The 127,654-nt window shown below is 36.7% G+C and overlaps 12 protein-coding genes, 1 long non-coding RNA gene and 2 other non-coding genes across 16 annotated transcripts; 7 read left to right on the top strand and 8 right to left on the bottom strand.

Moving 5' to 3' along the window:
- Positions 1–6,638: 6,638 nt before the first annotated feature.
- LOC132047609 (uncharacterized) lies at positions 6,639–7,544 on the bottom strand. Its single transcript, XM_059438629.1, has one exon. It carries the CDS (start codon positions 7,542–7,544, stop codon positions 6,639–6,641), a length of 906 nt encoding a protein of 301 aa, XP_059294612.1.
- Positions 7,545–16,544: 9,000 nt separating this feature from the next.
- On the top strand, positions 16,545–17,739 carry LOC132048069 (uncharacterized). Its single transcript, XM_059439007.1, has one exon. The coding sequence runs from the start codon at positions 17,367–17,369 to the stop codon at positions 17,616–17,618; it is 252 nt and encodes an 83-aa protein (XP_059294990.1). The 5' UTR covers positions 16,545–17,366; the 3' UTR covers positions 17,619–17,739.
- A 717-nt stretch (positions 17,740–18,456) lies between these two features.
- Positions 18,457–18,538, top strand: TRNAS-AGA (transfer RNA serine (anticodon AGA)). Its single transcript has one exon. It is a non-coding gene; the product is annotated as a tRNA-Ser (tRNA).
- A 1,505-nt stretch (positions 18,539–20,043) lies between these two features.
- Positions 20,044–20,549, top strand: LOC132038312 (uncharacterized). The gene has a single exon (XM_059428995.1). The coding sequence runs from the start codon at positions 20,141–20,143 to the stop codon at positions 20,345–20,347; it is 207 nt and encodes a 68-aa protein (XP_059284978.1). The 5' UTR covers positions 20,044–20,140; the 3' UTR covers positions 20,348–20,549.
- A 1,414-nt stretch (positions 20,550–21,963) lies between these two features.
- On the bottom strand, positions 21,964–25,148 carry LOC132038307 (nuclear transport factor 2B-like). Its single transcript, XM_059428991.1, has 2 exons — positions 24,755–25,148; positions 21,964–22,252 (listed from the first exon to the last, which is right to left on the bottom strand). Exons 1-2 carry the CDS (start codon positions 25,049–25,051, stop codon positions 22,178–22,180), a joined length of 372 nt encoding a protein of 123 aa, XP_059284974.1. The 5' UTR covers positions 25,052–25,148; the 3' UTR covers positions 21,964–22,177.
- A 15,777-nt stretch (positions 25,149–40,925) lies between these two features.
- On the bottom strand, positions 40,926–41,007 carry TRNAS-UGA (transfer RNA serine (anticodon UGA)). Its single transcript has one exon. It is a non-coding gene; the product is annotated as a tRNA-Ser (tRNA).
- Positions 41,008–43,311: 2,304 nt separating this feature from the next.
- LOC132038288 (protein NUCLEAR FUSION DEFECTIVE 4-like) lies at positions 43,312–48,024 on the top strand. Its single transcript, XM_059428975.1, has 3 exons — positions 43,312–43,919; positions 45,666–46,600; positions 47,189–48,024. The coding sequence occupies exons 1-3, from the start codon at positions 43,584–43,586 to the stop codon at positions 47,694–47,696; spliced, it is 1,779 nt and encodes a 592-aa protein (XP_059284958.1). The 5' UTR covers positions 43,312–43,583; the 3' UTR covers positions 47,697–48,024.
- A 118-nt stretch (positions 48,025–48,142) lies between these two features.
- Positions 48,143–56,699, bottom strand: LOC132038296 (mitochondrial import receptor subunit TOM20). Its single transcript, XM_059428983.1, has 6 exons — positions 56,505–56,699; positions 56,109–56,187; positions 55,418–55,587; positions 55,288–55,335; positions 48,860–48,946; positions 48,143–48,504 (listed from the first exon to the last, which is right to left on the bottom strand). The coding sequence occupies exons 1-6, from the start codon at positions 56,598–56,600 to the stop codon at positions 48,370–48,372; spliced, it is 615 nt and encodes a 204-aa protein (XP_059284966.1). The 5' UTR covers positions 56,601–56,699; the 3' UTR covers positions 48,143–48,369.
- Positions 56,700–67,349: 10,650 nt separating this feature from the next.
- LOC132038260 (B2 protein-like) lies at positions 67,350–71,563 on the top strand. Of its 2 annotated transcripts, none has more exons than XM_059428952.1 (6): positions 67,350–67,499; positions 68,209–68,806; positions 69,365–69,465; positions 70,867–70,950; positions 71,038–71,148; positions 71,243–71,563. In XM_059428952.1, exons 2-6 carry the CDS (start codon positions 68,248–68,250, stop codon positions 71,282–71,284), a joined length of 897 nt encoding a protein of 298 aa, XP_059284935.1. In that variant the 5' UTR covers positions 67,350–67,499; positions 68,209–68,247; the 3' UTR covers positions 71,285–71,563. The 2 variants fall into 2 exon arrangements, with proteins under 2 accessions (XP_059284935.1, XP_059284942.1); XM_059428959.1 differs by having other exon boundaries at positions 70,867–70,955; positions 71,043–71,148.
- Positions 71,564–72,394: 831 nt separating this feature from the next.
- LOC132038277 (transcription and mRNA export factor ENY2) lies at positions 72,395–76,387 on the bottom strand. The gene is made up of 5 exons (XM_059428968.1): positions 76,216–76,387; positions 75,999–76,086; positions 75,794–75,888; positions 73,284–73,360; positions 72,395–72,928 (listed from the first exon to the last, which is right to left on the bottom strand). Coding segments are annotated over exons 1-5 (339 nt in total). The 5' UTR covers positions 76,218–76,387; the 3' UTR covers positions 72,395–72,851.
- Positions 76,388–78,169: 1,782 nt separating this feature from the next.
- On the bottom strand, positions 78,170–81,163 carry LOC132038251 (SWI/SNF complex component SNF12 homolog). Its single transcript, XM_059428944.1, has 2 exons — positions 79,210–81,163; positions 78,170–78,561 (listed from the first exon to the last, which is right to left on the bottom strand). The coding sequence occupies exons 1-2, from the start codon at positions 80,775–80,777 to the stop codon at positions 78,495–78,497; spliced, it is 1,635 nt and encodes a 544-aa protein (XP_059284927.1). The 5' UTR covers positions 80,778–81,163; the 3' UTR covers positions 78,170–78,494.
- A 3,205-nt stretch (positions 81,164–84,368) lies between these two features.
- Positions 84,369–89,628, top strand: LOC132038240 (small ribosomal subunit protein bS21c-like). The gene is made up of 2 exons (XM_059428934.1): positions 84,369–84,859; positions 89,302–89,628. Exons 1-2 carry the CDS (start codon positions 84,438–84,440, stop codon positions 89,408–89,410), a joined length of 531 nt encoding a protein of 176 aa, XP_059284917.1. The 5' UTR covers positions 84,369–84,437; the 3' UTR covers positions 89,411–89,628.
- A 19,127-nt stretch (positions 89,629–108,755) lies between these two features.
- LOC132038226 (chloride channel protein CLC-b-like) lies at positions 108,756–112,989 on the top strand. The gene is made up of 6 exons (XM_059428928.1): positions 108,756–109,239; positions 109,341–109,541; positions 109,694–109,871; positions 110,584–111,116; positions 111,353–112,502; positions 112,667–112,989. The coding sequence occupies exons 1-6, from the start codon at positions 109,049–109,051 to the stop codon at positions 112,769–112,771; spliced, it is 2,358 nt and encodes a 785-aa protein (XP_059284911.1). The 5' UTR covers positions 108,756–109,048; the 3' UTR covers positions 112,772–112,989.
- Positions 112,990–114,224: 1,235 nt separating this feature from the next.
- Positions 114,225–116,385, bottom strand: LOC132038233 (uncharacterized). The gene is made up of 2 exons (XR_009410158.1): positions 116,077–116,385; positions 114,225–114,547 (listed from the first exon to the last, which is right to left on the bottom strand). It is a non-coding gene; the product is annotated as an uncharacterized LOC132038233 (long non-coding RNA).
- Positions 116,386–124,193: 7,808 nt separating this feature from the next.
- LOC132047608 (uncharacterized) lies at positions 124,194–124,969 on the bottom strand. Its single transcript, XM_059438627.1, has 2 exons — positions 124,913–124,969; positions 124,194–124,829 (listed from the first exon to the last, which is right to left on the bottom strand). The coding sequence occupies exons 1-2, from the start codon at positions 124,967–124,969 to the stop codon at positions 124,194–124,196; spliced, it is 693 nt and encodes a 230-aa protein (XP_059294610.1).
- Positions 124,970–127,654: the final 2,685 nt, after the last annotated feature.

The raw sequence follows: 127,654 nt of genomic DNA, 5'->3' as shown, positions 1-127,654 counted from the left end.
AAAATCACATTAGCAACCACAAAAAACAGCCAACGATTACAACTTCAATTTGAACCATCAAACCTTCATTTTCATCATAGAATCTACAACAACAACAACCAAGAATACTAAGTAAATTTAATTCCTTCTACACAAAACAGCCGCCCATAAAGCTTACAACACCAACATACATGGTTCCATAAATTTTGTCCATATCTACACATTACAACATGCTCAAAACACCCCTAATACATGTAAAAGAGGATTAAATCTTACCTTAGCACTTGACTTTTCAACTTGGCTAGAATTTGTGCCTTGAATTAACACTTGTTCTTGCTACTCCAACGACTACTCCACGTTGTTATACACCTTCTAAGGAGTTGAAATACTTGAAGAAAATATTTTTTTTTGGCCAAAACTTCATGGACTCAATCTCGGCCAGCCATGGCCGAGAGTCTTTCTCTCTATCTCCTAGGTTCTTCTAGTGTTGTGAAGATGATGAAATGAATTGTGAGTCATCCTTTTGACTTAAATATAGACCCTTCAAGATGAACACATGTACCACTCATAGTTTAAACTAATCAAATTTGGCCAACCCCGAGGGGAGGCCCGCACCACACGGCCACATGGCCTTTTCTTTTCTTTTTTCATTTCATGAAATAATTAGCATGAATAAATTAATTCCAAATTTCCCTTAATATTTCCACACCACTAAAATTCATAAGCAACTTGCACTACAACAAACCGGAAAATAGCCTTGTCCTTAACTTATCGCAGTTAGCTCGGAATATCCCAATGTACAAAATACGGGATATAACACCCATCATGGCCCGTAGTCGGGTCGTGACAGATGGTTTATATATGTTCCTGCTGCTACACTTCCAAACTGCTCCATATAGTACCAATTATTAAAGTTCTTCAACAACTACGGCAGCTACTGTAGTTACTGCAGATGTAGGACAACTACTGCATTTGTCCAACAACTGCAACAGTTGTCCATCAACTGCAGCAGTTGTAGGACAACTCCAACAGTTGGTTACTAACATTGTTGGTTACTAACATTGAACTATTTATTGATTTTATCTTTTGCAGCATTTTTTACTGAATATTCAAACTTGTTATCTTAAATACAAATGCAAAATCAGATTGTGCACCCTTTTCTTTTTCCAACAAACATAGAGAAAGGGAAGGATTATATTCAAGATATTACGCCTTTTGACGATGGTCGGATCCAAACATTGATGTTTTAAAAGGCGGGTTAGTTGGCACATGTAACAACTATAAAACTAGATATAGTTGGTGGTGAGGAGAATGCGAGAGGCGGTGGCGAGGAGAGTGTTGTGAGAGATTATGGTGTTGAGCAGAGAGTTACTACCCAAACCATTAGTCCACACATGGACTTTAATATTCGTAGATCTTTTGGTGGGGTAGGAGGAGGAGACTCGTATGCAGCCGATCTTGGTATGGACGTAGATACTCCTGGAGTGACAAAAACAACAGGTGTGAATATCTCCAAGGTCTCTTGTTGCTGTGAATGCAAAAAATGTTGTCATAAGCATAATGCTCTTTTGGAGGCAATAAATTCATTGTCAGTGAAGTTGGAAAATCAGCAGCCAAAGAGGAATAGATTTCCGAGCTACGTAATTGATAACGTCCAAATCCACTCCTCAAAGAGAAAGTGTACACGGTCGTATACAATATAATTTACCCAACTATGAGTCGGGATCGATCCCACAGGGAACAATATACTAGGCGATTAAGAAAGTAAGGAACTTTCACTTACTAAGCTAAGCCAAACGATTGATAATATTTTGGTTTGTTGAGAAAATTATAACTAATATGAAAATATAAACTAATCTAGAAAGCAAGTAAAATGATTAATGGCCACAAGCATGGATACAAAAGAAATTAATCTCAAGTAATGATCCAATGTATTTTACAATTTTACAACTATGAGCGGGTTTATGTTAATAGATAATGATTTCTAAAATCTCATTGAAAGTCTCTCAACCAAATCAATGAATTTCACTCTAAGCTTTTTCAAGCCTTAGAGTGTGATGTTAAACACAATCAATTCAACCTCAAGTTAACTATCCTATCTCTAGCTCAAGTTATTAGATGGATTTAATGACCCAAATTCTTGCTATCTAACTCTTTTCCTAACTTTCACTTTCTTTCTCAAGCAAAGTAAAAGTACTTAGGCACAAATAATGTTTGCAACCATTAAGAGACATTTAAGCATGAAGAGTTGATAGAAAAATATTAACCCACTTCATTAGAAATAAAAATTGTTCAATATATAAGCAAAACAAGAGATTTAATTCAACACTTGCTAATGGATATTCTCATAAACAAGATGCAAGTGAGAGAATAAAATACAACACACTTAAATATTCAATACATAAAAAAGGAATTGAAGAAAGGGTTAAAAGTTTTATCATTCAAGAGCTCCCAATCTTCTCCTCCAATGGTGTGGTTGATGATGAACCCTAGCTCCAAGCTTGAAATGTGGCCAAAGATGACAAATAATGTTTTCAAGCTTGCTTTTGTAGTCCCAAAATTTTCCCACTCAAAATTAGACCAAAACAGCCCCTGATTTTCGTTTTTGCAAATCTGTCCCGTTTTTGCAAAACTGTCCAGTTTTGACAGTTTTGCAAAACTGTCCAATTTGGCTTCTTTTTTACTTTATTTTCACTTGGTTTCTTTCAATCACTTCTAAATCACATAAAACCTGTAAAATAGATGTAAACGATATTAAATGCACTATTTTCTCAATCAAACATAGCAAAAATATAAGATTAAAGAAGAGATAAGTTGGTAAAATACTAATTTATCAGTAATGCGATCTCCTTATACTCCCGAATTAAGGAGAAGGTTGGCCATAAATACCAAAGCCAAGAATGGGAGGACAAAAAATAAATTAAGGGTGGATCTATACAAACCTCTTGTGACGGAGAAGATAGAAGCCTTTAAAGACTTCCTTAGTAAGAAGGAAGAAGAAAGAAGAATGTACCTAAGTGATGAATTCAATTACCAAGACTTGGAGAACATGACTGATCCAAATTTCTCGTTTGAGTGCAAGGTAACATCACTAATCTTTTTTTTTTTTACATATTTTAACATTAAATTTCTTTTCTTGATTGGTTCTTGTTATGGAGAAGTTGATAGAGACGTTTTGGAGCTTTCTTGGCTAAATTATATTGGACATTTTCTTTTATATATTTTAACATTAACTGATATTTCTTGTGGAAATCTCTACAAAGCCTACTATTAACTATTAAAGTTCTTCAACAACTACTGCAGCTACTGGAGTTGTAGGACAACTACAACAGTTGTCCATCAACTGCAATGGTTGTTTGACAATTACAATTCATTGTTGGTTACTAACATTGAACTGTTTATTGATTTTATCTTTTGAAGCATGTTAATGAGATTTTGTTCCTGATGCGCAAGAGACAGATTTGGTTCCCCAGGCACTATAACCAAACAGATCTAATTTTGGATTTGAACTTTTATGACAACTTGCATAATGTTTACAAGGTTTTGAGTGATAAAAGTTTGGTGAACGGTGCCCCACCAATGAATGAGGTACTCTCATTGTTTGAGATTGACAGTGACATACTTAAATATTGTTCTGGGATAAGACCTTACCCATATGGTCGGAAGTGGGATGGAGCAAAAAGAATTTACACTGTGATGAACATAAAGTGTAAACACTTTATTGCACTTGAATTTCTAACGGAGAAGGGCTTGATTCAAGTCTATGATTGCAATACTGATGAGTGTGATGAGCAGACTTTCCTTATATTTATCCAACCTGTTCTCCAATTATGGCCCAAACTACTCAAGCAAAGTGGAGTGTTCAACTATTTGCCTGAAAATTTACTAAATGAAGCATGGTCGTATGAGCGTCTAAAGGATATCCCGAGAAACATGTCTAGGAAGGCTTATGGACCGTACTCTTGTGCATTTATTGATCACCTTCTTATTTGGACCGATATGACACTCGGTGACAACAGTGGTGGACAATTTTAGGCTAAGATATGTTGTTGCAATGCTTGAGAAGGAATTAAAACCTTAGGGGATTGGTTGTGTATGGGATTGCTTTTTGTACTTTATTTAATGGCTATTTTGGTTAATGGACAACTAGTTCTTTTTGTACTTTATTTAATGGCCAATTCGGTTAATGGACAACTAGTTGTTCTTTTTGTACTTTATTTAATGGCCATTTCGGTTAATGGACAACTAGTTCTTTTTGTACTTTATTTAATGGCCATTTCGGTTAATGGACAACTAGTTCTTGTGTTAATTTTTTATTTAGTTGTTCTGGTAATTTTTTATTTGGTTGTGTATGGGATTGCTTTTTGTACTTTATTTAATTATTATTTCTATGATTTATGTAGTTGCTCAACAACTGCTTTAGTTGTCCCAGCAACTCTTTTAGTTGTCCCTTCAACTGCTTAAGTTGTTCCAGCAATTCATAGTTTATGCCTAACAACTATTTAGTTGTGCCGACAACTATAGAAGTTGTTCCACCAACTCAATCAGTTGTTCGACAACTTCAGTAGTTGTCCCAGCAATTGCTTTAGTTGTACGACAACTACTGAAGTTGTTGGCTTACATCTAAAAGAATCATTGAATCACTTGGTTTATCCTTGATAATTCCTAAAATGGCTCGATCGATCTTCGGTTATCATTGAATCACTTGGTTTATCCATAATAATTCCTAAAATGGCTCGATCGATCTTCGGTTATTATTGAATCACTTGGTTTATCCTTAATAATTCCTAAAATGGCTCGATCGATCTTCGGTTATCATTGAATCACTTGGTTTATCCTTAATAATTCCTAAAATGGCTCGATCGATCTTCGGTTATCATTGAATCACTTGGTTTATCCTTAATAATTCCTAAAATGGCTCGATCGATCTTCGATTATCATTGAATAACTTGGTTTATCCTTAATAATTCCTAAAATGGCTCGATCGATCTTCGATTATCATTGAATCACTTGGTTTATCCTTAATAATTCCTAAAATGGCTCGATCAATCTTCGGTTATCATTGAATCACTTGGTTTATCCTTAATAATTCATTGTTTATGCCCATCAACTATGTTAGTTGTGCCAATCACTTGGTTGTTCCACCAATAATTCTAAAAAGCTCGATCGATGTTCCGAAATCATTGAATCACTTAGTTTACGACAACTACGAAGTTGTTGGCTTATGTCGAAAAATTATTCCAATCAACTTGCTTTATCAACAACTACAAAAGTTGTTCTAAAATGGCTTGATCGATCTTACTAAAGGCTATCAACTGCATTGGTTTATTCCTTAACTTCGGTATTGTGCAATGGCTCGATCGATCTTCGGTATCATTGAACAACTTGGTTTATCCTTAGAAAACTCTAACAATTAGCTCGATCGATCTTTAATAGAATGAGTTCGTTAACACAACATAGTTTATCAAATGTCTCGATTAACACAAGCTCAAAAATATCTTCAACAATGTTTGTTAAAACAAAATCACTTGGTTTAGTACGGATAGTAATAATACAACATAAAATCATGAAATTACACCACGGCATGTTCTTCGATTCCATCATTTGTAGGGCATGTACTTTTTTTGGTTTATATGAAGCATTTATTAAACTTCTTCTTTGAAAATCCTTCCGATCCGGTGTACTTCGATTATCATTTCCCTTCCCCGTTTGGTTTTCTTTTCGGTAAGGTATTCGTCTTTGTAAAATCTCCGGAGGAGTCATCAATTCTTCCAGTTAATAAAAACTTGGGTTTATCCTTAATAATTCGTATACTCTACCCATAATACGAAAAAAGTTAGTTGTAAATCATCTTTCCATATCCGTCTCCGAATTTATAGAAGCATGTGAACATGGTATTTTGTCCAAGTCAAACTCTCGACACGAACATGTTTTTCGTAGATCAACCATTGAGACTTTCCCCAGTTATAGTGAACATGTCTTCATCTATTCGATGGACTAATAACTTATTTCCATTCTTGTTAATCATTATTTTCTTTTTCGGTGAAAAGAATTATTCCAACAACTTGTTAAGTTGTGCAACATCACTATAGAAGTTGTTCCACCAACTCCTACTTATAGCATTGAATAGGGCGACAACTATGGGAATTCTCTTTCTTACATTAAAAGAACTTTCCAACAACTCGCAGTTGTGCAACAACTATATAAAAGTCAAAATTATTAAGAATCTGAATACAAAGGACTGCAGGCTCCTAACAACTATTGCAGTTGCTAGAAGAAATCTCTTTAGTTGTCAACACGATTCTGGGCAAGCTAGTTGAAGTTGTTCCAACAAGCTGCAGCTTGTTTCAAGAATCGCAATAATTGTTGTGGACCTGCAATATTTAAATTTGAACCAGTAAGATAGTTTACCTGTTTCCTGGGAAGTATGCTCTACTCCATTTATGAAAGCCAACATTCTCAAGATAATCGGTGACTTGTGCATTGATATATCTGATTTCTTCAAAATGGTCATTGAACAGATCTCTACGGTATGCTTTAGTTGCATGATAAAAATGTCCAAGAAAATCCCCACAATGAAATTATTTTCTTGCATTTCAAAGAAGATGCCTTGTGCAACATCCGTGGTGTGCTTGAGTAAATCTTTGATACCATTTTTCCTATGCTTGGATGCCTATCGAAATTATGCAAAACTCCGTAGTATTAGGGACTATGTCTAGCAATTTCTCAAAAAAGTATTCATATGAAGCATCACACTCCTTATCTACTACACAAAATGCAACAGGAAAAATATGATTTTCTGTATCTTGTGCCACAGCAGATAGCAAAACTCCCTCGTAAGGCCCCCTTAAGAATGTCCCATCAATGGCTAACACTTTTCTCATATGCACAAATCCCCTAATCCAAGATCCATAAGATACAAAGAAATATTTGAACCTCCCTTTGTTATCAACTTTCAGCGATGTCTTACTTCCTTCATTTACAGTCCGAAGCATATAACTGTAAGCATCTAGAACTGCATACTCGTGGGCAGGTGTCCCTCTTATCATAGCTTTAGCAATCTCACTGGCCTTCCATGACTTCCAGTAACTAATCTTACAACCTAGTTCAGCTTGAGTTGCATTTCTTATTTTTTTTGTGGATGGACCTTTTCCGTTCAAGAACAAATAGTGTATGTATTGTCCAATGACGTCCGCTGAAGCATGTGGATGATGGCTTGTAAGATGTTGCGCCCCACATGAGTGAATGTTGCGGTAAACGACAATTTCAAATCTAGCACAACTTTTGAGCTTTATAGCTCGTAACCACCAATCACAACCCAGATCTACACATCTAACACAATATACATCTTCACTATTCTTCACTGGTTTGAATCTTTGATCTTTCTTCACGGAAGCAAGCTTCAACAAACTAATTAATTTGTGTTTGTCCTTGAAAGTCTTATACTTATAAAAAACTGTGCCGTCATCATCTACGTGGCTGCCTTGCATTGGTAAAGGATATTGTGTATCTCCTTCATTTATCGGAATATCCATAGCCACAAGATGCTCTTCATCGTTTGTCATATTTGGTTCCATTTGCCCGAATTTGTTCCTCTGCCATTTTTTCAACCACAAACACCCTTAGAATGGGCTTGTTTGGATCACAAAATAAAACCGCAAATCAAGATCATTCCGCATCGGAGAAAAGACATCCCTTTTGCTTTTTAGCGAAGCCAAGCATGTAACTAATGGAAAGATCATCTTTATCACAAGTTAACCCAAACCTAGAAACGATGATCTCAACCAACTCATCATACGTAGCATGCTTGCTTATCATTATTGGTACTGTCTCTCGACCCTTCGAACGCTAAGTATACCGAGTAGCATTCTCCACCCATTCGCCAGGTAAATCAACTCCTATTATTGTTTGGTCTTCCATTGATAGTCACAATACCTGAAGATATCACAAAAATACATATTTTAGTGGTCTTACAAGAGAGAGCTATTCATCAAACATCTTTAAAATTGCTAAAAAACCTTGGTTACTTATCCCTACACCTCTTTAGTTGTCCTACAACCATCGACAGCTGTCAGACAACTTTAGTAGTTTTGGGGGACGACTTTGTATTCAACTATTTATTCCAACAACTAATAAGTTATTCCATAGTTTTACTAGTTGTCCTGACAACTAATCAGTTAATCAACAACTAAACACAGTTGTCGGACAACTTTAGTAGTTGTTGGGATAACTTCTATGATTGTCCAACTATTTGTTGTGACAACTACAAAAGTTGTTCCACTATCGAATTAGTTGTCCTATCAACTATTCAGTAGTCCGACAACTACACACAGTTGTCGGGCAACTGTAGTAGTTGTTAGGAAAATTTCTATATTTGTTAGACAATGTTCAATTGTTTCAGTCAACAGCTTTAGGAGTTGTCCGGACAACTACGAAAGTTGTTGATAGAAACAACCAAATTGGGTTTGCTAAACCCAGCTGAAGAATGTACAAAAATTAATCTTTTTCACTTACCAACAATAAATGAATGGTCCTTTGAAGTATTTCCAAACTCAAGAACGAAGCAAATGCAGTCCAACAAACCCAATAATATTTTGATATTTTTCCCCACAATTTTTCTCTAAAAATCTTCTCAACAAAAACACAAATACAATCTTGGATCTACTATTTAAAAACGTTTTGGGAGAGTTAGATTCCTAAAGAAGAAGAAGAAGAAGAAGAAGAAGAAGAAGAAAAATAAGGAGGAAGAGGAGGAAAATAGGTTGAGCATCAATGGCTAGACATGGGAAGAAGACTAAGAAAAATGGCAGGTACGTTTTTTACCTTATTTTGATATAATAAGTATAGAGGTAAAAATGTAAAAGTAAAAAGTTTGGGGTTGCTGAAAAAAGTTTATTAATGAAGTTTGATCTCATTAGCATTGATTAGTTAATTGTCCCTTCTACCTAATTTTTAAAACTTGAAGGACTCACACTTAATTGACAAACTTATTTGTCACTTTTAATTCAATCCCCCCTTTTATTGCACTTGCTCTTTTCTCTCTTTTCCATAATTCTCTCTCTCCCTCATGATTATTTGGTAACTTTTTTATTTTTTATTTTTTTTATGCCGACAACTTTTTTGAAAAATACCATTAATATATTTCAAGTATTTTCATTTTTATTAGAATCTTATTTTTTTGTCTTTTCCTATTTTTTTCTTTTTATTTTCAAAAGGAACCTTGGCGTAACTGGTAAAGTTGCTGTCATGTGACCAGAAAGTCATAGGTTCGAGCCGTGAAAACATCCTCTTGCAGAAATGCGGGGGCTAAATACGTCCGATAGTGGTCAGTGCAGCTCTTTCCATGAACACAATAATTTATTTATTTTCTCTTAATTTGGAATTCAAATGTATATTACAAATGCTATATTAACATATTACAAATTGGATAGGTTGTTCTTATGTATTTTTCTATTTCAATAGGTTGTTCTTATGTATTTTTCTATTTCAATGATGTATGCAACAAACCATATACTAGCGGTATATATTAATTATATACATATTTTAGTAGTCTGTTTAATAATTTTGTTAATTTGAATGTATTATAATGTCTCTATACAATTCGTATATTTCGTATAATGAATGTATGTATATATATATATATTAATGGAATATTAACATAACTGTATAAAATACTTGAAATATATTAATGATAATTTTTGAAGAAGTTAGCACAAAAAAATGGAAGAAAAGATATCAGAAAATTATGAGGGAGAGAGAAAAAAGAGCAAGTGCAATAGAAGTGCATCGATGAGAATAGATTCCTTAATTAATGGAGGGAGTTATAAACATTTAAATGGGGGGATGGCCCGTGAACAGGAAGGAGATATGAGGGTATACAATCAGCTCTATTTGCTAAAACTTCAGTATTGTAAAGTTGAGAAAAGGGCCAAAATAATACATTATGTTTGAGTTTGAACCAAAAAATCGTACGTATTTTTAACGTAGCACTAATAGTATATTATGTTTGCGTAAGTAGTGCGAAAGATCCCAAATATCTTTTTAAAATATAACGAGAAAGAAAAATGCCCCCGAACTTTTAGAAAAGATATAAAAATACCCTTTATTCATCTATTTTACTAAAATTACCCCTCAATTCAACTTTTTGGGCCGATTATTTCCTTAGACTAACGGACAACACTAATTTTTTTTTTCAAAATCGAAAAAGCTTTTTTATAAAAATCTAAAAAAATTAAATTTTTTTTATGGAAAAATTGTGTTTTAAAAAAAAAAAACCAGTTAGTTTTTCACATTTTACTTAAAAAAAACAATCAGTTTTTCAGATTTAAAAATTGAATTTTCTAAAAAAAATGGGTTTCCACCCGTTAAAAAAAAGTTTTTCAAATTTAAAAAAATTCCACATGTTTTAATGAAAATCCAATTTTGTTTTATATATATATATATATATATATATATATATATATATATATATATATATAAGGCTTACTACATTTGTTTTTTTAAAAAAACGGGTTTTGAAAAATTACATTTGTTTTTTAAAAAAACGGGTTTTGAAATTTTTTTTTTTCCTTATTCTACAAATAACGATTTTTCAAATTTCTTTTAAAAAAAATAAATCAATTTTTCAGTAATAAAATGTCATGTGTAATTTAAATATTTTTAAAAAAAAAAAAATTAGTGTTGTCCGTTAGTCAAAGGGAATAAATGAGCCAAAAAGTTGAATTGAGGGGTAGTTTTAGCAAAATAGATGAATAAAGGGTATTTTTATACCTTTTCTAAAAGTTCAAGGGCATTTTTGTTCTTTTCCGTTAAATTTCTAAAAAAATATTTAGGAATTTGACTAAAAGTGCACCACTTATGCAAATATAATGTAGTATTAGTGCTCCATGTAAAAGAATATGTATGATTTTAGGTCCAAACACAAAGATAATGTACTATTTTGATCCTTCTCTTGTAAAGTTAAATAGATTTTTCTAAAGTTGACACCAATGTAGCTCATTATTTGAAGCAAGCTATCCCAGTGAAATCTACACAGTGAACTTTATCAATATAAAAGATCAAATCAAAGGTACACTCAATTATCTAATGCCTAATTGGTATCTCATCATTATAGTTGGCCTCGGCACTAAACCAAAACACGTTGTCTTCCATGCCCTGCAATGCTCGGAGTAGCTGTAGAATCAGTAGAGGTGATAAATTAAGCAACAGTCTAACCAACAACTTGCAATTGAACAATACTATGTAACAGTCACCATTGCCCATGGAAAATAAAGGCACTACCAGTTCCTAACTTTCTTCACCCTTGCTAAATTCGAGTATTCTAACCATGCAACATCCAAAGAGGAGTTCATATATATCTTCTATAGACACTTTATCGAATTTTTGTAAGCTTCTAGGAGACAGTTGCTCCTCATATAGCTCATTAGCTTAAAAGAAATTTGTAAAATTAAAAGGCAATGGATGAAATCAACAATGGTTATTCAATTAAACCAATAAATTCTTTTATCACAATTTATAAAGTTGAGCAAACGTTCCATTCAGTATCCACATCGAAGCTTATCAATACAAAAGGTCATCTTCTAAAGCACATTCAGTCACGATGCTCAAACTACTCAACATTTTATCGTATGCCATATTACCAATAATCAAAACTGCATCAAGTAGCAAACAGTACTTTAGCTAAATCCAGAAAGGGAAGTCCCATAGACACAAATTTTTATATAAGACTGCTGGAGATTATCAAAGTCTATGTTTCATTTCAAGGAAGGTCCAAGGAGGTTGATGATGAAAATTGAAATATCTCTAGTTTAGAGAAACAAAATCATATGAATGTCACTTAAGCACACCAAATAAGGCTAGACTGAAGCAAAGTAACAATGGCTCATGACATAAGAGGAAAAAAACTATAACACTCGCTCATAAGTAACTAACATTGAGATGCAAGAAAAATTACAGAGAACATTGAAGTGATAACACAACTGGACAGAAGCTCGAATTGGGTAGGAATGGAATATGATTTAGATGTAAGGATAGATCTTAAAAACGACTTCAAGGATGCTTTGAGACTGCAGAGAAGCTCATATTGGGTAGGACATGGGAAAACACCCACATAAACACAAATAAAAGCGATAGCAGAAAGCAAATTCAGGGTTGTGACTAATGCATTAATACTTAATCCCAGAGCAATTGGTAATGCCATTTCATAGATTCAATATCCAAATCAAATAACATAAAATCTGTATGAAAAAAAATTCCAGTTTTGGATCAACATGCAAAGCTAATAGTCGATCTGAAACTCAATTGTCCACCGAAACAGATTGATCCACCCAACACGAAAAGACTCTCTCTGTACACAATTGATTAGATTCCTGATAACATCAACTGAGCAGAACTAAGCAAAAGCAACAAATGGAAAGAGGAAAAAGATATGGCTTCTTTCAATCAGATTACCTGATTTGATTAAGCAAAAAGCAGATGCTTTGCTTATACTAAAAACAGAAAGCTAGTTCAGTAGAAAAGAAAACCATTATCCTAAATCCAAAACTAATTCTAGCTAAAAACCAAAAAAAAAAATCCCATTTTGGGTATAAATCAATAAGTAGCTTACCAAATAAGCAAACGTTAACCAAGCAAAGGGGAAAAGCTTTGAATACCTAACAATGGTAGATGCCTAAATAGGAAGTGCTTCTAACCAAGAAAAAGAAAAATGATAAGGGAAAAGAGAAGAAGATATGTGCGAAAATTGATTGATAGAATAAACATACCTGTTAGATCCAAAATAGTGCCATGGACATCAACAACACAAGCACAGACCGAGAAAGAATACCGGTAGCACAAACTATACAAAGCTAATGTCAGCTTTTAGAGCCTTAGATTACAGGTGGATTAATTTTATCACATACACGCGCAAGAATTGTAGGTCTTTAATTAATGAAAAAACACATATGAAATTATAGAATGTCAAAATTACCCTTGACCTTTTTTGTAAAGGCATTAAGCACGCATGTTACTTTTTTATATATAGAAATTTAATTTTTTTTTCTTTTCAAAATGCTACATTTACTATAAAATGTGCTATATTTGTTACTTTTAAAAAGATATGTTATTCTTGTATATAAGTTTTACTAACTGTCTTAGTAAGTAAAATCTCAAGAAACTATTATAATAAGAATTAGAGTAAAGTGCATAATCAAAGAACTACACTTGAGGGATCTGAATGTAATTAACAAAACTTGAGTCCTCCATCCGAAGATCTAAGTTATCAACAATTGTGTACTGCATCAATTGCACCCGGTACAACCACCTGAGCATTAATTATAACCCCAATCAGGTTATAAAATATTTTTCAACATTTGGTGCATGCTTAAAATTTAGCTAAGCCAAAAGGGCTCTAAGGCCACTTGAATAAGTGTGATATGCGACTCGGGGTTTCTGAAGACCAATCACCAGCATATATTTTGAAGAAGTTATCTTTTTAATCAGTGCTCGTAGATGTCTAATATGTAAAACAATTCTATCTTTAACCGTAACTTTTAGCATCATTCCCCTGAAAATTACGCTCTCTCTATGATTATAAAAGTCTTCTATAGTAGGAGTAGACGAGACGATTAGTAACTTTTTTTCAAAGCATACATGCATGGAGAAACTTCATACTAGTTGATTTGGAGAAATAGAAAACTGTAGGTTCCTCTCATACTTGACTCATTTAAATTAATTGAGGCTATATAGATTTTCACAGACCATTTTTTTCTATTTAAAGTCATATCACGCCCCCATTATACAAATAAAAATAAAAAGATAAAAAGTTACTAGAAGTACTCTACATTTTTTACTTGTATAAAAATCTCTAATATATAGGGGACGGATTACGGTAGGTAGGATGAGGGCTAGCATAATTATATTAGACACCTAGACAATTCATGATGTTATTGACATCCAGTAGCATATGTATCAAAGAAGTTACGGAAGAATCAAGATGCAAAGGGTATCTGAACATCATTTTCTGCATTATATACACCACATATAGCATAATTATATTAGACACCTAGACAATTCATGATGTTATTGACATCCAGTAGCATATGTATCAAAGAAGTTACGGAAGAATCAAGATGCAAAGGGTATCTGAACATCATTTTCTGCATTATATACACCACATATATAGTAGCTTTGTTCTTGTACGCAATGGCCGTGAAAAAGAAAGCATCAGAGGCAGTAACGTTTTCTCGGAATAGCCCCAGTGGTGGACGCTGGAAAGTTAACTCATGTTGACAAAGACACTGGTCTTATCCGTTACATGAAACTATAAAAAATAAAAAAGTAAATTTGATTCCTATGTAGATAAAATTTGATTCTTATGTAGATATTGTCGCGAAGCTCGTTCAGGGAATAAAACATCGCCTATCCAGTTAAAATGATGCAGAAACTTGATCAGAGTCAAGGCTCAAGCTAAGCATTATAAACATCCATATATGTACCTAGGCTCCATGAATTAATGAGATGCATTAATATCCCGTTGTACTAGCTAGTGAATTAGCAGCTGTTAATTGGAAACAATATATACACATGAAGCAGTTAAAAAGATCTCCGGTCATGTAGTTAAAAGGTGTTGCAATTAGTGGTGTCTGCTCCCCGTTACCAAACCATTAATTAGAATGTGCTGTCAAATAAATCATTTACACCTTAAAGATGATTGGAGCCCATCATAGCTAGTGACTAAGCTCCTTTGCTGGAAGATTATACCGAATATTAAAATTACTATTTAAGCATATATAGTAGATATTGAATGTTAGCTTTTTTACGTATGTGTTTACTTAGTTTCTTTATATTTTGGATCCCTCTGTTGAAAATTTCTGGCTTCGACGTATCATTGATCGGTAACATGAAATAGGGAATCATGCATTTATGCTTCTAGATATTTCTAAAACTCTTTTGTTTAGCTACTATTGGTCGTCTTAGAAGAAACACATGTTAGATAAAAAAGAAAGATTCCAAATACTATTAATTAAGCGAAAACAGATGGATATAGCTAAAAGGACAATATAATAGTAGTTCGTGAGTGCTTCATGCTATGTTCATGTATATCTACTTGCAATAATGCAATTAAACAGTTCATAGAATTAAATTAGCTAAATGCTCATTTCTGCTACTAGTATATAAAGACCATCTCCCGATCGCCTCTCTACAATCAGAAAGAGTTCAATCAAACATCTAGCTAGGTGTAATTTAACAAAATAATACAAGGGGGAGAAATGGAATCTAGCCGCAAGCGATTCGGGCTCATCAAAGGGAAGCTGGTGAAGTCTTTGTACCGAGCAGCAGCTGCACCTAAACCTTCTTCAGCGATTCAATATGGGAGCAGCAGCAGTAGGGTCCCTAATTATCCCTCCGAGGGCTTCGTCGTGAATCAAGTAGACCGTCCTTCAACTATTCATTATCTTCATCATCATCATAATGATCATCAGCAGCCAAAGCAAAATCTGGTCCCTTATAATCCAAATAGTACTAGCTTCTCCTCAAGTAGTGCGGGAGTAGATTTCATACTGAACCCGGAGCAAGTAACCATTCCACACAAGCCCAAAATATCATTTTACATTCCACCCACGCCCGAGAGTACTGATCGAGGGTACTATAACAGTAGTACTGCTACTACTCATAATTATGCCAAGGTTGACAACGAAAACGCTGATATAGACGCAGCGAACTACATCTCAAGAGTTCAGGAGCGTTTTAGGCTTGAACGTATCAATTCTGAAAGGAAGCAGGCGCAGCAGTACTTTACACATGAGGAGGTGTTGCAGTTTCAGCAGTAAGCTGTTGCCATGATTAATGATTGCTATATGTACCTATGGAGGCATGTTAATTAGTATAATCGTTTTAGCACTGTGCCTAAAGTATTAGACTACTGTTCTTCTTATTAGGAGTAGTAATATAATTTTAAATTAGATACTTCATCTGAGCAAATATATATTGATTAAAAAAAATTGAAGTACTCCCTTTGTTCCATTTTCTTAGCTACTAGTATTATTTTATTAGTCTGTTCCAAAACAATACTAGTAATACATTTATATATTTTCTTAATAAGAAACTTTTTAAGTACTCCCTTTGTTCCAATAAACTGTTGTTTCTTTTACATGAATTTTAATTTGTCTTTTCAGCATGTTCAAAAAATAATTTGAAAATTCTTGAATTTAAAACTTTCATTGTATGTACGTATTCTTAGGACATGCTCTTATAGTCACAAAATTAAAATATGTCATAATCAACATGTTTAATCGAGATTACAAGTTCTAAGAATATTTAGCATGTGACAAAAATCATTCTTTCTATCATGTGACAAAAATCATTCTTTCTATCTTAAATTCTGTATGCAATTCAAATACTATCATATAAATTATTATTTTTAAATAAAAAATAACAGTACTCTGTATTTATTAACCCATATCGTCTCCAGTAACTGGATACGCTAGTTTTTTGAGTTGCACTTCATATCTAAGTCAATCGATTAGCTATATCATTTGGAATTACTCATATGAGATCTTTTATATTTATTCGACCCTATCCAGTTCCATTTTATTTCATTTCACTTTATATCCATTAGATATTCAAACAAAATAGCCCATCGTCTGGTTTTAAGCAAGATTTTAGGAGAGTTTCGACTTTGGCAACTATCAAATTGAAGAGTAAGTAATTGTCAATTGATATTTTTTTGTTTAAAACGAATCATTGAAAACGTAGGCTGAGTCGATGGAGAAATGCATTTTAAATATTGAAAATGATAAATTGCATGATCTTTCATTTTACTAGTTATAATGGCGAGAAATTAAAGTAGGTCATAATTTTTTTATACAACTCTTGAAACCACTCATCTTACAATTATTTCGTTATTAATATACTCTACCTAATATAGATCACTATCTCAATTTTATCTACTCACTATATATACCCCATGAATATATAGGTTAAGTAATTAGCCACTAACTTATGATATTATATTTTTATAACTTTATTTAGCTAGCTCACTGAATTATTATTCATTAATCTCTCTTTTCTTGAGGAATCCAAGTGATAAATATGCAAATCAAATCCAAAAAGAAAGCTCGCATTTTTCAGTTTATATTATTTGGAAACTTATACACAAAGCCAGTACATTCTGTCGACTTGCTCTCCATAAAGTAAAATCCCCACAATCACACTACTCCTTTCTTCCATTTTTAATACCATACGTGCATTTCACTCTCAAGTTTAGCATCCTTTCTCCTTCTCCAGTAAGTAAAAATCACTATATTAGTCTTAGAAAAATCTCCTCCATATCACCTATTTACAAAGTACCAAACAAGTAGAGAAATCATCAATCATAGCTAGCAAGAAGAAGTGTTACATAATAAATGGGAACAGATTGGGCGCCGTCGATAATAGCGGTTGGATTGTTCATAATATTGTCACCGGGACTGCTATTCCAGCTTCCTTCAAGAACAAGATTCTGCGAGTTTGGGAATATGTACACCAGTGGGATTTCAGTACTTGTTCATGCCGTCTTATACTTTTGTATATTTACCCTTTGTATTATCGCCTTTAATCTCCACATATGGTCCGATTTTTCCTTCCCTCCAATCAAGTTCCCTCCAATCAAGCTTTAGTACTACTCTTAACCTTTTTTGTGTTTCTTCCCCATATAGTTATACTATTTCACATGTAATAGTAAAAGTGTTTTACAGGATGTTATGAAGTTCATGCAAAATGAAATTAACTAGTTTTTGGGTCAGCTTTTGATCATGAGATGCTCTCTATATCTTCAACATGGAGTAGTATCTTTAAACTAGGTTGCTAGCTCGTTTGAAACGTTTTCAATTGATATTTCCTAGGAAATTCGTGTTTTTAGTAGTGATCATGCTTGTCCCACCTGTAAGTTTCATTTAAATGGTTATGTGCTCAGAGATGAATCCAGAATCTTGATCGGGTTCAAGAAAGGGCTGTTCTTATTGAGTTCTGAATAAGATATTTATGCACAGTAAGTGAATTTCTTAATAGAAATACAGGTTTTGGCTTAAAGCTACTAAGTTTTGCCGAATCCACAGCTAAAATCTTAAGATTTTGGACTGAATGCTCATATTTTTTGCACAATAGGTCTGGTATATATATGTTGCTTAGATTTTCATGGAAATTTTATCGTCTACATATATTTTACTTACATAATCATAGCATCAGATACGTCTGCTTTTAATTTGCTAAGATTGTGACGGGCTAATGTAAGAAAAACAAATCGATCTAGGATATAATCAATTATATCCCTAATAACTTAAATAGAACACATTAATAAGAGACTAACAAAATGGATATGAGAAAGTAATAACAGAGAAGTGGTGCATAATATATATGATGAAGCGGTGCATAATATAAATATGATGAAGCACAGAATGACCCATTACATTCTTACTACCATATGTTATCCGAAGGCTTAATAGTAAAAGCACAGAGGTGGACGTGCCGGAGTGGTTATCGGGCATGACTAGAAATCATGTGGGCTTTGCCCGCGCAGGTTCGAATCCTGCCGTCCACGTTGTTTATTCTTTTATTCCTTTTGCTCTGTTTGGGAGTTTGATCTGTTGATGGAATGGTCAATCAAACTTATGAGTTTGAGGGGGTTAGAATGGTCAATCATGAGACTTATGGGGTCAATCAAAAGAGTGGAGGGAGTATTTCTTTCACTAGTTTGGGTTAAATAATTGCACTTATATTTGTTTTAAGAAATTCATTTAATATGTATAAATTATTATTGTAGAACTCGGTTTAAATTCTGACCTCGCCTCCGTTGGAGAATCGCACAAAGAAAAGAAAAGGACAATGTGTGGTTCATAAAGGAACCAATTGAGCCACTGGACCAGTTGTTCATAGGAATTGTTCCAGCTTTTGGGATAAAGATATGGTATCTTAATTTCCTGTAGTAATATTAAGGCATTACGTCCTGTATCCGATCTTCTTTTTTAACTTCTATTTGATGTTCCTTTCTAAATTCTAATAAGAAGTTTAATTTGCTTTACAACAATACTGTATTGGCAAAACTCGAGAACTGTTCAAAAATCAAAATGTTGCTGTTTTAACTAGCAACATATATAATATACCTAAAGTATCATTTAATATTGTGGTCTTAAATATGTCATGCCATTTCTATAAGGTGTCATTTGGTTGGTGAACGAGTTATAGCAAAATTGTCGGGATTAAAATAATAACAATATATTTAGCTAATATATTTTTATTGGTAGATGTTTGGCTCATTGTACTAAATATAAAATATATAAGGTATATTACGAAACACGTGTTTGATTTACACTAGACAAATTGGGATAAACTTTAGTTCCAATTTTGACCTTGACAGAAGAGCTTTGGAGGACATCTTTGTCATTTTGATTTTTTATTCTGGGGTTGCTATCCCACATTAAGTGTGGTTAAAATAATACCACAAGGGTGGTATGAATAATTCCGAAATTGCTAAGTTAGTTATCCTGATATAAAATTTTATTTGAAATAAATTTCTCGTGTTTAATTATAGATATTATCCAAAATCAAGACTAACTTTATATAATTATTAGACTATCTATCCCAGAATTATAATTACATTATAATTAAAGAATAACTTGATTTTGAACCAAGCAATCCTTAAAAATATAACATAAATATTAAAATTAAACACATGCTAAATATAGAAATGTAACGCTCTTTTTAAAGTAAACTTAATACAATAATAAGACATACAAATTAAAACGAAAAGGATAAAAAAAAATTATAGTACTACCGTGCATTGGAGTAGACTATGTACCGTAGTCAACAAGCGCATAATTGGAGGACTTGACAAGAATTTGTTAGGCAACCAATAAGCTTTGTCCCGTTGGTGTCCTCCATAACATCATGGGATAGATTTGCCTTCCGCACCACCATAATCCATAACTAATAAATCAGTACTGATCTAGTTATTAAGTTACTGTAATAATGGGAATAAACTAGAAAGTGCTGTAGATTTTCATATATTCCTTTGCTTTATACGATTCTCATTATCTCGTATTTATTCCAAAGCTAGCTCTTCCTTTTTTATCTACTTGCTTTGTTTACTTTTTTCTTCCTTCCTCCTCTTCAGTTGAGTGCAGAACTAAATAAGGTTAAAAAAATGAATGATTGGGCTGGTCCGATTATAGCAACATCGCTATTTGCATTTCTATCACCGGGATTACTGTTTCAAATGCCAGGGAAGATTACGCCAGTTGATTTCATGAACATGAAGACCAGTTGGGTTTCTGTTTTGGTTCATGCTATCCTCTTTGGTTTGCTTCTTATTCTTGTCCTTGTTGTTCTCGATCTCCATCTCTATGTTTAAATTGCTAGCTAGCAAGTAGCAACGCAACAGATGTATAATATAAGAAGCTAGCACTAATTAAACATGCTCCTTGCTCTACTATTTAAATTGCTTGTTTTAAGGAGATTCATTTGATTAATAATCTTCAGAAGAATTACAACCTGAAGAAGATGACCTTCAATTAGCTATTTTTGTATTCAGTACTTTTAGTGGCTTCGATCCCCGTTTATGCGCCACAAACTTATATTTTTTGCAACTCACTACTCACATATTGTTATTTACTTGCGGGTCTCCACCACCCACCCTCTTTCTTCCTTGTTTTCCCTTCTTCTTTGCTTATGCATCTAAAGGGATTTGATTATATTGTTGAGTCCTTGAAGTAATCAAATATGACAAAGTTCTAATAGATTCTAAAGTTGAAACTCCCCCTTGGCAAATTTCAATAACCTGATTTAGCCGAAAATCCACAATCACTTGTATTGTTATAGACTGAACAGGAGAACTCAACTAAAGAAGCTAGTCTATCAGATGAGAAAAGCCACTCAAAAAACTAGTCTAATAGATGAGAGAAACCACTCAAGTCTGTAAACTCATCAGTAATTTTTTTAATCAGCAAGGAACAATTGGCACACATGTACTTCCCAGCACTGGCTGGTTTTCTCCCTATTGACCCCTTTGTTTCTATTTTTGTGTCTTTGCCACCTCTCATCTGTCTATTATTTGCTGGTGGAAGTTGAAGTGTGATACAATCATAATCTCTCAAAACAACAACTAACTTCTTCTGATGTACACCTAGAGAAGTAGTGTTTCCTATGAAATGAGATGCAAATATAATTCATTCTGTCTGTTTTATGCGAACCAAGGAAAAAAAAGAAGCACACTGCGACTGTTCATATCAAACACCACATGGTGTTAGGGATTTCTTTGCCAGGTAGAAGAATGATGGAAGAGAAGTGTTTTGTTAGTACGATTAGCTCCCGTATGATAATGCAGATCCCAAAGGGAATAAATCACAAAAGAGAGCAATTAGAAAAGGAAGAAAATAGAGAGATCTCGCAAACATATGAATATAAAAGAAGAGAGGCAAAACCAAACATGATAACCATCACCCATGGCCTAGAGAAATATCAAGAGCAAATGGCAGTCCATGCTCACTTGGATTTCAAAGGCGATGTTGCTTGGCCCCTCGGACAAAAAAGAAACATCGAGACTGCATATTGGCACGTGATTCCTATAATACATAGCAAAAGCTATGGGGTCAAAGTGTTTGGTATCAAATCCTATAGGTCTACTTTCACATTCAGAAACTTAAATTCAACAAGCTACAGTAAAATTTAACAATGATCATGAACACGAATTGCAAGTGCCAAGGCTCTGATAAAAAAAACATTTCTTGACAACTTTTTTCTTAAAGAAGATGTAGGCAGCGTATCAACTACTACTTAGCACACCAGAAAGCACTCACAACACAACTTTTTCATTTATCAAAATCCACCATACTTATCATTCTGTTTATCGGCTATAAGCAGCAATGAGCAGGGAGGAATCGCGATGACCGACATGGGGAAAGGGAGGAATTGTGATGTGAGAGAGAGAGAGAGAGAGAGAGAGAGAGAGGAACTTGCAAGAAAATAACATCAGGCAGTGAAGGCAGGCCTCATTCAATTCCATAAAATTCAAACTGTCACCAAGTCCATCAATCAATTCACCAAACCACTACGGGAAAACAAGTCTCTCACTCACTGTGAAATGGAAGCAATATCTTGCTAAAATACTAACTTTGCCTTGTTTAGTTTTTTTGACAAATCAATCAAGAAAACATGACCAAGAAACAATTCAACTCGGAACCCTTCAAGCATAGTTCAAGCGAAATATGTCATTCTGCACATAGAAACTTCCTTGAGGTGTTGGAATCAAGTGAAACATCTGCAGCCCACGAAAGAATAGAAGTATCACATTAGAAATTTGAGATGCGTATAACTTCGAAGCATTGAATTCAGAAATCCAAATTTCCAAAAACTTGAAAATAAAACTTCTCTCAATACTAAAATATTTTCAGACAACAAACTCATCACTGCTTGTTCTTTCTGAAACAGGCAAACAGCAAGCACACCATGTGTTTGGAAAGTAAGATCAGGTGCAAGAGGTACAGAAAAAAGAAAGTGAAAATCAACAACTATCCTTACTGATCTCCTTAAATATGTATGTGACGACCCAAGAAAATCTGTCTGCATAACCAGTTTACAGAATTGAGCCAAAACCACCAATTCAAAAAATGCTTTAATTTATAATGAACATAGGGGCCTGCTACAACGAGAGAAAGAGAAGAAAACAATCAGTCTTTGCTTTGGAAAGATAGGAAAGTTCTCTGCAAAAACTGCTTGATTTTGTTTTGGTTCTTGTTTTCCTTTCAGCGATAATGTCTGCCAAAGCTAATTGTTTTTCAAAACATAAAGTGGCAAAATGAGACCAAACAATCAACATTAGATGTGAGTCCAAGAGAATAACTTCAAAACCAGTCAAAGCATGATACTTCACCATTATTTAAAGTATGACAAAGAAGGAAACATAAAAAAGATATTCTACAACTATTGAATACTCTGCAGTTGCTAAACTATTCATAGAAACAGAGATAACATCAGAAAACCAACTTGATAATACCACTATCCTGTTCAGGAATAAAAACAAGCAGTACGAGAAAGTAAAGCTACAAAACCCTCATAGGCTAGACGTGGAAATAGAATCCCAACACATAAGCACCCTTTAAGCGATTAGGACAAAAAGCTTATTGCACTCTTCCTTAAAAGCTCTGCTGCACCATTACTTACTTGCCACTTTTTATCCTTGCACATATGCACACATATAATAGATCAATGCCAAACAGTTTCAACATATTCAGCTATATCACAGGATCATAACGTCCACATAGGTAGAGGGGCGGGCCATTATCCACTAGGGGAATTTCTCGGTTATATATAATACACACACATAATATCCACATAACTTCAACATATATGACAACATTCTCTACGAATCCAGAAGCATCAAGATTTTAGTGAAGGTGCTGCAATATGGGTTACTTCGCAGTGCTCCCTCGGAAACATAACTTGCTAGTGAAATCTTATGACTGCTTCTGAAGCTAAAATAATTTGCAAAATGTGTCTACAAGTTGTATCCGACCCTTCTACAGTCTTGCATATCAACCTTCTCAATTTAACTTTTCATTAATGCACTGTGTTGTTCAATGAGGTTCTGAATAATGATAAGGGTAATAGCAATGTGGATGGCTAAGAAATTTCATAGTTTTGCTTATTTTTTCTGATTGAATTTATTCACCAAAGTTTCTTAATGGCTGGTTAAGTTTCCAAAGAAACTGCAGAGCTATCTTCACCATGTGATTCAACTATCATACTAAAACAATGATATGATCAAGGCCATACTAGCAGGTATATTGTGTCACATCTAACATTAAGCCATTGATTCTTAAGACTAAACTGCCCCTTCAAATAGTATAGCAACTGAAAAAACAAAATTCCACATGCCTTATCCAAATTTTGAGAATCTCAGGTAGGCCCCATTTCCCTACCACAAATGACCACCAATTTCAAGCAATCCTCAAATGGTTAAAAAGTGGACTGGTGTTATAGACTCCTTAAAGTACTACAAGTTGAATGAAACTATTTTATTCATAAACTCCAATAAATCTTTGAGTGCTCTCTACAATTCTCCACACTATCTCTAGTTCTGAAAGTAGCTAGCAGCACCCCTATTTATAATAGTATGAAACCTATTTTGACTATAAACTGGAAAACATATTCCTATGTAAATTTGACTATAAATCCTAACTAGACATGAATTAAAATATCAAATCCTAATCAATTTTGGTTTCCTACAACTTTTAATTATTTTTTCCAACACAAGTCTATTGCAATTTGCCGTAATCATTATATTCATGCATCAGGATTGCACTCCAATGCACTGATGTTCAGAAATGAAAATCTAGGCGTCTTACATCCGATCTAATATTCTCTAAGAAATCCGCAACAATAATCAATTGCAATACAGGAGCAAGCCTTATCATCGAATTAACGGACCAAACAACAAACTAGGACATGGAAAATTAAACCCTAATGGCATCTGCGATACGGAAATGTGATTTAACCCTAACCACAAGATCCTTCAATGTAATACTCATAGGAAATCAGTCCTAAAATGAACACATCGAGTAGTACTAGTGGTAAAATTAATATTCTATAAGAAATCCGCAACGAATAATCAATCGCAATAAGGGAGCAATCCTTAATATCTAATTAAACAAGCAAAACTAAACCCTAATGATACGGAAAATTAAACTCAAATGTAACAATCGGACATCAGTCCTGAAATGAACACATCGAGCAGTAGTACTAGAAGTAGTAATAAAATTACCTGACTGAACTTGAGCGCGTGTTGTTCACCGGGGAGGCTAAGACTGCCACTAACAAAGACAAGCATACCACCAGCAGGACCAGAGGGCTGACAATCAACAGTGTTGATCTGATGCTTGCACTGCTGGAAAGGGAGACTAGTCAACTTACCTGCAATGCTTTGAGGACCCTGATATTTCTGACCTTCAAAATTCAACATAGAGTTTTCCTGGTAAAGGTTAGCAAGCCCAGCACGATTGGTATCGAAGGTGGAGTAGTAGTGATCCACAAATGCTTTTGACACGCTGTCGGGATCCATTTTGCAAATCGGAAAATTGGTGGGTGAACGAACACAAGTCCAACAGCACGCTGCTGGCTCTCGTTTTGTTCCAATAGGTGCGTAGGTGCTGGAATATAGGTGCCCTTTTTATTGGATTGCGGGCCATGCTCTTATTGTCTGAATGGTTAAGAGGGCCAAAGTGGTTCAAGGGCCCAAAATATGAGGATTGGACTCTACTTTCATCAAGCCTTCCACTAATACTCAGGCTTATGTGACAACTTTTTCTTTTAAGGAATTTTTACTCATTGTAGCTTTTTTTAAGACCTAATTATTAATATTAATTATTTTTTATTTAATTATATTTAGTAGGTAATTAAATTTTTTAAATTACAATGGGTAGCTATATCAAAAATATATACCCAAATGTATATATATCTTTCTTTTTTTTTCAATCACTTACCCATTTGATTTTTTTTATCAAAACCCTAAAAATCTCTCTTCATCCAAACAGAGTGTTAGTTAAACCTCGTCCTCTCATCATCTCTTCTCTGCAAAATTCAACCTCTAGGGTTTAAACCCAGTCATTTCCACTTTCACCTAGAACCTCACCGCCATCGCCCGGCACTCTATGCCTTACTCCTCCGCTCTTTCCGTCGTTCTTCCTCCATCACCCAAACCATAACAACATCCCCCCTCCACTCTCATCCACTGCCAAACGCTAACTTCCATCTCCCTCACCGCTCGTTCGCTTTCTTCTCCACCGAAGAAGCCGCCACCGAACGTCGCCGTCGTCGCAAACGCCGCCTCCGTATCGAACCACCAATCAACGCTCTCCGTCGTGACCCCCTCCCTAGAGGCCCCCTTTCCCTTGACGACCCCCGATCCTCGTCTCTCGATACCACGTGAGCATTAGTGGGCCTACGTCTTAACCTTCATAACCGTGTTCAATCACTAATCCGTGTTGTTTGGATGGCACTGATTTTGAGATGGCGACGGAGAAGATGACGTGGAGGTGGAGAGATTAGGGTTTTGGTAGTGGTGGAGAGATTAGGGTTTTTTGTGGTGGTGGTGTCTCAGATTAGGGTTTTGGTGGTGGTGGAGAGATTAGGGTTTTTGATGGTTGTGGTGTCTCAGATCCGGCCGTGTGTATTTTTTATTTTTTTGTGTGTATTTGTTAAAAGCCAAATACAAATACATTCAAAAATTCTACATCTCACAAATACACAATTTTTGAATGTATTTGTGTTTGTATTTTTTGAGTGTATTTTGTTAATAGCCAAACACACTGTTTTTGAATGTATTTGTCATATTTGAATTTTTTTATCTTGTATCTGAATGTATTTGTTGAAATCCATTCAAATACATGAAAATTTGAATGTATTTGGCTTCATATGTAGTTGGAATGTACACAATGTATTTGAAATACATCAAAGAAATACATAAAAAAAAAAACCACTGAAATACATCAAAAAAAAAATCACTAAAATACATTCAAAAAAAATCACTGAAATGCATTAAAAAAAAAAAAAGACACAGAAATACATTATAGCAAAAAAAATCACTGAAATACATCAAAGAAAAAAAAAATCACTATGTATTTGAAAACAAATAAATATACCTGTTAAAATACATATGTTCATTAAATAGTAGCTATAGTTGGTAATATTGAAAAGGTAGTTACTAGAGGTAAGAACCTACTAAAAGGTAGCTATTCCTGTAAGTTTACCTTCTTTTAATTTGTCTAAAAATTAGTACGAACAAATTTGACTTTTTAATGGATAACTACATATATATACATCTTAAGGAGAAATATTTACGAAACGTGACGATAGTTTTATATTTACAAAACATAACATTACAAAATCTATACAAAACATGCTTTAAAAAAAAAACAATTTTTTTTAAATAAAATATTTTTTAATTTTTTAAAAATTAATTATTATTTTTTATTTTTTAAAATATTTTTTTCGCTCAAAAATTTATGTATGAAATGTGTATATTTCGCTCAAGGCTTAAAAAGTTCGCTCAAAATTTAGTGTATGAAAACGGTATGAAAAATGTATGAAATGTGTATATCTCGTTCAAGGCTTAAAAAATCCGCTCAAAATTATGTGTATGAAAACGGTATGAAATTTGTATCTCGCTCAAGTCTTAAAATTTCGCTCACATTTTCGTGTATAAAGTTCATGTTAGATTTCTATAAAATTAATACAACTACAACAACATTGTATACAACTTTGACACAACATTCAAGACTTAAAATAATCACTCAAATTTTGTGTATGAAATGTGTATATCTTGCTCAAGGCTTAAAAAGTTCGCTCAAATTTTATGTATGAAGAACATATGAAGTGTGTACATCTCGATCAAGGCTTAAATATTACACTGAAAATTTTATGCAAGAGAATGATATGAAACGTGTATATCTCATTTGACTTAATTTCATTCACATTTTTGTATAAAGTTCATATTAGGTTTACGGAAAATCAATATAACTACAACAACATTATAACAACTTTCATACAATATTTAAGGCTTAAAGTTTTCGCTCACAATTTTGTGTATGACAATTATATTAAAAATTTCGCTCACACATATACATTCATGCATTTTTCATACGGCTTTCATACACAAAAATTTGAGGTAATTTTTTAAGCCTTTGAGCAAAATATATATATATATATATATATATATATATATATATATATTTATATATTTTTTAAAAAAATATAAAAAAAAATTAAAATAATTTTATTTTAAAATTATTATTTAAAAAAAATATTTTCTGGAAAAAAAATAAAAAAACAAAAAATATATGAAAATCCGTCATGTTTCGTAATATATCGTTATGTTTTGTAAATAAAGAAAACTACCGTCACGTTTCGTAAAAATTTCTCCTTAACATGTATATAAACGTAGTTTTCCCCTTTTTAATTACTTTTAGCGTCTTCATTATTCATTCTTGGTAACGTCATTTGTTTATAATGAGGTAGAAAATGAATGTTACACCTTGGAAAATTTCCCTTGGCGTACAAGCGAGTAGACTCACGAAGGGCGTGATGAATACGAGGGGTAGATAAGCAAGGAAGAGAAATTGTAGTCCTAATTAAGATTTCCAAAAGACATCCGGAAGTGAGAAAGTTGTTAAGGGAATCGATGTTACAAGTTAGCGCGTTGGACGAAAACTACGAGTATCGGGTTAGTGATACCCTAAGGATGTTATGAAGGAGAGTTATAGTGATCCCTAGATTGCTAATGAAGTGATAAACAAGTGTTAAGAAGGTTCCATAAGGATTGGAGATCAAACGAAACGACGAGAACAACTTGGCGAAAGCGATGATTTCCACGACCACTTCCACGGCCCATATAATATTCCACGGACCGTGGAATGGTTCGTGGAATGGGCAGCGAGGAGAGGTCTGGCTGGTCGTGAACCACGACCGGTTCCACGACCAACCTGGGTTCACGGACCGTGGAACGAGTCCGTGGAGTCCCCGACACCGAAATGTTCTAAGTTTATATAAGTGATGCCCACTTCATTTTATTCATTTCCATACACGACTTCCACCCTCTCCACACCTCTAGAACCTTCCAAACATTTCATCCACAAGAAAACTAAGGAGATCAAGGATTGATAACAAGATTTGAGGAGAATCAAGCCTAAGAAACTCCATTAAAGCTATCAAGGTCAAGAAATCTCAAGACGGAAGAACTAGGGTTTTGCTCAAAGAGGTATTAGCAACCAAGGCTTATTCCTAAAACATCTAAGGTAAGATTCATGATGTTTATATGTTGTTTAAGGTATTTGGGAGTTGAAATACTTGGTCATTAAAAGAGAATAGCAAAATGGGTTATGAATGATGAATAGTGACGTTTTGAGACATAGTTGGAATTGAATCATGAATGTTGGTTGTTGATGATATAAATACGTTATAAATGACTTATAGAACATGAAATAAGTATTGGATACGAAAGAATGTGACGATGGATTTTTAGTCATGATTATGGGAAATTGAGGTAAATTATGAAATGCGAATCATATGAATGAATGATGATTGTTGTTAATCATATGTGATGATTATTATGAATGTTGGGAGTTGATATGGAATATGGCGGAAAGTAGTATAAACAAAGGAAGCGCTGCCCAAATTTCTATAGCTTTAGTAAGTATGTTTTTACGATTTTATAGCTAATGTTGATACGAATTCCATTGAAGGTAAACGAGAGCATTAAAGGAGAACGAGCAAGCGATAGAATAAGCTAAACGACAAAGGTATGTAAAGCTTAGCCCTTTCTTTTCAAGGCATGAATTCTATGGCATGAAATTCCTCCTTACTACGAATGTCCCATTTCCAAGAAAGTCAAGAGTCCTCACTCATGGATAGCCATACGAGATAAGAGATAAGCTATGAGCATGATAACGATAATGACGGTAGTAAGCTAAGACTAGAGATGCTATAGTCTACGGTATGATGCTCCCAAGACGCTAATGACGCTATATATGTAATCTAATGGCATTGATCATTACCCTATGCTTGTTCCTTCATGGTGAGGCAGAATACGTATGAACGTTCCATAACGAAGTCGGGGTCTACGACCTTATGTTACCCCGATATAAATGTAGACGTCTTGAGTTCAAATGTATGTGTTAAGGGTATGTATAGTTATATGTGATGTAAGAATGCTAAAATAGGATATGCTTACGATGCGATTATGACACGATTAAAGATGAAAGAATAATATGTTCATGAAATAAATGATAGCAATGAACCTACGATAATGTATGATGACAAGTATATGAAGCATATGAAGTATATGGTGTCTATGCACAAATATATGTATTATGACGATATGATGAATGCAAGATGATGACTAGATATGTTAAGGTCATGATACCCCTATGTGATATATATGTATATATGTATGTATCGAGCCCATGAGGGCCGAGTACGAATGCCATCAAGTCTATCGAGCCCATGAGGGCCGAGTACGTATGCCACTAAGCTCATCGAGCCCATGAGGGCCGAGTACGTATAGTCCTAAGCCTATCGAGCCCAAGAGGGCCGAGTACGCATACCGGGGATCCCATCGAGCCCAAGAGGGCCGAGTACGTATACCGAATGTAATCGAGCCGAGAGAGGCCGAGTACGTATGCTAGCGATTCCATCGAGCCGAAGAACCGAGTACGAATGATACTTACTCTATATGAATACAAGTACGAATGATACCGACCTATATGAATACGATTATGATACATGTATGATATTTTCATGAGTATGATTACGTTATATGTATGATTATGCCATATGCATCACGTCCATGTGAGTACGAATGAGATAAGTATACGACATCATTACGAGTACGAGTATGCTATGTATATGACAGCGATTAGAGCACGGATATGCTAATACCATAAGTGCCGAGTAAGGGCTATGTATATGCAAAGTACGTGATACGAGCATGAGTATGACAAGAGAATAGATATGAGAGGTAAGTAAGTAAAAGATATGAGTGCATGTATACGAGCACGGAATAGAACATGGAACGTCCTACGGAAAACGGGAAGTATTATGAAGAGAATGTTAATGTTTCCCGTCTTATGTTATCTCATACATTACCGTTATGTTTCTCCATCATTACTCGTCATGCTTTACATACTCGGTACAATATTCGTCTTGACGTCCTTCTCTTTTTTGACGCCGTGTTCATGCTAGAGGTAGACGGGGAGACGGTGCCGATTCACGGTAGCCATCGGCGGAGTTGCGAAGCCTCCTTTATTCCGGAGGTGCTATTCGAGACATCATTTTGTGTACATGTATTTTGGGCACGGCGGGGTCCTGTCCCGTCCAGATGTTCAGTGTCCTAGTAGAGGCTCGTAGATGCGTATGTGTGGGTAGTATGGTCCCATAGTCGTCATGTATATACAAGCATATGTATATTGTTATTTTGATAGCCTAAAGGGCCTATGTTTATGTAAGTAAATATGTTCTAACTGAAAAATCATTTTTCTATGATTATAAACGATAAGAAATGTGAACGAAGGCAGGATAAGACATAGAATGAGTGGTGCTCGGTGGTCAGCCTCGGGTACCCGTCGCGGCCTCTAGTCGGGTCGTGACAATGAAAGATGTGCGGAACTTTCTTTAGCACTCATTTAAAGTGATAATTTTGATTTTTTGTGAAAATAATATTCAGGCATACATTCTTCGATCAATCGCCTTCACATAAAATGGGATGAATGAAGTAGTATTTAAGAGTAATAAACTAAATTGCTATAGCGGAAATGTTAATGATAAGGGGAACAGTGAAATTTATTAACAATAAACCTTTTAGCCTAAATTATATGTAATGACTCGATAGTTTAATTTCTAAGCTTTAGTTGTACATAGGTAGGTTCTACAGAGTGGTGGTTAGACCAACCTTGTTGTATGGGGTGGAGTTTTGGCCAGTCAAGAACTCTCAAGTTCAGAAGATGCAAGTTGCGGATATGAGAATGTTCAGATGAATGTGTGGGCATACTAGGAGGGATAGGATTAGAAATGATGATATTCGGGCCTCCGTGGTGGACAACGTGAAAGAAACGAGATCGATGGTTCGAGCGTGTGAAGATGAGAAGAGCAAATGCCTCAGAAAGGAGGTGAGAAAGGTTGGATAAGGTAGGTATGAAAAGAGGTAGAGGTAGCCGAAGAAGTATTGGAAGAAGTAATTAGATATGACATGCAGCATCTTCAGCTTACCAAGGATATGACCTTAGATAGGAGGGAGAGATAGTGGATTATGGTAGATTGTTAGTAGGTAGTTGAGCGGTGTCTCGTTTTTAAGTAGGATAGGAATGGTGGTAGTCTAGAACACCGTGTCAGTCATAGTAGTAGCCCTATTCATGTAGTTTGTTGCCATTTGATATATATTACTATCTGTTGTTTATTTTCTTTCTACTATCACATTATTTCGTTGTGTTACTGTCTTTTTCTATATGCTCTGTAATGCTTTCCATAGTAGTTGTCATGTTTTCTTCACTATTATATTTTTCTTTTTCATAATTGTTTTGATTTGCTGCACTTAAGCCGGGAGTCTTCTGGAAACAATCTCTCTGCCTTCACGAGAACCCCACTTATAGAATTGCACTGGATACGTTGTTGTTGTAATTGTACATGGGTCGACATATAAATTTTAGGGTCAACTACGTATATATATATATATATCTTAAGGAGAAATATTTACAAAACGTGACGATAGTTTTATATTTACAAAACATAACATTACAAACCCTATATAAAACATGCTTTTTAAAATATATATATATATATATATATTTTAAATATATTTTTTTAAAAAAAATTATTTTTTAAATATTTTTTTCGCTCAAAATTTTATGTATGAAATGTGTATATCTCGCTCAAAACTTAGAATTTCATTCACATTTTTCGTATATAAAGTTCATATTAGGTTTATGGAAAATTAATACAACTACAATTTGTCACACCCTAACTTTCCATAGGGCATGATGGGCACCCGCCCCTTACTTAGGGCTGAGCGAACCCGCTGACTCTCGTGATACTCATAATCATCAGAAATCATGACATGAATGCATAATGTAAGCTTCTCGAAAAACATGCTTTTCGTTCTTCTCAAATCAAGGAAAATGCAGATACATATGAAACTTGTAACATAATGCATAATAATACATCGGCTTACAGAGCCGCTTACAACACTGACATATACTATACGTGACTCTGTCTGCAAAGTCTCTAACATAACCCAAGATACCATAACATAAACACTCTGACTCGGCGGCACTCCAGGAGGAAAAGGAGCTTGCCAATCCGGAACATTTCTAACATCTTCTACTCGTACTATACACTGCGTGGCATGAAACGCGACCCGGGTCAAGGGGTCGGTACGAGTATAAAGCATGTAAATGAAATACGTAAAACGACATGCGAAGTACGGAGTACGGAAAAGTAGTATAGTAACCAGAAACCACAAAGCTTGCCTTTGAAACATAATCGTGCATGTCAATATCATATCCAATTCATTCTGGAACTTAGAATCATAAGCAAATCGTCATCATGTCATCATCATCATCATATATATATATATATATATATATATATATATACCGTACCTGGCCCTCTAGTGAGGGATTCGGTAAATAGAATCATCATGTCATCATGTCATCATGTCATCATATCATCATGTCATCATATGCATATATACCGTACCCGGCCCTCTAGTGAGGGACTCGGTGAACTAATCATATATATACCGTACCCGGCCCTCTAGTGAGGGACTCGGTGAATAATGCAGTGAACTGTGCACGAATACATACCCGGCCCCGGACTCGGTGAAAGATGTAACAACAGTTCGCACGAGCAGAGTGGTGAGAAACCATATGCACATAAATCATCATTACAGACCCAATGGATTAGTAGACAAATCAATGCTCGAGTATCCGAATAACAGTCACACTTAGGGCTCTCGAGATATCATTACGAAACATGTCACATAACGTCCCAGAAATCATAAACATATATCGAGCCAATCCGAGCCCGCCTATGAAAGTTACGGGCATTAGTCATTATAGAACACTTTACGAACATATCAAGGCAATCCGGTTCCGTCCATGAAAGTTACGGTCATTATTAGACGTAGAATCTTTTACGAACAAAAATTCTTTTTGCAACATTTGAAATTCAATCATACATAAGACTTAAGGACCACAGTCCGACCATATGGTGAATGACAACATCAAGAAGCAAATAAGAATCGTAAACATGCTCGGAACTTAAGAATGGAGTTACCCCAAGGCACATATCATGTCATATCTTACTTACGTCTAAGACATGCCAAAAGAAAGAAAGGGTAAGCTTTACATACCTCGTCCGCTTCCTAAGTTAATCCAACTTAAGTCTCGGCTTCTCAAGATCTACAATAACGTCGTTAGACACCAAACATTAGCCATAGATACTTAGGAATCCATTTCTAAACTAGCACTTTATTTATAGAAATTTGGGCAATATTTTCCCTATAAATTCAACATCCCCGAGAATTCAACTCGGCCAAATCTTCAACAACAATACCAACAACCATATTAACAACATCAATAATCAATTCAAAACGCATTATAACATTAGTAACTCTTTTCTACATAATTCGACAACATTCCATTTACATTCAACCCAACTACATACATTCAAACCAACATCAATACTCACACATTCAAGTACTAACCCGAGATCATTCAAACAAGATTCAAGAGCACTTCAAACAATCCGCACAACATTCCACACGGCCCAACCAACTTGCAATATCACCCGAAACCTTCCAATTTCCATAGGAACAACAACAACACATTTCTTTCTTCCAAATTTATAAACTATATCAACAATCCACACGTTAACAACTTCATTCTCATAAATTCAAGAAACTATATTAAAATCATATTAGCTACTAAAACAGCCCACAAACATTTACAACTTCAACTTGAAGCATTAAACCCTCATTTGCATCATAGAATCCACAACAATCAACAACCAAAATACTAAGTAAAATTTAATTCATTCCTTGTCCCAAAACAGCCCACTCACGGCTACAACATCAACATACAAAGTTTCATGAATTTCATCCATTTCTACACACTACAACATGTACAAATCATCCATAACACATGTAAAGGAAGATTAACCTTACCTTCTCCACTTCACTTCTTCACTTAGCTAGGGTTTGTAAGTTGCAAAAATGAATCCTTTTCTTGCTCCAACAACCACTCCACGTTATAGTGGGCCTTCCAATTGGTAGAAAAGCTAGAAGAAAATAATTTTTCTTGATCAATTTCCAAGGCACCCATTCGGCCAGCCATGGCCGAATGCCTTCTCTCTTTTCTTTCTCTTGAGCTTTCTAGAGTTGTGTAAAAGATGATGAATTTTGTCATCTCTTGTCTATATATATACATAGCCCCCTACAAATTCAAGATGGACACTTGCCCCCCCCCCTCCCTTATGGCTTAAGGCAATTGGCCAAACCGTTGGAGCCCACACGCCACATGGCCACTTTTAGCTATTTTCATGAAATATTATTTTCACTTCTAGCCCCTAATTTTTCCTTAATATTTCCATCCAATAAAATTATAGGCAACTTGTGCATTAAAACAAAACCGGAGGTTACAAGTCTCTACCTCGTATCCCGAAATAGTCTTGTCCTTAACTTTTCACGGTTAACTCGAAATGTCCCAACGTACAAAATACGGGATATAACAACAACAATATTGTAACAACTTTCACACAATATTCAAAGCTTAAAGTTTTCGCTCAAAATTTTGTGTATGAAAATTATATTAAAAATTTCGCTCACATATACACATTTCATACACAAAAAATTGAGGTAATTTTTAACCCTTTGAGCAAAAAAATTTATTTTTTAAAAAATATATAAAAATTATTTTTTACAAAAAAAAAAATTAAAATATTTTTTTTTAAAATTTAAAAATATATATATATATATTTTCTGGAAAAAAAAACAAAAAAAAAACAAAAAATATATGAAAATTAGTCATGTTTCGTAATATATCATTATGTTTTGTAAATAAGGAAAACTATCGTCACGTTTCGTAAATATTTTTCCTTAACATGTATATATATGTAGTTTTCCCTAAATTTTATTGTACGGGACTGTTACTCCATTTTTTTGTGCCAATTACCCTTCTTTTGGAGTGGTCTTTAATTTTTGCCCTCAAATTATTGGCCTTTAATTTTTGTCCTTCGCTTAAAAAAGTAGCCGAAAATATCCCGAGGTTTTGGGTTCGAACCCCTGCTCAGTCAAAAAAAATAAAAAATTGCAAGGCATGGCTAGGGGTGTTCATGGTCCGGTTTGACTCGATTTTTGGTTAAAACCAAACCAAACCAATTAAGTCGGTTTTTTCTAATATTCAAACCAAACCAAACCATTAAAGTATAAATTCTATCGGTTTCGGTTTTGTCGGTTTTATCGGTTTGGTTCGATTTTTGCGGGTTTTTTCGGATTTTAAGAATGTATTAATACAAAGAACCTTTGAATCAAATGATAACTAAATATAGCTTTGACAGTGATCCATTCAAATCTAAGAATCTTCTTAATTAATTCATTAACTTTATTTAGGTATAGGCCTATGACTATGGGTATAGGAATTATAGAAGCATAACATTTACTTTTCATGATTGTAGTTACCTCCCTATATATAGGCTTTTGATATTACGCAGCCCCTCCGAAATTTTTGTTATCTAGATTCATCGTGTTTATGAAGCATTGAGAAGAAAGCGCAAGAGTTAAAACAAAAAATGATAAATAGAAAGACAAAGTCATCTACCAAATCTTTTTAAATTCCAATTGTGCCGTTTTCTTCTCTTTAATTTGTTACGGATAAAATGCTAGCTTATTAGTAGTAATTCAGATGCCATGTAAATGAGGGAATCGTAAAGCGAATAAGGGAAAAATTCTATTTAAACTTTAGCAAATTTCTTTTTATTTTACCTTAAACTTAAATGGGCTACACTTTTCTTACTAATTATTTGAATTTGTATTGGACTTATATATATATATATATATGTATGTATATGTATGTATGTATGTATCGGTTTGGTTCGGTTTTGGTTCGGGTTTTTTTTTTTGGTTTAACACCAAACCAAACCAAATGTTATCGGTTTTTTAAAATTTAAAACCAAATCCAGTCAAACTAAGCCGGTTTTCGGTTTATTAAGTCGGTTTGATTCGGTTTACGGTTCGGATCGGTTTTTCGGTCTCGTTTGAACACCCTAGGCATGGCTTTAGAAAAAGTTTTGCCTTATCTTAACTTGCCTTAACTAAAAGTCGCCTTATAAGGAAACCTATCCGGATCGGCATAACTAAGCACGAAGACAACCTATGCCGTCTCCGGAGAAGGTTGCCTTGGCATAACTAAAAGTCTACCTATAAGGCAACCTACCGGATCCGTACGTTATGCGTTAAGGCAAGTTATCTTTGCATAAAGCGATTTTTTCCAAAGCTTTGCTTGCGAATTTTTTATTTATTTTTATGCACAATCCAGAACCTAGGATATTCTAGGCGAAGGACAAAAATTAAAGACTAGCAATTTGAGGGGCAAAATTAAAGACCACCCGAATAAGCGAAATTCCTGCAAATTGCCATATCATATTGCTTGTCTCATCATTGCTTTGCTTGTCTCATCATTGCTTATTTTAAAAACTAGAAGGGGCAGCCCGTGCGCTGCACGGGCCCAACAATTTTAGTTTACATGATAGTGTTGCTTGAATGTATAACTTCTAATTACAGTATACAGGGACCAAGTGAAGGTAGAATAACAATATCACCTAAAAAAAGTTGTACATGAAGCGACTCTGATATAAATGAAAGAGTAAAGAATACAAAAATGCATATGCTTAGAGTACTCACAACACAAACTGCAAAATAGTTAAACACATGGAAGACAAATCTTTACCAAATAAGCTGAACCCGTAAAGAAATCTCTCTAAGAATTGAAAAAGACAACCCCAAAAAAAAAAAAAAAAAAAAAAGGAATCAAGATTTGAGCACAAAGACACAGTAGCAGTGCAATTTGGAGCAACAAAAGAAAAATTGTGCTTTCATTCAGTAGGCAAAGGAGGAAAATTGTAGCTTCACGCGACTTTAAGGTGAGAAATTAACCACTTCAAAAGTGCTTTGAATTTTGGCCCAGTCAATTTGCGTATACGTATTGAACTCTACCAATGTAAGGCTCACACAGAGGTATCCTGGCTTTTGTAGCTGGTGGAGGTAGGCTTCAGTTTTCATGGCCCTTTCACTACTCAGCTTCAGTTATTGCACTACCAGGTAGAGTCCCATGCTCAGATATTCGAAGGTAAGGCTAACAATCTCTGTTAATTAAGGACTCTTCCAAATCAGAGCAACCTAGAACCACTGTAAAATTCAATACATATATGTTAACATATTAGTAGCCCCATTAACTTCTCATCTAGCAATTGTGAGCAGTCATGCAGCTTTGACTTTTCCACGTTCCTATTTTTGTAGTGCTCTTGGATGCTTCTTCTCTTCATATTAGTACAGGAACGAAAAAACATTTAGACAGAAGAGATTATAGCAAAGGAGAAAATGTTTGCTTCAAACTCTGTAAGCAAGACGCAATTCTATTCGCACAACGGCACAAGTATATCAAAGAAGGAAAATGCTCAAACCGTATGACCACTAAATTTAACTTAAGTTTTATAAGTACTTAATACCCATTTGGCCATTAGAATTTTTCACTTTTTTCCGGAAATTTTCTTCACTTTATTTGGAAATCAAGGTTTGGCCATGAAAATTCCATGTACACCTTGAAGTTGTATTTGGAAACCACCTAAAACTCAATTTTCACTTTTAATACATTCAAACAACCAAATATTCTTTGCAAAAACTACAGCCAAACAGAACTCCAACTCAAAATTCCAAAAAAAGTGTAAAATATTTGATTTTCATGGCCAAACGCACTCAATGTGGTTTATGCCAATATTGTTCTAGTCTAGCTGAAAACAACTCATTCAAATTTAATGAAGTCATAGCATTCCAACTTAGAGAAGCAGTAGTAACATTCTATGGATCATGTTTCCTGCTAAATTCACTAAATGAATATCAGCCCTCTGACTTTCTTAAATTAGCGCGATGTGGTAGGATTATCTTGAGAAAATTAAATAAAACAACCTTTATCCCTCAGTTTTACTTGTGACAATGAAGCATCAAGAAGCAGGCAAACTGAAAATGAAGAATATTCCAAAAAAGAAGCTAAAATTTCAAGATCTCTATGCTAATGTTGGTGTTAAAGGGTTCTCCAGCTATATATGATTCTCCTTGTTTTTCTTTTGCCGCTATCCAACTCATAGTAGAAATAAGATACATTTTTTAGAAATAAGATACATTTTTTCGTTTCCATCACCAACAAAAAGTACTACTATAAGATAAATGAGCTTCACAACTAAAATTTGACAAAGAGAAGGATCTCTACATCCTCATTTATGTATTTTCCTTTTCAAGCACTATACTTCAAGTAAAAAATGGTGCTTTCATTAGTATTCCCAGGGTATTGAATCAAAAAAGGGGTACATACTTTTAAAAAAAGTTTTTGTGCTAGGTGAAACATGATGAAATGTAGACAGCTATCGACCATTTTCCTTTCATTCATTTTCCTAAGAAAGTAAACATAGATTTGAAGGTACAAATAAGAACATAGAGATGGAAAAACACAGAGAGTCCGTATGACCTGAGACGAGTAATCTTGACTTAGCAAATTTTAAATAACTTTTTTGGCCTTGTTAAAGAGCTTCAAATTGCCAATCCAGAAATCAAGCACTTTATCGCTAGCTGTCCTAACAAAAAAGACCATATCTTTCATTAGCTTTTCTTAGTATATTTTTAATCAATTACCTCAAGAAAAATGTAGCGAAATTAACTGTTACAGCTTAAAATTATAAACGTCAGTCAACAACAATTAAAAACGTGATCATTTGCTATATCAAGCTCGTAACTGAAGCAGCAAGGATTGATTCTACTCTATAGCAAATCGCAAATACAAATAACTATAAAATGAAGTATCTCTCTTTTTTCTTAATTAGTTCTGCCAGCTCTTTTGTTAGAAATATGTACACCGAGGCTATAATGGGGCTCACTAAGAACTGCAAGCTTAGTAACTATATTACAAATGTAGAACCAAAAGGATAGCAGTTACACAATACTAATTTGCTCGTATGAATTGCACTTACTAAACACTGTAATAAAGTCTTTACCACTTATTCAAAAGATTATGAGCTATCAGTTTTTGTGTTCATCCATACTTGTCTTTCATAGGCACGTTTTCCATTCATATTCAAATTTCTTCCACCACCAAGAACTATATTCTATTGCCGGAAATCAGAAAAAAGAATTAGGACATCGAGTTCACTTTAGTTATTCTCTTATAAATTAAAAGGCACATGTTCGTATTGGAAACCATTTGAGAACTAAGCTCTTGTGTTGTTTTTATTTTCTTGTTAAATACGCATAATTGGAAACCATTTAACCAGTCAAGTCCTCCAATTGAATTAGAGATGAATAATTTCATTATCAATAAAGAGTGTACTTCTAAAAGAATGGGCTTAGAGCAATACCAAAAAAGGAATTGAGCGATTTTCACTATATAGATCACTCATCTATAAGTTTCTAAATTGTTGTTAACCGCTAAGTTTTAAGCAAAACTTATTGTGAAAAAGGGCGAGAACTCAATAAGAAAGATCACGACAACATGATCCACTGCAGAAAATAAATAAATTTCAAAAACATCAGATCAAGGAGGAAAACAAAATGAACACAGAAGTGTACTGAATAGAGAGCTCAGCCTCACCATAGCATCTTGAGAGCAAACAATAGAGGAAGTCTCAGAATCATGCAATGAAGAAGTACAATGAAAATGGAAATAAAAGCTAAGTGGAAGCCAACTGTCCCACTCAAATAAAAAGGGTAAAAACATGTCATCGAAACGAGGAAATTTGAAGGGCTTGAATGAAGTACAATACACGTGTTGAGCAATAAGATGGTCCAAGTGTGATTGATGAATAAATAGAGAGGCCCAACAATACCGTACAATCTATACTACTTTTGGTACCATATAATTGTGCAATGTTCGTCCACCCAACTCTCATTTATATATAGTAGAAAAGAAATATAGATATCATTCTTGATGTTTAAAAGATTTTTTCAGCATGATTAAATTAATTAGAATATAGTCAAAAAAATTATTTCAGACTCTAAAACCAGATAGGCGTGTTCAAATAATGCAAACCAATCTTGTAGTTCCACTCTATGCCTTTGAATTCCATAGATCGCTCATGTTAATACTTTCACGAATATGAAGACAGCAAAAAGCAACTAAGCACAAAAACGTCGACAGCAGGGTTCGAACCTGCGCGGGCGAAGCCCAACAGATTTCAAGTCTGTCTCCTTAACCACTCGGACATATCGACAATGTTGTTTCTAGGAACGACCTTAACTTATTTAACTTACTATCCCCATTTAGCAAATTTATCTCAGATTTTTGTTGGGCTCGCTTTTTCGCATAAATTGGTAAGCACCCGACATTTTTTTTATAGAGAATTTCGACAAGCTTATCCAGTCCAGCTAAGCTGATGAATTCTGAAAACTGGTCTAAATATAACAAGCAAACAAAACCTAAAATTCGTGCAGATTGTTCCATACCACATCTTCTTTATTCAGGTAAGAGCCAACGACACTCAACATTATATTAGAACTAAAATTATTATGTAAATTATCATTTATAATATTTAAGCATTAATGATTGTTTTATTACAACAAATAGTTTACTAATTTTCTTGATACTTAGTTAAATTTAAGTGGTCGATCTTTTCATTATAAAAAATAGTTTAATAACTTTATACAATAAAATGAAAGTTGAGTGACCATATATGAAGTGGACCTTACTGTCAATGAACACAAAAAGTGCGAATGTGGATTAAATGTCAAAATAATAGCACACGAACCATTAACTACGTGTAACTTAATGGATGAGTTGGCTTTAAATGTATAATAAAATTATATGTACAGTAGTTGATTATTTATTTATTTTTTATGCTTTAGAGTCGTGTCTTAATAGTTTTCTAACCATTTAACTAATGAAATTGACGCAACAATTGAAAAACAGTATTATTTGAAAAAATTGAAAACGACGTGTATATATAGGAACGTATTACCCTACACGTAAGAACTGGGCAACATGTCATTGTACATTTTAGACTAAGATATAATTGGTGTGGAAATGAACTAGTGGAAGAGATTAGATCCACGAAAAACAAACAAAAGCAGCAAAAGCCACACTTGGTGTGACGACGTCGACACCATTATAGCCATCTCCATCACACATTGAAAGCATGATAAACGTCAGTGCTCTGTGCTTTGTTTTTTTCCATCAATTTGAGTGACCCTTCTGTCGCTATCTCATGTCCCTAAGGGGCGGTTTGGTTTGGATTGTAGGGGATATAATGTTTAATTTCTACGTAGAAACTAATATAATTAATACAATGTTAGACTGTTTCTTTTTATTTTCCTCGAAAATATAATATCTTGTGTAAGTTACATAAAATATCTTGCGTAAGTTATGTGAAATTTATATTATTTTATGCGAGATATATAGAATATGGGATAAGAATGTAGGTATTAGATAGTACATGGATTAAAATGCTAAAATGGCCAAACTAATGCTCATAAGAGTAAGAAATTTTGTTTTATGTCAAAAGTAAACAAAACTATACATTATATACTAAAATATGTAATATGTCAAAATAAATATTTAATGAACAATAAGCTCGACATTATTTTACCTGCATAACTAATTCTTACGTTATCAATACCTCCCTAACTTGTCTTCTAACCAAACTACCCTAATTGCTTCTGGACAGTGATCCGAACTTGAGAGTGTGTGTGTGTGTGTATATATATATATATATATATATATAATATATATATATATATATATATATATATATATATATATATATATATACTCTCTCCTTTACTTTTAATTATCCACTATTCTAAAAATATATTTTACTTTTACTTGTACATTTAAGATATCAAGAAAAGATAATTTATTTTTTCCTTTTTACCCATATATTAATTACTCACTTCAAATTATTTTTAAAATCCAATAAAAATACGCACCAATTAATATGTATATTAAGTAAATTATGCATTTCATTTACTATTTCTTAAACAACGTGAAAAATTTAAAATGGATAAATAAAAGTGAACGGATGGAGTATAATAGAGAGAAAACATCAAATAACCTCGTTTAGTTTGTAGTCATTCATACTCCTATAATTATCAAACTATTTTGTATTTGTCTTAATTTTACTAAAGAAAAATATGTGAATTGGACGTGTCAGAATATGTCTTTGACTCAAATGACAAGGGTATATGAAATGACACTTACTACCATGTATAGTAAAATCAAAATATTTTATTTAGTAGAAGGTATAAATTTTATGTTTTTTATCATTTAATATTTAAATTCAAGTATAAAAAATATAAAGTAACGATGTGTTATGTCTTATATCATTTACCCCTATATAATCCTACGATGAGAGAAGGGGGTGAATCATTTTAGAGCAACATAAAGTTGTTACTTGTTAGCCACTATACTAACATCCAGGTAAGTTGTTTACCTCACATGTTTTATATGTAACTTTTTTCTGAACCCTGCATAAATACTCCCATGCTTTATGCACGAGTCTACCTTTTTTTTTCTTTTACTGATCGCTTTTCTTTTACCTTTTTCATTTAAAAAGAAACCGCAATCATGAAAAAAACATCATCAATAGTATACAGTATATCTTCTGCCCAACCTTAATACTCTGCTCTGCTATTATCAAAAAGAATAAGAGGAGGAGAAGAGAGTACTCAACGTAACGTATCCCACTCCCCACAACAAAGACAGTTCCATTCATTCACTTCATTCATAACCAAGAATTGAACTTCAAGAAAATCTAAAGCTCTTAATTGTCACGATTCCATCCAATTATACACGATGGTTCATTTGAAAGAAAGACTCAATTTCTTCTTGAACAGCAGATGGCTCGTTTTTGTTGCTGCAATGTGGATTCAAACTTGTGCTGGCATTGGATACCTTTTCGGCAGCATTTCTCCAATAATTAAAAGTTCTTTGAATTATAATCAGAAGCAGGTTGCTCGATTGGGTGTGGCTAAGGACTTGGGTGATAGTGTTGGATTCTTGGCTGGTACTTTGTGTGAAATCTTGCCTTTATGGGCTGCCCTTCTTGTTGGTGCTATTCAGAATTTTATTGGGTATGGCTGGGTTTGGCTTATTGTCACTGGCAGAACTTCACCTTTGCCATTATGGGTTGTGAGTACTCTTCTACTTCAGAGCTTTCAAGTTTGTCTTTATGATTTTTGTGTTAAATTGTGTGATTGTCTCATCTGAGTCGCTTAGATTAGATAGACACACAGACATGGTGTCAGATCAGACAAAGGTTCTGAGATCAATCTCATGATATGCATTAAATTTAATAGAAAATCCGGGGTTATAAAATGTTTGTCAATATAAAACTAATTTTAAAATAAATTTATCAGTTAACTCTCTCTTATTCAATTTACTTCATCCGAAAAAATCTTTTAACCAAAAAGCCATGAGATGGTCACAAGTTTCTTTGAAAAGGATCTCTTTGTCCACTGATTTCATTTATACCTTTTTTCTATCCAGTTGGATGTTGCAAAGATTCCATGTTTTTGATAATGGAAGTCAATTGTGGTCTACCTTGTATGATATGCATTAAATTAACAGGGTTGTCGGTAAATCAGGGATTATTAAATCAAACTTTTTGCTTTGTCAAACTCATAAAACTAATTTTAAACTCAAAAGTTTTTCTGTGTGGCCCTCTTGCATTTAGTAAGTGTATTTGCTTTTGCATCAGTTAAATATGTTCTACTTATTCAATTTACTTCATCTGAAAAAATCTTGCATTACCAAAAAGCCATGAGCTGAGGCGGCCTTGAAGAACATGTTTCTGTGCGTAGATGCAGTTCAAGAATTCTGCTTTTCTTTTTTCTGTTTTTTATTCTTGTCTGATATTTCTATTTTTAGGAAGTTTGTAAATGTAAAAATGAAGTTGCGATACTATATTTGGCAGCTTATAACCTGTCAAGCTTGCCTTATCATTTCGTCTGATGGTCAGAATTTGATAGATACCCCGAACAGCAAATTTTAAAACAAGCATTTATTTATGGTACCGCCTTTCAATGTGCAATTACTGAAGGAAAGAAGTGCATTTGTCTCTGAACAGATAGAGACAAAACTGCTCTTCTGTCCTGGTTTTATCCTTCTCCCAGTGTGCCTGCTCAATAACTGTGCTTATTGTACTTCTTTGACAGCATGCATGTGACAACTGACATATCAACAATCTCCTCAAAATGCTTAATGTAAATTGCATCTGGATGTCCTCATTTCCAATAGGATTTATCAATAACTTCTAGTAATTTTACTTTTATTTTATATAATATGGGTTTGAGGTGAGCTTAAGTGGAGCGACATAGTTAATGAGAAGTCATATAACCAGTGGCGAATCCAGGATTTTCACTCAGGGAGTCCGAAAAAATTAACAAAAGCTAAATATAAAAAAATAATGTTGTCTCTGGGAATCAAACCTTGGACACTAGAGTGAATTTTGAACACCCTGGACCACTTGAGCTACATTTTGCATTTGTTTAGGGTATTTAAAACTTATATATGTATATAAATACAAAAAATATACCATATATACAATTTAGTTTTTTGCCGAAGGCGTTCGGGTGACACCCTCAAGCCCACATAAATCCGCCCCCGCATACAACCCACCCTGCTTGCTTGGGATTGGAGCATAGTACCAAATATTTTTCAGTTTGCATTGGGATATCTGTAGAATCAATACTCGTCGTGCTCCTCTCAGATGTTGATCAAAGTCCCTTATTTGCTTACCATCATCATAATGACTAATGAGTAATGTCTTATCCATGACATATATCAGCATAACTAATTGATGTCTACTAGAGCGCAAATAATCATGGATTCCTAGTTTTTTTAACAGCTAACCTAATTGTAGCCATTTCTCTGCAGATGTGCATTCTTATATTTGTAGGAACGAATGGTGAGACCTACTTTAACACAGCAGCTTTAGTCTCTTGTGTGCAAAATTTCCCCAAAAGCCGTGGTCCTGTGGTTGGGATTCTTAAAGGATTTGCTGGCTTAAGTGGTGCTATTTTAACTCAGATATATGCAGTAATCCATTCCCCGGATCACGCTTCACTTATATTTATGATTGCCGTTGGACCAGCAATGGTGATTATTGCTCTCATGTTTCTAATCAGGCCTGTTGGAGGCCACAGACAAGTCAGGCCTTCTGATGGGCTAAGTTTTTCATTTATTTACAGCATATGCCTCCTTTTGGCTTCTTACTTGATGGGAGTTATGCTTGTTGAAGACTTTATTGATGTTAGCCACAATGTTATCGTAATCTTCACAGCTATTCTATTTAGCCTCTTGATAATCCCGATTGTGATCCCGATCTCCTTGAGTTCCACTCAGGAGCTGAGAGTACCAGAAGAAGAGGCACTTCTATCTGAGTCACGGAAACAAGATCCTGGCAAATCTGAACACGACGATGGTCAAGAAATTATATTTAGTGAGGTTGAAGAGGAGAAGCCGAAGGATGTAGACTTGCTTCCGGCTTTAGAAAGGCAGAAAAGAATCGCTCAACTACAAGTGAGACTAGCCCAAGCGGCTGCAGAAGGAGCAGTGAGGATCAAAAGAAAACGAGGTCCCCGTAGGGGGGAGGACTTTACTTTAGTGCAAGCTTTAATAAAGGCAGATTTTTGGCTTATGTTTTTCTCGTTGCTTTTGGGTTCTGGATCTGGTTTAACTGTCATTGACAACTTGGGTCAGATGAGCCAATCTTTAGGATATGAAAACACACATGTTTTTGTTTCCTTGATCAGCATATGGAATTTCCTTGGCCGTATTGGGGGTGGATACTTTTCTGAAATAATTGTCAGGTACATGAAATTCACTTCCTATACATCAATGCTATTAACTTATCTTCAAGTAAAGGCTGAATACATCGATTGCTCCTTAAACTTATCATTATATTTCATTTAAATACTAGGACTACGGCTTGTTCCAATTAAGCCCCTGAACACATGATAAAATATTCTTATTAGACACTTTTGGCTCAAATTTTGGAAACGCTTATGTACGTGATCTCAAGTGTTCATTACGTAGATAAGTTAACCACTTAAAATACCTCCTTTAATTATCAATATTAGCCTCAATAAGCTGTAAAATCGCATGTATGTTCGGCTAGTTCGAATAATTAAAGGAGGTGACATATTTAATATTGTTAATTTATCTACGTGATTGGCGTTTGAGAACATGTTGCAAAACATGTTGCAGAATTTTTTTCAAAATTGAGTCAGAAGTGTCTAATAGGAACACTTTATTACGTGCTCAATTCAAACAATTCGTAATTCGATAGTCTAAATGAGATATACTGACAACTTCTATGGGTTGTCGATGTATTCAGCCTTAAGTAAATCTTACAATGCTAAGAAATTTCTCACACATGACACAACCTTGTCAAACAGGGATAATGCATATCCAAGACATACAGCAATGGCTGTTGCCCAGGTCATAATGGCCTTCGGTCATTTTATCTTTGCTATGGGTTGGCCTGGAGCGATGTACATTGGCACTCTTTTGGTTGGACTTGGTTATGGGGCTCATTGGGCGATTGTGCCAGCGGCTGCTTCAGAATTGTTTGGCTTAAGGAATTTTGGAGCTTTGTACAATTTCCTCACTCTTGCAAACCCAGCTGGTTCATTAGTATTCTCAGGTCTTATTGCTAGTAGTATATATGACATGGAAGCTGAAAAGCAAGCTCAACAGCGCCATCCTGGACAGTTGAATTTGGCGTCGGTTTTGACAAGTTTTCTTAACACGGATGAACCTCTGAAATGTGAAGGTGCCATTTGCTTCTTCTTGACTTCTTTGATAATGTCAGGACTATGTATTATTGCAGCTATTCTAAGCATGATCCTGGTGTACCGTACAAAGACTGTGTACGCTAATATGTACGGAAAGTCTCGTACATAATTTATCCTCGAGGGATGGAAATTTAAGCATCCTAAGGAAAGACACCTTCAGCCAATTCACATTTCCAATGTCATTATAATGTGAAACTGCAAACCATCAACAGAACACCTCCAGCTGAGAGCAAACGACGAAGAAGACAATAAGCCTAATTTTGCTGTTGCAGAAGTAGTCCATGGTTGAGTGAAACAATATTTGTGTTGCAAGTGATTTCTGTATATTTGTATTTTCTCAATCTTGAAATTGTTAAATTTTGGTTGTGGATCACCATTAGTTGATTGAAACAGTGTTGATATATTCTTTGTTAATGGTAAATCCTTTTTCAGCAAGAGATTGTGGTCCAGTGACACTGGCCACTCGATAATTTCTGAACAAGTTTTTGATGGCAGCAAGCCAGCAACTACAGGAGTGACATCTAACTAAACGCCATAACCAAGAAAGTAGATTAATTTGCAGAAAATTGTAATGAATTAAAACTGTAGGTCAAAGCCAAACTACATGAAAAATATCAAGGGATGAAAAATAAAAAGAAAAACAATCTTATTTTGATCTATTACACCAGAAAAAAGTCTGAATTTTCAGTAACTAATTAAATGACAGAGGCATGAATACCTAGCGCCCTGTTTACGCAAAGGAAAAACTCTAGTAGAGTATTAGTAAAGCTGCATTATCGCTTTTATTGTGGAGGGGGGGGTGGCGGTGGAGGCATATTAGATTTTGCAAATCCCACCCATGCAACAATACCAACGGCAAGTATTACCCATCCAAAAATGTCATACTTGAGATCACTGCTCTTCTTCTTTTTTGAACTCTGCAATGCAAGAGCAGACACATAGTTGGTGAATAAGCAACAATGATTCCAAAGATTGAAAATGAATCTGATGAAACCAGCAGATTCTCCTAGAGCTTCAACACCAAGTCTTAAGAGGTCTTTTAACTTTCAAATTATTCACCAGGGTAAAGTTTAACGTAACACTTAAAGGCATTCAAGATCAAAGAGGAAAAAATAGTCACTGAAAGGAAAGAGAGCACGACTTAATTCTGAATAACAATTGAAAAAGGAAAAAAGATCAAGACACATTAATCAGTAGGATTATACTCGACATAGAAGATAAGATATTGCAACTATCAACAGATAGGGTGAGAACTAAAGACTAAAGAGGTACCTTTGTGCTTGTCGATGTAGAAGGTTCTGGTGCCATAGCTTGTGGAATGTTACCGTGTCTGTGGATTTCCTCGTGCAATTCTGGAGCCTAAATAAAATGTAGGAGAACATAAATCGAGAGTCCCAACCAAAACACGAGACATTTCATGGGTACAAATACCACAAATTCAACAAAAAATAAATAAACAAAACAATCATCAATTTCCCCAAGCTGCCACCACCTAGTCAGGACATTTCTCAAGCTTGTTTGCTCCGACAAATCAGCAGAATCTGACACTCAGCCGTTCATTACCAAAGACAAAATGCAACTCAATCTAATTATTCTCTAAATTTCTTAGCATGATATAAGAATGAAACAGCAAATATAGGAAAACCGGGTCAGACTAAAAGATGTTCTCATTACTATGTCCAATAAATATGACGATAAAAGCATATTAAACTTCATTACATTAATTTCCATACACCTTATAATAAACCAACATTTCTACGGTCACATAATCTTATACGCAAAGCAACCCCCACCCCCCAGCCCCTCGGAGGATTGATTAGCCATTGGAAAACATCCCATCCAGCCTTTGGCTTGTGCTTTCCAATTCAGTCTTCCAAGGGTTTGGGGAATATACCAGTAGGGGAGAGAAAGGAGAGAAAGACGGAGGATTCAACAGAGACCACAAATAAAGTCAAAAGATCAAAAGGATGTTAACATGAGATCTATATCATAGAAGCGTTTTCAGTGTTACCATTCATCAAAACGTTCTCCGCTCGGGTCCATAATGCCTTCCATATAGCTTACAATAATAAACATATTAAGATGCCTGGAAAGAGGAATTCCGCTGAAACCTTAAAAAATCTTTAATATAGTAAATATTGAATGTTATCCGTATAAAGAAATTTTTCAACCGAGGAACAAAACAAGATCATTTCGTTCCATTTACAGTAAGCTAGAATTAAATGTTCAGGTCAATTAGAAGGTGTAGAAATAGCTAGAATTAAATGCAGGAAGTAGGGAAAACATCTAGTAATATATTTAACTTGAAAATATTCATAGAATAGGGAAAAACTTTTGCTTGCAACCTTAGCGAATCTCGGATATAGTAAATGTTGAATGCTGTTGTTGACTCCCACATCGGTCGTGCAAGGGTTGATTGGTCTCTTTATATGGTTTTGCGCAACACTTGTCTCTTGAGCTAGCTTTTGGGGTTTAGTTAGGCTCAAAGTCCATTTTCTTATTATGGTATCAGAGTCAGGCCTATCCCAATTCTTTGTTTATCTGATGCCAGGCCCATGTTATATTGTCACGCTTCAAATGTGGCGTTGAGTCCCACATCCGTTATGGGAGGATTGATTGGCCTCTTTATACGATCTTGGGCAACCCTCACCTCTAGAGCTAGCTTTAGCCTTTAGAGATTGGGTTAGGCTCAAGGTCTATTTTTTTAATCACATCCAGACGCTTGTGAGATCCACTTCTTCACCAGTGAAACCTAACCTAGCCATCTAAACACCCCGGAGGATTGACAAGGCGTACTGCTATTTTTCGAATAGGAGATACCCATCCTAGTCACTATGGGCGTATTAGCCCAATTGACACATCTGAAGGAATCAATGTTGGACTTATTGGATCCTTAGCAATTCATGCAAGGATTGGCCATTACGTATCTCTAAAGAGCCATTTTATGAAATTTCTAAGAGGTCAACCGGGGTACAGATGCTTTATTTATCACCGGGTAGAGATGAACACTATAGGGTAGCGGCAAGAAATTCTTTAGCATCAAATCAGATATTCAGGAAGAACAAGTTGTTCCTGCTACCCTAATAAACTCCGACAAATCCTTCCTTTTGAGAAATCTCACACCCCATAATTATGTGAATAGCAAGAGAATAATATAAATACAGATGTAGTGAAAGAATTTGCAAATTTGAAACTCTCCTTTTGTCTGCTAAATAGGTAAATCTTGAGCTATATTGTCTCTTGGTAGTGTGGCGATTTGTGGATCTTTGCTTCAGTTTTCATTCCAGTTCTTTTTTAATTTCCTTGCTTACTTTAAGGCCTTAAATTTTATTTTCTTAGCTGTTGCTACTTCGGTGAATCCTAGCAATGTAAAAGGAAGAAACTGAAGAGGACATTAGAAAAAACCTTCAGTTACACAATTAGTGATGAGCAATCTGATGCACTTACTAACATGATTTAGAATTTAGTTTAATACTTTAAGCGCGCTAACAAATATAGAACATATTTGTTTTTATACCAACGACGACGAATTAAGAAAAATATTATTCGAACATGTTAATACTTATATAACATGATTCGGAGGTACATAGACGGCGTATAAATATTTAATAATGTTCAAATGGGAGATGGAATTAGAAAAAGAAAGAACAGAAAATGGACCCGGTGTGAAGCCCAAAACATCAACTGAAGGCCCATTATAGCCCCCGGACATATGCCATTTTTGTGGTCATTGAATGGGGTTAAGGATCAACCCCATTATTTTATTATTAGGAACAAGTTTGGTCTTATACAAATCTTTCATTGTCTGAAAAAAATTGACATTACATACCAAGACATTCTGTGATTCTTCTGGTGAGCTCTCAGCTCGGTTCAAAGAAAGATGAAAAAGTGGCAAATTATCTTTTCGAAGAAAACCCAAAGTAACTATTGACCAGTATTTTGTGTTAGTTGGATTTAGTTAACACTTAGATTAATACCGTTACACTTTTGGATTGGGCTAGATTTTAACAAGAACACCAAGTATCTCCAAAAATCCCTAAGTTGAAATTTTGGGTTTTCTTCAAAAAGGAAATTTGCCTATTTTCCATCTTTCTTTGAGCCGAGGGTCTATTGAAAACCGTCTCTCTACCTTCTCAATGTGGGGTAGAGGTTTGCATACACACTACCTTCTCCAGACCATCTGTGGGATTACACTGGTTTTGTTGTTGTTGTTACTGCTGCTTCAAAAAGGTAATTTATACACTTTCAAATGACAAGTATGAGTTACTTATGAGTATTTATGGCTATGAAAGGTATAATTTGAATTGGTTGGTGGTTGACGTGACCATAAACGCAAAGCCTTTGCTTGACATTAATGGAAGTTGTCAAGTTGGTGTACAAAATGATGAAGAGTACTTCTGGGTTTTTAATGGTGAATTTATATGGCTCAAATGAATGTATTAACGCCGTTGTTGGAATTATTCAAGGCGATTAAACAAGACATCCCTAAAATGGAGAAATATGGAATTTTCAAAAATGTAGCCTTAAGGGTAAAATACTTAGTTAGTTAAATCGATCTGGTTGTGAGACGTTCTTGATAGATATGAGTTCATTTATGTTGACTGATGTTGTTGGAATCATTTGAAACGGTTGGAGTGAATCTTAGCTTCATTAAAGCGACTTTGAGTTATATCGAGCTTCTAGCTTCTTGTGTGTCATGGCTTCTAATAACAACTTAAATGAGATTCCATGCACGTGCAGGACAAGTATACATTGTTTACCCTTTGGTTGGAATATTTGATAAAACTGTTGATGTGACTAGATCTTGAATCGTGTACAAAGTGTCTATTACTATTGTGCAAATTTTGTGTTAAGATGTGAGACACACATCCATTATATACTTCTCACGACTTTTTAGTTACAACTTTATCATATGCTTTGATTAACATTATTGTGCCTATTTCCCCTTGCTTTTCATTTAAAGTAACGACATGAGTTAATTAAATTGAAAAAATAGGAGTTCGACAAATATGCCATGAGTTGAGATAAATTGTATTGAGAAAATTATACGATGTCTATCCAATAGTGAGAGTAGATTGGACTTCTTGGATCCTTGATGCATCATAGAGAAACAAGATTTGGCTACAAGCCATGATTTTATAAATGAGATAAATATCTTCTTCTTTTTTTGCCTATCCGGTCAAAAGAGTAGATTGGATTTCTTGGATCCTTGATGCATTATCTGTAACCTATCTGTCGGAGAGAGTACGCTAGGCTTCAAGGGTGGTATCCCGACGTATTTCTTCACCTATGGTTGTGACTCTTGGGATATGGATATCAAAATTACGAACTAACATGAAGTTTGATGGTACGATCATAATAATACCATTACAGATTTGGGCTCATTTCGGGCATTGGGGGTAAATTTAAATGCTTCCATTTAATGCCATGATAAATTTAATCCCTTATTCATGTTATATCTTTCATGTACTCCTTATTTTTGATGTATATATAGTTTTTTTTATGAAATATTTTTTTTATGTATATATAGTTGTATAACTCTTGCCCCACTGCGAGTTATGGCTATGACGAATATTTGAATATCCATACACAAGCATCATTTATTTAATGGTGTCAGGTTTAGCAAACGGTCGGATGCAGAATGGTCAGCGTACGGGCTAGGACTCCAGCAACTCCATCCTTTTGGTGAGCCCACCTTTGTACTCGTGGGACCACTTTATTCCAATTGTATATTTTTGTATAGTGTGGGCTAGCCCCATAACTTTATTAATTCATTCATAGCGTCATAGAGGCTCCATAAAGGATTTGTATTTTCCTGTGGTTATGGGTACTCTCATGGCACCACAAATGACATTTCTACTTATGTCTAGTTTATGCTTTGATGCACTTTTATCGTCAATGAAGTTTTCTCATTTCTTTCATTTAGTAAGGAAATTAATTATATGAATTGAGTTACATGGATGGATACGAGTTGGGTATGTAATACATCATAATGGTTCGCACGGTGCGAGTTGATAAACACTGGTGCCAGCCACATCATAATCCATTTTGGGACATGACAATGTTGTTAGTGGTCTCTAAAGGAGTTAATACAGTTGGCAGCATAACATTATGTGGGATCCATATTCTTTCATATTACCCATAACTTTTTGCTTTGTAATCTTGTTTCTCCCACACTGACTAGATCCAGAAGTTAAAAGATCCACCTTGACAATTTTCTTTTTTTCCAAGAAAAAGATCCACCTAACATTTGATATCTAATCCCCTTTGAAGTACTATACATTCCTTTGGCAGTTCTTACCGGGCTTGCAAAAACGGCTCTCAACTCTCATTACATTCAGCGAACACTTTATAGTTAAAATCTATAAATCCACTGAATTCGAATATAAGGCTCCCTCAAGAAGTCTTGAGAAGACCGTTTCTTTTAAGCTATAAATTTCCTCACTCACACACGGTCTGATCCCTCCTTTCCCATTCAACATTTGAGTCAATACATGTAATCTCCTCGTCGACCACCATTTGATGCAGCCTTGCGAGTGCTTCAATACCTTCTCACAGATCCAAGGCATGCGGATAGTCTTCTCTTCAGCCCCCTCATTCGATCCCATTGCCTTTTGCGACTTAGATTTGGCCTCCTTCCCTGATTAACGATAATTTGTAAGTGGGTATATCATCACTTGAGGGGGTGCTCCTATCTCATGGAAGTCCAAATATCAATCTTTGCTTTCCCTTCCAGGCTGAGGCAGAATACAGGTCTTGTGTCGGATAGTGGCTGAATTAACCTGGCTCGTGCCTTTACACACAGATTTTGGAGTTCCACCTTCGCTCCCAGTAGCTCTCTTCTCCGATAGCCAAGCCACTATTCATATCACCAAAAACCGGTGTTCCATGAGCGAACTAAGCACGTGGACCTCGATTGCTACTTTATGTGCTAACTGTACGTAGCCCAACTCATTTCTTTGTCATTTCTTCCATCTATTGCTCAGATTGCTAATGGTTTTAAGAAGCCCCTTTCCAGCCCAAATTGTCCATCTACTTTGGGCAAGCTGGGGGTTGTTCCTCCACCCTCCATCTTGAGGGGGGTGTTGGAATATGATTCACATCATACACAAGCAGAAAAGGGAAGTGACGAAGTGAAGAAGAGGAGTAAGGCTCGAGTCTGAGATAGGAAATGAGACCATTTCTCAACCAAATCGAAGTGTTCTATTCAAAGCATAAGTAGAAAAGGGAAGTGACGAAGTAAAGAAGAGTAGGAAGACTTGATTCTAAGATAGGAAATGAGACCATTTCTCGACCAAATCGAATTGTTCTATTCAAAGCATTACAAAAGATCCTAGCCCTTGATCGGCCTTGCTAGAGATCTAATCTTGGCCCTTCGTTTCAATCAGAAATAAAGAAAGCTTCTGGAAACTTGAAGGTGTACATGGAAGACAAATAGAATACACAGCTGTATATACATTTCTTATTTTATTTTCTTTACAAGTTAGTTAGTTATTTAGGAATTAGCTAATTTAGAGCTTAACAAGTGTTCAGATCGAAAGGCTAGAGAATATTCTTTTATTTGTATAAATACATGTACAGACCTTGAAGGAAATACAAGAGAAAATTTCTGCATTCTTCATTCTCATTTCATAATTCTAACAAAGATGCAGAGCATTGAACATATCGAAAGTTAGTTAAAACAACAACAAAAGCTTCACCTTAGCAGTAACTTCCAAAGATTTGCGGTAAAGGTCATTTGATGGATCCTGCATTCAGAGCAACAAAAAGCTAAGCTAATCGCGACAGTAAGCACAAATACATTTGGAATGTCTGTTGTGAAATATATACCGCATCAACTGCCTGCTGAAAGCACTGAGTTGCTCTTTCAAAGTAAATCTTAGCCTCATCCATATCAGGAGTTAAAAATGCGTGAGATGTATGTGCATTCCCCAAACACCAAAGCGCATCATGCTTTTCGGGATTAACAGCTAACGCCTCCTCCAACTTTGAGGTTGCATCTGCCGAGTTAATTCCCCAACACATAAATTAAACAACAACAAATACACACTTAATCAGTTTCTAAAAGAAGAGAACTTCAAAAACTCAAAGAACCAAAACAGTTCTGTCTTTAAGCATGGGAATAGAGATCAATATTCACAAACAGTATACAACAGCAACTTTTGTATTTTTTTTGAAGAAAGACATTATCTTGCATAACATAAATATATAAGCCGCCATCAACCTCAACATTTGAACCCTGCCACAGACAAAAGCCTGACATTTTAGAGGAGTAGACCCATTATCCACCGAGTTTCGAACCATAGCCCCTCTCGATTTCACGGTACTCAAAGAAATATTCATAAACAGTATGTCAAATCAACTCTTTTTCCTCTTTTCGAAGAAAGACATTGTCTTGCAAAGAACAAAATTAACTAAGCCACCCACTTTCCTCTGCTAAGAAATTTTATTAACTGACGGAGATTGTCCTTAAAAATCCAATTTTTTAGCAAACTGTTTAATCAGGGCCCAAAGTACACACCAGAAATCATCTGTTTTGATTCAGGAACAGGTTGAAACTGTGATAATTCCAACAATGCACCTCCCCATCTCGTCAAGTTCTGCATTTATTATCATATCACAAACAATAAATTCACTTCAGTCAATAAAGCATCGAACTTCGAATACTCCTCCGTTTAAACCTATTTGACTAGGCACAGAGTTTCAGAAAGAAGCGAAAGACTTTTAAACTTGTGGTGTAAAATGAGTGACATATATTTTGTGTGCCTATAAAATCACTACATAAAGGTAAATTGTTTCCAAATATGAAAAATGAGTCATTTTTTTTGGCACGGAATAATAAGGAAATAGGTTCCAAACATCAAGCTGATGGAACACAAAATGATAGGTGAAGATAAAAAAAAGTAGATATACATACATCAGCATCAAGTGGATTCTGAGCATATGTAGTTTCTGCAGTCTTACGAGCGTGCTCAAAGAAAAGGAGTCGATCGAATTCGCTTTGCATCTCCATTGTTAAGGGCGTTTACTGTTTTTGTGTTTAGGGTTGTAGCTGGATCCTGTTTCTCAGCTGCCCTTTGTTTTTTGTTGAAAGTGGAACTAAAGTACACTCCTGTCTTTAAAATCTAACACTTGTACTATAACACTTGTGACACGTCATTGGTATGAGGTAATATTGTGGGCTTGAATACTGGGCTTTAACCGAGCGGAATGGAAACTGGAAGTCCATTCTGGATGGGCTGGCTGTAGAGCCGACCAGCCTTAGTGGGTGTTGCTTTGGAGGAAGAAAAACTTTTAAAAATGTTAGATGTGAATAAGGTTTATTTATTTGTTTAAATTGTTAAATATTAAAGAATAAAATGTGTTAAAACTTGTATACGTGATTGTTAATTTCATTTGAAGAGCGAAAGCCGTCATATTTCCTATAAAGATATCTAATTATAATGCAACATGAAAAAAATTGATGATGCGTCATGCGTCAATTTTAGTATTTTTTAGTGTATACATACATACTAAATTTACTAAAGGAGCTTGAGGTAAGTACAAGAATTTGTGCAATGAAATAACATATCTTCTTCAAATTGTCATAATGTTGATTAATGAGTATAATTTCATATATTTATATTTTATCCAAACAATATATATACATATACACACACACTTGCACTATTTGCATGCATACGAGCTTCAAAATATGAAGCGCGGGTGAGGTCAAATAAGAGCCCTAAAGTCAGAGTGCATGACTAGCTAATAATTTAAAGCCTTAAAATAGAGAAAATTTGATTCCAGAAAAACTTCTAACTTTGTTACGGCAGTTGTGATTTCCTTTCTATTCCTTAATTTTTATTTTTATGTATTTTTGTGTTAAAATTAATTAATTATTTTATTTATTTATTGCTTCAAGGGCCGGCCCAACCTCTTGAGGCCAGAGGTTTGACTGAGACTGGCTTAATAACCTCATGTTTGAATTGGGCTGGAAGTTCTTAGCCTAACCTCACTTATCTAGCGAGTTGGATTGGGCTAATATGTAATGACTTATTAAGCAACACGAATTGATAATCATTGTATTTGTTTGGTCTTGCTATTCGGGAAGATGGGTGGCTGTTATGAATCCTAATGCGTCACTTTTAAGCAGCCTTGCCAGTTGGTAGAAAGATTGACTCCCATGAGTAGATTCTCTGGTTCATCGCTTTCAAGCAATGGGAACCTAATAGGCCTCTCCCATCTTTTGGTCTGCCCCTATGCTGGCATGGGGAATTATTTGATTTGTCCCTTTGTTGGCATGTTTATAACCTTGAAAGACATAATGTAATATGAATAACAACATCACTATTGCTTTACACCGAATTATCATGAGTTACATTTAGTACTGAATATCAATTATTTTCCTAATTATTGCTTCAATCTAATTATTATTGTTATTAAGTAAATTCTTGCCTGGGGACACTCACTGAGTATCCAGTATTCAAGCATACCGTTCTTGTTTTTTTATGGTATGTTAGGTAAACGAAGAAGAGCAAATACAGGGAGAGCACGTGACGGAGAGTACTTGCTGCTTTCAAACTTTGCTGAGCCCACATGCTTGTTCGTGGGACTCCATTTATTCATTCTTTCATTTATATTATTTTTTGAACTGTATCCCGAATATAAAGTATTATTTCATTCTACTTAAAGACTCCATGGACATATGATGGAACTGTAAATGCGTATCATACTACACTTAAGATGACTTAATTGGTATGCAGAGTTGGAGAAATTATCATGCTTATTTTGATTATTAATCTAATTCACAGTATTTTATTTAGAATTGTCTTGATCTTGATAAGGGAAAACGTACAAAAACACCCTCAAACTTGTCTCGAATTACTAGTAACACACCTATAATTATGGGGGACCTACGACCCCTATGCTATTTTGGATTATAATATATAAACCCTTAAATTATGATGTGGCATAGCAAGTGTTCTCACTAGATGCGTGAAACATAAAAAATAAAAAAAATGAGGCCAGATTTACCTATGTAATTTGATAAATAGTTCATGTTTACTCTTAATAAGATTTTCTATCTAAACGCCCCCCGACCATTAACAAAGCTAGTGCAATTGCCCCCAACCCTAACGGACGGCCACTATGCCATCGACAAAATTTGCCACCTATGTTCCCAGTCACTATTTCCAATTAATTTTACACTAAATTAAATTGACCCGTCCAAAAATGAAACTCAACCCTTTACCCGCAAACACTATGTTCCTTGGTGATCCTCAATATAAAATATGGCTCCCTGCTTAAAATGGAAACCAATATCAACGAACATCCCTTTTTTTCCTCCAATAAACATTGCCCAGAGAAATCACGGCAGGTCTAAACCTTATGTACCTATAGGTGCTCCATCGACGGTCCCAACAAATTTTCACGATGCAGTAAAGAGTCTTCTCATCATAATCATAGCCAATTATCAACAAGGCATGTCCGGTTCCCACAAGACCCAAAACATCGTCGAGTCCTACTACAAACGTCGAACTAGCCACAAATGCTCCTAAGGCTCAATTAACGGATAGACCCAACAATGGGGTGCTGGTCCAATGTTCGTATGACACCCAACCATCAATTGAAATCTTTCGTGCTACTATAACACCAAATCGACAAAGGCATTGATAATTGTCACCGGTAAAGGCGTACTTTTCTCCGGTGTGAATCTCATTGTCCTTAACACGGTTCATGATCAACAAAATTAATAATTTAACTATCCATTGAAAAACAATCATAAAGATGCTGCTTAGAAAAAAGATTTGTTGCCAAAAACTTTAGAGTGAGGGCAGCTGATTAATTAGTGGCCCAAAGCCATATTTTTAAAAAAACCCTTTTTTTTCATACTTGTTATTAATAGCGCAGTGCTCTTAAAAGACATAATGCATGTAACTTTACATAGTAGTATTAGTTCAAGTTATAACATGTTAGCCATGTATTTACGATATATTACCTTTGACATTGTTGTAAGAGAAATTATTTACAAATATGAATATTTAAGTAGTTTAATTCAGAGTTTTAAAATATTTCTAACGATAAGAAGTAGGCAGTCTATAAAGATTTTTTACATTTTTTTCTACAAACTTCAATACTATCTAAGCGAAAATACAATCATATATACACTACTACAAATTTTACGTGCCTCAAAGTTCTTGGGGTCTAAAGCAGAGGCGTTACTAGCCTTCCCTTGGGCAACCCTTGCTTTAAAGCATACATTATTTAGTTTGTTCTGGATACTACCAGGAATTCGCCTATTTCTTACTTTCAGATTCGTCGGAATATAGTTGGAGATCACCTATTTCCAAAGCCTTTCAGACGGTTTCACGTCCGTCAGAAAGCTCTTTTGATGAAAATAGTCACTAGTAACCAATAATTATAATAACACTGAGAATTCAAAACCCTAATTAATGAGTGTAAATAAACATACTAAAAAAATAAATCAACAAGGTAAAATTGAAATTAGTCATGGACTCCAAAGAAGAAGATAAAGATTTGAACAAAATTCTTGATGTCAAGCGTTAAAAATTTCCATAAACGACTTAAAAACTCCTCTTTATACTAAGTCCAACGCCGGACAAACATTCCATGTCGAGCTTCTGAATAGACATGCAAGGGTGGTGCAGCCACACAAATCTTTTTTTTTTGGTGTACCTTCTACTTGCTTCAGGTGTGCGTGCTCCTAGATCCTCCAACAACATGCCTACGCAAGGCCCTGCGTAGTTATGCATGATCTATAACCTTTTTTTTTTTTTTTTTAAATAATCGTAGTGTGAGGACCAGCTTAAGCTAGGGCTATGAATATTAACGGTTGAACCAATAACCCGAACTGGTTAATAGGTTATTGGGTTAATGGTTCGGGTTAATGGATTAATGATTCGGGTAACAGGTGGTGCCCTGTGGTTATTGGCTTATTGGATATATCGGGTCACGGTTTGGCCATTTTTGTTATCGAGTTACCCGATAACTAATTATTTAATTACAACTTTACCCGTTCGTATATAAAGTCACTTGGACAGTTGGACTAGGGTTACTTGACTTCCATTTCATAAACGACGCTTTCAGTCTTTCCCTTTTCTCTCTAGTCTCAACTCTCAAGTGACCTGATCTTTTTATCAATTCATGTGTGAAGCTTTTAGTGAGAAAGTTGCTGCAATTTCATGAAGTGCATTTTATATGTTCAAGCCAGTAGCTGATGCAAGTAATGTTGTTAGCCTGTTATGTTGTTGTTGTACAAAGTGCTGCAGTAAGGAAAAATATTAGTAAGGAATTTGATGAGCACAAAAAGTTCAAAGTAGTTGTTGTAGACAATGCCATCAAAGATGGTAAGAGTAAGAATTAGTAGAGGTACTTGACTGAATTGGAAGTTTAGTTTGGTTGGTTAATTGTCTGTAATTAAGCTTTGTGCTATTGTTCTTGTTTTTGTAATGTAGCTGTAGGTAAAGCCATTTTTTTGTGGGTTCTTTCTTCTTGAAATTTTTGTGTGTGAAATCTTAACGGTTAAACCGATAACGATCAATAACCGATAACCCAGCAATTAATACCTTAACGGTTATTTAACGGTTTAACATGTCTACAAACCGATAACCGATAACTTTCAAATCCGAACTGAACCACCCAATACGCAGCCCTAGCTTATGCGCACCTAGATTAATTCAATGGAGTAGCTGCTACCTCTTATCAAAGACAGGTACCGGTAACTATGTTCAACAAGGCTTGGACATATGAGAAGAAATTACCTAATGTTTTGTCTCCACTAGAAGTTATACCTGAGACCTTATGATTCTCATATTACTTCATTAAGCGCCAGGTTGCATCTTTGGATGCAGGATCATTTTTGCTCCTTTAACTTTTCTTCATGTTTGGCTCAGATTTAATGTACTTTTGCGATTTTTTGATGCCTTTCAATCTTTAAACTCTCTCATAATTTCAGAACCTAAAACTACATCATTGAAAGACACAACTAATCATTTATCACAAATATATGAGGCATAAATTCAACTAAAAGACCTGATAAAAATTCGCAAAAATGCCAACAAAATTTCGACAAATATATTCTTAGTTAAAAAATGAATCTTTTAGCACATTCTCACATTTGGATTAAGTAAGTTTGAATTTCATGAATCGTTCTTGGAGTTTGAACTTCATGAATCGTTCTTGGAGTTTGAAAGCAAATTTTAACACATGGATTGTGAAAATTTGAATTTCATGATTCGTTCCTGGAGTTCAAACCGATAAAGATTTTAATTCCATCAATCGAATGCATGGAGTTTGCAAGCCTAACAAAATTTTCAACTCCAACACATTGTGCTGGAGTTTCACTTATAAAAGTTTCAAATTTCAACATCATGTGATGGAACTGTTCTGTATTTTAGCTAGGAGTATTTTTATTCAGATTCTATTATAACTTTAAAAAGTTGGTTTTCTCAATTACCTTTCAAATAGGCTAAATATTGACAAGCTGTTACACCTCGTAGTTGTTGTACGTTAAGATTCGTTCGGTGTTAGCTATTCAATTGCAGACATCGGAGTTATTGTCGAGAAGGTGCAAGATCATAGGTGCTCCTTTTACAATTATAAGAGTCAGAGTTTGCATAACAGGTTATAGAAGGATTGGACAACAAGTGAACTAAGGAGATTAAGCTTCCGAGGCTTTGAAGGAAAGTTGGGCAAGGTTTGGTACGAAAATTTTGGTCTAAATGGGAGAAAGAATATCCTTTAGTATATTAAGAGTTTTGAAGTGGAACAAAAGTCTAAAGTGAAGTTTAGGAAGTCTAGTTTCCAACGCAACAAGCCGCTCCTCAATAAGACATCGGGGTAAGGAGATATGGACGTTACAAATCGGGCTGACAGACCAGGAAAATGGTCTGCGCGAAGGCGCCAGGGAGTGGCGCGAACGCGCAGAAGGCCAAGGGCCAAAACAGCACGAACGCGCCACTACGAGGCACGAACGCGCCACTACGAGGCACGAACGCGCCACTACGAGGCGCGAACACCCTGAACAATTTTGAGGCCCAGATTCGGGATAAAGGTTATATTATAAGAAGTGTAATAATAATATACATATGACATTTGGAGACCATATGGTGTAAATCAGGTAGTATGTTGCTTAAGGAAAGCCCTCGTTACTGTAAGCTAAGTAGGGCCCACATATCGGGGTTTTATAAAGGACATATGAGAAGATATATGAGTAGTACATGAAAAGTTGAGCAAGTCCTAAGAAGGACCCTTAAGCCAAATATGGGCATAGGCCCTCCAAAAGGACGATTTAAGGAAACATTTTCGGATGATCTGACTTGGAGGGGCCAAAACGACATTATAAGTTTGGAATTTTGAAAAACACCAAGCATGAAAGTTTTAGATAATTGAAAGGGATTTCCAACCATAGGTCGTGGGTCCTCACACGATATTAGTATCAAGAGTTATGACCTTTTTACTGAACGAAGGCGCAGGCAGAAAAACTAAGTCAGCGCGAACGCGCCCAAAGGGGGCGCGAACGCGCTGAAGGAATATTAAGTCGGTCCAGGCAGAACCTGGACCGCTATTTAAAGGGGTTTACCCCTCATTTTCTTCACCAAACACCCCAAGACTTCTCCAAAAATCTGGAGACTTCTCCCCAACCCCCCAAGCTAACTTTTTAGCCCAAACCAGGTATAATTTCTAAATTTCGATCCGAATAGCGTATAGTTATTGTTGCAGAATCATATACCGGCGTGTTGTGGCCTAAACTTAGCATGGAAAAGTGAAGATACAGCAATATTAAAGGCAGAAAGGTATGGATCTCTTCCTATTTATGTTAATACTGGCTTATTCACGGAAATAGAGCGGTAAAATGATTGTATAGTGAGTTGGATAGTTATGGAAGTTGGAAAACAGTGTGTGGGCTGTTTTCTATAATATTTTGATATTGGAAAAATTATGGTTAGTGTTGGTATTGTTGTTGTTGTTGTTGGTTGCTGAGTTGGAAATTCGGGCTAGGCATATAAACAGAAGAGATGCTGCCCGATTTTTGGCAGAATATAAACTAGTTTAGTTGGAACACTAGGACAAGTGTATGATAATGAGTCTAACGTTAGTGCGAATCCTCTCGAATGTAGATTTATGAGCTCGGATGAATAAGCGTTGCTAATAGGAGGTTGAACAGGTATGTTAAGGCTCGTCTCTTTCTTTCAAAGGCATGATTCCGATGTTATGACTTCAAAAATGTTTCCATATCTTCCTTGTTTTCAAAAGTTTGATATTTATGACTCCAAGGCATAATTCCTTTCCTAATAATTCATAAATGTTTTCCAAAATGTTCGTATTTTCTAAATCAGAGATTTATGGCTCCATGAGCTCTTATGATAACAACGATGAACCTGTTTTCACAATGATAATGATGATGTCAAAGATGAGAATATTTTCCTACGATGATTGTGATGATGATGATTCCGTGTTTAAAGGTTCCAAGTTTACGATTTCAATGATGATATAAGAATGTTGAGCTATTTCTTGATTTCTCAATTTTGTTCATGGATGATGACTATTTTTTAAGGATTCCAAAGTATATGAATTGACGCCTTATGAGATTTATGATCTTATTCTATGTTTCTCTTGAAGTTATTCTTCATTGATAGTTTCACCTTATAATAATTGTTCCTTCAAGGTGAGACAAAGCGACGATGATTATTCAATAATATAATCGGAGGTTACCGACCTTACGTCACTCCGATCGAGATATAGTTTTCCTTCGGCTCTCCTGCATGCTGCTTATATGATATATGTATATGATACATGAACATGGCATATGTACATGATACATGAACATGATATATGTATATGTACATGGGGAATATGGGAAAAAGGGAGTGGCGCTATAGACGCATGACCACCTGATCAGTTGGCGTAATATGATATCATCCCGGAGGCGAAATGCCCGGACACGGGACACATGTGGTTAAATGGATCGGGCCGACGTTCCTCGGCATATTTTCTGTATATATGAACAAGAAATGTTTTTCAAAAAAAAAAAAAAAAAAAGCTAAGCATGCATGGCATCCGCCCTAAGAGGCACTCACATGTACAAGTTACTCTTTTATCTTACGATATGCTCTATATTTCCATTATGTTATTATTCATACTTGTATCCCTTATTATATTATCGTTCATGCCTTACATACTCGGTACACTACTCGTACTGACGTCCCTTCTTGCGACGCCGTGTTCATGCCCACAGTAGACGGGGAGACGCATGCATCCCTAGGAGCCTTGTCAGCAGCTTTGCAGAAGCACTCTACTACTCCGGAGTTGCCGCATATCGGTACATTGCCGCATATCGGTACATTCTTTTGTGTACATATTTTGGGGCACGGCGGGGTCCTGTTCCGTCCTAATGTTCGATTCCGGCAGAGGCTCGTAGATACATATGTGTGATAATAGATGTCTCATGATCACCTTAGTGTATATTTTTGTATATCACTTTTGACACCTCGAGAGCTTATGTACATATGCATGTTTTGTGAAGATATTTAGTGACCATCTCACCGCAAGTATGTTGGGAATTATGATTGCACAGGTTGAGCGATAGATAGTATGATAACGGGTGCTCGGTAGCTAATACTGGGTACCTGTTATGGCCCTCTTGTTGGGTCGTGACACAAGCGATACGTTAACTGCTCATCCGGGCTAATTTTCTTGAAAAATTGCGATGAAATTAGGAAAGAAATATTTATGGAATGCCAAATATCTTTTCTTGCTTAGCCATTTATTATGGATAAAATCTCAAAATATTTCTGCTGTTAAGTAAATGCGTCAGTATAACTTCGGATTGTGATTGTGTGAGACATTCTGAAAGTAGATAAAGATAGCACCACGGACGAACGGAACAAGTATCATTACAAACTGATCAACAATAATAATGAAAACTAACAATTGATGCAAATCGATTGTAAGCATTAGTTAAGCAGTTTGCAACATCATGATCAATTAACTGTCACAATTGCATATGCAATTGAAAACACTTCAAATTAAGAAGACCAAGTGACACTAACGTGATCTCTAATAATGTTTCTTATATTTAAATAAGTGTATCCCTACCTTAGGAAACACCGAATCCAAACTCAATATTCTGCTGTCCTTAACAACTTGGGTTTAATCAGAATTAGATAACACTCTCCACATGACAACCAATGTGACTAGCCTGAAAATGCGTGGCACATGAATCAGAATTCAATCTCAGTTTAAATATAGTTGCAATTTACACTGTTCTAATTAATATTTTTGTTTAAAGGCAATACCCACTCATTTTTCCTCCTCTTTTTTTTTATATATATATACTCTTAATCTTTATGCTCTTTTCTACAAAAAAAAATCGAAACATAGGCACCTAAATAAAATGAGATAATGGTAAAAAAACACACCACAAGTATTACTTTTTTGTGAGTTTTCTACCTGAACTATCAGGTGTTTGCATTTCCTACACGAACCAATACCAATTATTTATCAAAACACGCCTGAATATCAAGTGTTTATGTTTCCTATCTAAACTATCACCAATTATTTATCAAAACACATCTCGACTAGTATTTGATGGTGCTGGAAACTCGCAAGAAAGTGATACTTTAAATGCATTTTTGACCATTAGCTTTTAATTTTTTTTAATTTTCAATTAATTCCTTTAATTATCCCACTTGACACCATTTTTAAATAATAATAAATAAATAAAAATTACACCCTAACTTGCTCGGACTCAGGTGCGGGTATCCGATACGAGTAAGGATCTGAGTGTCGGATTCGGCAAAATCCAAATTTAAGGTTCGGGGGTGCGGATCCAGGTATGGACACAAGTGGGGGGATTTGGCTAAGAAAATTCAAAATTATAAAAATAGAGCTATAAAGAACACGACCCCTTGAATTCTTGGTTTCTCTCTGTTTGGCTTGAAACATGAAGCAACGGATATGAGACGAAAGGACTAAAATATTGAAGGTATATCATTTCACATGTCTTAAATCTGTTTTATCTTTGATTTTGAGAAATCAAAATCTCAAATTTCCCTCCAAATTTGTCCATAGACCCCGAACAAAGTATCCGAAGTTGGTTGACCGTATCCGAGACGCATCCCGCACCTGCATCTGCACCCATCCAGTGTCGAGACGGGTGCAAAAGATCAAAAGCGAAGAGTTCGCGCAACTTAGTGTACACCACGTACCATCAGATACTAGTCGATGTGTGTTTTGATAAATAATTAGTGATAATTTAGGTAAAAAAATGCAAACACCTAATAGTTCAGATATACAACTCACAAAAAGATATACTTGAGCTGTGTTTTTTATCATTATTTCAAATAAAATTTCCCCCACGGAAAAGTGGCATTTTAGGCTCAATCGGGTCGGGTCAGGAACAGCTTAACAGGCCCAAACCAAGTACGGAATCGGTGGCCCATGTTTCTTATTCGACCGACAGCACCTTTAAATTAGTACATCTCTTGTTTAAAATGGCCAACACGACACCTATGTTCGACCCCACTTCCAAAACCACATACATTCGCACCAATAGCGCGTGTATTACTACTTTTATCATTCAGAAGTCACCAAGCAACAGAACTGACTACCACGTCACGCATAGCGCGTGGGAGTATCACTCAATATAATTTGAAAATCTAATGTCAGAGAATGTGATTTAAATTATTTTTTTAAAGTCAATAAATAAAAAGTGTGGCCGTGCCAGTTAAAATTAATAGGTGTAAAGTTTCAAAACACCTGGAACTGGTACTGGCTCTCTTTTGTTGTGAGGAAGATAAAGGTGAATTTCTCTCTTGCTCTGTAGCTTTAAGCTTTAGCTATTTATTCCAAAATCTAGGGTTACTTTGATTGAAGAATATTGTTGGTTGATCTGCTACTCAAATTTCAAGTGAGCTGTACTTTTTTTTTTTTTTTTTAGATAAATAGATTTATTTGATGACATGCTTGGAGAGTGGAGCCAGGATTTAAATTTTATGAGTTCTAAAATCCAGGATAGGGAAATCAAGTGTTATTAACTGACTTTTGAATTTTGAATTTCATTTTTGTATATATTTAGTGGATTGCTTAATCTTTTCCCTTGTTTGATGCTTGTAAGGTGTTTTTTCAGCTTTATTTGCCAAATTTTGTAATCTTCAGCAAAGCCATTATTGTTCCCAACTTCCTAATCATCCCTATTGATCGACACTTTGATGCTGATATTGTTGTCAATTTTATCTGATCTATAATGTACTTCAAGTAGTACGTTCAATAAAAGTTTCTCCTTCCGTCCCTATTTATGTGGCGGCGTTTGTCTAGACGCAGAATTCAAGAAAGAGGAGCTAAATTTTGAAACTTGTGATCTAAAATGAGCTATAGATATTTTTGTAGCCCTAAATCACTAGGGGTAAAATTGCTAGTTTAAAGTTAAATTATTTCTAAACAAGGAAGCATGACATTCTTTTTGGGACATACTAAGAAAAAGTATACCTACATAACTATGCCATGCTTGGTTTTAACTCCTATTGATATGATTTTTAGAATATAGCCTGAAACTTTATGGAGTCACTTATTAATGCTTCTAGTCTGATTTTTGGTTATGCTAAAATGAATCCATGTAGATTCTCGAGGTGTGAAATTTAATTGTCGGATTCTGCAACATGGAGAGTATGCACAGCTATTGGCAATTTGGGGATGAGCTTCGAGGACAATCAAAAGTATCGGATGATCATACATGGACAACGGCAGCTATAAAATTGGCTGAACAGATAAGATCCAAGGGTGAGCGAAGGAATAACCTTGACCTTTCGAAAGGCTCAGCTGAAAGTAGGTCCAGGGATTATCTTGGTTTACAGGAAGATAACAAGTGGGAAAACCTAAACTTCTACATGTTAAATTTTGATACCAAGATAACAGAAAATATGACTAAGAGTTCGGTTAGGAATGGAATTTACAACATCAATTCAGTTTGTCCGAAACCCAATGTCGACAGCTTGGGAAATATGTCGTTTAGCAAGTTCAATAGCAACCACACGAATGAACCTTGCAGCTATGGCAATAACAACAACAGTGAGAGCATCAATGGGAATAATGCTGTTGACAAAAAGTTTAAAACTTTGCCTGCCGCTGAGACATTGCCCAGGAATGAGGTTCTTGGTGGGTATATATTTGTTTGCAACAATGACACAATGCAGGAAGATTTAAAGCGACAGCTATTTGGTATTTTTTCTATCATCTTTCTAGTTAGTGGACTTGTTTGTTTGGCATAAGAAAGTGTGGAATTTATGTCTTGCATACATTAGGTTATAGACAAAGTGCATGTTGAACCTCCTTGATCAACAATGGGAAACTGAAGTAACACCACATTTAAGAGAACGAGTGTCCTTCGCTTGACTTGTCAGTCTATGCATTTTAGCGGCTTCGACATTTTACTGTTTGTGGCTAATGAGGGTTTGAATCACTTGTGGGAGAGAGGAAAAAAGTGAGATCCTAATTTGATAGAACCTATAACTTTATACAATTTAATTTGTGTCAATAGAGCAAACTATAGAGAAAGTTGAAGTCATTGATAAATATATGATGCTGGAATTGTATCCATTTTTTTTGGGTGAAGTAAGATGTTTCATTAGTTATTGGCATCAAGAAGATGCAAAATTACAGAAATAGCAACTGTTAGCTCCTTTATAATGATGTGGTGCTCAAGTCTAGGTAGCTGACCAAAATGACTGGAAGTATATCCATTGTTATCACATCTAAACTCCAATCGTTCTTTTGCAGGTCTACCTCCAAGGTATAGAGATTCTGTGAGGGCAATAACACCAGGGTTACCCTTGTTCCTCTACAATTACACTACTCACCAGTTGCATGGTATCTTCGAGGTTTGTCCAAGAATACTGTTTTTGCCAGTTTGCTGTGAAAACGTGATAACATCTACTTGTTCAACATCTTTATAACTAAAGGGTGATCAAAGACCATAGGATATTGCACAGACAAAAGCATCCTTTTTTTTTTTTTTTTTTTTTTGATAAGGTAATAATTTTATTAACAATTGGGGGAAAAGACCCCGTATACGAGCCGTATACCAAAAAGAGAGAACCTACATTAAAACATGATTCTCAAAAAAGGAGGCTCAAATCTTTTATACAACAGGGGTCTCATGGGAACACCAAAAGCAAACTAGAAACAAAAGACTATTTTGCAACTTTACAATATCTAGTTCCACCCCTTCGAACGCTCTCCTATTTCGCTCTTTCCAAATAACCCACGTTAGTGCTAGCGGGGCAACCTTCCAAGCCCTAGGACTCCTCTTCCCCTTTCTGTAACCCCAACTATACAATGCCTCCTTCACCGTTCTCGGCATCACCCATCGCTCCCCAAACCAATCAAGAACCACTCTCCAAAGTCTGTTGGCCACCTGACAATGCAACAACAGACGATCCACATCTTCACCCGTACTCTTGCACTTGAAACACCAACTTGCATGGTTGATCTTCTTCTTTCTCAGATTTTCTGCTGTCAATATCACACCCCTTGCTGCCAACCATGCAAAGAAACACACCTTCCTCGGGACCCTGGGAACCCAAATAGCACGATGAGGGAAAATACATTCATCTCTCCTTAATAACGTTTCGTAAAATGATTTAACAGTGAATAAGCCAACTCTACTCTCTCGCCATCTCCAAATATCTAATCTATCGATAAGAATATCCTGTCCATACAGTAACTCAACCAAACTATAAAATTCTTCCAGCTCCCAGTCCTGAAAATTCCTCCCGAACCTCAGATCCCAATGAACTTCCCCCTCGTGAGGCCTCACAATTTGTTGGCCTTGGGCATGCATATGTGGTTACTTTGAATACCATGAGATTTTTCTTTATAGAGCAGAGAAACTATTCTTCGTAGTTCTTTCTTCTCTTAATTTTAATGTTAGAACTTTGTTATCTTCCAATGGGTAGTAGTTTGAAGCATTGCCATGCAGTTATATTGGTGAGGGGCTCGTAATTGTACTTTTGCCCCTAGTATTAACTCGCTACCATCATACTTATCAAATTTAGTTCCAAGTACTGTAAATTGCTGAAGGATGAGCATTACAAACTTCCTTTTTCAAGGTAGCTTCTCTAAAGGCCGCATTTTTTCTGCTATAGTTGTTTATGCAATAAACAGAGATGTTACAACTTATAACAAGTATGATATCATCCAAATTCGACTATCTGTCCATGCGTCATCAGCAGCATGATGAATCTCCATTATAAGCATCTCTTTAACTATTTGCTGGACAGGCCACAAGTTTTGGAGGTTCCAACATTGATCCAACTGCTTGGGAAGATAAAAAGTGTAAAGGAGAGTCGAGGTTCCCTGCTCAGGTAAAGTAATGAGTCTCAGATCATTTTTCTCTAGTTTTTTCAAGGATTTTCTGTAAAATCTTTTAAGTTCGTGTACTCAACATTTAGGTGAGGATCCGTGTTAGGAAAATTGGTAAGCCTTTGGAAGAAGATGCTTTTAGACCAGTTTTGCATCACTATGATGGACCCAAATTCCGTCTTGAGCTCTCTGTGCCTGAGGTAAATGAGAATTTATTTCGTATTTTTGAGTCCTTTTAAAACTATAATAGCTAGGCTAGAGAGTGGTGATGCCTAACAGCTGATTGGTTTGCAGACTTTGGACTTGCTAGATCTCTGTGAAAAAGCCGATGTGTAAGTTTCAGTCTGAAGTCATGGAGTGATTGGCATAAATAAACTCATGAATGTTGTTAGTTTTGTAGTGCTTTTCACTGTGCAGAAATATGTTCTCCACAGATCTCCAAAGCGCAAGCTTTGGTGTAAAGTCTGACTGAGAGAGGTTCTGAACAGTGGGGTTGGCTAATTTAGCCAATTAAGTGTGATTTTCTCTGGAGATGCTTGAATAGAAGCTTCCCAAATTTAGTCTTGTAATCTTACAATGAACTTGAGAAGTAATGATCGGGTCAAGATTGAATAACTCTTCATATCTGCATTGCAATTTGCTACTCTGCTTCATCCAATTTGTGCAATATTTAACCATCATTTCTTCTGATTTTCGGGGATGCCCAGTTTCACCATTAAAACGAAATGTTTCTTGGTTCGCGCAGTTTCACCATTAAGATAAGGAAATCCTTAGCTGACGCAGTTTCTCAGGAGGTGATTGTCTCCTACTATCATGCCTGGGATCGTATGTATGTTCTTTAGTTATTAGCAAAGACGGGGATGATTTTGATTGATAATTGGCAATTCCAATTAATTAGTTGGGGAAGAAAGTTGGGAACGGCTACTTTGATGGGTCGGTCTGTTAAGTTCTGTTAGTTTTAAAACCTCACTAAGATTAGACTAAAAAATGCACCAATTTTGTGTAATTGAAGGACTATTTGTGCCGCTAAGGGATTGAACTCTCATTTTACCCGTAATTGATATGATTTATATAAAATGTCAATGAGATATTTTCTAACCACAAGTTTCAAACATCTTTCTTTTTCTTAAACTCCATATTCAGTCAAACAACTCCACATAAATTAAGCCGAATGTAGTAAGTTACAACAGCAAATCTGTAGTCCAACGAGGATACTACTGCATTAAGCACCGCAGGATGAAAAATAGTGAAGTGCCTAAAGAAAATTTGCTTCCACGTGAGAAAGTTGCTCATTATTCTTATCATATTATTGCTTAAAAATACTTAAATATGTAATCAAAATTAGCTGGTACCTCCATAAGGCCTAAAGGATGGTAAAATTCCTCCACGCTTTGGCATCTGGTGGGTTGAAAAGATTTGAGAACAGGCGCAAAACAGGACCAAGTAAGATGCAGAACCTAACTCTTTATGGCTGTGAGTAAACCAAGCTAGATAAAACACACATTTAGCAGGCCTTCACCAATCCCCCAGTACATACACCAATAAAGTTAAAAAACAGAGGGGTGATCTGCTGCATAGGTAAATACAATACAAATTACTCTTTCCTAAAGAGTAAAGACCAGGGACAATCAGAAAACAGATAATTTAGACACTAAAAGGTGAGGGCGATGCAGTGGTCAAACTCTCAATTCGGGGCCCTCAACGTAGACTACCACCAAATACCAAATTTATTCAGTTCAATGGAACTTGGTACAAGCAAACTGCCAATAACACATCTTCTCATACGGCTCCTCACTGCCTCATCGTGGTCAGTCTAGATAAGTGATGCTCGAAGATGAATGAGTTAAACATAACGCCATATCTTCACCTATGCTGCTACCTATTCATGCATGAAGCTGTTGAATCAAAGAGGGGTGGCAGACACAAGAAACGTACGAATTCTCTGTAGCAGCTCAGCTTTGATCGGATCAGGAATTGAAGCTGCAGCATTCAATAAGCAGCAGAGAAGTTCAGCCAAGGTAACACCAATACGCATATAATCAAATGCAGGCAATGCAAGAGCAACATTTAAAACATTCCAACGATCATGAAGCTGGGAGAGACTGAATAAGAGACAGGATCAGAAAATCTCATCTCCCAGTGCCATAACCAAACATGGTAAGATGATTACTCAAGGAAATATGTCAAAATCAATGCTCTATTATTGCTTAAAGAAAGTTACAAGATTAAGAAGAAGGAATAGCTTTTAAGCATAAAGCCATTCCTCCTTCAGGTGTGTGTGTGAGTTTATGTGTCCGTGAGAGAGAGAAAGTGAAAGAAAAGACAAAGCCCTTACCTCTGCCTTTCGGGGTAATCACATGTACAAGGTCATCAATCGTTACATTGTTCCGTCCTTTCTTCTTTATATATTCCCTAATGTAAAGTGTTGACGGAGAATGAATGTGACAAAGGTTACACGTCAAATTGAAAAATTGGTTGCTCTATGTACACAATAATGACCAGCATACCAAAGTTCAAAGAAGATAAAGAATAAGCTAATAACTTGGAATATTTATTTTTAAGTACCCTCAGAGGTAGAAACAAGTGCATATTAAGAGCTGAAAGATTGAGACAAATAGTTGTCTTAGACAAAGCTTGCACTTCAAGACAGCCCCACTGAGGCTTCTTATAAGCAGGACCTTAAATGTAAAACGGGACAATAAATAAAAATACAAAGAGAACTTGTAGCACAAGGATAACTAGGACGAGAGCTTTTGGTTCTTATGAATCATTTATCTTCCCCTGTATCTTCACATACCTTCCTTCTCTTAATTCGTCTTAACTAAATAACCTCTCACTACTGAACTGATCTACCTTCCCCTCGTCTACAACTCAAGTTCTGCCACAATAAGTGTCCCTAAGTTGACTGTAATCACCAAATCAACAACCTCAAAATTGATAGTTAACATAATTTTCAAATTTAAAAGACAACAGAGAGTATCACTAAACAATGAAGTTTTGGCCACAACATACCACATAATCTAACAAGAGCATATGGTCAAAATTCACAAGTGCACCATCGACACCAGCTTAAAGTAGTTAATTTGGGGAGAAGTAATATTTTTCCCTTTCTTCAAATAGAAAAAAATTACTGTTACTACTCAAACAAGTCAAGCATTTCCATTACCCCTATTTTATATGTTCTCTTCCTCCACTAATCAAACAAGTCAAGCATTCCTTAATAGATCCTCTTCTGTTATGCTTCATATCCTGACTTCCCTTCCTTGCTTTAGGCCCCTCATCTTCCCTTCCATCTTTATCCCTTCCTTTTTGAGAAAGTTCTCTTATTTTTTATTTTCTGAGTAAGTCCATCTCTATCCTTTCTACTCATCTTGTAGTTGCACCACCCCCCCCCCCCCCCCCCGACAAAAAAAACCCCCCAACTCCTACCTCCAAACACCCCTCTTTGTGACATAGTTCAACCATACTGGTACTGCAATTGTATGTATCAACATATGATAGATTTATTCAAGTCTCTGCAATTAGCACGACTAACATGCAGGATGACTGTCACTTCTTGAACTCATCTTTCTTTCAAATTATTTGATTATTATTTTTAATCCGCGTGGTCTGGTTGAATGAGAAACCATCTAGTGACTTTTTTTGTCGGGGTTTTGAAACAACAAAACAGAATTTTATTACTTTTTGTATAATCAGGGGCAGCAATCTGATTAGAGAGGTTTATGAAAATTGGACTTTAGAATTAGGATAATATAGTTTCTTCCCGTCTATTCCTTTCCTTTTAGTTTCAGTAGCTGAACTAGAACAAGTTGGGAAGGGTTGTCAGTCGTGGACACTGGTTCAGTAAAGCGAGGGTTGAAAGTAGGGCAAAAGGTTCTTTTGCACCCAAGGGTGTAGATTGTGGCCTAGTAGTCATTAAGTGGGTTGAAAACCGTGAGATCTCAGGTTCAGGTCCCAGCGGAGACAAAAATAATAGGTGATTCCTCTTTTTTCTTCTTTTGTTTTTGTTTTTTGGGGGGGGGGGGGACGAAAACAGTAGGTGATTTCTTCCCATCTGTCTAGCCTTGGTGGACAGAGTTACCCAGTACCAGTACCTGTGCTGATGGGAGGTCGTAGGTGCCTCATGGAATTAGTCGAGGTGCGCACAAGCTGGACCAGACACCATGGTTATATAAAAAAAGTTCTTTTTTTGGTTTGGGAAGGAGGGGAGAGGGTGTGCAGATGTTTGGTGTGTCTCAGACTGAGAGATAATATTTTTCTTGTTTTTTTCATGGGGAAGGAAAAGCCCATAATACCAAAGTGTGTGAAGGCGGAAAGCAATCGATGATTAGAGTTAAGCAGCAGTTGGAACACCCTACTTGTAAGTGGTTCCATTGTTCAAGTAGCGTGGAAAGACTTGAATTACCTTCCTTTCTTGTCACACACCATTTGGGATCTTTTCCCCTTCATTTTTGGGGCGGGGAAGGTCTGGGATGAGGGGCAATGGAAAGGCCTGGTAAGCATTGACCCACATGCACCTCTAGAATGCAAAGCAGTGATGCACACAATTGCATTTACCTTGCCAGAAAAATAAACAGAACTATGCAAAACAAAAAATACTTTACCAGTTCAAAAAAAAAAAAAGATTGTCAAGTATGCAATTATATTTTACTTGCCAGCAAAATAAGAAAAGTAATTGACTTTCCATTGGGGCTTCATTGTGGCAAAAGGGTAAGGTAGTAGTTGCTGAGAAACCGATTAGAACTCGTGTATGAAGAAGTAGCAAACTCATTTGGACAAAGCTTATGCACAAAAGATACTGCATTCCAAGTGATTGAAACAATGTCACAGAGAGAGAAACATTACCTACAAAGAGCTTTCATTTCATCTTTCCACCCAGACTCAACAAGTCTTTCCCTCAAAAGCTCCATTAAACGTTCTTTTTCCCCACTCTCAATCAACTAAAAGAACCAATTTATCAAACATTAAGAAATCATACAGCTCATCACCAACAATAAACAGCAAACGATATTTCCACAAAAAAAAAATTAATAAAGCAACTAAATTTGACCTTAATGCTGATAATTTCCTTAAGGGTAGGTTCCTTTTCTCGATCATCCCGTGTATCAGGTGTTGGTGGACGATTTACCGAATGCCTCCTAATATATATAACATTACAATTCAGAGATAAAAAGTATTAAACAATGAGTATGATTTTTAACAGATAAATTACAGATGGTAAGTTTTAACTTCTAGCTAGGGATTCCAGTTAGAGAAAGAGAAATTACATGTTTTTGATCTGCCAAGAAAATCGAACAATCTGATTGAAGCTTCGTGTCTGTATTTAGAGACTTCTAAGTTCAATATCCCCCTTTTCTAATGTGTACGACGCTGTTCCTTTTTGCCTTTGATAAGGATTTTTTTTTTTCCACCGCCTTTAGTATAAGGATTTATTTGACCCAAAGTAGTAAAGCACGGTGATTAAGAGAAAAAATTATGGCCATAATATTTATTTATCTGATTATAATTTTTTAAAAACCCAACTCTTAAGTATTTCATAAACTGCTCAGTAACCGTAAAATACAAAATTTAACTTAAATTATTTTAAAGTTTAAAAGTTACTACCATTTTTAAACGATTAAAGAGGAAATGTTGTTAAATAAACTGAAACAGACTGTTACAACTACAAGTCAGCATGAAGCACAAGGGACAACTCTAGTTAAAATAGTACTAATAGTATTTCTACTTTCACATTTTGTAATATGGCACCACTTGTTAATGATAGTCGGGTTTTGTGTTCTCCCGACCCACCGAATAGGGCTTTAATGTCAATATGTATAAATAGACAGTATAAGTGCCGGTAAGGCCCAATGCTCCTTTGAGAATATATCTTTAATTAACATCTGAGTTGTTTGTTAAGCGTAATCAAACTATGGGTAGAGTTTCTTCATATTTCATTTCAATTTCTTTTCAAGAGAAATATTGGTGAAAAGGTTGAAATGTGCAAAAAAGAAAAGCTTATAATTTATACGGGCTACAACAAAGGCTAGTAGATTTAAAATGTTTATTCAGTGTTATATTCACTTTTAATCTATCTACTATGGCAGCAAAAAACATTTTTGCACGGATATTTTTCCTTAAAAAAAAAAAAAGAAAGAAAAAAAATAATGATAGTCGGGTTTTGTGTTCTCCCGACCCACCGAATAGGGCTTTAATGTCAATATGTATAAATAGACAGTATAATATAGGGCCGGTAAGGCCCAATGCTCCTTTGAGAATATATCTTTAATTAACATCTGAGTTGATTGTTAAGCGTAATCAAACTATGGGTAGAGTTTCTTCATATTTCGTTTCAATTTCTTTTCGAAGAGAAATGTTGTCAAGGTGGAAATGTGCAAAAAAAAAAAAGCTTATAATTTATACGGGCTACAACAAAGGCTAGTAGATTTAAAATGTTTATTCAATGTTATATTCACCTTTAAGTGACGGGGCGTATCTACTATGGCAGCTAAAAGAAAAGAGCATGAATGGGTAGCCCATGTTTTAAATAATCCTACGACATGGTTTGTAGCATTGTAGTCCATTTTTAGAGGGGAAAAAAATTGAATAAACTTTTTCGAAGAATTTCTATTAGAAAGAGTGTTTCGAAAAATGGTTTTTGAAAAACCCAAATGACTTTTTTCCCTATCCACCATTCATAAAAATTTCTAAACAACTTATTCTTAAAAAAAGAGTACAAACAAACACCAACCAAACGCTGATTTTTGGAAAACATTTCCAGTAACTCTAGGAAATCTAGATTGGGGATTACTTTTCTTTAGTAATAGGACAATTTCTGACATCCAAGTACAATTTTTTTTAACAATCTTCTTTCAAAAATACTTTCGAAAGAAGCAAATCAAAACGTTTTCGAAACAATCCCAAAGGATATCGAGTCAGCAGGAGTAGCCTTTTGTAGGAAGTTCAGCAGGAGATTCAACATTTACTCTCTCTCTCTGTATATATTTATATATATATATAAATCAATCTTGTATGTATAATATAATTTTCTGGTAAAATGGGTTCAGACGCCCCTGGGAAAGCTTTAACACAAAGTTGAACCTCCCGCCACGAATCCGAATTAGTCCAGCCCCAAAACAAATACCGAACACCGGGTGAAGAAAAACAACGGCTGGACAAGAAAGTGATGGAATAACAAACGGACAGTAACAATACAGTGACATTGGAAAGCTGGAATACTAATGAAGATCAATAATCTAAGCCCTATCATCAGATATTAAAGATCCAGATATCCTTCACTTTTACATGCTTTGTCGCACATAACAACAAAGATTTTTTTCAATTATGAAAGTACAAATACTGAACTTTCTATCCATAACGCGAGGAGACGCTTGAACAGACAAGCATATTTAAGGCTTGTTCCACAAGAGTTCTTCCCTCTACCCTCCCCCCCCCCCCCCCCCCCCCCAAACACACACCCCAACCCGATAATGCGAGCAAAACCTACATTATGAACTTTTTGAGATAACAATGCTAGGATGTCTACTAGGCAAGAATCCAGTTCAGTTCATCCACTTCCATGTGCATCAGAAGCTGGCTTGCGATTAATGTAGCGGATAACAGCATCCTCAACCCTGGCAATGAAAAATAATATGCATTAGTGTCTCCATACATCATTTCAACATTGCATAATTGTGCACCTTAGACAGGCTACCAACAATCGTGATGAGGTCCACAATATCTCGAATAAAAGGGTTGATTACACCAACCAGCTATCTAGTCTTAAAAAAATTGTCCCTTTGGTTAAATTTGTCTTGTTAACCCTCCTTTCTTTAGTATTAAGTTTGATTTCGAGTGATATTAAGAACCTTTTAATGTATATTTAACTTCTTTGATAAATGACCCTTCCATATGTCATTTGTGCTGATATCTTAAAGGGCACTTAAAATTAAAGGGAGGTAACTAGAACAGAAGTTAGTGCAATGAAATAGAACAAAAATGACATGACCTGTAACAAAATCACATGAAAAATAAACAATGTAATTGCAACTGAATTTCACCAGTTCTTAATTTAATCCAGCTAAGGAGATAAATATATGTTGGGGTTAATCTATGTTATATAACTTTTTTCCTTGGTGAGAATTGTTGTCTTTACCAAATTTCCAAAACTTCAAATTTTAAGCTACTCCGTATGATAATAAGCAATTTCACTTCCAAGAATATAATGGACTAAAAAGCAAGGACAAGTAAAATCTAGTTGCAGCAGGCAAAGAATTAAATACCATGGTTGGCTATAAAACTGAGACCGACGCTCTTTCTCAGCATTCCGACTTGCCTCCCCAGCAACAGCTTTCAGATCCTTACTCTGTGATTCTAGAAGTGCATTAATAAACTCAATAGGAGATTGACTAAAACCGAGAAAAAAGGCCCTTCTCCTTCGATGCTCATGGATCTTCCTTATGGCAGAACAAATTGCTTCATCACAAGCTTCAATCTCTTTGGTCTTTTCTGTATTGGCCAGCAGAGCATTCAGTTCCCTCTGGATAGGGAACGGCACATCAACCAATACATCGTAACATGCAGTTCCCACAGGATTATTTCCAGAAAGTTTAATCCTATGTTCCAAATGTATTGGTTGTGGAGGAGACAAATGAGGTGTGATCTTTTGCGTGACTGCATTGAACTTAACCTTTCCTTCCCCAAAAACTTTCTGAAGTGGAGGATCGCAGTTGAAGAAAGAAGGATCATCAGGGTTCTGCAACTTTCGAGCCTTAACATAATGCCAGATAGAAGAGATAATTCTTGTGCGAGTCTCAACCTCAATACCTAACACTTCAGTTAAAGCTGGTGAGAGTTTGTATTTCTCAGGCATGTAATTCAATTCCAGTCTTAAATTAACAGTAAACTCTTGTTCTCCCTTTCTTTTGACCTCGAAACCATCCTGAGGTGCAGGCGATCGCGCAGAATCCCATATAATAATATGGTTATCAGGATATAGTTTCTGGTCCAACGAAATAGAGACTCTTTTAAAGAAAGTCGAAAACTTTGGGTACATGGGGCTAGATTTCTGAAACATGGCAGCTTGATCAGGATCCATACCCTCCTCCATAATCCTTCCTACAATCTTAAGTGTCCACGTAGGAGGTTCAGCATTTGGCTTCTTAGGAATAGTCCTAATCTGATTAGCAAAAGTATTAAACACATAAATCCGAAGCGTTTTCTGAATAGTAGGCGGATTCTTCAATGCCTCCTGGATATCAACTTTCTTTCTCGCTAAAGCAGAATCAACCCTAGATTCAAACTCAAGTAACTGAGTATAAAGCGCAGATTCAGGCAAAATAGCCGCCACTTTCTCGTGCAAATGCTTCTCGGGTAGCTTCTGTTTTTTCCTACGAGCAGCAGCCGAAAGATCCATCGTCCTCATCGGTGACACCGTGTTGGTAGTCGTAAACGCGGGCGGCCTCACCGGAGGCTTCTGAGGCAACCGCTTCGCAGACCCGCTTCCTGACCCGAGATTGCCAAGAGCATGGGCCTGGCTAAGGGATAAACCCTGAGCTTGTAATTGGGCCTGGAATTGGGCATGGGCAGCCTGTGCTTGGGCTTGGGCTTGGGCATGTGCCTGAACTTTCGATTGTGCTTGAGCAATGGCTTGAGCATGTGCTGCAGATAGCTGAGATAACTGAAATGAACCCGGAAAACCGGGCATCTGCTGTTGTTGTTGGGGTTGGGGTTGGGGTTGGGGTTGTGATTGTGATTGGAGATGTGCAATTGGATTTCCAGGTGGTGAATTTCCAAAAGAGGATGAACCTCCAATGTTCTTGTTAGGGTTATTGTTGTTGTTAACAGACATAGCTAAATGCAACACTTAGAAAATATCTCCAATAGGCATCAAAGTAGGGTTTTGTTCTCAATTCACTCAAAATCAGTGACAAAACAAATTAGGGCTTTTTATGTTAAAAGATGGAAAGTAGGAAATCTAGAAACTTACAGCTTGATTTTTGCCACAGAAAAAAAAAAAGGATAGAGGAGCGTTTGGATTCGCCGGAAAGTGATTGCACAGCTTGGATCGTCTTTCTTAGCAAAAGAGTAAATCGACCCTACCTACCTACCCTGGAGATATTGTGTTGGAATTCGAAATCCAAAATGCTGTTTGGGCTTCTCTGAACCAAACAAACTCCTGGAAGGTATTTGGGCTTTGTGAATTTGAAAATCTGACCCCATTCTGTCCGCACCTCAAATACTCTCAGAAAAGGAAATTTTATTGTCACATGATTTAGGAGTATTATAATGATATTTTTAAATAAATAATTATCTAATTTAATACTGTATAATTCTTTTCAACTTTTAGTAGTTTAATCCTATATTGTACATCTTGATCTTAGACTCATATTTTGATAAAACTTATCTCTTCCAATTTTCTCAAATTTCTATCACCCTCCAATTCATTTGTTTCTCTCTTTCAAAATGTATCAACGACCCGGTTTAATACTAATGGGATTTTGGAATATGAAATGGAACGTAGTTAAACTTTACTTGGTCGCTTGACTTAGCTGCTAGATTTCTTTCTATTTGAAGTTGGGGCTAGAATTTTGCGAAATTTGAGATTAATTGTTGTTGAAACTCTATTTGGTGGTTGTTGTTCAAAGTTGAGAGGCGTGTTCCAGTTCTGATTTGAGAATTGTTATGAGGTAGAAACCACATAACTTGAATTTGAATTACGAGCTTTAAACTTGAATTTTTGAATTTGGATTTTTTGAATTGTTTTTCATTGGGTGTTGGTTAAAACTTAAAAATATGGTAAATCTTAAGGAGCTTATATCTCAAATTTGAGGCAACTTGATGGAAACTAAAGGTGGGTTTGGACGAATTTTCAGTGGCAGTTGGCGTTGTATGTCTTGTGTATCTATGTGTATGTATCTTCACTATACACATATCTTTGTATATATCATATGTATATCACGTACATCAATATTATATACATGACATACCGTGCCATATATATATTATTTACTACTAGTACCACCTTTATCACTAAAAGGGTTAGGGATAGTCACAACCATCATTTTTTTAGTAGACGTGATTTTCAAAATATAATGAAAAAGGTATGAAAATTAATTGAAATAAAAGACACAAATTAAATGCGAGAATTAAATAAATTAAGGGATGGAACGAGTGTACTAAACGTCTCCATAAAAGCAAACGTAACCATAAATGTTAAAATTGAGACTTGGTCACTTGAAGCTTGAAAGTTGCTCCAAGTATTGCCCAATTCACAAAAATAAAATTATTTCACTAAAGATGATTAGCAAATATTAGAGAGAGAGAGAGAGAGAGAGAGAGAGAGAGAGAGAGAGAGAGAATTGTGTGAAAATGAATAAGGATGGAGGGGTATTTATAGTTTAGGACTAGGGCCAAAATGTAATATATTAATGTTTAGGGTTTAAAAAGTTTGGAGGGTTATTGGGGGGGGGGGGGGGGGGGGGTCCCAACTACCGGATTAAAAAAAAAAAAAAATTGCGAAATTGAACTGGACGGGACCGGGCCTGACCGGTCCGGGGCCAACTAGGATTTTTCCTAGGGCCCACCTCATCCCCCTAAAACCAATGAGATCGGGTCAGTACCAAGAAAGGACCGAGCCGACCCGGCCCACTAGCACCCTTACACGTGATAAACAATGTTGTAATGACGTTTCACAACTTTGAATTTTGATTTCAATCCAATTCAAATTAATTACCTCCAATGTTTCCCAAATGTTGTTTATGGCCTCGCCAAGATGTTCCAAACGAATTACAACCACCCCCACTCAGAAAATAACTGACAAGATTCAGATTTAAACAGAAGCTTCAAATGAGTCATTAATGGTGATTCTTCAAATATTTCTTCAACCATTCATCAAATTAGAGAACATGAATTTAAAGAAGCCATTGGAGGTGTGCTTGAAAACTCTAGGAGAGAAGATAAGAAGAAAGGTGAGGAGGAATAAAGCGTGTGATTAGTGGCTATAAATCTTCAAACTATCTCTATTTTGCGGATCTTATTGAAGATTGTGTATATTTAAGTGAAGATTTTGTTTCTATATATTAAAAGTGAAATCTAGCGCGAGTTATTGTAAATATGAATTTTATTTCGTAATCTCCGTTAAGGGAAGCCTTGGTGCAACTGGTAAGGTTGTTGTCACGTGACTCGGAGGTCACGAGTTCGAGCCGTGGAAACAACCTCTTGCAGAAATGCAGGATAAGGATGTATACAATATACCCTTTTGGTCCGGCCCTTCCCAGGAATAGCGTATACCAGGAGCTTAGTGCACCGGGCTGCCCTTTTTTATTTCGTAATCTCTGGAATTCTTCATTCAAAAAACTATTCAATTGCCCTAGTATTCATTTTTTGTCCCCATATTTGCATATTTTGCAGAAATAGGCATGTTTGAATTTACCAGAAAAGCAAATGACATATTTTCCGTTAAAATAGAAGGCGGTATATTGCAAGCTTCCAAAATAAGCTATGGTCCTTGTAAATTTATGACGATTCAGTTTGATTTTTAACTAATTCAACAGAACAACAAGGTTGTATATAACATGAAGTCATATATGTTTGTCATGATTTGCATGCTACATACTTCTTTGTTTGTATTTTTGAAATCACGATGATTTAGTATGCTTTGTGATTTAACCAACAAGACAACTAGGTCTAATATAACATGGAGTCATACCGATCTGTTATGACTATCATGTCACACTTCTCAAATATATTTTTATCTTTTTTGTTTGTAGCTTTGAAATTATCAAAGAGAAGCACCGTAGGTGAAATGGAGTAAATAAAGGAGGGGTCATGAATTGAAAAAAAAAAAGAAAAAGAAATGGTGCTTGGTAGTTTTAAAATTATAAAATAGTACCATAGATAAAATGAAATAAGTTCGAAGGGGATAGTTTGTGCTTAATGGATAACCGTTTATTTTAGTTTTCAGGACCAAAAGCGTTAACATTTCACATACATTTGGACTATTTCTATCAAGTAATATATATCAAGGACTAAAGTAATCCAACCCCCTACATTAAGGACCCGTTTGGCCATGAGAATTGTTCCTTTTTTCCCGGATTTTTTTTCCACTTTATTTGAAAATCAGTGTTTGACCATAATAATTCCAAATACAATATAATCTTGTATTTAGAATTTGAAAAACACTTAAAACCATGTTTTCACTTCTTTTTTTCTACTTTTTTTCACTTTCAGTACATTTAAACAATCAAATATTTTTTACAAAAATCATAACCAAACACAACTCCATTTCAGCTCCAACTTCAAAATTCCAAATAAAATGAAAAATATTTGGTTTTCATGGCCAAACGCCTGCTAAACACCATTTTGATAAGTTTTCTCTAAACCATTTTAGCTGGTTTGGCATTCTCACCGAATTTATCAATATTTTTTTGAACATACAGTTAATAAAACAGGATTGTCACTTTATCCAAAAGGATACAGTTGCTCCACAGTGCCACAATCCAATTCCTCAATGGCTATCTCATCCATAGCCAATCTCTTCTCCTTCTTCACCCCTTCCAAACCCCCACCCCCTAAAGCACCCACTCTACAATTCCCTGATTCACTCTCTTCTTCAAAACCGAACAACAATGATTCTTCTTTATCCATAGACAATCACAAGCCAATATTACCACTATCTTCTTGTGATTCTGATGTTACTGCCGTAGTTTGCCCTTCACTTGCTTATGCGAATACTCTTTATTATAAGTCGGCTTATAATGTTCAGGTGATTGTGGGTGATAATGAACCTGAAGAGAAGCTTATTGGAAGGTTTCGTAGAGAGGTAATGAGAGCTGGGGTTATACAAGAATGTAAACGGAGGAGATATTTTGAGAATTCGCAAGATGAGAAGAAGAGAAGGACACGTGATGCTGCTCGCCGCAACCGTAAGAGGTTGTTGTTTTATACCCTCATAACTATTTTGTTTTGGCTTTTAATCTGTGTTTTGCGCCTTTGTGCTTTTGTTTTGCTTCTCTGTTAAACTGTCGAGAAATGTTTAGTACTATGTTTTATGTCAACTTTAGGTATATGCTAGAATTTGTAAGTAATTGAAGTTGGTTGAGGGTGTGTTCGGTATGGAGAAATGCTTTCCAATTTTCTCATGTTAGGTTGGTCAAAGTTTTTGAACAACATTTTCTCTACGAAAACAAGTTCCTTAAAAATTGAGGAAAGTGACTTCCTTAGTGGAAGTAGGGAAAACAAGTTCCACAAGTTGCATTCCACATTGATTGTGTCCTCACCCCACCCTCCAACACTGTCATCTTCACCCCTACCCCCGTAGCCCCCATCTCACCACCCCACCACCCCCACCCCCCACCCCCACCTCCCATAGTATTTGTCTATATCATAGACAAATGCTTTTAGGATAATATGTTTTGCTTACATACCGAACACAAGAAAATAAGTAAGAAATGGAAAATATTTTCCAAGAAAACATTTCCGTGGAAAACATTTTCCTTCGTACCAAATGCACCCTTAGTCCTTTTGGTTATTCCAATGTGCAGTTGGTACAAATTCAAATCAATCAATTAGCTTGGTTAGTTTATATGTATTAAGAATCTAGCTTGAAGTGACAATGCAAACCAAGCTCGATCGTGAGAGCTTCAATGAAGAATCAACAGTTTCTCTCTCAAGCCATTGGCAAAGAGGAATTGAGGAAATAGAGACAGATATTGGGGAAAACAACTTGATTGATTTCCTTTGTGTACAAGCCTGTACATATACAAGTAAGAACAAAAAGATCTAAGCTCCTCTTACTAACTTACAACTGTCACTGAGCTGGCACTACACTAACCGACTATCACTAACAACTAAACTAACAGTGAATTGGCTAACTAACTAACTGTCTGAGATTAATTAACTAACTACTTCTTAACCACCCCCTCAAGTTGGACGTGTTGAAAACACAACCAACTTGCCTATTATAGCAGAATGTTTAATCCCTGTTAGAGCTTTGGTTAATACATCTGCTAACTGATTGTCTGAGGCAATATGATGGAGAGAAATGAGCCTTCTTGAAGCATGTTCCTTACAAAATGACAATCAACTTCTATGTGTTTGGTTCTCTAACACAGAGTTCCTAACAATGTGTAAAGCTGATTGGCTGTCACAATATACCTCAATGGGGGTTGGCAATGGCACTGTAAGTTCCTCAAGCAGCCTGCTTAGCCAGACAAGCTCACCTACAACCTTCCTTAGTGCTATATAATTTGCCTCTGCCGAGGACAATGAGATAGTTTTATGTTTCTTTGATTTCCAGCTGATGGGGCTGTTTCCTAGCAGCACAGTATATCCACTGATAGATTTTCTAGAATCTGGCATGCAGCACAGTCTTAGTCACAATATGCCTTGGCATTGTAGCCCTGATCTTGGGACACGAAAATGCCTAAAATAGGATCACCTTTGAGATACCTTAACAAGTGAAATGTTGTTTTTAGATGAGGTTCTCTAAGGTCCTGCATAAACTGGTTGAGGTGCTGAACACTGTAGGCTATGTCCATCCTTGTGTTAGTCAGAAAATTCAACTTTCCAATGAGCTTCCTATAATAGGTAGGATCTGGCAAAGGTGCTTTGCATGAAGTTTTATTGAGGGATCAAGTGGAGAGGTGAAGCCGCTCAAGTTCAAAATGTCATATTCCTTCAACAAGTCAAGCAAGAACTTCCTTTGTGATATGATAACCCATCTTCTTTGTAAAGGACTTCCAGTCCTAGGAAGTAGCATAACCTCCCCAGGTCTTTAATCTTGAACCTGTCATGCAGGAAATCCTTAAGCTCCTCAATTTCTGACGTGTGTTCCAGTCAGAATAACATCATCTACCTATAGTCATATACAACCACGTCTTCCTGTGGAATAAGGAGTAGTCATTCAAGGAGTTTGTGTAGCCTTTAGAGTACAATGCTTCAGTCAACTTGGCATAACACTGTCTACTGGCTTGCTTCAAGCCATAAAGGGATTTATTCAGCTTGTATACCACTCCTGGAGTCTTCGCTACCAGCCCTAGTGGCACCTCCACATACACTTCTTCATGCTAGTCCTCATGGAGGAATGCATTATAATGCATTATTCACATCAAGCTGGAAAATGCTCCACCTCTTCTTTACTGTTGTAGCTAACAAAGCTCTCGCAGTGGTCATTTTTACCAACGGTGAGAAAGTTTCTGTATAGTCAATCCCCTGTTGGGTGTATCCTTTCACCACAAGTCTTGCCTTGAATCTCTTAATGGTTCCATCAGCTTTGTGTCTCACTTTGTACGCCCATTTGCACCCTATTGCTTGTTTTACATGTAGCAAAGTTATTAGATCCCAAGTATGGTTAGCATGTAGTGCCTTAAACTCTTGTGTCATAGCTGCTTCCCAAGCAGGACTCACAGCTGCCTCCTCTTAAGAAGAAGGCTCATTATCATTGCAGATGTTTCTTACAAGTTTCTGACTCTCATGGTTTAAGACATCAATTGATATGTGCTGGTTTTTAGAAAACAAGGTATTAAGGGAAGAAGTCCTATTGTCAGTCTGACTAGATGATTTGGCTACGGTGGCTGATATAATAAGGAAGTTTGTGTTCTCTTTGTGTCTTCTAGGTGCTGAAGCTGACTTGCCTGTATGAGGAATTAAAAGAGGAGTCTGTCTAGGGATTGTGTTAGGTTCAGGAATGTTGGCTTCAGGAGAGTTTTGTGATCCAGCTGATTGGTCAAGTAAGGTGTCAGTATTTGTTCACTTGCATCAACACTATTATCTATGTCACTTGGCACAGCTTGTGGTCCAGTTTCAATATAAATATTATCGATGGAAGGTATGGAATTAAGGACAGAAGGAAAAGTTGACACTTCAGATGTGATAGAAAAAGAAAAAATGTTTTCTTTGAAAATTACATTCTCTAGAAATGTGTGTCCTGTTAGTGGACAGACTTAGAACTTTGTAACCCTTTGATCCAAAGGGTCGAGATGTGGGTTGTAGTCCTGGGGGGGAATTTAACTCCGTGTGGCTTTGATACAGTTGGATAGCAAAGACAACCAAAAGTTCTCATGTTCGAATAGAATGGCCTAGTCTTGTATAAGAGTTTTTGTGCTTTTTTTGTTCTCGTAAACTGTCGAGAAATGTTATGTAAATTTTTTTGTCAATTTTGAGTATTTGGTATTGAAGTAGGTTTAGGGTGTGCTCGGTATGGAGAAATGCTTTCCAATTTTCTCATGTTCGGTTAGTCAAAGTTTTTGAAAAACATTTTCTCTAGGAAAACAAGTTCCTTAAACATGAGAAAAATGACTTCCCTAGGAAAGTAGGGAAAACAAGTTCCACAAGTATCATTCCACATTGATTGTGTCCTCCCCATCCCTACCACCCCACACCCCTACCCCCACTTCTCATAGTATTTGTCTAGATTATACACAAATGCTTTTAGAATAATATTTTTTGTTTACGTATCGAACACAAGAAAATAAGTAAGAAACCCACTTATTTATCAAGAAAATATTTTCCATGGAAATATTTTTATTCATACCGAACACACCCCTAAGTTGTCTTGTGGTCTATCGAAATGTCACAACCTAAGCCCGTGACACGTAATGTCCGCTTTGGCCTCATAAACTTCAAAAAATTGTCCCTTGGGCTACACCATCACCGATCCAAAAAGCATGCATACCATGTTAACTTATATTCTATCATGTTAAACTTATATTCTATCTTATAAAACAAATCACTTTTCTACCCTTTTCCTATGTGGATTTGGCTAAGGTGTCATGTGCACCCATGCTGGAAAACTTGCATTCTAAAAGCCTGCCAGCTACTTTTGATCTGCCCGCCCTCCGTTGTTGGGCATCGCACGGAGTCTCTTGTGTCATAACTTTAAAGCGGACCTAAAAGTCTCTGCAGTTACAAAGCTTCACTTTGGTATTGCCACTCAATTAGAAGGCCTTATATCATGTTCGTGGCAGAAGTGAGTTCTACTAACCCTTGGTTATTGCGCTAGCATGTGTTAGCTGCGAAAGCCTCATTTCTTGACAATAAAGATTGTGCTTCCAAGCTTCAAAGAGAAAAGTTGTGCAGGATTTGCATCCTTTCTTCATTGGCTTTTGTTCTTGGTCGATAATTTTGCTATCCACAAAATGTCGAATTGGTGAGCTTTGTCAAGCTAGTGATTTGGAATGAGACTTTGATCCATCAACCCTTTCATATCAACGATTTTTAGTTTTATGGTTTAGAAGATTTTATAAATTGTGATCATGACCAACTTATGATTTTTTTTTTTGAAAAATAACTTACCTGCAAAATTTATATTATCCATTTTGAATTAATGATTTATGTATTTTTCTATCATTCTTATGTCCCTTCTATTGGAACAGACGTGGCCCACCAAGAAATTTCTCAGAGGATAAGCAAGAGACAACTAAGAACAAGAGGGATGACGACGGGGAAGATAACTGGGAACTTCCTGAGGGAGGTCTTCCCTAATGATTTTATTGTAGTTTCTTTTTCCTTTTTCTGGTCCTTCTGTAGAAATGTTGTTTATTTTCCATTTTGGAGAGAAGTCTTTTCATGTAATTTCCCATGGTAATCAATTTCGTTGATATTTCCAACTGCATTACCTGATTCTTTGGTACTATATACTCGTGAAAATGTAATTGTTAAGCCTACTTCAAAGTGTACGAGTTTGTGCTTGCTGTTTCATACGTCTGATCTCTCAAAACGACAAGTTACAACTGCTAGTTGATAGGAGAGAAAACTTAATGTATTAAAGTTAATTACATTGCCAATTGACAAAGTTGGGAATATTTATTGTGGAATTAACAGTCTCCAGCCCGGACAGAGTGAGATGATGAATCCACAGAATCTTTCTAATGTGGAGGAATTATTTTTATTTCATCCTCTCACCATATTGATTTGAATAACATAAGGATCTTAGCTACATGGAGATGTGTTTTCCCGGGAACATTTCAATTGTGAAGATTGGGTCCAACAGGGACGTCACTTCTTGCTTGTGATTGGGAAACTCCGACCAGTCAACAAAAGTATGATATGATCCGTGCATAAGTTACTATAATAAGAAAAATCTGGCTCCAGGTAGCGTAAGGGAGTGCAAAGGGGAAATTCATGAGGAGAGAAAATCTGATTCCTGAACTTGAAAGGTATGGCTACTCTCTTGTTTCCTGCTGAACCATCTTCTCAATATATGATTCAATAGTTTTTTAATATTTTTCTGTGCCCTTTCTGTAGCACAAGCAAATGATCAAACTGATTTCTAAAAAACGAGAAAATTGAAACTGATTATGAATTTGAGAGAAGAATACGTGTTTCCTGTTGTTGTTCAAAATGGTGAAATTGGGTTGAAGTTCAACAACATTGGTGCTCTGTGTAATTTCAAGGATACACTTGGAGTAGGTGATGCTCCTCAGAAGCCTGATCCTCAGAAGCCTGAGCTATTTGCGACGAGCAGCTCAGGAAGATATTAAGGCTTTTATCATTTACAACCTGAATTGACTCCACTTTTACCTTTGAAATCTGCAATGCAGGTACAAAACCTCAAACAATCTTATGGTGGCACAAACTCTTCTAGTTTTGTTTGAAAACTTCAGAGAGTCATTTTTTGTTTAGGCTACTAGATAAGAATTATTATGTCTCCTGCAATATACCCGGAGTTAGTTTCCGCTTTAGAAAAAGAGTGCTAAGTGTTCTAATTGAACTTTGTCATTTATAGCGTTGAAGTAATATTCTTTTGTTTGGTGCTCCTTGTACAGGAAGAATGATTGCTGAGGCTGGGGTCACTGGAGTTCTGGTAAATTTCATCAATATCTCAGGGTGTGTTTGGTATGAAGGAAAATGTTTTCTTAGAAAACTAATGGGTTTCTTACCTTTTTTTCCAGTGGTAAGTAAAGAAATATTATTTCAAGAACATTATATGTAATCTAGCAAAATACTATGTGGGATGGCGTGGGGAGTGGGGTTCAGCCGTACGGGGGTGGGATGGTCAAGGATTAGGGGTTGGGGATGTTGGGCGGTGGGGAGGAGAAAATGAACTTGGAATGCCACTTTTGCAACTTATTTTCCCTACTTCCAAAAGGAAAGTCATTTTTAAGGAACTTGTTTTCCTAGAGAACGTTTTTCAAAACATTTTGACTAACTAAAAATGAGATAAATTTTCTTAAAAATGTTTTCCTCCATACCAGACATACCCTTAATGTCCAGTATTTTTCAAGGTCATTTTGCACAATAGAAAGAACTTATCAGCAGCTTGTTTTTTGAATAGTTAAATCGGAGCCCTTTTGTTTATTGGCAATGTGAGTTTCTTAAAGTGTTTATATTGGTAATGTGAAAGTTCTTACTGCGCTCGCTGGTCTTTTGACTCCGCCAAATGAGTTCTCACAGTGTCCCTTATGGGTCATCTTCTTCTTGTCTGCCGCAGAATCTACGTGTGAATGAGCATATTGTCCTGTGGGAGAGTTGTTAGAGAAGGACAAGAAGGTACTTGTGCTCTGCTAGCTGACATAGCCAAAAACATGCCTCTATGTTGTATACACTCCTATTAAATAGTACTTAAAAATATTATAAAACCAATGAAAGGACTATCACTTTGTGCTTAGCACTCTCATTGCAGCGGCGGAATCAGGAATTCTGACAAGGAGATTCGAAAAAATGCATGATTGTATCATCTAGGATTTGAAATTGTAACCTAAAGCGATCTTTAACCACCTTTGACACTACGCTAAAAGCTTTTGTTAAAGGAGGATTTAACAATCTATCTATATACAAAACCTTTTTGCTTTCATTGCCCCTGCTCTGTTGCCTGTTGGTACGTTTCTGCGGTTAGCAGGTTACTGCAAGTGCGATAACTCAATAGCGGAACGTTTAATTTGTGCAGTAGAATCAACTCTATGATGAAAAGTTTCTACAGAGGATATATCCTTGAGCAAAGCAACTATACCTAGGAGTATGAATTATGAACTGTTTATTTTACCAAAATGGTTCTGTTTATACTTTCATTGTCAAATAACTAGAAAACTAAATCTATAGGGACCATTCCTATACAAGCTCGTACAAACAACAGCTGTCAGTCAGGGACACGAGAACTAGACCAAATAATATGAGGCAAGTTAATTATGATGTGACCTACACAACGTGATTTTCCTGTTAATATCCTTTTGGGGTCGAGGAAAATTAGTAGGCCAGTCAAATCAATCAAGTGCTTTTTCATATCTATTTGATTAAAGTATTTATGTGTGGTAACTCCAACTTCCAAGTCAATCCCACAATGAACTTAGACGGTTTTAGTATTTGTGATTACAATGACTATTAACTCCATAAGGGGAAACAGAATAAAGGGAAAGATTTAAATAACAGAAGGAATAGATTTAAAGTGATTTAATAATATAAGGTTTGAACCAATATTTGCATATTCATGAAAGAAGTGTTGCTCTGTTGCCTGTGTTTTTTGGTTAGCGGGTGAGTGAATTAAGTGCGACAACTCAATAGTTGAACACTCTTTGTTGCAGTGGAATTAACTTTGTTGTAAAAATGTTCTAAGAGAGGACTTAAACTTTTAGCTATTGTATAAGAATTCATATTGACGGTATATTCTACCAAAATGGTTCAGTATTTTCTAATTTCTAGAAAAGTAATAATCTTTAGGCGCAGTTCCTATACAAACAAGAGTTGTGCTAGTCAGAGACACGAGAACAACTAAACTAAACAAGACGTGTTTCTTCGTGTTATTATCATTTGGGGCGTCGATAAAATTACAAGGCCAGTAGAATGTAGAAATCTAATTAAAGATCAACCAAGTTTTTGTTTCCTGACCAATTTTCTTGAAAATATTTGTTTGGTGGTTCAGAGTCAATCACACAAGATCTTGTACAATCACGTTACCTATTTAAATGTCAAAAGGAATATATATAATTAATTTGAAAAGAGAAGACATCTAGTTTTGAACAAGCAGATATTGGTTTGAACAATTAATAAGAAATGAGAAGCAAGATAAATGAGTTGTTAAACTAAATGGACGGAATTCAAATTCTTGGCGTGTTTCATCGACTTCTAAGATGTCACGGTATCTTTAGTCATTTGCCCTTAAAAGCATCTTTTGTCCTAAATCAATGGCGTAATAGATGCCAAGAGGGGCCTTTGGTGCTTACTACTTGGATAAGAGTCAAATGCCTAGCTGGAGGATAAGATATGACAAAATTAATTTTTTTGTGGGTTAAAGTGTATAGGTCTAATTAGGGGTGTACATGGACTGGGTTGGTTCGGATTTTTTAAACACCAAATCAAACCAATCGCGTCGGGTTTTTAAATTTATACACCAAACCAAACCAATAAAATTCGGGTTTTTCAACCTCGGGTTTTCTCGGGTTATTCGGTTTTCTCAGGTTTTTCGGGTTTTTTTTCTTTTTTCAGAATAGTCTTGATACAATACATATAACTTTTACTTCAAATATTTCTATCCTAGTAAGATACAACTATATAATTAAGGTGTTTCTTAAGAAAATAACACAAAATGTGAGAAGAGTGATGACATTGTATTAAAATATTCAACAAAAACTAATAAAATCGGTTAAAATAAATATTGCTAATTAACAAGCCATAAAGAAAATGACTATAATCTAAAAATACTAAGTCATGCTAAAATAAGCACAGCTAATAAGTATTAATTACATGACAAAGAAAAAAAACTTAAGTTATGTATTTTCGCTCTCTAAACTAATTATGCAAAACTAAAGAATAGATATCCAACATTATTGTCATTCTAGTGGTAAATTGAATTTCTTTTGTTAGCGTTAGTGTTGAGTAGTTTTTAGTTTGAACTTTATTTGAGTTACAAATATCCATAGGATATAAAACTTATTGACATTCAAAATTAAGTTCAAGCTTGAATAATATGATAATAGATAAAAAAAAAAACTACGAAAAAATAAAAGAAATATTTATAAATTCCATTACAAATAAATATTTTTATGTATAAAATATTTTAAAAATTGAATACATGTAATATCTGGTTGGTTTGGTTCGGTTTGACTTTTTTTTAGTTAAAACCAAACCAAACCAATTATGATCGGGTTTTTTTTCTCAACACCAAACCAAGTCAAACCAAACCACTAGTCGGGTTTTTTTCTCGGTTTATCGGTTTGGTGCGGTTTGTCGGTTTACTTTGTACACCCCTAGGTCTAATGTATAACTAACTAGTTTTAACGTAACATTCTCTTTTTTGCTAGATTGCCTTGCAATCTGTGTTTGTATATCAGAGGTATGGTCTAGCCCTCCCTTTCTTTTGTGTTTGCATAAAATGATATACAACATCCCAGGACTCTTATCCTGATTTTTTTTTTTTAAAATGGCGTAATAAGTTTTTCACTATAAATGCTTAGATGTTCGAGATTTAATATTATAGATATACGTACAAAAGGTAATATTTAACCCAAAAACAACAATATAATTTCTCGACAGATGTTCAATTTATCACCTTTCGCCGGCGGTAATTCCGGCATAATCATGAAACTATTTGAACTTTCAGGAAGGCAATGGGATCGAGTTGGGAGGAGTGGGTGGTAGTGGAGGCATTTGTGTTAGAAATTGAGTTGTGGGTAGCACCATGTGGGCTGACCCGACCCATATAGAAGAGATAAGTAAGGGAATTTACAACTCACCCAATCACTTATAAGTTAACGTGAAAGGGACGTGGAGAAACAAGTTTTTTTAGAACCGTCACTTCTCTTCTTCTTGAATAAAAAAAAAAAAAAAACTCCTGCTTCTCTAACTGCGACTACTTCTCTTCTTCAAAAGGAGAAATTCTTTTCTCTGGTTATTTTCTCTCATAAACTCACGAAGAAAAAAGACATCTAGTTTGTGGATTTGATTTCGTTTCCTAATAAATCGAAGTTCGACTTGGGGTAATTTTTTTGGTGGTGAGTTCAACAATATCTTCCGTTGCGCCTAAAGGTACGCAATGTTGTTCTTGCCCCGTGTTTTATTCCAACAATGGCATCAGAGCCTAGGGTTATTTGTTTCCTAGTATGAGTTTTTCTTTCACGAGAAAATGGTTCTACAATAAAAACTTGTTTTGGGTACCATAGATGATTTTTTTTTTTTTTTTTGGGTACCATAGATCAAATACGTACAAAAACTTGTTTTGGGTACACTGCTAAAAAAAAAAAAAAAAAAACTTATTTTGGGTACCATAGATGCAAACTTATTTTGGGTACTATGGATGAAATACGTATAAAAAGCTTGGTTTGGGTGCCATAGATAACTTTTTTTTTTGGGTACCATAGATGAAATACGTACAAAAAATTGTTTTGGGTACTACTGCTAAAAACTTGTTTTGGGTACCATAGATGAAAACTTTTTTTGGGTACCATGGATGAAATACGTATAAAAAAACTTGTTTTGGGTACCATGAGTGAAGTTGAGTCAAAAACAAGTTTGTCATTATTATGGTTCTTAGAATACTCGAAAGTGTTGCCATGATGATTGCCCCATAAATACTTTGTTTGGTACTAGAGACAGAACTCCTTAACTGTAATTTGCCGCATGTAAATATTACTAGGTGTAAGATGCAATAATTGTTCTATATCTCATACTGTCATGCCTCTATTAGTTTGTCATTATGTGAATTATGTGCATACACATGATTGTATTGAGACTTGGCAGAATGATGCTCTTATGATATTATAAGACCCAATAGAGCTCCTTCGTGGTTTCTATAATTGGGAGGAATCAAATAGTGTGCTAATATAAAAGAAGCAGCAACAGAGGAGTTAATTTCTTTAATACTATTAGTCTATATCCTGTTAAATACCTCTTTTTTTTTCTTCTAAAACTTGTATGATCTAAAGGACTACAGTGCCATATTAAGGCATAGACTAATTTTGAATAGTCAAAACATTAAGTATTGGTCTACGGACAACTCATTGTTTAAGGAACTTATTCCAAGTTCTAGTCATTCTTTTACTGATTCTTGAGTGGTCTTGAAAGGGTCGAGAATTTATAAGAATAAATAAGAATATGACCCTTTACTAAATTTCTCTTCTACGAGTTATTGTGACATATGTTGTCACATTGAAAGGTTTTGACCATTTTAGTTGTTTCCTTGTTCCGGTTAACAAGAGGACGAGCTCGAAGTTCTCCAAGTGAGAGTGACACTGAGAGCCGAGTTAGGGACAACATAAAAGAGTACGTTGACACAGGACTATTATCAGGTTTGATGATTATGATTCTGAGATCATAAAGTCTAATGTTTCAACGACGATATGAAGGATCTTTAGGGATGAGAGAGATTGTCATAGGGAAGGGAGAAGAAAATATGAGGAGCTTATAAAGTTGTAAATGGACTTTTCTGCTTCTATACTAGTATGTGTTTGCCTATTTGGGGCAAAATTAGCAGAATTGATAATATGGGTTGAGTACTGAGTCATTTTGTCCGAATTCTCTCCTAGAGTACTGAGGCATAGATTGGATAATATTCATCATGAGTATGGTCCAAATTAGTCTCTTTGGGTATATACTCTGGCGCTTGAAGCCAAGTGGGAGGAGAAAAATGACATAGAAGCTAAGCTTAGAAAGTCTTGGATTCTAAAGAAATGTCCTATGCCTCGTTTTATCAACCTTTTCCTATAAGATAGGCTAGCTAAGACTTGGCTGAATGAGTTGAAAATAATTTTAATGAATATGTGTTTTTTGTCTATTCTGTTATGTTTTCTGCTAATTGATATGTGTAACAGAGTATGTAAGAGGATAATACTTAAAGAATCACATTGTGATTCTAGTCACAAATGTAATTTGATACATACTAAGAAATGATTTCCATTTTTATTAATCATTTGGATAGTAGATGATGATTGGATATTAAATGACCTTTCGATTCTACACTAAATGTGAAGTCATTATGGGAATTTATTTGTTTAAGTATGTTTGTCACATGCATAATTGATGAGTTTTACTTGCATGGTTGTCTCTCATAAAAGACTATGGCTTCAAAAAGTTAAATTGCTGATCTGAATAAGAGTGATAAGTCGAACGATGAAAATCATGATACATGAAGCCGTACACTATAGTTTGTATTGGAAAAACAAGATGCTCTAAATAGTATAAACCTCATGATGTATAACTGCCTAATATAAGAGAGATTTTGATACTTACATATGGAATTATTGTAGGTTCAATTGTTAATGATCTCATCCATGATGTGAAATATATTCGACTGCTCATGGCAGTACAATCGTGACTCGTCTCAGACAGTTGGCAATCAAGTTTGGCACGTACAAGAAGTGAATTACTCAGCGTGTCACGCAACACCAATGGGTGATGTTTGAAATGATTGCTCAACTAAAAGTGTTGGTCATGTTCTCTTGGAAGAGCAGTAAGTGTAGGCAGTGATCCGATCTCATCACAACAGTTGAGAAAGGTTAACTTGACCCATACTAATGACATCAAAACAATATTGTTGTCCATCATGTGGAGCTTGAAGATGAGCGTCTTGGTGCTGCTAAACCACCTAATGCTTACGTGGGAAATCAAGTGGTATAAAAACATAGGCTTGAAAGAGAGACTTGAAAAGGGTGAGAGGCGAAGATAAATCCTCCAAGGGAAGAGACCTACTAATTCCTACAAGGAGAAATGACAATACAAGAAGAAAGACTAAAATTACAGTACTGCAGCTGTCACTATTTGTTCTTCTTGTATTAGGTTTCACTTCAGCAATAATGTTGTGAAAATTACTCTAAAAATATCTTTTGTGGTTTTGGACTTCGTTAGATTGTAATCCTTCAACTTATGACTATTATGTTCACCGTTGTGTAATGACATGTTATTCTAGTAACAGTGATGTTGATGTTATTACATGGCATGCAAGATAATGCCACATAGGGCAAGACCGGATGAATAGATTGGCAAAGGAAGGGCATTTAGGTCCTTTCTCCAAAATTGAAATGCCAACTTGTGAAAATTGTCTTGCTAGAAAGATTACACGTAAACCATTCAGGAAGGCTAAGAGAGCAGATTCCCCATTGCAATTAATCCATTATGATATCTGTGGTCCAATGAATGTGAGGGCAAGTTCTGGTGCTATGTATTTCATTACTTTTATTGATGATTTCACGTTCGGTTACGTCTATTTGATTTCTCACAAATCGAAGCACTTGAATGCTTTAGAAGATATATGAATGAAGTTGAGAATCAATTAGATAAAAATATAAATACTTTAAGAACCGATAGAATAAAATGTGAATATTTATCAAAACAGTTTGAAGAATTATGTAATGAAAAAGGCATTACCAGACAATTTAACTACTCCTTACACACCTCAACAAAATGGTGTAGCAGAAAGAAGGAATAGAACATTATTGGACATGACAAAGTCAATGATGGCGCAGGCAAATTTACCTATCTTTTTCTCGGGAGATGTGTTATTTACTACGGCCTACATACTAAATAAAGTGCCATCTAAACCAGTTACTTCCACTCCCTATGAGCTATGGACTGGTCATAAACCGAACCTGAATGATCTATGACCTTGAGGTTATGCTGCATATGTAAAAGATCATTTTGGTAAATTTGGAAAACTGAGTCCAAAAGGGAAGAAATGCATCTTTATAAGATACTCAGAACACTCTAAAGGGTATATGTTCATTGGTGAATTAGAAGATGGAAGTATAACTAAAATTGAATCACGAGATGTCACATTTTTAGAGAATGATTTTCACAAAAAGGGCGAAATAAAGAAAGGGTAACCTCTTTACGACATGTTGAATTCAGATGATCAGACAATGTCTTCGGACATGTTTGATGGTCAAATAGATCAAGGATCGGTTCCTGGTCCAAGTAGGAGTTTTTGAATCCTAAAGGGAGGAATCTGAATTACAACAATGTAAGAGTACCAGAAAAAGTGTACCTAAACGATCTTATGAGATTGAAGATTACGTTTTCCTGGTGTCTCCCACAGAATTGGATGAAACTAATTCTGTGACTGAGGCTTTGACTAGTCCTGGAAAAGATGAATGGATGAAAGAAATGAAAGAAAATTTGGAATCCATGAGAACCAACAAAGTATGGGATCTGGTTGACTTTCCTTCTGGGCGTAGAGCAATTGGGAACAAATGGGTTCTCAAAGTTAAACGTAAAGCCGACTGGTCAATAGAAAGATACAAGGCATGATTGGTTGCAAAAGGTTTTACCCAACAAGTCGGAATAGATTACAAGGAAACCTTTTCACCAGTTGTGAAGTTTACCTCAATTAGATTACTTTTGGCTATTGTTGCACGTTTGGATCTAGAATTACACCAAATGGATGTGAAGACAGCTTTTCTCAATGGACGATTAAACGAGGAAATCTACATGGAACAACCTGTAGTTTTCATCGTTAAAGGCAAGAAAAGAAAGTTTGCAAATTAAAAAGATCTATTTACGGCTTTGAAAGCGATCTTGAGAAGGTGGTATTTGAGATTTCACAAAGAGGTGATTTTATATGATTTCACCATAATCGATGAAGACCATTGTATCTATGTGAAGAAGTCAAGTGAAATGTTTGTAATTCTTTCCTTTTACGTGTGTCACGTGGATGATATTTTATTAGCTCTATCGCACACAATTTTTTTTTTTTTTTTTTTTTAAATCATATGAAAATATAATACATATCAAATCAAATACGTCATGGCAATTTATACATAACAAAACGTCATTGAAGCGACATGACATTCTATAACACCGACATGGTGACCATCGGAAGACATAACGTACATACTGACTCGGCGGTGTCCGAAGTAAGAGCTCACCGAAGACATCTTGACTCGTTGAAACCGACCCCTAGAAGAAGAAAATGTTTGAGTATGTAAAGCTAGAAAAACTATAACCAAAACATAATCAAAACTAAAGTACAGAAATAGGACTGACGGAACCGTAAACTCGAAATACAATTTGAACGTCGTAAACATTACGAATATAATAGGAAATGAACGAGTCGGAGGTGCGAAAAGGCCTACCGGACGAAATCGGATCGGACGTCGGAGAAATCCAAATAGTCTTACGGACGTGTGTCGGACAAACCATAGTCGGGGGCGGACGTACGACTATTTCGTGAGCCTTGAAATGTGTGCGATGGAGAACATAATGTCGAAAACGAAAGACATGTCTCATACGTTCGGAGTTCCACGTACTTTAATGTTCATCGTAGAGCTTGATGTACGCTATGATGCGGATAACGTATCCCGTCCTCTTTGAGGACGCGGGTTGTCATATATCGCCATATAATCGAACGCGCGCTACAGTCAACCGGGCCCCTCAACGGTATCGGCCAACTTAGTACGACGCGGTGAACGGGGGCGATCAAATCCATCACAGCCGCGCGCCCCAGATCATATCACAAAGAGCCCGGCCCGCCTATGAGGACGCGATCTGCACGATTGTGCCTTGCCGGGACGCGGTGATTATGCGGCGTAATGCACGATAACATATCGTTATAGTGGAAATGATTTACTCGACGGACGATACGCTTACCAATAGGGTCGAAAACAAGTTTCGATGCTACCAAACGTTGGGATTATCGCATCGAACGCCGATCACATCGGGTGGTCGAAATATTATATCGAACGAACGTTAAAGGCGCAAATGCAGTCCTATCATTCTCGGGAACATCTAACTTACGAGGCTTTCGGAGGACGAGTGATAAACATACCCATTTACCATACGGAATAAGGGAGGTATCGAGAATTGTGTGGCCAACTTGCAAAAATCAAGATAACATACTTTGAGCGTTCGTATGGAACTTTTTTGGTACAGGACCTTTTCATACCTACTCATCTATCAAACGTGCTAAAGCTTAAGTATATGACATGCTTATATATAACATAAATCAGAATCATAAACGGACTCGGAGCGGAGTTACCTTCGTATTATATCATAACTTTAATTCATGCCATAAAAAAGAAAAGTAAGCCTCACATAATCCCAACTTTATCTATTGGACCCATATGATCATTAGATTCATCGACTTGTGTTTTTCCTTAACTTTTCATACAAGTTCACTTATAAGGATACCGGAATTCGTGACAGCATTCCCAAAGCAAAATCAATTCTCTCTCGGCAAATTCAACGATTTCAACCCGTATCAATAATCAAACCAACAATCGTGAGACATCAATAAGGGTCCAAAATGCATTTTAACACTAATAATTCCTTCCTTCACAACTTGACATTACTCCATTTAGTCAAATAAACTTCATACATTCGAATTAATACAAATGATCATACGTCCACATATTATTCCGAGGCCATTCAAACACAACTCTAACGTTTCAAACAATCCGCACAATATTCAAAATAATCCATTCAATGGCCTTTGGACCCGGTTTCATAGAGGCCCAACATTACGTTACTAAATTCATAAACTATATCGACAATTCCATACGTTAACAACATTATTTTCATCAAACAAAGAATTTTATGAAATTTTAACTCCCGAAAACGGCCCACATTTCTAACTGTTGGATCATTAACCTTTATTTTCACATCACAAATTTCATGATATCAACTATTAACTCAACATGGCTAAAACAGCCCATACACGTCAACAACATGTAGTATTTCATGATTTTCATTCGTTTTCTACACATTATAACAACACACAAACGTGTTAAATACAATTAATCCATCACCACAACACAACTCTACACACCCACGATTAGACACACACATATACGGCTATACCTCAACATCCATATTCTCATATATTTCATTCATTGTTCACCTTTCACAACATACACAACAACCAATTTACACTAAACAAAAATTTGTTCATCACACTTATTCCGACAACTTCACCCCACGGACATTCCCATGCAAGTTTCAGAAAAATCCTCTTCCACACACTTCAACATGCATAAACATCTATAAAAACATGAAATCAAGATTGACCCTCACCTTTTCCTCTTGCCTTCCTCATCCTCGGCTAGCTTGTTGAAACGCAACGACGAGCGATCTTCTTGTTCTAATAGCTACACCACGACGACGAGGGCCTTCTAATTAATAGAAAAACATGAGGAAAGAATTTTTCCATGGTGGATTTCAAAGGGTTTCATACCACTTCTTTGACTCCTCTCTCTCATTTTTTTTCTTCTTTCTTTCTTTCTTTCTTTCTCTCTTAATCAAATATGAATCCCCCTTCTCTCTTATATATATATAGTCATCTTATATGCATGTGAGGGCACATGCCCTCCCTCTCTAGATTTTTCTTTCCTTTTCCTTTTATTTTTCTAGAATTTTCTCTCTTTTTTTTCTAAAAGATGACTTATTATTATATTCTTTTGTCATCCTTTTTTTTTCCATACTTTTCTTCACATGCCAATATGGCCCCTTTTGGAATTTTCTTGAATTCTGTGAAATGACCATTTTGCCCCTAGTACCTATTACCATAATGCCATTTTGCAAATTTCCCTTTTTGCCCTCAGTCTTCCTCAATATTTCCACACTAATAATATTTTCCAACGACTTACGCATTACAACGGAACCGAAAAATGACCTTGCCCTAAACTTTCCGCCATTGTCTCGAAATATCCGAAAGTGCAAAATGCGAAGTGTAACAACGTGGATGATATTTTATTAGCCAGAAATAATTTGGAGTATATGAAAACTATCAAGTCATGGCTTTCAAAGTCATTCGACATGAAAGACATGGGTGAATCAGACTATATATTGGGTGTTAAGATCCAAAGAAATCGTTCCAAGAAATTTTTGAGTCTGTCTCAAGAAACATACATAAAGAAAAAATTTGGAACGCTTTCGAATGAATAGTTGCAAACCCATAGATAATCCTATAGCAAGAGGTGAAACTTTGAGCCTTGAAATGTGTCCAGAGACTGAAAAAGAAAAAGAAGACATGTCTCGAGTTCCATACTTTAATGTTATCAGGAGCTTGATGTACGCTATGATGTGTACTCGTCCGGACATTTGTTATGCCATAGGTCTGGCTAGCGGGTATCAGTCCAATCCTGGAAGAGATCATTGGAAAGCTGTGAGGAGGATCTTTCAATACTTGAAAGGAACTGTTGATTATTCACTATGTTATAGTGGAAATGATTTACATTAGAGGGTATCTAATCTATTTGGGTTGTGACCGAACGATAAAAATTGACATCCAACTATGCTTTCTTACTTAATAGTGGTGCTATTTCATGGAAAGTAAGAAACAAACTTGCATTTTTCAACTATGGAAGAATTCGTGTGTGTCCGTTACAAGAAATTGTTTGGTTAAGGATTCTTGGAGCATTTTCATATTGCGAAGAATTCTAAGAATTCAATAATTTTATATTGTGATGTCAAGAAGGCTGCCATTGCATATACAAAGGATCCTAAGTATCAAAGCAAAATCAAACAAATTGATTTCAAGTACATATAACTTCGTGAGACATCATGGTAAGTGGAGAAATAACATTACAATACATACCTACGCAAATACAATAGTTGATCCTCTTACAAAATCAATATCTAGAGACATGTTTAAGAAACATGATATGGCTATAGGTTTGCGAAGGATTTGTTACTATTTATGTATTGTAAAATATTCTCATTGATGAAATTATAATTGAGAATTATGTTGATATTCTATGGACGTGGATATATCTACAAGGATATAAGTGTGTCGAACAAGTCACGAGATTGACTCTCACATCACTGCCTCTTACGTTGAGGGAATGAAGATGAATTCCAAAATATGACTTGATTGTAAACGGATATGAGTTTCTCTAAGAAGATGAATTTGAGGATCTTGCTTCAAAAGGAGACATTTTTTGTCTAGACCAAGATTGTTGAATGAGTAAAAAGAATGAGACAACAACGCCTATAAAATGAAACACGAAGACGTGTTTCATACCACGTGTGCTTAGTGACCATTGGGTTAATGGAAGAATGGATCCCTTTCTTCATTTGTGAGACCTAGAAATCGAAATTGACTTTCCGGAATAATTTTTTCCTTTCTTTATAAGTGAGTTCTACTTCGACAATATCTTGATTCGTGAATCGCCCTAGGAAGGTATCGTGGATGTTTGAGTAGAAAGGAAGACAACTAAAATAAATAATATAACTCGTATTCACGTGTTTATACTTACCATAGGGGTAACAAGTGTAATTGTGGATAAAGTTATACATGAGCTCGAGTTCGCCTCTTTAGAGGATGAGGGATCGGATGACTAAGAGAGATGTCTCCTTGCGAGTAATAAAATCCTAGTAGTGAATTCTTTCATTGATTAGATTTCTGGATCTTGTAAAACCTTTAAAGGTATAACTCTTGATGCTCGCAGGTCGCACGAACTATTTGTCTGTATGAATCACGTGTGTTGTTGACATGGTACTAGTTTGGGGTTATACAAATAGAGATGTTAGAAATTGAGTTGTGGGTCGCACTATGTGGGCTAACCCGACCCATATAGAAGAGATAAGTAAGGGAAGTTACAGAGAAGTTACAACTCACCCAACCACTTATAAGTTAACGTGAAAGGGACGTGGAGAAACAAATTTTTTCAGAACTGTCACTTCTCTTCTTCTGGAATAATAAAAAAATAAAAAACTACTGCTTCTCTAACTGCTACTACTTCTCTTCTTCAAAAGGATAAATTTTTTTCTAGTTATTTTCTCTCATAAACACACGAAGAGAAAAGACATCTAGTTTGTGGATTTGATTTCATTTCCTAGTAAATCGAAGTTCGACTTGGGATAATTTTTTCGATAGTGAGTTCAACAATATCTTCCGCTGCGCCTAAAGGTACGTAATGTTGTTCTTGTCCCGTGTTTTATTCCAACAATTTGATTTTTAGAAAAATGTTAAATGACTTTATGTGGCAGGCTAAGAGAGTTCCTCGGCAATTAAGCCACCATTATCATTTGGATGGACATAATCTGTTCCAACGAATTTGGATAGACATCTTTAATCAACTTCTTTTATACAAATATACAACTATATCTTCTCCAATTCTTGTGTTATAATTGCAACAACAAACTGAACTGAGATTAGGATATGGGGAGCCGACAGCCTTTAGATCACATTTTCTTCCTTATTTTCTAACAAAGAAAAATAAAATATTACAAAACTTTGTGGTAGTCAATAAAGCCTTGTAAACGTATACTATCATTCAAAAAATACTAGTTATGGAAACCGACATATCCACGTCTCCAGATCCTAGTCATAAGGAAATAAATCATAAATCAAATCAATAATTGGCGACTAGAGATTGTACGATATTCCTATAATTGCAACAGCTCGCAGTTCACAAGTCGCAACAGGGCCCCCTTCTCTTTCTCTAGAGGTCCTCCAGGTGGGAAAGAGGGTTTTGGCCAAGCTAATGCTTGGACGTTTTTGATTAAAAAAAATTGTTTTTATCTTATACTCTCTCCGTTTTAATTTATGTGAATCCATTTAATTAGGTACGAAATTTAAAAAAGTAGAGAAGGTTTTTAAACTTATGGTATAAAATGAGTCACATATATTTTGTGTGGCTATAAATCATTGCATAAAGGTAAATTGTAAATATAGAAAAAGGTCATTCTTTTTTATACGAACTAATAAGAAATGGGTTCACATAAATTGAAATAGAGGGAGTATAATTTTTTTTTTTTTTTTAACAAAATCATTTTAAAAAAAAAATTGTTGTTTCCAGAGTAAGTTTTTGTACTCTGAACATGAACGAGACTGGAGACAGGTTTTTACTTTACACTGAACTTTTCCTATAAAGACGAGAAAGAATATGATTGACCATGATGATAAGATTAATGTACGAATTAAGTAATTAAGAATTTGTTTTCGTTAATTTCATATTATTGTTCTAAATTGATTAAGACGTAAAAGATTATGGAGTAAAGGAAACGAAACTTAAATACTGGAAGAAAATGGATTACATATCATCTTATGAGTAATATTGCGACAATTTTGTTCTTTGCTTAATAACATAGTTAAATAATATAATATAAAAATGACAAGACAATACTAAGTAAGTGTAACTATGTCACTAGAGAGGCGGAGCCAGAATTTGAAGCCTATAGGTTCGAGATTCCAAATTTGATTGATTGGCCCTCAAAAAAAAAAAAAGTTCTGATCTAGTAGGGATAATATCATATAATTTCTTTTAAGTTCTTGAGTTCTACAATCAATAAGTTATACACATATAATAGATTTCTTAAAATAAATAGAGAATTTGAAATAAAGCTATTTAGTTCAGCCGAACACGTAACTCATAATCTAACTCCGCCCTGCATACGTGTTGAAATTATTGAGTTCGAGTTAACAACAAGATCATTTGAAAATTATGATTTTTCAGCTAGTGAAATGTTCTTCAGCTAGTGAAATGTTCAAGTTATCACTTTTAGGTGGATAATAAATTTAACTTTTATGAACATGAACCGACCAAGTGGGAAAAAGAAAGACATAGCCAGCGGGACAAGTCATGAGAAAAAGGTGACTTGTTTGATACTTTGATGTGCATTGCTTAAAAACAGATCCAGACGGCCACTTCTCGTGGCATCTGATCTGATAATCTATCTGCCAATGTCGAGTCTCTACATACATTCCGTGAGCTCTTGATGTTTCATGCTGCTTTAATTAGATTTTGACAATTTTATTACGATGATCATTTAATAATATCAATCATAACAGCTATTTAATTAAATACTTTTTACTACTTCTTCTCAAGATGGATAAAAACAGTTGTAATATGTTTAGATAATTTCATAGATTATTTACTAGAGTAAGCGTCGACATCAAATCTCTTCCTGTTTTTTTTTTTTAAATCTGTTTTAGATTTCCTGAAGTGACATTTATTTCCAACCAAATTTATTTAGCTATGATGACATAAAGATCGAAAGAAGTTTTAGATAAGAATATCAGAATAATCTATTTAGCAATAGTATGGATTTATGTATTTTTGTGCCTATATTATGGATTAGTTATATCCAAAATTTATCCAATGGATGAATAAAACAAAAATAATTAGGAATATGTTTCTCGAGCTCGAATCAACAGTTCAATTGAATGCACCCCATGTCCTTCCATACCATCCCATGCCAATTTGCATTTTTGCCTTCTTTTCTTTTGGATGCAATTTGCCATACCAATTTGCTTGGAGCATAAAATAATGCGAATTAGACTCATCGGCTATCTGAAAGGCCATATTTTCTTTGTACCATGCCATACCAACACCGTGGAGAGAATATAATATGTGGATAAGTTGACTCCTCAAACACTTGAAAGGCCATTTTTATTTTTAGTATCCATCGTTGGATTGGATCGATCTTCACATATTTATCAAAAATGTGCCTAAGGGATGGACCCAACATCATGCCTTTCTGTCAAATTTGGCAGCTCCGGCGTATCAAAGTTGAGGCCACATGGATAAACACAATACAGCCACTTATTTTTTATGATTATTTTAATTTTAATTATTGTTATGCAAGTGCATGAGAATGCCAAAAAGGTTCTAAATTCTCAACTGCTCGTCAATCATTGAACTTGAATAACGTACGACAAAAGTGATTTTATTACTGCTATAGTTACGACATTAATACATCGAGTAAGCCAATTCATTTGGGACCTTGTAAATTTCTGAACCTACTAAGTCTTTAATTGAGGTTTAGGTTATTTATACACACACGCCTTGAGACCTGAGATACAAATTTGACCAAGCCACTGTCCATATAGCATGCAGACCAGATCCAGAATTACAACGTTCTTGCAGTACCAAATGCGACATAGATTTCCGGAGAATATGGCCTAGTGACTAATAAACTGGCTTGAGAATCATGAAATTTCAGATTCATGTCCCATCAGAGCTAGTGTCGGCCCGTCGTTATTCATGGACAAGAGCTAGTGAACAAAGTCATGTACCCTTGTTCACATCATGTTAAGAGTATCTTTGATTTTTAGGAGTAGGTATTGACGATATGAAGATCTGTGACGTGAGGCCCAAGAGCTAATAAGGAGTTGGATACATGTGAGACCTGGAAAACCGTGCAGAAAGTGGAAAATCACATCATGAAATACCGTTATAAGGATGGTACGAGTATGAAGAGATGGTTTGGGAAAAGCGCATGGCGGACTTTGGGATTCTAAGACCGTAAATACTCGACGATGTGGGTGGCACAACACGTATCGCGTCCCGTTAATGTGGAATATTTTTGGAATCGCCGTTTTAACCCATGTTAAGAGTATTTTTAACATCTTATCAAATTAGTCAAACAAGCTGACTCATACACCACAATTATTTAAAAAAAAAAAAAAAGATACTGCATAAATGTTAGAAAAGAACAAGGACTCTTTTTTCGACTGCTTTATTGTAAGGCTCAAGATTAAACCAGAATATGCACAAGAGGGTAGTAAATATATAAGAGAACCTGAGTTGGTATTGGTCCAGATGACCTTTCAAGCAAAGATGACAAATCAAAACAAATAATAATCAATATATTAAGGATCTTTCACCCAACATTACTCTAATGAGTAATGACTACTGATTATAATACGTACACCCAACACTACTCTAATGAGTAATGACCACTAATTATAATACGTACTCCATTATTCACGTCAAATAATTTTACTTTCCGATAGATGCTGATGCCTGCTGATAACTCAAAAGTAAGTGTAAAGAATAGATCGTTTTTAATGTGATTGAATATCTTTACAACTGATCTCATTACACACCTAACTCCGGTCCAGGGCCCCAATGAAGGATGAGTGTAATCAAGCATTAGGAAGACTCCACGTTTCCTGTTTTTTTGTCCCGCTAGCAAATGGACCATGTATAGTAACTACAAAAAGCTTTCACCCAACAATTATTTGTTCCTAAAACTATATTAATACCAAGATACCTATCATGTTCCAACCAAGTGGAGTAACCATTATCTGGTATTTAAAAACACCAAGTTGAGCTTATAATCTATCAACTCATGTTCAATATTCCCACAAGAAGAAGACAAGCTTACATGTGAAAACAACCAAAATGATTCTTGCTCCCATCTGCCCTTGAATCCCAAGAAACAGGATAAAACAACTCGGTATCTTCTTCTTCTGCACCAACCAGGGGAACTAGAGAGTGTTTCTGCAATTTGCTTCATCTTTGTATATTATCCATTATGGGGGAGCCAACCAGATTAGTAGAGGAAGCAACATCAAATGACATAGATGGACAAAACAATGAAGAAGAAAGAGATCCAGAGAGCAATTCACTGCGTCAGCCTCTCCTCAAAAGAAACAGAACACTGTCATCCAGTCCATTTGCCTTGGTTGGAGCTAAGGTCTCCCATATCGAAAGTTTGGACTATGAGTAAGAACAATTAATAATCTCATCTTAGATCAATTATAGTTTTTCTTTACTTGTGCATTACCTGGGAAATTGGATGTCCTAATTGAGTGTGTCTGTTTTAGGATCAACGAGAATGATCTCTTCAAGCATGACTGGAGAAGGAGATCCAGAGTTCAAGTATTACAGTATGTGTTCTTGAAATGGACACTGGCATTTTTGGTCGGGTTTCTTACAGGAGTTACAGCTACCCTCATCAATCTTGCAATTGAAAACATTGCTGGCTACAAACTTCGTGCTGTTGTGAACTATATTGATGATAGAAGGTTGGTGATGTTTTCCCTAATGATTGGAAAAGTGTTGTAATGCTTCAATTCCATTCCACTAGCTATTGACTAGTGACAGGACCAAAGATCACTCAAATAGTTGAATAGTGTTATTTGTTAATTCATTATTGAGATTGTAACAATGGTTACAGGTACCTAATGGGATTTGCATATTTTGCGGGTGCTAACTTTGTGCTCACTCTGATAGCTGCCCTTCTATGCGTGTGCTTCGCACCTACCGCTGCAGGGCCTGGAATTCCTGAAATCAAAGCTTATCTCAATGGTGTAGATACTCCAAATATGTACGGAGCAACCACACTTATTGTCAAGGTGCGTCACACACCCAATTTTATCAGTGCTGGCAATTCAGGTTACTGGCAGATTATAAGGCCATCAACATGATATTGAGATCCTGTTGAACTAGATGCATAAATAGATAGAATAGCAGCAAATAACATCTTTTTGGCTTACATATTTATGGAACTCAGTCTCATTTGGAAAAGCTTGATCTCTATCTTTCAGTAATCAGATAGGAAGTGGTTTAAGAATAAAAAGAGAATTTTCAAGATCGAATGCACTCGTCCAACATGGAATATCTGTCAGTGGTATCTAACCTACTTTCAAACTTCCAGTAGTTCAATCCTTTGATAGTGTCACTGTAACTTGTTTTGGTCATGCGGCATTAAAATACAATAGCTTCTATGAGACTCGGCTTATATGTCTCAATTGAATATGCTATTCGTTGACTGACATGAATTTGCATTATCATGAAAATTAAGGGCACATATGTAGAGACATGCAAACTAAGGGCGCATTGTTCATAATTTTAAGACAGTTGTGTCCAGAAGAACAAATAGCTCGCATGTTTTGGTATGAAGTCAACAAAAAAACGAATTATTATCACAGATTTTCATACTTTAAGATTCTGGACATGTTTTCTTTTCCTTTTATTGACTCGTAAAAGTGTTTTTTAGAAGTAAATTATGATACGTACTAACTCCTTTTTTAAATCTAAACAATTTTTTAATCTCCTCACTCACAGATCATTGGAAGCATTGCAGCAGTTTCTGCAAGCTTAGACCTTGGAAAAGAAGGGCCATTGGTTCACATTGGTGCTTGCTATGCTTCCTTACTAGGTCAAGGTGGTCCAGATAATTACCGGCTCAAATGGCGTTGGCTCCGTTACTTCAACAACGATCGGGACAGGCGAGATCTCATCACGTCTGGATCATCAGCAGGTGTGTGTGCTGCTTTCCGTTCTCCAGTTGGTGGTGTCCTATTTGCTTTAGAGGAAGTGGCAACATGGTGGAGAAGTGCACTCCTCTGGAGAACTTTCTTCAGCACGGCAGTTGTGGTGGTGATACTGAGGGCCTTCATAGAATACTGCAAATCTGGCAACTGTGGGCTTTTTGGAAGAGGAGGGCTTATCATGTTTGATGTAGGCGGTGTCAGTTTTACGTACCATGCTGTGGACATCATCCCTATTGCACTGATTGGAATCATAGGCGGACTTTTGGGAAGCCTCTACAATTGTGTCCTCCACAAAGTCCTCAGGCTTTACAATCTCATCAACGAGTAAGCACCAACTCTTCCACATTCCCAACAGGGTCATCAAACATTCACTCAGTTCTCTGGATTTAAAAGGCAATGCATATCCACAAAAAATGAACTTACTGGGATCAGAATCATCTTGAGACTTTGTTCCATCTTGAGACTATTCAAACATGGTCTTCCTATCACATTTAACTGCCAAAAAAGAACTGTATAGATGCCAAATCCTAACTTTTAAACATTGATAATTTTTCTTGCAGGAAGGGAAAACTACATAAGCTGCTTCTCGCGCTGAGCGTTTCCCTTTTCACCTCCATTAGTATGTATGGACTTCCTTTTTTGGCCAAATGCAAGCCTTGTGATCCATCACTTCAAGGGTCCTGTCCTGGCACTGGAGGGACAGGAAACTTTAAGCAATTCAACTGCCCCAACGGCTATTACAATGATCTCGCTACTCTTCTCCTTACAACCAATGATGATGCAGTCCGAAATATTTTCTCCGTAAACACTCCCGGCGAATTCCATGTTTCATCTCTTATTATCTACTTTGCACTGTATTGCATCTTGGGACTCATCACTTTTGGGATTGCTGTGCCATCTGGTCTCTTCCTTCCAATCATCCTCATGGGTTCAGCTTATGGTCGCTTGCTTGCCATTGCCATGGGACCTTACACAAAAATTGATCCAGGGTTGTATGCCGTTCTCGGAGCAGCTTCCCTTATGGCTGGTTCAATGAGAATGACTGTTTCTCTTTGTGTCATATTTCTTGAGCTGACAAACAATCTTCTCCTTCTGCCAATAACAATGCTTGTTCTTCTAATTTCTAAAAGTGTAGGAGACTGCTTCAACCTAAGTATTTATGAAATAATATTGGAACTGAAAGGTCTGCCTTTCCTGGATGCCAATCCTGAGCCATGGATGAGAAATATCACTGTTGGTGAACTTGCTGATGTAAAGCCACCAGTAGTTACACTTCGTGGAATTGAGAAGGTGGGACGTATCGTGGAGGTCCTGAAGAACACCACGCATAATGGATTCCCAGTCGTAGATGAAGGGGTGGTACCACCAGTGGGGCTTCCAGTTGGGGCAACTGAATTGCACGGTCTTGTCCTAAGAACTCACCTTCTTCTGGTTCTCAAGAAAAAGTTGTTCCTTCATGAAAAACGGAGGACAGAGGAGTGGGAGGTGAGAGAGAAATTCACCTGGATTGATTTAGCTGAGAGGTGGGGTAAGATTGAAGATGTGGCAGTTACAAAGGATGAAATGGAGATGTATGTTGACTTGCATCCCCTGACTAACACAACCCCTTATACTGTGGTAGAAAGCATGTCAGTGGCTAAGGCAATGGTTCTCTTCAGGCAGGTGGGGCTCCGCCACATGCTCATCGTACCCAAATACCAAGCAGCAGGGGTGAGCTTATAAGCATATTTCAATTATTAATCTTATGCAACCTATCATAGGAAAAAGTCATATGGTAACATCAGAGCTTGTTAAGGAAGAGTCTAGGTGGAAAAGCTATTTTACAGTAGAAGTGATAAAAGCATTACTAACATCATACCATGCTCCTTTTGCAGGTATCTCCGGTGGTGGGAATATTGACCAGGCAAGACTTGAGAGCCCACAACATTTTGAGTGTCTTCCCTCATCTGGTGAAATCAAAAAGCGGCAAAAAGCACTGAATCTCTCCAGAGAAAACAGATGCTAGTCAATTTCTGTGAAATGTTCATTTCCAGATTCCTTTTGATCTTTCCTTCTCTAGTTTTCTCTCTCTTTTTGCATTTTCCATTCTTTTTCAAATATTATAGGAAGAGACACCTGAAGAGAGTGATAGCAATTTTATTATGAATTATTTATTACACATAAGAAATCATTTATATATACATCATTTCAGTACAAATTCAGAGAAACATAATTCGTATCATAGTGCGAGAACGGCAATGATGTGATATAATCTGTGCCATTTATAAGAACTTTCTAGAATATAGATTTGTCCTTAGTATTGTTGTGTTTGCAAGTTACCTGAGCCGATTATGAACTTCAACCATAAACAATTTTTTGAAGATGAAAGACTAAAAAGCTCCCTCCTGCTTCTTGCCAGATTTCCTCTTCGTGGTGCTGTATCCTCTGGCTCTTCTAAGCACAGAATCTTAATACTGCATGTAGTCACATTACTTTCTTTGATTTGTCCATTCAGTTAGGAATTTATGCTCCGAAACAGAAAAGGATCATGGAAGCAGACTAAAAATGAAGCACCCAGCCAAAGCAAATATTTATCATGTACCAAAAAAGACAACACATGGCTCCCCACTAATAGACAAGTCTATACGTGAGAACAGTTAGAAAGAAGCTTGACATTAGAATTTTTCTTTTTTAAAAAAGAGGTTACTTTTAAAATTTCAGCAGATTATCTACACCCTTAAAATTGGAGGAACTTTTGCTTCCTTTTGACTTTCCTTAACAATATTCACGCGTTCCATTGAGTTATAAAGCTATTCCCAATTCCTTTTGTGTGTCCTCTATCCCATATTAGACGATTATCTTTGACCGGACAAGACATCAAGGCAAAGGCACGAGCTGAAGTTTAACTGTTACAAATGGTTACAGCTAACTCTTTGATGAATTTGACCTTTTAGTGTATAAAGTGTTTCCATTTCTATTTTCTGGTACCTAAGGTTTCTTTTCCCGTAAAGTGCTTATGGACAACTACAGTAAGGAAACTAATCAATTTACTCAGCAGAAAAGAAGCAAGTTTTCCGTATTTGGGTTTTGATGATCACACCTTGCCAAATATTTTTTTTTGAAAATGAGATTTTGCTAAATATGTGAAAGCAATTTCTTTGTGAACTTTTTAAGACCTTGTAAAGGATCATCTTTTGTTCACGTACGGTACAGCTACCTATCGCATGCACAAAACAGCTTGCAAAGGAGATCCTTCTTCAACTCTCTCTCTCTCTCTCTCTCTCTCTCTCTCTCTCCCTCCCTCCTCCACAAGCAAAACTGTGAGAAAAGAAGTAAATGTCAGCTGTAGAAATTCCAGTGATGAGCACGGGACTGCACCTCTGTTATGGCCCTTAATCAGAACTTTTGTAAATGCTGAAATTTTTGAACAAGTGTTTATTTAGAAAAAGTATAAGGAAAAAAAAAAAAAAAAAAGCAATGTAGAACAAGTGGCAGGCCTTTAAGCCCATTTCTCTTATTAGTTTCTCTCCTCTACACTGAAAAGCTCTATGAAGAAATGCACATTCCAAATTGTTTTATTAGTGCTCAGTTCCCTCATTTTGATGCAAAGGTGATCTCCGAAAATGAATCCAACATTCAATGAAATTAAATACAAGATGGCACACATGCAAGGACTACCTGATCAATGAAGGGAAGATAAAAGCTTTGTGTTCCATGGAAGAAATTAAAGACAGGCTTTGTCCAAATGCCATTCCTTACTAGAGCAGATGAAAACCCTGCATGAATAATGGCCCATCTTAAGCTTTAGGATAATAAAATTTCAATTTTGTGGGAAAAAGGCATCTTTAGCACCTAAAGTAAACTTGACGGAACATGGCAGCACTTAAGGATTTTATAGAAACACAGAAGGCCAGATATTCAATTCCACATGACAATACCATCGTCATCTCCTATAATCCCCACAATAATCTGAATTAGTAGGAAGGCTAACATCAATGTTTCTCTTGACGTTATAAATACCTTTGAATTACAATTACAAAAGCAATGTAATGCAATAAAACCTTGTCGCATTCGTGCTTACTAACTCCGGTACGAAAAAGGAATCCTTTTTCTTGTTTGGATCTGTTCAATTCTTTAATGAAGCAGGCAAGCTTCAAGCGAACCAGTGTAGTAAAATTGACTTTGGGATTTACCAAAGTAAAGAACTTCTTCAGAATTTTCCCAGTCACACAGGAAAACAGCTTGAGGAAATTACTGATATTGCTCAAGCACATTTGTGCATAAATTTCTCACATGGGAAATAACTACAACGGACGTACAAAATAGCAAGTTATAAAGAAAGAAACTGTTCAATATAGAATGACAGATATCTTGGGTGACCGGTGAGAGCTACTAACTGCAAAAGAGCCCCCAACATGGTGATTTTTTCATCTTACGATTGTTTTAATAGGGAAGTGATAATTTCTTATGGCCTTTCAAGAATTGAATTATACCAATATTATCTTATCGACTAAAAAGCTAACACACCAACTTACAGCTGCTACTTCTACCATAAGGAGTTATTCTGCAAAAGTCCTAGACCCAAAATCATCTCATATCCTTATATAGATTATAGAGGTCCGCATATCCTATTATATAACTTAATTGACCCACTACAACCCTAATTTCCCTTTTCTCCAACCTAAAAACAGTGCAGGGCGTACATTTCGAAATTATTTCTCATTCCCAATCCTCCTGACTATGTAACTTTCCCACTCCCTAAAGTGCATATGTCTTGTTTTGAATTACAAAAATTAGCAAAATATGTACCTCCTTTAGAGTGTGCAATGCAACACATAGATAACTAAGTACACGCTAAGATAAACATAGACCTTTAAAATTAGGGATATTAACTATATACTCCCTCCGTTTCAATTTATGTAAACCTTTTCGGAGTAGAGGATTAAACTTTATGACTCTGACCGTAAATTCTGACATAGATTTTTTAAGTTTCTAAAAATAAAATTTATATATTTAGAAACTACATAAAAAGTAGTATAAGTCATGATAAATTTATAATTCAAACAATTTAGAAAACACGGTGAAAGAACCACCGGTAGACTCCCTAAACAGTAATATGTTCACGTAAATATATTTTGAAAGAGAGGGAGTAGTATAGGTTATTGATGCGTCCTAATAAGCTCGAGCAGGAGCTTTGATATATGCACTACGAATGGAAACTAGTGCGCCAAAAGAGCATTTGAGAATGAAATGAACTAAAACTAACAGATTTGCAGCAATCAGGGAGGGAGGAATATACTCTTACGTTAGTCGTAGGCAAAATCTGTCACACTGATGGCAGCTTCATCAACTACTAGCGGATGGTGAAGATTGTAGTTAGAGAATGAATGGAAGCAGATCACTTGGAAGGAGGCAGTGAAAGAAAGCGCAATAGTATCCACGGAGGGCACTGTCAAAACTATGACCAAATTTAGAAGGCAAAGCATGTCATGTACTGCGCAATTTCTTGGGGCAGATGCATATTTGATTAGGATGGTGGGACCGTGAGTGTCTGACCAGAAATTGGTCATAGCATGGCACGTAACGCAACTGGGACAGCAGGGGCTATCAACAATTTAACATTCCCGCTGAATATAACCTTTAGAGGTCGTTCGGTTGCAAACAAGTTAATCCCAGATAACTTATTTTGGAATTAGTTATTCCATCCTAACACATGAATAATAACACTATAATTTGAGGATAACTAATCCCGAAATTAGTTATACGGTGATTTTATTCCAATTAAAAATGGGATAAACTCATCTTAAATATCATTCCGGAATTATTTATCCTTATTCCTCGTATCAAACGAGCCCTTAGGTATGTTTGCTAAGGTGAGATATTTCATAATTAAATCTGGATCAATATATTGTGGTTGACGGTATAAATTTATCTCAGAATAACCAGGGGCGACTCAATGATATTTGTAGTCTAAAGCCAAACTTCATTGAGAGGCCTATATGTGTGTGTGTGTGTGTATAATTAAAAAAATCCGTGAGAGAGTTTTGTATACGGGTAAAACCGAGGACATGGTCATGCTCGGTTTCCCGTTATTATGATTATGCTCGGGCGGAACCCGAGCATCACACCGGGATCGAGAGCTCGAGAACGGATTTGTGCGAGGCAATAATGGAAGGACAATCTGCTGCCATAACGGAAGGCCGAAATATCCGCCCTCACCCGGATATTCCGGCGCCAATCCCGGCGACATAGCTGTTAACAGATTATTTGCTTTATTTAGAGTTGTACTAGGTCTATAACTCCTCTACTATATAAAGGGGATGCCCCCATTCAGAAAAGGGGTTGGCAATTAAGAATAGCGAGAGGATTGAGATCAATAGTCAAAAGAATATAGCTTCTGTTCCCATTTGTTCATAAGTTTTATCTTGTTTACATTCCTTGAAAGCTCGAGACAAAGAGGCGTCGACCTCGGTTTCCTAACTCGAGGTCCTGTGAACCCGATACTTGGTTAGATTTGATTCTCTGGCCATTGCATCGTATGTTATACTGTTCATATCCTTAATTGAATTTAGCTGCATATCTTTGGCACCGCATACAAATTTAACTGCTTACATATTTAGGGTTAAACAGTTTGGCGCCCACCGTGGGGCCTTAGATATTAGCGGCGGTTCAATATAACACTGTGTTCAAACTCGATATTTTACACTTGCTCTTTAGGGTTTGATTTCAGGTATACAGGAAATGTCGGATTCACATTCTGTCAACTTCCAAGTGGAACCGAGCCATCACGAGCATGATGGCGGCGATGCACCGGACCACGACGTTCCCCCCGTTAATCCAGCTCAAGTCGGTTCATCGGTGGGAAATATGCCGGTCGGTGAAGATAACGGAGCCATGCTGCAGCAGCTCCAGAACCAGTTAGACATGGCCATGGCTCAATTGCAGGCCCAGCAAGAGATCATAGTGCAATTGCAAAATCGGAATCAGGCACCCGATGTTGCTCCATCGGAACCGACCCAAGATGCGGAGGAGAGGCAGGTCCCGCAGGGTAACGATGGACTCCTCGGGCAAAATATCGAATTGAAAAGAATGCTCGTGGAACTGACTAAACGAGTTGAATCCGGTGAAAAGAAGATAGAGGCAAACGATAAGAAGGTGGAGAACTATAATTCGAGGGTTGATCAAATACCGGGGGCTCCGCCGGTACTGAAGGGGCCGGATTCGAAAAAATTTGTTCAAATGCCGTTCCCGCCGAGCGTGGCGCCAATGAAAATCCCTAAAAGGTTTCGCATGCCCGATATCCCGAAGCACAATGGGACAACCGACCCGAACGAGCATGTAAATCGCATACATGCGCTATCAAGGGCAACGATCTCGCCGATGATGAACGGGAATCGGTGCTACTTAAGAAATTCGGAGAAACCCTGTCGAAGGGAGCTATGCTTTGGTATCATAACTTGCCCGAGCATTCAATTGATTCGTTTGCCATGCTTGCTGATGCTTTCGTTAAGGCCCATGCCGGGCTATCAAAGTCGAAACCCGGAAGTCAGATCTATTCAACGTCAAGCAACGAGACGACGAGACCCTCCGCGAGTTTGTGGCTCGATTTCAAATGGAACGCACGGACTTGCCACCGCCACGGACGATTGGGCCGTTCGGGCTTTCACCCAAGGGCTCAATTCAAGGAGCTCAATCACCTTGACGGAACTAAAACAAAATTTGATGTAGTACCCGCCGATCGCCCGGGCCGTGCATAACAGATATCAGTCGAAAATAAGAGTCGAAGACGATAAGATTTTGAGGGCCGCTTCGGTGTCGTGGCACTCGGGTAAAGGAATCGATCATCCGAAGAGAGTGGTGGATCGAGATTCCAGATCATCTTATGACCGGTACCAACCATATTCGCTCGATCGAAGGGGAAACGGGCGTAACAATGAATCGGGCAAATTTGATAAGCCAAGGGACCGAAGGAATGACCGAGGTCCGAACAATCGCGGGTTGATTAACAAAAGCACTGTCGGAAGAATTTCGGGAAGCAGAGAGATTCCGAGGTTATCCGAGTATAACTTTTGCGTCGATATAGCAACTTTAGCCGGAACAAGGAAACGAGGCATCCAAGGCCCATCCAATCTGACCCGGAGAAGCGGGACAAGAGCCTTATTTGCAGGTATCATCATACTCACGGTCACCGAACCGAAGATTGTTGGCAGCTAAGGGAGGAGGTGGCTCGTCTATTCAATTTGGGACATCTTCGAGAATTCTTGAGTGAGCGAGCAAAAACCCATTTTAAAAGCCTGGATTCCAACAAGCCGGACAGACCGGAAGAGCCTCACCAGGTGATACACATGATCATGGGAGGAACCGACATACCCGTGGGGCCAGTGATGAAGCGCACAAAGATCTCCATAACGAGGGAAAAGCGCGTCCGAAGCGACGATCCCGAGGGAGCCATCACGTTCGATGACGAGGACATGGAAGGCATTGCACAACCACATAATGACGCACTGGTAATCTCTATCCTTGTCAATAATGTTAGGATTAAACGTGTGTTGATTGACCCAGGTAGCTCGGCTAATATCATCCGACGGGAGAGTCATCGAACAACGGGGCTGCTAGATCGATCGTGCTCGCCATCCGAGTCCTCAATGGATTCAACATGGCATGCGAAACGACCAAAGGCGAGATCACTCTACCAATCGGCATGGCGGTGAGTTGTGCGGCCAGACGAAATTTTATGTGACGAAGGTGATATGGGATATAATGCACTGCTCGGGCGACCGTGGATTCATCTCGTAAGGGCGGTCCCTTCGACTATGCATCAGATGTTGAAATTCCCGACCCCAGAAGGTATCAAAACCGTCCGTGGTGAACAGCAGGCTGCGAAAGAAATGTTCGCGGTCGAAGAATCGGCTAAGACCATAAAAGCTCCAGATCGAACTGAAGGGAAGAATGTCAAATAGCAATTACAGATCCCGATCCCGGAATCTTTGAAAGATCGGGACGGGGACACACTGGATGACGAGTTAAAGTTGGGAGTACCGAGAACCTTTGTGGGGCCCGATGATTCTGACGCCACCAAGTCCACCGTCGAGGAGCTCGAACAAGCGACGTTGTTTGCCCATTTGCCAGACAGGAAAGTATACCTGGGCACGGGGCTAACGCCCGAGCTCAGAGTTGAATTTACTAAGTTTCTTAAAATTAACTCCGATTGTTTTGCTTGGTCCCATTTAGACATGACAGGTATCCCACCGGACGTGACGACACACAAGCTAAGCTTGGATCCGAGTTTCTCCCCGGTGAAACAGAAGCGAAGGCCGCAACCCGAGGTGAAGCACACTTTCGTCAAAGACGAGGTAACCAAGCTCCTTAATATAGGGTCCATTCGAGAGGTAAAATATCCGGATTGGTTAGCTAACGTTGTGGTGGTACCTAAAAAGGGGAATAAGTTTAGAATGTGCGTAGATTATAAAGACCTAAACAAAGCCTGTCCGAAGGATTCTTTTCCTTTGCCCAGCATCGATCGCATGATCGACGCTACCGCGGGTCATGACACCCTGAGTTTCCTTGATGCATACTCCGAGTACAATCAAATCCAAATGGACCCGGCAGATCGAGAAAAGACCTCTTTTATAACTAGGTTTGGCACATATTGTTATAATGTAATGCCTTTCGGCCTAAAAAATGCCGGTGCAACCTATCAACGCCTAGTCAATCGAATGTTTGAACATCAAATAGGGAAATCCATGGAAGTTTATATTGATGACATGGTCGTTAAGTCCCTGCGAGCAGAGGACCATTTGAAATTTTTGTAGGAGACTTTCAACATACTAAGGAAATACAACATGAAGCTGAACCCGGAAAAGTGCGCTTTCGGAGTAGGATCGGGTAAGTTCCTCGGCTTCATGGTGTCAAATCGGGGAATCGAAATCAACCCGGATAAAATAAAGGCCATCGAAGATATCACTGTGATAAATGACATCAAAGGGGTACAAAGGCTAACGGGACGCATAGCCGCTCTGAGCCGTTTCATTTCCAGATCCTCGGATAAGAGTCACCGTTTTTTCTCGTTGCTCAAGAAAAAGACGGACTTCGCATGGACCACCGAGTGTCAAACGGCTTTAGCAGAACTCAAAAGATACTTATCAAGTCCACCCCTGCTCCACACACCGAAGGCGCACGAGCAGTTGTATTTGTACCTGGCTGTGTCCGAGATTGCGGTAAGCGGTGTCCTGGTTCGGGAAGAGAATGGAACGCAGTATCCGGTTTACTATGTGAGTAGAACTCTCGGTGACCCCGAAACCAGGTATCCTCATTTGGAAAAGCTCGCTTTAGCTCTGTTAAGTGCATCTAGAAAATTGAGGCCTTACTTCCAGTGTCACCCGATATGTGTTGTAACGTCATACCCCCTAAAGAACGTCATGTATAAACCCGAACTCTCAGGCCGACTTGCAAAGTGGGCTGTAGAGATTAGCGGGTACGATATTGAGTACAAACCCCGAACAGCAATCAAATCCCAAATGCGGCGTACTTCGTGGCCGATTTCGCGCCAGCCATGATCCCCGAGGTTGATAAGGAAATGCTTCTTGCCTCGGGGACTAGCACGGGAGTTTGGACCCTTCATACGGATGGTGCATCCAATGTGAAAGGGTCCGGGTTGGGGATCGTTCTCAAACCCCCCTCAGGTGACGTGATAAGACAATCTATAAGGTCTGCTGATTTAACTAACAATGAAGCCGAGTATGGGGATATGATTGCAAGTTTAGAACTGGCCAAAAGTTTGGGAGCCGAGATCGTAGAGGCAAAGTGTGATTCTCTCCTGGTGGTCAACCAAACGAACGGAACCTTCGAAATCAAAGACGACAGAATGCGGAGATACCAAGAAAGATTACAGGTTGTCCTTCGCCGGTTCAAGGAGTGGACATTGGAGCACATACCCCATGATCAAAATAATGAGGCCGACGCTTTGGCAAACCTACGACTTTCTGCTTAGGATCTTCAGTTGAATCAGAAGGGTTCTCCTCTGGAGCTGTGGTGCAGTTAACAAAATCAGTCATGGAAACCGGCCATGCCGAGATTAACTCGACTAACCTCACTTGGGATTGGAGGAACAAATACATAGACTATCTCCAAACGGGGAAACTGCCGTCGGATGCCAAAGAATCACGAGCCCTCCGAACTAAGGCAGCTAGATTTTGTTTGGTCGATGGCCAGTTGTACCGAAGATCGTTCCACGGTCCCTTGGCCAGATGCCTAGGACCAGGGGAAACCGACTACGTTCTAAGGGAAGTTCACGAGGGCACTTGCGGGAACCACGCAGGAGCCGATTCGTTGGTACGCAAGTTGATCCGAGCGGGATACTACTGGAACGAGATGGACGGAGATGCCAAAACCTTCGTTCAGAAATGTAATGAATGCCAGAGGCACGCCCCGTCCATACATCAACCCGGAGAGGAGTTGCATCCGGTCCTCTCCCCGTGGCCGTTCATGAAATGGGGCATGGACATAGTGGGACCCCTGCCGTGGGCTCCAGGTAAGACTCAATTTATCTTACTTATGACTGATTATTTCTCTAAGTGGGTTGAAGCACAGGCACTCGAGAAAGTCAGGGAGAAAGAGGTCATAGATTTTATCTACGACCATATAATCTGCCGATTTGGGGTACCAGCAGAGATCGCGTGTGACAACGGGAAGCAGTTCGTGAGTAACAAGGTCAGCAAGTTCTTTGAAGAATACAAAATTAAGAAGATCTTATCAACCCCATATCATCTAAGCGTGAATGGCCAGGCCGAGTCCACCAACAAAATCATACTGCAGAATTTAAAGAAGAGACTGGCTGATTCCAAGCACCGATGGAAGGAGGTCCTGCCCGAAGTTCTATGGGCTTACCGCACAACGGTGAAATCTAGCACTGGGGAGACTCCGTTCTCCCTAGTGTATGGAGCCGAGGCCCTGATACCCGTTGAGGTTGGAGAGCCGAGCTTAAGGTTCCGTTATGCCACCGAGAACTCGAACCACGTGGCAATGGCTGTCAACTTGGATCTCGTGGACGAGAGAAGGGAAGCTGCACATATCCGGATAGCCGCACAAAAGCAAGGATGCAGAGGTATTATAATCGGAGGGCGAACCTTAGACATTTCCAAATTGGGGACTTGGTACTGAGAAAGATCACGCTTCACACGAAGAACCCTCACGAAGGGAAGCTAGCTCCACATTAGGAAGGTCCGTACCGGGTAACTGGAATAACCGGGAAGGGTTCTTATCAGCTCGAAGATAGAGAGGGACACCAGTTGAAAAATAACTGGAACGTAGCACACCTGAAGAGATATTATTGTTAAAGGTATGAATAACTTCCCTTTTTTTTTATTCAACCTAACCATGCGGGATGCGGCAGGAAGCGAAACGGATAAACCGGCTGCCCCAATGTCATAAGCATAGGACTGAAAGCACGTGTTGCACTCTTTTTTCCTTCGACCGTTTTGTCCCGAGGTGGGTTTTCGGCAAGATTTTTAATGAGGCAGCGCCGAACAGCGTGCTACGAATATAGATCAGAGACCGGGAATCGGGGACTTCACTATTCGATCAAGTAGTACCCGAGTCCTCATACTTCGAACTCGAGTACTAGGGGACTACCTACTATATCATGAGTAAAGACTACGGTCTATGCATATGTAAAAGCCGAGGCTTGAACAATAGGATTTGATGTAAGGACCAAACGATCGATCGAATCGTGTCCATTTAGTTCGTTCTCGCCACTGCAACAATTACGAATGTATTCCCAGGCCGGTTTCTTCAATAAAAATCTTATTTCGTTCTAAAGGATCCTATGTTATCAAATATCGAGAAACAGTCAAAAGACTACGGTCTAAATTATTACATAAAGACTATGGTCGAAATTATCGCGTAAACCGTTAAGGACCACGGTCCAAAACGGTCAATGACCTCGGCCTAAAAATGCAAAATTATCACAATCGGGGTCGCCTCTTAAATTACGAACAAAACAGCAGCTAAAAATTACGTGAACCAAAGCCCGATCAAGGGCCGTTACCGTCCGAATTCTATATTGACCGCAATATGGAAAATTATAACAAAGGCATAAACCAGGCAAACAGTGAAGCAGGAAAACACTTTGCAAAGTCAAATACAAATTTCGGTCATTCATATACGAAAAACGAGATTTACAAAGGCTCAGACAGTGGCCCCAAAACAAATAGCCAAAAAAAAAAAAAGAGGAGTAAAGCCCCTGAACTATTCTTCACCAGACTCCTCGGAATCTCCATCGGCCGAATCGGTGTCAGCATCCGAATCCTCGGGATCAAATACAGCCTTCGCCTCTGCCTCGTGCTTTCTTGCTTCCTCGAGCAGACTCGACAGATCCACACCAGTGGCTTGAACCTCTTCGAGGGTCATCCTACGGGACAAGCATCATTCATACTCAGCTCTAAGATCGCTGGCCTTCTCGGCAGCAGTCACGTCGGCTTTATATTGACCGAGCATGTCATCATAGCCCGAGAGTTGATCGAGAGCTTTCCCGTGCTCAACCTGTAGATCGGCGATGGCACGACCCAGTTGATCCCTCTCCGCGTCGGTCGAAGCGAGTGATGAGCTAAGGTTCGTTATTTGTCCTTCCGCCGACCGAAGTTGCTCCCGAAGAATATCACGCTCGGCCACAGCACCGACGGTTACCTCATGGAGGGAGTCAAGCTCGGGTTTGATCCCCTCAAGCTCTGAACGGAGCTTATCTATCTGGCTGACATACGCTCGGGCCTGAGAAGTGAAGGCGTTAGCATCGGCTATTAGAGACTCATTGTAAATTTCAAAAGCCTTTACCTTATCGGCCAACTCGTCGCGCTCGCGTTTGGCTTCGGCGGCTGCACTCCGAGCCGTATCGAGTTCCGATTTAAGGAGGGTGACATCGGGAAGAGATGAGGCATGCTCTAATTCCTTTGCATATAAGACCTGAAGCTCGTCAACCTCCCGACTCTTAGCATCGAGTTCTTCCTGGAGCCGGCCCACTTCGAACCTTAGCCGGTGAAAGCTCGCATGGTGGAGAACGGAGGCCTGAAAGGGAAGAGTGAACGGATATTAAAATGATATTCAAAGTTAAATAAGTTGGGCAAAAGGAATCCAAAATCAAGAATTACCCGATTTAATGCATGCTGAGCCTCGTTGAACAGGCACGATTCGCTAACCTCGGCCATTTTTTGTCGGTCCTCTTGGGAGACCAAGGGATACAGATAGCTGGATATCCCAACAGGACCCGATAGCATGTTCATATCGGCCGGCACATTAAAGGTAATCAGCCTCTTCCGACTCGGGTCGACACTCGGGGCAGGAAACGACTTCTCCAATCTGGGGCCTGAATTTACCCCAAAACGCCGAGCCACAGGGATGCGCAGATGCTCGAAACCCGACATTCCAGGAGCCAGTATTTCGTACCCACCATGACCGGGCGCCCTCTGCTCGGTCACCCCGCTTTTTGGTTCTCGGCGGCGGCGGGGAATGTCCACCAATGGCGGCGGAGAATCCTGTATGCAAATTATTGTTTCAGATGTGGCCACGGCGGCACTTCGGAAGAGCGGAGCCAATACCGTACAAGGGCGGAATAGGGGGTACCTTAGAAGCTGACATCGAGAAAGTTGCCCTCGATCCGGCAGCTGTCGGCGCAGTTTCTCATAACTCCGAGCAGAAGTACCAGCTTGTGACCCCGAAATATTACCCGGAGTACGGCTTGAGCTTTCTACCAACGGTGGAGTGGCTGCAACAGAACCACGTAATCCTTGCTCGAAGATCTCATCGATATAACGATGCTCGCCCCAAGCCTGGTCATCGTCTTCTGGGTGATCCAGTAGTTGACCAATAACGTCCGCATCGAGAGTGTGGACCGGGGTCCCTTCCAAAGAGGCCTCTCGAGTAACATCCCTCGACCTCTTTTTAGTCCGGGGCGGGGCTTGAGATGATTCAGAAGATTTTCTTTTTCTCTTTACGATCAGGTCTCCCTGACCGGTAGATCGACGTCTTGCTCATCGACTGAGGCCTCGGCAGCTTCCTGGTGGCCTTTGATAAACCTATGAAACAAAGGGGAAGATCAGTTGTTATTCAGCCAATATGGCGTGCCGCACAAAACGAAAAAAGGGTCACTCCTGGAGAAGGCTTACCATGGGTCCCGGCCTCCCGGGGACCGGATAAACGCCTCCGGTTGCGCTCGGTGTAAGTCGATTGGGAGCATATTTTCCCGACCCATTGGTCGAGGGTTGGGAACCGCATTAAGGGGTTCGGACCAACGCGCACACACACGAAGAAACGAAAGAATCGCGTCGACACAATTAACTTACGTTTTGGGTTCCATTTCTCGGGAAACGGAAATTTACGGCGACCGAACATACGCGCATCCGGTCTTCGTCTACGCTTTTGCGTTTGGAAATTAACATTCCCCCTCTAAAGACACGTTGGCACCGTGAACGGGACTTTCACGTTTGTAGCAAAATGCCTGAGGAGCACAAAAATCCTCCAAAATGACGGATGAATTTGACTGAGGGTGACCTCATACAAAATGCAGAAGTCAACCACAACGGGGTCGAGTGTGATAAAAGTGAAAGGATAAGTAAAAACACTTAAATACCCTTCTATGTGGGTCGTTATGGATTCGTCTTGATCGGGAATAACGACCTCCTTTCCTTTCCACCCACATCCTGCGCACTTGCTTTTAAATCGTGCGATTCGGATAAATCGATGTTCAAAGGTTCAACCTCGAATCTCGTGCACGAGGGTATTCGGATAAAGATAACTTCATTCTCTTGGTCTAGATATCAAAGCCAAGTTAGAACCTTTTCAAGTCTTGGTGTTAGGTCTCCGATTAATCTCTTGGATAAGACGTTGGCAAGCGTTGGCAAGCCTGAAACAGCCATAGTGCCCATAAGACTAGGGTGTCGTCGAGGCCATAGGCATTTGGTGTTCCCGTCCCTTAACACATAGATAAGAAAAGATTTAAACAGTTGTGACGTTATGAGAAATAAGTTATGAAGAATTAAGAAAGATAAATAGTAATCTTGAACTATTTACCGTTTGAAGAACAAGATAGGATATACAGAGAAAGTAGATGTACCCATAGAGGATAGTATCTTTAAACAATTACTCTTTCTGAAAAAGATTAAAATAATTATGGAAGAACTTTTTGAAGATCATCCTTTATTATATTTACATGAAGTAACCCTTAGAGGTTTCAAAAGGATTAAACATTATAATAATCTTAGGTGGAGATTTTATTTCCAAAAGAAAAAACTTTTAAAGTTTATTAGTTTCTTTGAAAAAGAAATAAAATTCTACATTTCTATGAAGAACTCTCAATATTTAGGAGTATCTCATGAAGAACAATTCTTAGAATTCATTAAAGAAGAACTAAGAGTCTCAAAAAGATTATTAGTAAATTGTCGTGATAGACTAACCATAGTTAACTATAGTATCAAGTGGTGTCAAACCCAGATTGATAGCATCTCTGCTTCATATTAATTATGGAGTCAAATAATATGAATGTTTTAAACAATGTTAACATGTCAACAGAAGCTACTAAGATAGCTAAAGTTGAGAATAATTTACAAAATTGGAATATTCCAAAGGAACCATTCCGACAAATTTATAAAACAGGAAAGTTTGATTTTATTGCTAATTATAATATCAAAACTTGTGAATCAACAATTGCTATCAATAGTTCAGCAGAAACTATTAAGTTACTCTCAATCCATGACATAAACAGATATAAGAAAAATTATAATTTTCTTCATATTGGGTTAGTCCAAGTAGCTGTCAAACCTCTTTACAGATTAGGTTTAGACACGCCTTTATGTCTCTTACTAAGAGATGATAGGTTATTAAACTTTGAAGATTCT

This window comes from Lycium ferocissimum, chromosome 2, assembly GCF_029784015.1.
Source record: "Lycium ferocissimum isolate CSIRO_LF1 chromosome 2, AGI_CSIRO_Lferr_CH_V1, whole genome shotgun sequence".
NCBI classification, from domain to species: Eukaryota; Viridiplantae; Streptophyta; class Magnoliopsida; order Solanales; family Solanaceae; genus Lycium; species Lycium ferocissimum.
This window is presented reverse-complemented; position numbering and strand designations above follow the sequence as displayed.

Bases quoted from the DNA above. Each gene is read 5' to 3' on its own strand.
- LOC132047609 (XM_059438629.1), bottom strand. From the start codon at position 7,544: ATGACAAACGATGAAGAGCATCTTGTGGCTATGGATATTCCGATAAAT.
- LOC132048069 (XM_059439007.1), top strand. From the start codon at position 17,367: ATGGGAACAGATTGGGCGCCGTCGATAATAGCGGTTGGATTGTTCATA.
- LOC132038312 (XM_059428995.1), top strand. From the start codon at position 20,141: ATGAATGATTGGGCTGGTCCGATTATAGCAACATCGCTATTTGCATTT.
- LOC132038307 (XM_059428991.1), bottom strand. From the start codon at position 25,051: ATGGATCCCGACAGCGTGTCAAAAGCATTTGTGGATCACTACTACTCC. The intron at 22,253-24,754 runs GTAATTTTATTA...CGTGGGCTGCAG, and splicing joins ACGCGCTCAAGTTCAGTCAG to ATGTTTCACTTGATTCCAAC.
- LOC132038288 (XM_059428975.1), top strand. From the start codon at position 43,584: ATGGTTCATTTGAAAGAAAGACTCAATTTCTTCTTGAACAGCAGATGG. The intron at 43,920-45,665 runs GTGAGTACTCTT...ATTTCTCTGCAG, and splicing joins CACCTTTGCCATTATGGGTT to ATGTGCATTCTTATATTTGT. The intron at 46,601-47,188 runs GTACATGAAATT...CTTGTCAAACAG, and splicing joins TTTTCTGAAATAATTGTCAG to GGATAATGCATATCCAAGAC.
- LOC132038296 (XM_059428983.1), bottom strand. From the start codon at position 56,600: ATGGAGATGCAAAGCGAATTCGATCGACTCCTTTTCTTTGAGCACGCT. The intron at 55,336-55,417 runs GTATATATTTCA...CTCTGAATGCAG, and splicing joins TTCAGCAGGCAGTTGATGCG to GATCCATCAAATGACCTTTA. The intron at 48,505-48,859 runs GTACCTCTTTAG...CTTGCATTGCAG, and splicing joins CTACATCGACAAGCACAAAG to AGTTCAAAAAAGAAGAAGAG.
- LOC132038260 (XM_059428952.1), top strand. From the start codon at position 68,248: ATGGAGAGTATGCACAGCTATTGGCAATTTGGGGATGAGCTTCGAGGA. The intron at 69,466-70,866 runs GTTTGTCCAAGA...TTTGCTGGACAG, and splicing joins AGTTGCATGGTATCTTCGAG to GCCACAAGTTTTGGAGGTTC. The intron at 70,951-71,037 runs GTAAAGTAATGA...CTCAACATTTAG, and splicing joins AGTCGAGGTTCCCTGCTCAG to GTGAGGATCCGTGTTAGGAA.
- LOC132038277 (XM_059428968.1), bottom strand. The intron at 75,889-75,998 runs GTCAAATTTAGT...TGGTTCTTTTAG, and splicing joins AGGAAATTATCAGCATTAAG to TTGATTGAGAGTGGGGAAAA. The intron at 73,361-75,793 runs GTAATGTTTCTC...ACTTTACATTAG, and splicing joins GAAATGAAAGCTCTTTGTAG to GGAATATATAAAGAAGAAAG.
- LOC132038251 (XM_059428944.1), bottom strand. From the start codon at position 80,777: ATGTCTGTTAACAACAACAATAACCCTAACAAGAACATTGGAGGTTCA. The intron at 78,562-79,209 runs GTATTTAATTCT...TTTCATTGCCAG, and splicing joins CAGTTTTATAGCCAACCATG to GGTTGAGGATGCTGTTATCC.
- LOC132038240 (XM_059428934.1), top strand. From the start codon at position 84,438: ATGGCTATCTCATCCATAGCCAATCTCTTCTCCTTCTTCACCCCTTCC. The intron at 84,860-89,301 runs GTTGTTGTTTTA...CTATTGGAACAG, and splicing joins GCTCGCCGCAACCGTAAGAG to ACGTGGCCCACCAAGAAATT.
- LOC132038226 (XM_059428928.1), top strand. From the start codon at position 109,049: ATGGGGGAGCCAACCAGATTAGTAGAGGAAGCAACATCAAATGACATA. The intron at 109,872-110,583 runs GTGCGTCACACA...CCTCACTCACAG, and splicing joins CAACCACACTTATTGTCAAG to ATCATTGGAAGCATTGCAGC. The intron at 112,503-112,666 runs GTGAGCTTATAA...CTCCTTTTGCAG, and splicing joins CCAAATACCAAGCAGCAGGG to GTATCTCCGGTGGTGGGAAT.
- LOC132047608 (XM_059438627.1), bottom strand. From the start codon at position 124,969: ATGGCCGAGGTTAGCGAATCGTGCCTGTTCAACGAGGCTCAGCATGCA. The intron at 124,830-124,912 runs GTAATTCTTGAT...CTTCCCTTTCAG, and splicing joins CTCAGCATGCATTAAATCGG to GCCTCCGTTCTCCACCATGC.